At 37.6% G+C, this 144,179-nt stretch overlaps 6 protein-coding genes and 3 long non-coding RNA genes across 11 annotated transcripts; 2 read left to right on the forward strand and 7 right to left on the reverse strand.

The window, feature by feature from the left end:
* Positions 1 to 5,872: 5,872 nt before the first annotated feature.
* Positions 5,873 to 6,822, reverse strand: LOC136263228 (uncharacterized). Its single transcript, XR_010704504.1, has 2 exons — positions 6,587 to 6,822; positions 5,873 to 6,420 (listed from the first exon to the last, which is right to left on the reverse strand). It is a non-coding gene; the product is annotated as an uncharacterized lncRNA (long non-coding RNA).
* A 55-nt stretch (positions 6,823 to 6,877) lies between these two features.
* Positions 6,878 to 9,026, forward strand: LOC136263227 (serine/arginine repetitive matrix protein 2-like). Its single transcript, XM_066057728.1, has 3 exons — positions 6,878 to 7,060; positions 7,121 to 7,375; positions 8,604 to 9,026. Exons 1-3 carry the CDS (start codon positions 7,001 to 7,003, stop codon positions 8,655 to 8,657), a joined length of 369 nt encoding a protein of 122 aa, XP_065913800.1. The 5' UTR covers positions 6,878 to 7,000; the 3' UTR covers positions 8,658 to 9,026.
* Positions 9,027 to 20,342: 11,316 nt separating this feature from the next.
* LOC136263272 (uncharacterized) lies at positions 20,343 to 21,292 on the reverse strand. The gene is made up of 2 exons (XR_010704526.1): positions 21,057 to 21,292; positions 20,343 to 20,890 (listed from the first exon to the last, which is right to left on the reverse strand). It is a non-coding gene; the product is annotated as an uncharacterized lncRNA (long non-coding RNA).
* A 45-nt stretch (positions 21,293 to 21,337) lies between these two features.
* Positions 21,338 to 70,721, forward strand: LOC136263271 (uncharacterized). Its single transcript, XM_066057780.1, has 10 exons — positions 21,338 to 21,530; positions 21,591 to 21,845; positions 23,014 to 23,103; positions 24,567 to 24,873; positions 24,997 to 25,091; positions 59,997 to 60,098; positions 60,373 to 60,441; positions 67,584 to 67,778; positions 70,357 to 70,419; positions 70,477 to 70,721. Exons 1-10 carry the CDS (start codon positions 21,471 to 21,473, stop codon positions 70,690 to 70,692), a joined length of 1,452 nt encoding a protein of 483 aa, XP_065913852.1. The 5' UTR covers positions 21,338 to 21,470; the 3' UTR covers positions 70,693 to 70,721.
* Positions 70,722 to 72,233: 1,512 nt separating this feature from the next.
* On the reverse strand, positions 72,234 to 87,188 carry LOC136264122 (uncharacterized). Of its 2 annotated transcripts, none has more exons than XM_066058815.1 (3): positions 87,044 to 87,188; positions 75,803 to 76,117; positions 72,234 to 72,758 (listed from the first exon to the last, which is right to left on the reverse strand). In XM_066058815.1, exons 1-3 carry the CDS (start codon positions 87,096 to 87,098, stop codon positions 72,352 to 72,354), a joined length of 777 nt encoding a protein of 258 aa, XP_065914887.1. In that variant the 5' UTR covers positions 87,099 to 87,188; the 3' UTR covers positions 72,234 to 72,351. The 2 variants fall into 2 exon arrangements, with proteins under 2 accessions (XP_065914887.1, XP_065914886.1); XM_066058814.1 differs by lacking the exon at positions 87,044 to 87,188 and adding an exon at positions 84,409 to 84,533.
* A 3,754-nt stretch (positions 87,189 to 90,942) lies between these two features.
* LOC136264018 (scavenger receptor cysteine-rich type 1 protein M130-like) lies at positions 90,943 to 99,110 on the reverse strand. Its single transcript, XM_066058691.1, has 4 exons — positions 98,957 to 99,110; positions 95,019 to 95,174; positions 93,076 to 93,237; positions 90,943 to 91,487 (listed from the first exon to the last, which is right to left on the reverse strand). Exons 1-4 carry the CDS (start codon positions 99,015 to 99,017, stop codon positions 91,057 to 91,059), a joined length of 810 nt encoding a protein of 269 aa, XP_065914763.1. The 5' UTR covers positions 99,018 to 99,110; the 3' UTR covers positions 90,943 to 91,056.
* A 2,460-nt stretch (positions 99,111 to 101,570) lies between these two features.
* Positions 101,571 to 113,081, reverse strand: LOC136264855 (aflatoxin B1 aldehyde reductase member 2-like). The gene is made up of 13 exons (XM_066059615.1): positions 112,402 to 113,081; positions 112,266 to 112,361; positions 112,056 to 112,201; positions 106,114 to 106,177; positions 105,995 to 106,034; positions 105,801 to 105,947; positions 105,696 to 105,745; positions 105,565 to 105,644; positions 103,904 to 103,970; positions 103,432 to 103,553; positions 102,113 to 102,264; positions 101,765 to 101,845; positions 101,571 to 101,708 (listed from the first exon to the last, which is right to left on the reverse strand). Exons 3-13 carry the CDS (start codon positions 112,133 to 112,135, stop codon positions 101,593 to 101,595), a joined length of 999 nt encoding a protein of 332 aa, XP_065915687.1. The 5' UTR covers positions 112,136 to 112,201; positions 112,266 to 112,361; positions 112,402 to 113,081; the 3' UTR covers positions 101,571 to 101,592.
* Positions 113,082 to 118,255: 5,174 nt separating this feature from the next.
* LOC136263858 (uncharacterized) lies at positions 118,256 to 119,572 on the reverse strand. The gene is made up of 2 exons (XR_010704817.1): positions 119,288 to 119,572; positions 118,256 to 118,542 (listed from the first exon to the last, which is right to left on the reverse strand). It is a non-coding gene; the product is annotated as an uncharacterized lncRNA (long non-coding RNA).
* A 10,024-nt stretch (positions 119,573 to 129,596) lies between these two features.
* Positions 129,597 to 139,136, reverse strand: LOC136263736 (aflatoxin B1 aldehyde reductase member 4-like). 2 transcript variants are annotated; one of them, XM_066058370.1, is made up of 13 exons: positions 138,809 to 139,136; positions 138,655 to 138,754; positions 135,425 to 135,486; positions 132,847 to 132,910; positions 132,757 to 132,796; positions 132,561 to 132,707; positions 132,458 to 132,507; positions 132,327 to 132,406; positions 131,778 to 131,844; positions 131,273 to 131,379; positions 130,634 to 130,785; positions 129,889 to 129,969; positions 129,597 to 129,833 (listed from the first exon to the last, which is right to left on the reverse strand). In XM_066058370.1, the coding sequence occupies exons 2-13, from the start codon at positions 138,739 to 138,741 to the stop codon at positions 129,718 to 129,720; spliced, it is 1,053 nt and encodes a 350-aa protein (XP_065914442.1). In that variant the 5' UTR covers positions 138,742 to 138,754; positions 138,809 to 139,136; the 3' UTR covers positions 129,597 to 129,717. The 2 variants fall into 2 exon arrangements, with proteins under 2 accessions (XP_065914442.1, XP_065914441.1); XM_066058369.1 differs by lacking the exon at positions 138,809 to 139,136 and having other exon boundaries at positions 138,655 to 138,796.
* Positions 139,137 to 144,179: the final 5,043 nt, after the last annotated feature.

Here is a 144,179-nt window from a genome sequence, read left to right on the forward strand (position 1 = left end):
AGTGCTCCGAGTAGCTGGCTCATTCAATGCTTGTGATGCAATGCAAGGTCGAGATACTCTAATAGAGCAGTCAACAACTCTAATAAAACAATCATGCACTCTACTGAATAGAACAGTCACAATTATACGTTTTCTTTTAAAATCTGTATGTAACTACTTTTTATTTACAAAACCATATTTGTTGTCACTAAGTCTAATTTAAAACTAGAACTTTTATAATACAAAAATTTTGGTGGGCAAGCCCCTCCCATGCAGAGCCCATAAATAGCATCCATGCTTCAATGCACAATCCAACATGCAGATCTTTCCCATTCTTATTCACTGTATATATTATAGACACAGATGGTATATAATCACAGATGGTATAATTACAGTATACTATAGCAGTAGAGATATTTCCCAGATGTCATTCGAATAGCTGGTCTTGCATGAGCTTACCTAAAAATTGTCAGCCTTTTTTCAAAAAATTTCCTGGAGGGCATGCCCCCAGACCCCCCTAGTTTCAGCATGCTTCGCATGTTGATGTAATCCATATTAAAAGGCCTCAAAAAAGGTCTACTTTTCTTCTAAAAGAACCTACCCAGATAAAAGTCTGGTTATATGGCCCTGTAAATAGATTATTTAAATTATCTACGAGTGAAAATCACCCTAAAATGTCATTCTAAGCAGATTTAATATCTCATCAAGTAGTTACAGAAGCTATGAAATCATATCAAGACACACGGTAGTGTGTCGTGCGGCCCAAGAAGCCGGCGCGCCACACCGTGAGTATATTGACAGGAAGAACGAAAACGTCATTTTCACACCTTTGTATCTCGGTGATCACGTATCTGATTGGAACCAAATTTGCTACACAGTTGCCCGCCAGCCAAGGGAGTCTACATTCCAAATTTGAAGGAAATCGCTCCAGCCATTTCCGAGATACGAGCTGCCAAAGTTTCGTTTTTTTTTCTTCGTTTTTTTTTTTTTTCCCTTCTTCTTCTTCGTCTTTTCGCACACTTGCAAAAATTGCTATAACAAGCAAACGCGTACTCCGATCGCCTTGAAATTTGGCACACAGAAAGGGAGTCCAAAGGCGAATCCTAGCATCAAATTTGGTACAAATCCGATGAATGGTTCAGGAGTTATGACCGATTATTCGCGTAAAACGAGATCGATTTGTTGTCACGCCTACAGGGTAAACCGCTTCATGGAATGAGTTGAAAATTGCTATGTAGATGGAGTAACCATCGTAGGAGTGCCTTTTGGTGGTTTGAAAGGAATCGAGATAAAAACCACGGAGATATGACACAAAACCCAACCTGTGTCACAATTACGCGATCGATTTTTATGAATAAAAAAGTATTAGTTTTCACGCCTACTAGGCAAACCGCTTAGAGCAATGAGCTGAAAATCGGTGTATAGCTGGAATAATCTTCATAGAAAGTCCTTGCAGTAGTACAGAAGAATCGGATTACAAACCACTGAGTTATGATTCGAAAGCCAACTCCGTGTAGCAAATGCGAGATCGAGATACTCTAATAGAACAGTCACCCTAATAGAGCATTCGGCTAATTTATTTACTCCATTATAGAATTTTATTACATCACAAGTTATTCTGTAGGGAGTTCAGTTGCAAACAGTTAATCTTATAGACAGTTCAGCAAGAAGACAGTCACCATGTGGAGAGTTAAGCAAATATACCACTATAGAGATTCAGAACATTACAAGTCACACTGAAGAAAGTTCAGCTATAAACAAGTCATGCACTGTGTAGAGAATTCAGCTACAATTAAGTCACTCTCTAGAGAATTCAGTTACACAGAATTCAGCTACACACAAGTCACTGTGGAGAGAGTTCAGCTACAAACAAATTACCCTTTAGAGTGATCAGCTACAAACAAAACACTTTGCAGGGTGTTCAACTGCAACAAATCAATTACCTTTAGAGCGATCAGCAATGAACAAATCAACACAAATCTACCTGTAGAGAGATCAGCTAGAAACAAATCACCCTGAAGAGAGTTCAGCTACAAAAAATCACCCTGTAGAGACATCAGCTAGAAACTAGACACAATGTAAGGAGTTCAGCTACAAGCAATCACCCTGTAGAGAGTTCAGCTAAAACAAATCAACCTGCAGAGAGATCAGCTACAAACAAATCACCTTATAGAGAGTTCAGCTACAAACAGATTACCTGTAGAGAGATCGGCTACAAACAAATCAACCTGCAGAGAGATCAGCTATATACACACAAATCAACTTGTAGAGAGGTCAGCTACAAACAAATCACCCTGTAGAGAGATCAGCTAGAAACTACACACAATGTAAGGAGTTCAGCTACAAACAAATCACCCTGTAGAGAGATCAGCTACAAACTAGACACAAAGTAAGGAGTTCAGCTACAAGCAAATTACCCTGTAGAGAGTTCATCTACAAACAAATCAACCTGTAGAGCAATCAGCTAGAAACAAATCACCCTGAAGAGAGGTCAGCTACAAAAAAATCACCCTGTAGAGAGATCAGCTAGAAACAAATCACCCTGAAGAGAGGTCAGCTACAAAAAATCACCCTGTAGAGAGATCAGCTACAAACAAATTTCCCTGTAGAGAGATCGGCTACAAACAAATCAACCTGCAGAGAGATCAGCTACACACAAATCAACTTGTAGAGAGTTCAGCTACAAACAAATTACCCTGTAGAGAGATCGGCTACAAACAAATCAGCCTGTAGAGAGTTCAGCTAAAACAAATCAACCTGCAGAGAGATCAACTACAAACAAATCACCTTATAGAGAGTTCAGCTACAAACAAATTACCCTATAGAGAGATTGGCTACAAACAAATCAACCTGCAGAGAGATCAGCTACACACAAATCAACTTGTAGAGAGATCAATTACAAACAAAAATCACCCTGTAGAGAGATCAGCTAGAAACTACACACAATGTAAGGAGTTCAGCTACAAATAAATCACCTTATAGAGAGTTCAGCTACAAACAAATCACTCTGTAGAGAGATCAGCTAGAAACTGGACACAATGTAAGGAGTTCAGCTACAAACAAATCACCCTTTAGTGAGTTCAGCTACAAACAAATCAACCTGCAGTGAGATCACCTACAAAAAAGCACCTTGTACAGAGTTCAGCTACAAACAAATTACCCTGTAGAGAGATCGGCTACAAACAAATCAACCAGTAGAAAGATCAGCTACACACAAATCAACTTGTAGAGAGATCAGCTACAAACAAATCACCCTGTAGAGAGATCAGCTAGAAACTAGTCACAATGTAAGGGGTTCAGCTACAAGTAAATCACCCTGTAGATAGTTCAGCTAAAACAAATCAACCTGCAGAGAGATCAGCTACAAATAAATCACTTTATAGACAGTTCAGCTACAAACAAATTACCTTGTAGAAAGATCGGCTGCAAATTAATCAACCTGCAGAGAGATCAGCTACACACAAATCAACTTGTAGAGAGATCAGCTACAAACAAATCACCCTGTAGAGAGATCAGCTAGAAACTAGATACAATGCAAGGAGTTCAGCTACAAGCAAAATCCCCCTTTAGTGAGTTCAGCTACAAACAAATCAACCTGCAGTGAGATCACCCACAAAAACGCACTTGTACAGAGTTCAGTTACAAACAAATCACCCTGTAGAGAGATCAGGTAGAAGAATTCACCTTGTAGAGAGTTCATTTACAAAGAAACCATCATATAGAGAGTTCAGCTACAAAGAAATTACCCCGTAGAGAGTTCAGCTAGAAGAAGTCACCTTGTAAAGAGTTTAGCTACAAAGAAACCATCATATACAGAGTTCAGCTACAAAGAAACCACCTGTACAGAATTCAACTACAAACAAATCACCCTGTATAGAGATCAGCTAGAAGAAGTTACCTTGTAGATAGTTCAGCTACAACAATTCACCCTGTAGAAAGATCAGCTAGAAGAAGTCACCTTGTAGAGTGTTCAGTTACAAAGAAACCATCATGTAGAGAGTTCAGCTGCAAACAAATCACTCTGTAGAGAGTTCAGCTACAAAGAAACCGCCATGTAGAGAGTTCAGCCTCATACAAACCACCTTGTAGAGAATTCAACTACAACAAATCACCCTGTAGAGAAGAAGTTACCTTGTAGAGAGTTCAGCTACAAAGAAACCACCATGTAGAGAGTTTAGCTGCAAACAAATTAACCTGTAGAGAGTTCAGCTAGAAACAAATCACCCCGTAGAGAGATCAACTGGACGAAGTCACCTTGTAAAGAGTTCAGCTACAAAGAAGCCATCATGTAGAGAGTTCAGCTGCAAACAAATCACCCTGTAGAGAGTTCAGCTACAAAAAAGTCACCCTGTAGAGAGTTCAGCTAGATGAAGTCACCTTATAGAGAGTTCAGCTACAAAGAAACCATCATGTAGAGAGTTCGGCTATAAAGACACCACCATGTAGAGAGTGTAGCTGCAAACAAATCACCTGTTACAGAGAGTTCAGCTACAAAGAAACCATCCTGTATATAGTTCAGCTACATTTCAAGTCACCCAGTAGAGAGATCAGCTGCAAAAAAAATCCTGTGGGGAATAATGGGCATGTAATAAATATATGTATATAATTTGTATAATTACTAATAAAATCAAAAATAATTGAAGTACCAAAATTCTTCTTTAAGTTCTTTTCTTCTTCCTGTGGTAAAGAAAAAAAACACATGGGTTAAAAAATCCCCAAAGCCAGCCATAGGCCGGCTTTGCAGTATACAAATACAAAAAGAAGTGATATCTTATCAAAAACAGCCAAGCTGTAAAAAAAGGTGTGGCCCCCATAAAGGCCATGGTGAAAAAAGATGTGAAATCCAAGGTGGCGGCCAAGAAATGGCTGTGATGGTAGGTTAATGGTTACATTTTAATAACGGCAATTCAGGTGAATTTTGTGCCGCTTGGTCTTGGCACCAAATTCACCTGAATTGTTGTTATTAAAATGTAACCATTAACCTACCATCACAGCCATTTCTTGGCCGCCACCTTGGATTTCACATCTTTTTTCACCATGGCCTTTATGGGGGCCACACCTTTTTTTACAGCTTGGCTGTTTTTGATAAGATAGTCTAATAGCTGCTACATTTTGGCAAATCTGCGAAAATTTTATTTTTAGCTACATTGCTCAACCTCGCTATTTTCCCCTCGAAATATTTAGGCTATATGGTACCGTATATATTTAATATCTAAGGTGCAAATGAAGTATTTTGGAGATTTTATCACTAATAGCTATTTTTATAATATCCAAGTGTTTAAAAATGTTATTATTTTGCTCCTTTGGCGTTAAATAGTCTCGCGCCGCCCGCTTAGGGGTGGGCGGCGCGAGACTAGGCGTTAAATTATTTTTCGATCTCAAAAGAAACCGGTGAAACCCCCTTACAATTGCGCCTGGTTTTGAAGTTTAAATTCAATTATTCAATTCAATTATTAGCTTTATAGTGCAATGTTACAGGTGTAGTTACATGCCAACATGGTTGTACAACAATAAAAGTGAGTTAGTGTATAGCTACAATTGCACTAAAGGTAGCTAAATCTGGTAAGTACCAGATCCTGATAACACAAAATCATTAATAGCAGACTAGCTAGCTGGCTACATGCAGTGCCCCCAACAAAACCTGTATCTCACCTGAAATGTACCTACTATTTAGACTACTATACCACATGCACAGCAAACCATCCGAAAAGAAAAATTCTCGCTTACAACATGTTGACGTCATGCGAAACATATAGATATGTTTGTGCACGAATCTCCGTTTCCAATCTAGTTGGAAAGTATACTGTATCTATGGTGTGTGTATGTATGATGTATTAGTGATTCTTACAATGTGTAATTTGCCTAAAGCTCAAAATCTACAGTGTACATGCAGTAAGAGAGAGAAAACTATCTGATTCATCAAGATGTTCAAAAACACATGCACAGTTACAATACATCTAAGACACATGCGACAATACTACTGTACAAAAAGCACAGTATAGGCATGACATGCAAGGAAGCTATAAAAAGAAAAGGGGGATACAGGACAAAGCACATAAACAATTAGACGAGTCAAGTTTAATCTTTAGCCTAGCCCAACCCAACTTCCACACCATCTTAATAACCTAATACTTCTGCTAGCTTGAATATCCTCAATTTTCAATTGAGTACTGTCAACTGCTTGTTTAAGCTGCAGTTGACCATCTTGAGCACTCACAAATGGTTCTTTAAGCTCATCAAATTTCCTCTCAACTGCTTGGTTAAGTAGATCACGATCATGATAATATTTCCACACTAGAATACCCGCAACTCCAATGGATAATCCACATACGGAAATTCCAATTAATACACGTCTATTCCACCGAGCAGTTTCTTCAATTCGCTGTAAACGATCATCAAACTCAGCATCTTGTCCGGCATTCATTTCTTGTAGCGTTAGTTCTAAATGATGGCAACAACAACTCGGATAATTGCATGATCTAATATGTACGTATTTTGTCCGATGTGATTCAAAGAAATCTAGCTACATGCCTATCAGGTTTATATTATCAGGTTCAGCGCTTAGCTAGCTAGCTATATAGCTAAGCTCCTGATATTAAGACCTCACCGTTTTTGAAAAGTGTCGGTGAATCGCGTCTAGCGTTTCTGTTTCTTTCTTGGACCAGGTAGATTTTTACACGTAGCGTCTGTCGTGGCGTGTCTGTACCTTCCTTTCTTCGAAGAATAGTTATCTGAAACGGAGCTCTGTATTTTATGGTATTGCTCAAACTGGCGCTATAGTCTCGTGCCCATACGGGCTAGCGCTAATTGCGCATTAGCGCGAGCCCCGCTGGGCATTGCATTAGCGTGAGCCCCGATGGGCATTGCATTAGCGTGAGCCCCGATGGGCATTGCATTAGCGCGAGCCCCGATGGGCACGAGACTAGTGGCGCCAATGTCTTGACTTTGAACTGAGGTTGACTGAGTGTGACCATAGATTGTACATACCTATGTTGTGACCTACTGATTAATTCCTCATTAAATGGACGCAGTGGTGTTTTCAGAATCAGCCACTCCGAGAAGGCGGTCAGTTCGCTTACAGGTGAGAAAGAGCAGCATCGTTTATCGCTCGAATTAATTAACCCACTTCAACTCTACATAGGCCAACTCGATACAGGATAGTGTTAGTAATTCTCAGAAGCGGAAAACTGCCACCAGTGCAAGTAGAACGCCTAAGAGACACAAAAGTGATGAAGCAACTGTCACTCCTTTAAGGAAGAAGGGCAGTACCACACCTAGCAGCTCCAGGCAAGCCCCTAGATCGCAGACTAGGTCTAGTGGTATGAAGGGAGGAAGCAAAACCGAGAACCACCGTCCTGGAAGTTATGGTATAGCACAACTGTCAGATGGTGATTTGGTGAGTAGTAAATAGAAGTCTCATAAATCCAGGCTGCTGTTCAGTGTGTGAGTAAGCACATCCCACACACGTGTGTGTGCATGCGTACACTGAGAGGTGTGACACATTCACAATCATGTACGTAACTGATTGGTAATATGATTTTTCAATTCGAAAATTTAAGCATGGGATTGCCATAGTGTGATTTGTGATGTTGTTAAGTACTGGGTTCTGAAGGACAACGTTTAGCAATAGTTGGTCACTTGTATTGTTTAGTTCGTGACTGGTTTTCGATCAGTTCTGTTGATTAGCATGGGTAGAAATTGCTCATGATTCATATTGTATACACACACGTACACGCATGCTCACACACACACACACACACCTGTAGCCTTAGCTACAGGTGTGATATCACTATGATGATATCACTATCTGGATATCCTGAACGAAATCTTTCTGGATATCCTACAGATAGTGATATCATCACTTGCTATAAAAGCATTGTATATTTTGTTATGAACATGTTTGTTAGTACTTTATAATAAAATAGAAATACACATAACACTTAAATGAAGATTAAGTAAGTTGGTAATAATGTTTAATAAGTACCCTTAGCTAGTAAAATTTGGGTAGTAATTTGATGCCATCTGGATAGTTTCTAGTAATTTTATGTTAACGTTTCCTTGATCCAGTCAACATGTTATTTGGTTTCCATGTGGGATGATCATTAAAGCAGGTGTGTATACCAGTAGTGTGTTTGTCATTGTCTGTCTCTTTATTTTGGAAAGTTGCATGGCCATGGCTGGTCAGTGAAGTAGCTTTTGTGAGGCTAAGATACAGTACTTCACACAACAGTACAGGGAACAAGTAAACTTCCAACATGGCCATGCATGCATTGCACTAAACTGAGCTAGTGACACCCCTATAGTTTAATTGTATAAAATCAGTTATCTAATTGCTGTTTAAAAATATCAAATTTGGCTTGCCTAGTGTGAAAGTGTAAGCAGCAATACAGCACTGTAGCATAGTATAGTAACACTAACACTGAAATTGTAGCTATAAATATCCCTGCTGCATTGTGAAAATGCCTCCTGTGATGCTCGTTGACTTGTGATACCATACTCAATAATGTTTTAGTGTGTACAAACATAGTACTTTTGCTCATGAATAAAATATCTGTTGGTTTAAAGTAATTTTACTAGTAAACTAAGTGCAAGCATGTTAAATACAGTATATTATGTTTGAATAGCTCCTCTCCAATGAAAAAGCTTCCCTCATGATGATGACAGTGCTCTTCAAATGATTATTGCCGATCAATGTAGTGGCCATTTGCAACTGCTATGAGAGCGATCATCAGTTACACCAGACTTTGGATTAAGACATTAATTGTTGCTGCCTGCATTAATAAACAAACACTTTATTAGCAATTGCACATAATACAGAACTATACGTGTGTGTGTGTGCGTGTGTGTAATGTGTGCGTGTGTGTAATGTGTGCGTGTGTGGGTGCATGTATAGTGTGTGTGTGTGCATGTGTAGTGTGTGTGTGTGTGTGTGTGTGTGTGTGTGTGTAGTAGTGTGTATGTGTAGTTGTGTGTGTAGTGTTGGTGTGTGTGTGTGTGCACATAATAACTATGGTAATCAAAGTACTAAAAGTTGCAGACAGCTATATGTGTGCTACTATGTGTATTGCATTTATATAGCTATGCATACTGTAAGCAATATAAACACCTTATGTCAAGCTCATGGTGACCTTCTGTAGGTTCTAAATAAGGGACAATGATGAATCCCACTCTTTTTGTGTTTGCAACCTTGGACAGTCTGCTACCATATTAAATGTAATGTAGTTATATTGCCGTCTGATCAATGATCATGGAACCAGTCAAGACTTGTAGCATGTCAGGTGCAATAGGACAACTTATTTCATCAAATTTAGCCTAGCTTCACCATTAGGTATATTTGATAGGCTGGATTCCCATACATATCATGTATCTGCAACACATAATAATATTTATCATGTTACCTGCCCTGTTGGCAATCACAACCAACACTTATTTATTACAATAAATAAACTGATAAATTCCTCAATGCATGGTACTTACATACATACATACATTTCTGCAGCTACTTGTGGTTGAAACTTGGCTACATGATCATGCTTTGTAAATTTAACTGTCAGTATTTTGTAAATTTAACTGTCACACCTAGCTTTTTACTTACTCAGTTGTATGCTATAGATGATAAGATTAATACAAGTGGTGAAATTTTGGTTAAAGTATGAACCACATTGTAGAGCATGCACTCCCTGAAGCTACTGAATATGTTTCTCATTTAGAGCTGTTTATGCCAGCTCCTGTACATATATGTACATTAAACTTCAGCCCTTAGTAAGTTATTTTTACACTTACTAATTTAGTCCACTTTTGCTGCTAAGTGTGATTTATTAATACCATACATCATGAACCACAGTAGTGGTTCATAATAGAGATCGCCTATGTTTTATCCAAAATCCTAATAGAGCACTCAACTAAACACCACCTTATAAACCTTTTCCAACCTCAAAAGAAACCTTAGAAGTTAATTTGGAAGACTTTTATTAGTAACAGTGACCAGCACTGAAGGTCTGACAGCAACATGTGCCGCAGCCTTAGGATTACCTAACCTACAAGGACTTAGACTTATTGACTTGACTTGGTGACTTGACTTAATGACTGAAAAGGTGTAACAGAAAAGAGGCCAAAGTAAGGAAAAAAAATCCCTCCAACCCCAGGATTCGAACTGCAGGTCACCCAATGTCTAGTCGGGGTCACACTCAGGTCCACTAACAAAGATGAAGTCAAAATTTGCCATTTTAAACCATTTTGTTCATTTTATTATTTTTTTTCCCACCAACAGGGCTAGAGCAAAATGTGAGTACTTTTTGGGGATAGAAACTACATTTTTCTTCCTATGTCTTTCTACCTATTTTTAAATGCACATTACAATGATAACACATTCTCAAGCAATTTTGCTTCTTGTAGGTTCACTTTGCCATTGATCTTCTGACTTAGTTTCTGCAAGGGTAATATATGTATTAAGTTCATACTAGAGCAACAATGTTGTTGTGTACTTGACTTAATTGTGATCACAGCTGCACAAATCAGAAGCCATACTATTGCTGACCACAGCATGCTATACACTGCCTGCTAACTCTAATAATATTAGCTGACTACTTAACAGCTATACTGTACATGATGACTAACTTGATATACATGTTTAGTACTGTGTAATATCAAGCACCACCAGCACCTCTTATTATCATGTTAGCTATCCATAAATGGATTTACAAAAAGTAAACAAACTAGTGTAAAAATAATTTTCAAAAATTAAAACATGGGAATAGTAGGGATCGCTGAAAAAAGTAAAGAAACAAGGGTCAAACAAACCAGCATGTTAAACACACAGAGATCTCTATTTGGGCTCAAACATTTATACAGAAGCATTCTCAGTGCTTACTGATTATTTTCAGTACTTATCTGCCCCTATTTATATAAAACTACTCATTTTCCTTAGTCTCTAGCTATACCATATCCATTGAGTCCAAATAGAGATCTCTTGTGTGTTTAACATTCTGGCTTGTTTGACCCTTGTTTCTTTACTTTTTTCAGCTAGCTATCTCCATTCCCATGTTTCAATTTTTACACTAGTGTATCATACTGAGGTAGTGGTTTTCACCTCCCTAACCATGACATCTTTAATGTGTTTCCTTTGTTAGTTTAAAGTAGTGCTGAAACGATTATTCGGTTATTTGACTATTCAGTCGGTAGGACACTATTCGATTCGTTAACACACTATTCGAATAATCGTTAGCACTTTGTACACTGTATTCAGATGGAAAGGCCAGCCTTGAAACTTAAGATTGTGAATGAAGTGATGTATTTATGCTGTAAAAATTCTATTTTAGAAAAGACACTGTTAGAAATAGTGCTTAGGCTTTAGCTACCTTGCTCCCTAACTAAAGGTTTCAGTGCTTATTCAATAGAAGTATAAAATTAAAGAATAATCGAATATTCGGTCATTTTGTTCACAACTATTCGAATAGTAAAAACTGCTATTCGTCTCAGCACTAGTTTAAAGGCTTTATTTATTACTAAGGTTTACTTAGGTTTGGTACTTTTTTCAGCTATCTCTGTTCCCATGTTTTAATTTTTGAAAATAAAATTATTTTTACACTAGCGATTGTGGTAGTGGTTTTCACCTCCCTAACCATGACTTCTTTAATGTGTTTCCTTTTTTAGTTTTAAGGCTTTATTTATTACTATGGTTTACTTAGGTTTGGTACTTTTTTCAGCTATCTCTATTCCCCTGTTTTAATTTTAAATTATTTTTACACTAGCGGTGTGGTAGGGGTTTTCACCTCCCTAACCATGAATTTTTTAATGTGTTTCCTTTGTTAGTTTAAAATTACTTAGGTTTACTTATAGGTTTGGTCAACTTTTGCTGCCTAGAATGGTTGACTGGTTTTGGCCATAAACCCTTCAATAAACTTCCATTTGGTATTCAGTCGGTAGGACACTATTCGATTCGTTAACACACTATTCGAATAATCGTTAGCACTTTGTACACTGTATTCAGATGGAAAGGCCAGCCTTGAAACTTAAGATTGTGAATGAAGTGATGTATTTATGCTGTAAAAATTCTATTTTAGAAAAGACACTGTTAGAAATAGTGCTTAGGCTTTAGCTACCTTGCTCCCTAACTAAAGGTTTCAGTGCTTATTCAATAGAAGTATAAAATTAAAGAATAATCGAATATTCGGTCATTTTGTTCACAACTATTCGAATAGTAAAAACTGCTATTCGTCTCAGCACTAGTTTAAAGGCTTTATTTATTACTAAGGTTTACTTAGGTTTGGTACTTTTTTCAGCTATCTCTGTTCCCATGTTTTAATTTTTGAAAATAAAATTATTTTTACACTAGCGATTGTGGTAGTGGTTTTCACCTCCCTAACCATGACTTCTTTAATGTGTTTCCTTTTTTAGTTTTAAGGCTTTATTTATTACTATGGTTTACTTAGGTTTGGTACTTTTTTCAGCTATCTCTATTCCCCTGTTTTAATTTTAAATTATTTTTACACTAGCGGTGTGGTAGGGGTTTTCACCTCCCTAACCATGAATTTTTTAATGTGTTTCCTTTGTTAGTTTAAAATTACTTAGGTTTACTTATAGGTTTGGTCAACTTTTGCTGCCTAGAATGGTTGACTGGTTTTGGCCATAAACCCTTCAATAAACTTCCATTTGGTTCTACTTGGGGTACTTAGAGATAATGAGTTACTCTCTAGAATTCCTATGGATATAATTACATGAAAATAACAAGGAGAAAACATCCTGACCACCTGGTAGACTCCTGTAAGCGTTCGAGCGTAAATCGGATGGCTGCAGGTTCGAGGCTACCTAGGTCCAGTCATGGATTTTTTCTCCTTTCTCCAACTTTTCAAACACACCTTAAGTAGTTAAAGTCTAAGTAGCTAAAGTCTTTGAGCAGGCTGTAGGACCAGGTGTCCTACAGACCTTCAGCACTTATGCTGTAAAGCATTAATAAAAAAAATAAATAAATAAAAAAAAACTCTTGGTTTGTGTGGTACTTTTACTAACCACTAGATCCTGTTCTATGTAAGTTCTTTCACTTTGGCCACTTTTGCTGCCAAATGAGATTAATTATGACCATCTAGATGCATACATACCACACTAACCATTATGCTTTGAACAGAACTGTGTAACTGCTTTGACAGCCTGCATAACCTTGTGTGTATTTGGTGTTCTGTTCTCAACGATAAGTCAACCTGCTTGTAGTCATCATACACATAAGAGTAATGGTTTTTTTGTATATGTAGCTTGCTTTATGCAGTCATTGTTAATATTTTATAAAGGTAAGATGCAAGGTATATTATCACCTTCAGTATAAATGCACAAGTTCCTTATGTGATCACAGTGTCTATTATGACCATCTGTTGTTGACACTTAGCAGAGGTTTTTACCTCCCTAACCATAAACCCTTTTAGAGTATACTTCTGTTGCTGATTTAAAGGTTTTTACTAGCCACTATTTTAAAAGGGTTATTAAAAGAACATGCAGATCTAAACATAAGATGTGTACTTGACAAAGGGTGCATGTTCTACAGTAACTCCATCCTCCTAGGAGTGTGTTGGAAAGAACACATTTTTAACAGTGTATATTGTCTAATTGAGCTAAACACAGATACAAGGGCTCCTACATTTGTTGTCTTATACTGAGACAACTCCAGTAATGATTTTATTCTGTTTTACTGTGTCATGTACAGTACTACAGTGTAGTGTGTAAAGAAAGTGACCCATTATTGAAGGCCACACAAGGGTTTTAAACTAGTAGCTACTCGCTGTTATAGATCCTTTACACTGAACTGCTCTTGGAGCTGCTTTATACACCAAACGCATACATGTATGTGATACCAGAAGACCTGATAGTTTTGTAAGTCATCTTTCATCTACTCAACGATTTTTTCATTAAATCTATCCAGTGGTGGAGCTCTCTGTGTCCTTGGAGGCAAGAGAAGCACCATATTATAGTGAATTTTTCTCCTATATTAGCTAGATCATATTAATTTTTGATTTATTGCATGTAGCTAAATGTTTCTGTTTGTGTTATTGTATGTTTAATTGTTGGTTTTTTCTGTGCACATGCTGATGTAATTTTTTATTTGTGTATGATGATTACTGAAAACACAGTTACAAACTGATATGTTCAGATAAGGAAAACATTACAAATCACATAGATAAGAGTATATTGTGGATTGTAAATGTGTATTTATACTTCTGGCAGGTAAGAACGGCTATTGCTGACTGTTTGGAGCAGGGCCGGTTCTAGAAAATTTCTGCCAACTTTAGGGTAGGGGCGGGGCCCATACAATGGAATTAGAACCTATACTAGCTAAATCAGGCCCGTAGCCAGGGGGTTCGCCCCGGAAGAACCGCCCTCTGGAAAAAGGTCCACAATTTCGGCAGTAAAAAGGTCCACAATTTTAGTATACAAGTACAAATTTTCAGTAGCAAAAGTCCATTAGCTCCAGTTTAATAAATTCCACTAATAAGAAGCTAAATTAAGTGCTCCGAGTAGCTGGCTCATTCAATGCTTGTGATGCAATGCAAGGTCGAGATACTCTAATAGAGCAGTCAACAACTCTAATAAAACAATCATGCACTCTACTGAATAGAACAGTCACAATTATACGTTTTCTTTTAAAATCTGTATGTAACTACTTTTTATTTACAAAACCATATTTGTTGTCACTAAGTCTAATTTAAAACTAGAACTTTTATAATACAAAAATTTTGGTGGGCAAGCCCCTCCCATGCAGAGCCCATAAATAGCATCCATGCTTCAATGCACAATCCAACATGCAGATCTTTCCCATTCTTATTCACTGTATATATTATAGACACAGATGGTATATAATCACAGATGGTATAATTACAGTATACTATAGCAGTAGAGATATTTCCCAGATGTCATTCGAATAGCTGGTCTTGCATGAGCTTACCTAAAAATTGTCAGCCTTTTTTCAAAAAATTTCCTGGAGGGCATGCCCCCAGACCCCCCTAGTTTCAGCATGCTTCGCATGTTGATGTAATCCATATTAAAAGGCCTCAAAAAAGGTCTACTTTTCTTCTAAAAGAACCTACCCAGATAAAAGTCTGGTTATATGGCCCTGTAAATAGATTATTTAAATTATCTACGAGTGAAAATCACCCTAAAATGTCATTCTAAGCAGATTTAATATCTCATCAAGTAGTTACAGAAGCTATGAAATCATATCAAGACACACGGTAGTGTGTCGTGCGGCCCAAGAAGCCGGCGCGCCACACCGTGAGTATATTGACAGGAAGAACGAAAACGTCATTTTCACACCTTTGTATCTCGGTGATCACGTATCTGATTGGAACCAAATTTGCTACACAGTTGCCCGCCAGCCAAGGGAGTCTACATTCCAAATTTGAAGGAAATCGCTCCAGCCATTTCCGAGATACGAGCTGCCAAAGTTTCGTTTTTTTTTCTTCGTTTTTTTTTTTTTTCCTTCTTCTTCTTCGTCTTTTCGCACACTTGCAAAAATTGCTATAACAAGCAAACGCGTACTCCGATCGCCTTGAAATTTGGCACACAGAAAGGGAGTCCAAAGGCGAATCCTAGCATCAAATTTGGTACAAATCCGATGAATGGTTCAGGAGTTATGACCGATTATTCGCGTAAAACGAGATCGATTTGTTGTCACGCCTACAGGGTAAACCGCTTCATGGAATGAGTTGAAAATTGCTATGTAGATGGAGTAACCATCGTAGGAGTGCCTTTTGGTGGTTTGAAAGGAATCGAGATAAAAACCACGGAGATATGACACAAAACCCAACCTGTGTCACAATTACGCGATCGATTTTTATGAATAAAAAAGTATTAGTTTTCACGCCTACTAGGCAAACCGCTTAGAGCAATGAGCTGAAAATCGGTGTATAGCTGGAATAATCTTCATAGAAAGTCCTTGCAGTAGTACAGAAGAATCGGATTACAAACCACTGAGTTATGATTCGAAAGCCAACTCCGTGTAGCAAATGCGAGATCGAGATACTCTAATAGAACAGTCACCCTAATAGAGCATTCGGCTAATTTATTTACTCCATTATAGAATTTTATTACATCACAAGTTATTCTGTAGGGAGTTCAGTTGCAAACAGTTAATCTTATAGACAGTTCAGCAAGAAGACAGTCACCATGTGGAGAGTTAAGCAAATATACCACTATAGAGATTCAGAACATTACAAGTCACACTGAAGAAAGTTCAGCTATAAACAAGTCATGCACTGTGTAGAGAATTCAGCTACAATTAAGTCACTCTCTAGAGAATTCAGTTACACAGAATTCAGCTACACACAAGTCACTGTGGAGAGAGTTCAGCTACAAACAAATTACCCTTTAGAGTGATCAGCTACAAACAAAACACTTTGCAGGGTGTTCAACTGCAACAAATCAATTACCTTTAGAGCGATCAGCAATGAACAAATCAACACAAATCTACCTGTAGAGAGATCAGCTAGAAACAAATCACCCTGAAGAGAGTTCAGCTACAAAAAATCACCCTGTAGAGACATCAGCTAGAAACTAGACACAATGTAAGGAGTTCAGCTACAAGCAATCACCCTGTAGAGAGTTCAGCTAAAACAAATCAACCTGCAGAGAGATCAGCTACAAACAAATCACCTTATAGAGAGTTCAGCTACAAACAGATTACCTGTAGAGAGATCGGCTACAAACAAATCAACCTGCAGAGAGATCAGCTATATACACACAAATCAACTTGTAGAGAGGTCAGCTACAAACAAATCACCCTGTAGAGAGATCAGCTAGAAACTACACACAATGTAAGGAGTTCAGCTACAAACAAATCACCCTGTAGAGAGATCAGCTACAAACTAGACACAAAGTAAGGAGTTCAGCTACAAGCAAATTACCCTGTAGAGAGTTCATCTACAAACAAATCAACCTGTAGAGCAATCAGCTAGAAACAAATCACCCTGAAGAGAGGTCAGCTACAAAAAAATCACCCTGTAGAGAGATCAGCTAGAAACAAATCACCCTGAAGAGAGGTCAGCTACAAAAAATCACCCTGTAGAGAGATCAGCTACAAACAAATTTCCCTGTAGAGAGATCGGCTACAAACAAATCAACCTGCAGAGAGATCAGCTACACACAAATCAACTTGTAGAGAGTTCAGCTACAAACAAATTACCCTGTAGAGAGATCGGCTACAAACAAATCAGCCTGTAGAGAGTTCAGCTAAAACAAATCAACCTGCAGAGAGATCAACTACAAACAAATCACCTTATAGAGAGTTCAGCTACAAACAAATTACCCTATAGAGAGATTGGCTACAAACAAATCAACCTGCAGAGAGATCAGCTACACACAAATCAACTTGTAGAGAGATCAATTACAAACAAAAATCACCCTGTAGAGAGATCAGCTAGAAACTACACACAATGTAAGGAGTTCAGCTACAAATAAATCACCTTATAGAGAGTTCAGCTACAAACAAATCACTCTGTAGAGAGATCAGCTAGAAACTGGACACAATGTAAGGAGTTCAGCTACAAACAAATCACCCTTTAGTGAGTTCAGCTACAAACAAATCAACCTGCAGTGAGATCACCTACAAAAAAGCACCTTGTACAGAGTTCAGCTACAAACAAATTACCCTGTAGAGAGATCGGCTACAAACAAATCAACCAGTAGAAAGATCAGCTACACACAAATCAACTTGTAGAGAGATCAGCTACAAACAAATCACCCTGTAGAGAGATCAGCTAGAAACTAGTCACAATGTAAGGGGTTCAGCTACAAGTAAATCACCCTGTAGATAGTTCAGCTAAAACAAATCAACCTGCAGAGAGATCAGCTACAAATAAATCACTTTATAGACAGTTCAGCTACAAACAAATTACCTTGTAGAAAGATCGGCTGCAAATTAATCAACCTGCAGAGAGATCAGCTACACACAAATCAACTTGTAGAGAGATCAGCTACAAACAAATCACCCTGTAGAGAGATCAGCTAGAAACTAGATACAATGCAAGGAGTTCAGCTACAAGCAAAATCACCCTTTAGTGAGTTCAGCTACAAACAAATCAACCTGCAGTGAGATCACCCACAAAAACGCACTTGTACAGAGTTCAGTTACAAACAAATCACCCTGTAGAGAGATCAGGTAGAAGAATTCACCTTGTAGAGAGTTCATTTACAAAGAAACCATCATATAGAGAGTTCAGCTACAAAGAAATTACCCCGTAGAGAGTTCAGCTAGAAGAAGTCACCTTGTAAAGAGTTTAGCTACAAAGAAACCATCATATACAGAGTTCAGCTACAAAGAAACCACCTGTACAGAATTCAACTACAAACAAATCACCCTGTATAGAGATCAGCTAGAAGAAGTTACCTTGTAGATAGTTCAGCTACAACAATTCACCCTGTAGAAAGATCAGCTAGAAGAAGTCACCTTGTAGAGTGTTCAGTTACAAAGAAACCATCATGTAGAGAGTTCAGCTGCAAACAAATCACTCTGTAGAGAGTTCAGCTACAAAGAAACCGCCATGTAGAGAGTTCAGCCTCATACAAACCACCTTGTAGAGAATTCAACTACAACAAATCACCCTGTAGAGAAGAAGTTACCTTGTAGAGAGTTCAGCTACAAAGAAACCACCATGTAGAGAGTTTAGCTGCAAACAAATTCACCTGTAGAGAGTTCAGCTAGAAACAAATCACCCCGTAGAGAGATCAACTGGACGAAGTCACCTTGTAAAGAGTTCAGCTACAAAGAAGCCATCATGTAGAGAGTTCAGCTGCAAACAAATCACCCTACAGAGAGTTCAGCTACAAAAAAGTCACCCTGTAGAGAGTTCAGCTAGATGAAGTCACCTTATAGAGAGTTCAGCTACAAAGAAACCATCATGTAGAGAGTTCGGCTATAAAGACACCACCATGTAGAGAGTGTAGCTGCAAACAAATCACCTGTTACAGAGAGTTCAGCTACAAAGAAACCATCCTGTATATAGTTCAGCTACATTTCAAGTCACCCAGTAGAGAGATCAGCTGCAAAAAAAATCCTGTGGGGAATAATGAGCATGTAATAAATATATGTATATAATTTGTATAATTACTAATAAAATCAAAAATAATTGAAGTACCAAAATTCTTCTTTAAGTTCTTTTCTTCTTCCTGTGGTAAAGAAAAAAAACACATGGGTTAAAAAATCCCCAAAGCCAGCCATAGGCCGGCTTTGCAGTATACAAATACAAAAAGAAGTGATATCTTATCAAAAACAGCCAAGCTGTAAAAAAAGGTGCGGCCCCCATAAAGGCCATGGTGAAAAAAGATGTGAAATCCAAGGTGGCGGCCAAGAAATGGCTGTGATGGTAGGTTAATGGTTACATTTTAATAACGGCAATTCAGGTGAATTTTGTGCCGCTTGGTCTTGGCACCAAATTCACCTGAATTGTTGTTATTAAAATGTAACCATTAACCTACCATCACAGCCATTTCTTGGCCGCCACCTTGGATTTCACATCTTTTTTCACCATGGCCTTTATGGGGGCCGCACCTTTTTTTACAGCTTGGCTGTTTTTGATAAGATAGTCTAATAGCTGCTACATTTTGGCAAATCTGCGAAAATTTTATTTTTAGCTACATTGCTCAACCTCGCTATTTTCCCCTCGAAATATTTAGGCTATATGGTACCGTATATATTTAATATCTAAGGTGCAAATGAAGTATTTTGGAGATTTTATCACTAATAGCTATTTTTATAATATCCAAGTGTTTAAAAATGTTATTATTTTTGCTCCTTTGGCGTTAAATAGTCTCGCACCGCCCGCTTAGGGGTGGGCGGCGCGAGACTAGGCGTTAAATTATTTTTCGATCTCAAAAGAAACCGGTGAAACCCCCTTACAATTGCGCCTGGTTTTGAAGTTTAAATTCAATTATTCAATTCAATTATTAGCTTTATAGTGCAATGTTACAGGTGTAGTTACATGCCAACATGGTTGTACAACAATAAAAGTGAGTTAGTGTATAGCTACAATTGCACTAAAGGTAGCTAAATCTGGTAAGTACCAGATCCTGATAACACAAAATCATTAATAGCAGACTAGCTAGCTGGCTACATGCAGTGCCCCCAACAAAACCTGTATCTCACCTGAAATGTACCTACTATTTAGACTACTATACCACATGCACAGCAAACCATCCGAAAAGAAAAATTCTCGCTTACAACATGTTGACGTCATGCGAAACATATAGATATGTTTGTGCACGAATCTCCGTTTCCAATCTAGTTGGAAAGTATACTGTATCTATGGTGTGTGTATGTATGATGTATTAGTGATTCTTACAATGTGTAATTTGCCTAAAGCTCAAAATCTACAGTGTACATGCAGTAAGAGAGAGAAAACTATCTGATTCATCAAGATGTTCAAAAACACATGCACAGTTACAATACATCTAAGACACATGCGACAATACTACTGTACAAAAAGCACAGTATAGGCATGACATGCAAGGAAGCTATAAAAAGAAAAGGGGGATACAGGACAAAGCACATAAACAATTAGACGAGTCAAGTTTAATCTTTAGCCTAGCCCAACCCAACTTCCACACCATCTTAATAACCTAATACTTCTGCTAGCTTGAATATCCTCAATTTTCAATTGAGTACTGTCAACTGCTTGTTTAAGCTGCAGTTGACCATCTTGAGCACTCACAAATGCTCCTTTAAGCTCATCAAATTTCCTCTCAACTGCTTGGTTAAGTAGATCACGATCATGATAATATTTCCACACTAGAATACCCGCAACTCCAATGGATAATCCACATACGGAAATTCCAATTAATACACGTCTATTCCACCGAGCAGTTTCTTCAATTCGCTGTAAACGATCATCAAACTCAGCATCTTGTCCGGCATTCATTTCTTGTAGCGTTAGTTCTAAATGATGGCAACAACAACTCGGATAATTGCATGATCTAATATGTACGTATTTTGTCCGATGTGATTCAAAGAAATCTAGCTACATGCCTATCAGGTTTATATTATCAGGTTCAGCGCTTAGCTAGCTAGCTATATAGCTAAGCTCCTGATATTAAGACCTCACCGTTTTTGAAAAGTGTCGGTGAATCGCGTCTAGCGTTTCTGTTTCTTTCTTGGACCAGGTAGATTTTTACACGTAGCGTCTGTCGTGGCGTGTCTGTACCTTCCTTTCTTCGAAGAATAGTTATCTGAAACGGAGCTCTGTATTTTATGGTATTGCTCAAACTGGCGCTATAGTCTCGTGCCCATACGGGCTAGCGCTAATTGCGCATTAGCGCGAGCCCCGCTGGGCATTGCATTAGCGTGAGCCCCGATGGGCATTGCATTAGCGTGAGCCCCGATGGGCATTGCATTAGCGCGAGCCCCGATGGGCACGAGACTAGTGGCGCCAATGTCTTGACTTTGAACTGAGGTTGACTGAGTGTGACCATAGATTGTACATACCTATGTTGTGACCTACTGATTAATTCCTCATTAAATGGACGCAGTGGTGTTTTCAGAATCAGCCACTCCGAGAAGGCGGTCAGTTCGCTTACAGGTGAGAAAGAGCAGCATCGTTTATCGCTCGAATTAATTAACCCACTTCAACTCTACATAGGCCAACTCGATACAGGATAGTGTTAGTAATTCTCAGAAGCGGAAAACTGCCACCAGTGCAAGTAGAACGCCTAAGAGACACAAAAGTGATGAAGCAACTGTCACTCCTTTAAGGAAGAAGGGCAGTACCACACCTAGCAGCTCCAGGCAAGCCCCTAGATCGCAGACTAGGTCTAGTGGTATGAAGGGAGGAAGCAAAACCGAGAACCACCGTCCTGGAAGTTATGGTATAGCACAACTGTCAGATGGTGATTTGGTGAGTAGTAAATAGAAGTCTCATAAATCCAGGCTGCTGTTCAGTGTGTGAGTAAGCACATCCCACACACGTGTGTGTGCATGCGTACACTGAGAGGTGTGACACATTCACAATCATGTACGTAACTGATTGATAATATGATTTTTCAATTCGAAAATTTAAGCATGGGATTGCCATAGTGTGATTTGTGATGTTGTTAAGTACTGGGTTCTGAAGGACAACGTTTAGCAATAGTTGGTCACTTGTATTGTTTAGTTCGTGACTGGTTTTCGATCAGTTCTGTTGATTAGCATGGGTAGAAATTGCTCATGATTCATATTGTATACACACACGTACACGCATGCTCACACACACACACACACACCTGTAGCCTGTAGCTGCCCATCCGAAGATCACAGTACCCTTGGGTGGGTAAACCCCCCTGGATAGGATGACACGCACACACACACACACACACACACACACACACACACACACACACACACACACACACACACACACACACACACACACACACACACACGCGCGCGCGCACACACACACACACAAAAACACACACACACAAAAACACACACACACAAAAACACACACACAAAAACACACACTTACAAAATTAAAGAAGCGGTTTGGCTATACACACACGCACACACAAACACACACACATTTACAAATTAAAGAAGCGGTTTGGCTATGCAGGTCTACTATATTATATGTATTTGAGAATACAAGAATGCATTGAATCACTGGGTTTGATTGTATCCCATGTAGAATTCCTTATTGCCTGAATCATATGGACAGACCACCATGAAATTGTCGAAATATTTTATACTATCCTAAAACTTGGTGGTTAAGATTATGAGGTTGTTTGTGAAATTAATGAGATAGTTGGCATTAAAATATCGAGAGAGAGAGAAAAACAACAGTTCAATGTTGTAACTTTTAAACAGGGGGTCCACACTCAAACTAAATAGTGATTTTCAGTGGAGTCCTATGAACAAAAGAAGAAGAGTACAAAACACAAATACAAATTCGTTGACCTATGTAGATTAAAACCTTAGGGCAATAAAATATTTTTGGTGAGAAATATGACTGAAAGTAAGTCATATATACGTACTCGTGTGTTCTGTGCATATTGACTTAAAATTATCTTAATGTATTGTGTGTGCAGGACTGGGCTACCATGATACCTCCCCAGCCAAAATTTCAGTTAGCTAGAACACCTCCAGTGAAAAGGAATGATGATGGAGTGAAAGCAAATGTAAGTCATATACCTAAGATGACTAAATTTAGCGATATACTAAATTTAGTGATTTAGTGGTTTTGGTTTTCGCACTAAATTTAGTACACGCTAAACCTGCAAAATTTATGCTTAATTCATTACATCAATTCACAAATCCATAAAATTGCTAAATTTTGTATGTGCTAATTTCGCCAATATACAAAATTGCTAAATTTAGTGTATTGCTAAATTTAGTTACCTTAAGGTTTTGTGTTTGTAGTACATGGGTAATTGTAGTGATAACTCACTTAGGAGCCACCTCTTTAGTAGACTATAGTGTTGCACCGATAATCGGATCGGTTATCGGAAAAACCATATAATTTATCGGCTGTGTTTTTTTGCATATCAGCACCAAGATGAAAAAAAGCAGCAGATACAGATATATGTATTTATTTAGAAATACATGCTTGTGTGCACCAAATGATGTTTACAAATGCATTGACTTGCATTTCCTCTATTACAATATTATTATCACTGCTTCAGTGTACTGTCAGCTGTTGTTGTAGCAATTCTGCCACTATTAACAAGCTAATTTGGTCCTTTAAAATCAAATTTCTAGTAAAAATTGCTACAAAATAGACATGCTGTGCTATATTGGATCGGCTTCGTTTATCGGTTTGAAAATATTAACTAATATTGGTTATCAGAATATCAGCAAAATCTCATCGGTGTAACGCTAGTAGACTATCTCGATTGTCGATCCCTCCATCCTTCCCTCATTATCTTGTGGTACCATAGGAGGCTGTATTATTGTAGTCTTACTATATCAGCTGTAGCTGTCATATATATGGCAGTATGGAATTGTAATAACTCATAGTTACTATCAAGTTGAGGAAAAATTTGGATTAGGCCATACCTACTTGAAAAGTTGCTGCATGGACCCGACCAACCCAATTTTGCACAGAGTATAATTAAAAGATTAACTTTGGATAATGTGATGTGGAATTTAATTTCTAATTGATTACGATACTCTAATAGAATGGTCACTGTGTGAGCTGCTCTAAATTTTAATCTCTTGGCTTCTCATAGGAATAAACAGAAAACACATACACTGTAGTTACAAATTTGCCCCACTTCCTGATGAAAGAAATCTATGCTATGCAAAAACATTGGTCTTTAGTGTGCTATGAATGTGGCTACCAGTGACATTTATACCTGATTAATAGCTATGTGGTGTATGAAATGTTATATTTTTCTTTTTAATATCCAACCTACCTACTGACCCTTTTTCTTGTAACAAGAACTTTTCAAATAGGAATGGCCTTAGGGAAAATAAAAGTAGTGAGTCAAGGGAATAGCTAAAACATATGCTGTAGTATTTAGTATTCATTACACCAGAAGTTTGTAACCTCAAATACTCCTTTAAACTGGTATGCTTGCAGTTCAATATGTATTTTTGCATACACAGTATACCCCACTTTTACATACTATATTGTGTACAGGCTGGTGACGACAGTAATACTACTCAACAACAATTGAGGGAAGTGTCTAGTAGTGAGCTAAACATTGTAGCTGGTAACACTGATATTACTACAACATCAACTGCTACCCTACCAGTCGATACTAGTGTAGTAACCAGTAAAGAAGCAGTAGTAACTGATAGGGTGGATGATGTAGCTGAAGAAGTGGTTTTGACATCAGCACAGTCACCAGTTGATGTTGAAAATGTTAGTGATGTTGTGGTAGTGTGTGATGATGGTGCTTGTGCTGTCTCTAATACTTCCGTTGTCTTCCCAATTCATAACAAAGGTTTGTAGATTGTGTATGTTGCTGCATGTACGTATATGTGTGTGTGTATAGCATAAATATGTATTTTTGTCTATGTTATTTACCACGTACACACACGTGTTCACCTCAATCTCATCTTACCAGACAAGGCCATGCTACCAGCCACTCTACAGTGTACAGATAATGACCTAGCCTACCTGGAGAGGATGGCCAATGTCAAATTATACAAGGAGCTAACTGTAAGTACCAATGATGTGCTAGTGTGGTGAAGTGTTGTTTATACTATCTTATAAATAAACATTTTGTATTAGTTCCCCTCTATAATATGTTGTTTACTTTAGACTCTTCTTCCAGAAGCTGGAAATTGTTACAAGTCACAGATTATTCTATGTGGCCAATTCTGCTCTTTGTGGGGTATTGTTTATCTAATTACTAAATGTAAAAAAGGCTATCACGAACCACAACAGTGGGTTCATAATAAGGATCACCTGTTTTTTGCAAAAAAGTCTAATAGAACGCACACCTAAAAGCCACCTTTAATAGCATCCTTCGCCTCAAAACAACCCTCTGGTGGTCGCACAGACAGTTTTCTTTCTATAATTTTCCTTAGCCATGCGCCATATGGTGAGAATATTTTGCCATTCGGTGAGTAAATTTGAATTCCCCCTCCTCCAATGAACCAGAAAATCGCCCATAACTTAGTTGGGATATATAATCGACAGGTTTCACTATTGGTGGCTAAATATTGAGCAATACTCCACTTTCTGTTGTTAGTTCTTCAGATGTGAGCTGTTCTCTGTTTGAACATGTGTCCTTGTGTTTGGGATGATCTTTGTGGTTAACCCTTAAAGCCGCATGTATTTTTTAATAAAAGTGCACTGAAAATGCATAGGCCGATATTTCTGGTGTATTGCATGGCTGTAAACAAAGCGCTGTAACTTCCATACAGTAATGTCAGTAAGCACTAAGGCTACGCAATTTTGCACCATTCTGTTTGTAAGGAATAAAACAGTACATAGGGTTGGTAAAAGCATAAGGCTAAAACTCGCCATTAATACAAGCTGTCACAACAAATTATTACATACCTTCAGAAAACAGTTAATAACTTCTTCACAGTGTGTCCTATGGACAGCTGGTCAATTTTCCATTCAATTACAAATCTCGCCATATAAAGCTCACTCACACGAATCAAACATCATGATGTGTGTGAAGTAACAGGAAATACGGTACTGCCCAAGCGCAACATCGCACTCGCTTGCACACGCAACTTTGCTCGAAATTTAAAAAAAATGCTAATTAAGGGGCATGATAACTGTTTCACTCCTGAGACAGTACAACCATACAGTTGGAAAGAAAGTTTTTAATTTTCAGGCATCATTTGTTTACAGGACTACATGACATTAGATATTCTCCTCTCCCATAATATTAACTTGTGCTAGTCAGCATAGTGCTAAAACAATAGGTTTTGAAATCCTATTAGCATACCGTATATGACCGTATAGAAGCCCGGGCGTTTATTTCCTATAAATCATTTTTGACCCGGCGTTTAAACAAGACCGGCGTTAATTTGGACCCGGGCGTTTATTTCTTACTAGCCACTCGTTGAGAATGACAGGTGTCAGTACAAGTACCTACGAAATACGAAATCCATAGCCCATCACGTACATAAACCCAATTGGACTCCTCTGCTGGGTGAAACATTGAAAGTTGGGTGGAAAGATGACAATGGCCACGATAAATACGCTATGGCCATCACCAGAAGAGAAGGCATAGTCGAACAAGACAAGACATCATAAGACTGGTGACGAGACATCACTGTATAGTTAGCAGCTGACACGAGTTTAGAACCCCTTTCAGTGCATGTCATTAGCACCCCGGCGTTTAAGTGAGCCCCGGCGTTTATTATGACAGTCTCCTAGCTGTACCCGGCGTATATTTGAGCCCCTGCGTGTATTTGAGCCCGGCTTTAATACAGTCATATACGGTACATACATAGGTTTTGTTTATAAACCCACTCCCACAATCAATTATTCTATGTTCTGTTATATAAATCATGGTGGTGACTGCTGTTTATGATATATTAGCTTGATTTTTTATGAGGTACAAGAATTTTTGAAGGTATTCAACAAACTGTTGATAATACCATTAACAACAATATTGTGTTTAAGCAAGGTTCAAATAATGACAGTATTATGAAAGAGTTCATGACTCGAGTATCAGTAAAACATTCACAAACACATCATGTGCTTGCTTTTTTAAAAAAAAATTAAAAAAAAGTTTATTTTATTAAAGCTTTACAGCACAAGTGCTGAAGGTCTGTAGGACACCTGGTCCTACAGCCTGCTCAAAGACACTAGACACAAAGACAGTAGTTACATAAGGTGTGTTTGAAAAGTTGTAGGAAGGAGAAAAAATCCATGGCTGGACCTAGGTAGCCTCGAACCTGCAGCCATCCGATTTACACTCGAACACTTACAGGAGTCTAGTTTTTGTATACAGTGGAACCTCAGTTATCCGAACCCCTTGGAACCAGGGATGGCCCATAAGTCTGAAAAGTCTGTATTTCTGAAACTGTGTATAAATAAACTTAAAATAGCACGAAGAAATTTTTTAAAATTATCAGTATTTTCAACTACTCTAATAGAACAGTCACTACTCTAATAGAGCAGTCATTTCCGTGGTTTAGTTAACCGAGAATCTGGATAAGTGGGGTCCGGATAACTGAGGTTTCACTGTATTTGTAGTTATAATCATTTCCTTTTTTGTTCCTTTGCCATTTCTTTGACAAAGCTATAGTCATAACCAAGTGTCCGACACACACTGAAATTTTGTATACCACTCAGGTGAATCAAAAATCACTTTGGTAAGTTTAGGGAGTAAGGCTTCCATGATGTTGATATCACTAAACATGATTGATTTCAAACCTTTCAAGAAATGACATGTAACTTTGTTAGTGTCATTCTACCAAACAACTGTGAACAGTTTTGTTGTTTGTTCAGTATAGAATGAAGCAAACCTGTGATATCATGGTAACACTATCCCACAAATCTGTGGACATGGCCAATTCTGCTCTTTGTGGGGTTCTGTACATGTACAACAGGGAAAATTTGACAAATTCACAATTACCCAGCTTTAACAAATTAAAATTTGACGATAAGCAGGAAATGACACATCAATGACACATCGGAATACTGACTTTTGAGGTGCTTATTGAGTTAAAATGTGAGGAATGTAATCACAATTCATCAAATTTTTCTTTTGTCAAAATTTCTGTTGTATGGTAAAATTTAAATGGTATACAGGGAGAGGAAGAGGGTGGCTAATGTCATATAGTCTTATAACAGATAATTGCATGAAAATTATACAGTTTCCTTTTTGCTAACATATAGTTTTGCGTTTTCCTTAGCCCAGGTGGAGAAGGTTCAAGAGCATTTAAATGCTTCCCTTGATCTCTCCCCACGTCAACAGCACTTTTCTCTATTACAAATCACTTAATGAAATGCATCGCTACTATGCCATAAGTGTATTAAAATGGCAATTTAGGTAGACTTCACTGGTTAATGTACTTTACACGTGTACAGACATGCTAGTAAAAGAGTAAAATATACAAAGAAGCTCTAATAAAAGTGTTAAAATACCTGTGTGTCATTTTGCTCATCTTTCTTCACTGTATGGCTCAAGATCTGCCATGTGTTTTTTTTTTCTTCTGTTTACTCTGAGAATTAGATTATCTGATAAAATCACCCATTACTGAGTGAGGATACATAGACAATTTCCTTCTTAGTTTATAGTACTCTTGAAGATTACTTGAACTTCTGATGACATGGTGACAAAATAGTAAATACCAAATGATGCTTTACTTTTTTATTTTTAGTTCTTCAGACATGAGTTGTTTTCAAAGTTTACTACAGCACTACTTAATATGTTTCATGTCTGCTTGTGGTTAAACTATAGTAGTAACGTTGAGACATCAATGCAAGTTACTGGTAAGTAGCTGTTTGAGTTGTTGACTAATAGTTACTGTACAGCTTCACTGTACACAAACATTGACCTTTACCACAGGGGAATCTTAAAACCTGGTGAAAAGCTGAAACGAGTTGCCTCAGCTCAAATGTGATTAAATTATATATATATATATATATATATATATTTATAGTTATAGCACGCTTACGAGGGATATGACTAAAATATACGCACGATTCATGAGCGCTCGAGTGAGAGTACGTATATTTAGTCATATCCCGAGTAATCGTGTTATAACTGTTATATTCTATACCCTAGTAGATGAAAACGATTATAGATAGTGAGTTATAGTGAAACAGCACCTCCTGGAGATGAAAATCAATAGAAATTCTTGATGGATCAGACGTTTTACACTGTGCCACGCCCACATAGTTGCGATTAGTGAGTTATCCACGAAGGAGACAAGAGTTCATCAAAACTTGTTCCAGTTCCTGAGGTGAATAATTGTTGGTTGATTTAGGCGCATGTTATTAGAGACTTGTTTACCGTTTAGATAAGGATTTCGCAGAATGTGTGAAGCTACACCATATATGGTAAGCGTAGCCACAAAGCGTGGTATATCAGTTATATACCACAGTTTGCCGTGGTGTATCAGTTATATACCACAACGCGGCGTTTTTGATCTCAACCACAGATGTGGTATATATATATATATATCACAGAGAGCCAAAACATTGCTGCTGCCAATCCTGTTGTAAACTAATGCCAGTTTCAAGCAGACGCGCATTGAAGAAAAAATGCATTGAACTCAGCCATAATAGTTTAACCATACGTACGTACATGAGTAACAAGCATTTTCTTCACTAGAGCAATGCATCACAGGCCTCATCACAGGCTTGACAGTCACTCCAAGACATATGTATGGGGAATAGCCCAAGTGTGGCTTTTTGTGCAACCCACGTGGGGTTTTAAGTGTACCCATACATGGCTTTAGCTTTCCCGTGCGTTCCATGTAGAACGTGTGGTGCCTCATGAAAAATGTCACGCATATGCAATGTTATAAGTGGACTGTACTGTATGTAATGTCATGTAGTCCAGCAACAAATGATGCGTGGAAGTTAAACAGCTTCCTCTCTGTGTAATGTGTAGCTGAAATGAAATCAATTATTTCTTTAAGGTGTGGTCAGTGTGGCTTTTGTTTAATTCATTAGTATAAGCTATCACACAGTTATTATACAGCCAAGTACTAAAGACAATACGAAATGGGGTTAAAATTATGTCATAAATAAATAATTAATGTTCTCGAAAACTACGAGGCCTAGAGACACGAACTAACCGGGGATAGATTCCCCTGTGAGCGAAGGCACAACCGTATATTAATTACGCCTGTTCGTGATGATCACCTAAACATACGTGTAATTCTATATATTGCCCAGTACCACACCCATGTTTTAATTTCAGATTACCTGAAGGAGAAGATTAGCACTCAGCTGTAAGTGATTGCAGGAGAGCCAGAGACCACTTTTGTAAACAACAAGATTACAAGGATGTTTTAACGCTTCTAAGCTGTTTTCAGGTGGCATTCCAAGTCACCATGCCAGGTGCCAGTGGACAAGCTCCACATGATGAAAAAAAGAGTGTGTTTTCGTGCATGTTTACATGATTGTTTGTTTGTTGTGTCTTTGTATACTTCTGTTCATCCTTTACCTAGCTTGCTAGCTGAATTATTTCCATCTCCAGTGTTCAGTGCCAATAATGGACCTTATCCGCAATGACGTTAATTGACAAAATGGCCGTGTTTAGTGTGGGCACGTCGTATGTAATCACTAAAATGAGCTTTGCGGATTTCACAACATAGAACTATTGGATAATAAAGGTAAGAAGCTAGTTAGTGTGATGTGGTGATGCGAAATAGTCCCACCAGACGAAACCAGGCTTAAGTTTTGGTATTGACGTAAAACCACCCGCATTTGTCTTGTAATTAAGTATGTATGCCTCACCTTGCCCCTTGCTGCAGTATGTAAATGTTAACATAGCAAACCACCGTCTCTCCCAATAAATATCCTCTGTACAAGTGTCCACACTATCAGCTGTCATTTTGTGCTTTGACGTCATTGCGAATAATGTCCATATATTGTTGCATACAGTTCCTCACGATTGTAATTGCACATATCACTTATGTTTACTGTATGTGCATCTTTCCCATCCACATACACTGATCGTGCATTGTTTGTATATGCCCCATTTGTAGATTGTTACATTGGTGGTTGTACTTGGTTGTATGTTCCCCGGTCCTAGATAATATGTAGTTTTAGCATTATGTCACAGCGTTTGACTTGGAATCAAGAAGGCTCTATCGATGCATTGACTGTGTTTTAGTGCCACCATGTGTGACATACTATACATGTGTGGCTATGCACTTGTGCCATGCAAAATTGCTGCATGGCAGATGTGACATGGCTGTGTAGCTGTGTAGCACATGTGGAGCCACAAATGGAAATGTGAAGTTATAAGTGGACTGTAGTCTCTCCCATAATCATACACTACGATAGTAGTGTATAGTAGGGACCACAAAGGAGTAGGCGTGGCCCACAAAATAATATCACCCAAAAAACAGCCTCAGTTCCCCAGCGATGATTAGGCAGTATTGGTTAGATGAAACTACAGTAAGCCCAAACAAGCTTTCAGATCGACCCGAAACGCTTTCAACAAGTTGCTATGGAATTTTAAAAATAATTTATTTAACGGAATTTTCTACGGACTGAGTAAGTAACTGACTGATACCTTCAGACAAGCGTAACTTGATAATGGCTAAGGCTACAGGTTTGATGTTTTCACTGTTCGACGTCGCTTCGGCCCGACAGGTGCCATTTGGCATACCGCAGTATGTACAATGCATTCTTCATGGACTTACCAGTGTCCTCCTTTGTGTCCCATTCATCTTTGCTGACAGCGAAAATTGTCGATTTGGCGATAGCATGTGATGGCTTCCCTTTGTAACGGAAATCGTCTGTATTTGTCATAGTGGCTATTTTGATGTCAGAGGTGCTTTTCAAACAGTACTTGATTCATACTGCTGTGTAATGGATTGAACATAGCCAACAACGAAGCGTAATGGTACTTCACTTTACAGCCGATAATTGATATAACTGGGGCACGCGGAACCATTTCTTTCTTTCAATATGCGTGGATTGCAGAGGTGCTTTTTGAACAGTTCTTGATTCAAAACACTGCGTAATGGGTTAAACATAGCTGACAACGAAGCGTAATGGATACTTCACTTTTCAGACGATAATTGGGGTGTGTGGCGCCATTTCAGATGTGGTATGCATGGTTCACCAGTCATAATTATTATTTACAAAAAAAAGTCAGCAAACAAGTACACAGAAAAATTTGGAAATTTCAACTAGAGTAGGGACCATAACACTTTGATAAAAAGTACTGAAACAAGCTGGAGTAGTGCACGATATTAAATCACAGTAAAACTATAAGAAGTGTTATATTCCTACTGTGCTCAAGATATAATGGAAATGCACAGTAGGGATATAACACTTCTTATAGTTTTAATGTGAATTAATATCGTGCACTACTCCAGCTTATTTAAGTACTTTTTATCGATGTGTTATGGTCCCTACTCTAGTTGAAATTTCCAAAGTTTTCTGTGTACTTGTATTACTTGTGCTAGTGGGGATTACTATGCTAAAACGATAGTCTATTTGCATACACACACAATTTGAAGAAAAAATTACTCCCACAATCAGTTATTCTATGCTCTGTTGTATAAATGATGGTGGTGACTGCTATTTATGATGTTGACTCCTTTATCTATCAATTGTCTTCCACTAATGATTAGAGAATTTTTGTAGGTGTTCAACAAACTGTTGATAACACCGTTACAATGGGGTTTACTGAATAGTGACGCCCCTCTTACAATACTGTGGTTATGGGAAGGGAAGGTCCTGTAAAAGAATTCTGCATGATCTTCAAAATGCCATGAACAGTTCTGTTGTTTACTCAGTATAGAAATGAAGCAAACCTGTGATGGTGCTAATGAACCTCAGATCATGATAGATGTGTGGTGTATTCTTCTGTAGCTAGTAACATGAAACATTATGCATTGAGCTACTTATAGCTACCAATGTCTAACAGCCTGTTTACACTAGCTACATATGTATCTAGTTTGAACTGTCTCGAATCAGAGCAATTTCCAAGTTAACATACCATATCAAACTGAACTGTGTCAAACAAATATGGGTCTGGTTTGATCTAGTTCGTTCCACTTACCCAGTGTAAACAGTTGCGACCCTGCAGTTTGATTTGGAGTAAAGATATGGAGAATTACAGCTAAAATGGTGACTGTGATGATGAAATGAAACAACAGCAAAGGTCCGTATAACAGCAAATATTGGTGAAACTTGCTGTTGGTGAAAATTTAATCTGGCAAAATGCTCTCATTAAAAAATTAATAGTGCACACGAGTGGTGTAAGGATGAAGCATGCATGCTGTAGTGTACAATCCTTTTTGTGCTGAAATTGTATGGGTTCAGTCACTACATGCATCAGTCTGGCTGAGTTGCTTTCATGATTGAATACTTTAAAGAATATGTGGGCCACACCTACTTATCAAGATAATTTGTTGTCTGTAGGCATACACTTATTATCAATAGCTGTGCACGAATTCTTGTCTGTTGCTATCTGCAAGCTTACATGGAGCTACGCCCACTAATCAAGTACGAGTTCTAATCTGTAAGCCACACCCATTTGCATGTGTGGCACCATGCTACTTTACCATTAAGACATGTTCAACTAGTATCCACAAAGTTACTTCAACTTCTATCAAAAAGCTTGGATCTAAGGTACGAAAATAATATTGGCGAAATGTAAATTTGGTGGTTTAGTGACGAATTTCCAAATTTTGTTTGCTGCCAAATTTAATTAATATACGGTATTTAGGTGAAGGACAGCCTGAAGAACATAAGGTTCAAACACAAACAGGTACATGTGGGAGTGAATAGTCAACCAACTCCATGAAATTGATAGGTTATTGTCAGCACTTGAGACTTCATCATGCCTGCTAACCTGATGATAATAGAGAGCAGAAATCCTTTAACTTTATCAACAATCTCTGTACTTTAATGAAACTTATAATTGTGGGTTTAAGTTTTTTTTTTGCTAATTGGAGTGGACCCGGCCTTCATATTATAAATACCACTCAATAATTGATCTAGATCACACTGAAGCGATGTCATCCAGAGCGATCTGTGTATAAACAGGCTGTAATGGTATACTTTGTGCAGTATTGTTTGTTGCATCAACATCAAGAAAAAATCAGCATGTGCCAACAACATGCACGAATTTTTGTTAGTTAAGTGTAAGAAAATTTAGTATCAAAATCTTTGTACACTCTTCGCTGTATATAGCTCACCTTTCAACATTTTTTAGCTTTGAAGAAAGACTGCCATTACTTTAAACTTGTTATGACGTGTTTACGCATCATTGAATATCGCCTTTGTCATCTGTTTGCACTTTCTGTAATGAAACTGTAAATACCATCCTTAGTATAGTATGTGTGCATTATATCATTACATGTAAATGCTGCAAGGTGCCTTGTAGCACTAATGTAGTTTGACCAGTACTGCATAAGAAATAGTGTTATCTGTAGGAATGTTAAGTGATGATTTATCTACATAGCTATGACATGTATATATAAGACTAGCATTAGTAACATTTTGTTCAGTTCAAGACAAGTTGTACTTGAGGAGACTGCCCTACGTGTATGTGTTTACTGTTGATGATGACAGCAAGCGATCAAACTACTGGGATGATGTCTATATCTGGATCAGGATTGGATCAAGGGACAGTCATTACCAATCATCAAGACCCTTCTCTTCCAGGATATTTTGCCTACCTGTCCTTGGGCTTCAAACTGTTAGCCACAACATTGACCACTCTACTGGCCAGTCAGGTTATTGCCACTATCAAAGCTACAAGAAGTTTGCACAAACCTCACAACATCTTTATTGCTAACTTGATGGCAGCTGATATGATGTTGGTGCTAATAGGATGCTTGATATCTACTGTAACGATTGCTGGCTTTGCTGTAGGAAAAGAAGGTTTGATTGATTGCGATCTGTTCCGGTTTCTGTATGTGCCAGGGCTTGTGGTTGGCTCCTCGTATGTGATAATATCAGGAGATATGGTGATGGCTATAGCTTTTCCTTTCAAGTACAAACAAACTATGACATCTCGTGTTATTGCAGGCGTAATTACAGTTGCATGGATATTGGCAATGATACCATTCGTTCCTATGTTAGTCCATGATGTTGACGGGTATATTGATTTTGCACAGTATGGCACCTGCATTGCTGCTGGTAATGCTGTAACCGAGACCATTTTAATTCTCACAATACCGAGCCTCCTTTCATCTCTTGCTGCACTACTCTTTAATGTTTACGTGGCCGTTAAAGTATGCTACATTCACAGAAATGAGAATTGTGAGTGTGCAGCAAATGAAACTTTTAGGCTGAAAAGGGCAAGAATAAAGAAGTACAGTGGATCCTCAGTTATCCGAACGCCTCTGTTCCAAGGTTTTGGGAAAAGTGTTCGGATAACTGAATTTGTTCGGATAACTGAATAAGCAAAGAATCTTAGTGTATGTACAGTAAATATGTACATAATGTGTTTTTACAGATACAATACAAGATAATCATCTGATCTACTGTACAAAGAACTTTGTATAATGCTATGTTATATAGTACTGTACATGCATACCTGTATTAATGTTGTTCACTCACCTTACGCTGCTGACTCGCGACTGCTTACTACTCCGCTGCTAATCATGTGGTGGTCCTTCACCCGTCTTCCTGCGGCAGTTGCCACAGACCTCTCCCAATCAAATGATTGTAGAGGTGTTTGGTAAATGTACAAGGCCCCGACAGCTGTAGGATATTTTATTTTTTGAAATATTCTTTGTTTATTGTAATGTAGGGGAGAAAGTGTGAGCCGTTAATATCGGGATTTTAAAAACACAGATACTTGGGGAGCAAGATGTCTGGGGGCAAGACTAGCACTAGTCCCACCCCAGACTCTTGCAACTTTTTTTTTTTTTAAGCCAAATAATATTTGAGCTGTGCATAACATGGACCTATTCAGCTGTCATCCTAGTGAAGCCTTGTACTGTCACATTCCCTCTATAAAGGAATGGAGAGGCTGCATGAGCAGCAATAACTCTGCTGACACCCCCTTTTTTTTTTTTTTTGGTGTAGATGTTGTATGTCTGTATTTTTGTTTTTTGTTATAATGCATGTTTAAATGCTTGTTTGATGGTTTAACATTTTTGGCTTAAGTAAGGCGGGTGTACTGAAAAGGCAGAGGGTGAACCAGCATTTACCCTAGTGGTAGCAATACTGGTGCAATTATTAACTGTGCGTAGTGTGTTGCCGTCGCTGCTACTGTGCTGTATTGCTGGCGCTGCTGTCTGTTACTGCTGCTACTCTTGTTTGCTTTTAATCTGCAGATGGAGTTTGGATGGGAACTTACAGGCTGTGGTAGTAGGTCTAAAGGGGGGGAAGAAAACAAAACAAAACCCAAGAAGGACAGGAAAAGGAATAAGAACAACAACACACACAACACCACAACATGTATACAACACTTATAGCATGGGTTTTGACGAGCATGAATGCAACTGTTGTGTAGAGTGGTATATACCCACATGTGTGCAAAGTGACCATCATGTGCATTGGCATACAGCTAGTAAGTTAATTAAACACTTTTTGAAATTGTGCATATGGCGGTGCAACAAGGGTGGGTGGGGGCTGAATGGGGATAACTGTGTAGGACACAAGGTGATAGGGCACGAGGTGTTTGTGCTAAACGTGTTCAGTGCACGTGCGCTGAGCATTCTATTTGGAACCCAACTTAATTTTCTTTTGTGCATGCTTGTTCCCTGTGCTGATTCATTTGTAATACCCCTGTTTTGCTATATGCCTGTTGCTCCTTCCAACATTAATTCATTTAAACAATCGTTTAAATCCCATTTAATGTTGTTCACTCACCTTACGCTGCTGACTCGCGACTGCTTACTACTCCGCTGCTAATCATCTGGTGGTCCTTCACCCGTCTTCCTGCGGCAGTTGCCACAGACCTCTCCCAATCAAACGATTGTAGAGGTGTTTGGTAAATGTACAAGGCCCCGACAGCTGTAGGATATTTTATTTTTTGAAATATTCTTTGTTTATTGTAATGTAGGGGAGAAAGTGTGAGCCGTTAATATCGGGATTTTTAAAAACACAGATACTTGGGGAGCAAGATGTCTGGGGGCAAGACTAGCACTAGTCCCACCCCAGACTCTTGCAACTTTTTTTTTTTTTTTTTTAAGCCACAGAAAGGGAGCAGTTAAGGTGACCTTTCACCCAAGGATCTGATTGTGATTGCATGGTGTTTGGGTGGTCGTTGTATTATTCCTTTATACAAAAAATGAAAGACAAAAATTAACAAAACAATACATTAATTACTATTATTCTTTTATATAATGAAGTACCTGAATCATTCATCACTTGTGATTGAATAATTTTGTGTACGATATGAGCTATAACAATGCAATAAACTAAATGAGTACATAACACATTAGTAAGGTAGCTAATGACTTGAAGTGGCATGGCTGCTGCCACCTTGAGAGATAGGTGCTGATACCAGGCGCTTGGAGAGGTGGGCAAGTTGTCGTGGTGGAGTCCTGATATATTGCTGGTAAGCATCACTTCTCCATCTTCCAAGCATCTTAATGTGGGCGTCTGGTATGAGTGCTTGAGCTGCGGTTGTAGCTGCCCCTATCTGGAAGCTGTGAGTATTGTATTGCTGTGTGTTTATTTGGAGATGGTCTAAGAGAGTGTCTAATTTTTGACTGAACAGCAAGCGGGTAAGATATCTATGATCCTTGGTGATGAACAATGGGCCAGGTTGAGCTCCCCTTATGGAGAGATAAGGTATTAGCCTGGATATAGGGAAAATAGAGTTGTTGGTTGCTCCCAGGTAGATATCCGTGCCCTCCCTAAATGGATCTGTTTTTGACTGCTTGATGTGTACTTTGATGAGCTGGGGGTTATTGCGGTTGTCGACCGAGATGTCGCTTAGAGATAGATGTGTTGATGCATCATAATCATGTTGGGTTGGCACTGTAAACTCGCTCACTCTCAGGAAGCCGAAGAAAGCCAGGCAGCAGGCTGCCCAAAGCATTGTGTTGTCATAAGACGATTTCTGGGAGAGCAAGTGTTTGGCTTTCTGCATTATTTGGAGGGTGATGGGTAATCGTGTTCGCTGGGGGGATGCAGCTGCTTGACTTCTTTTGATTCCAACTAGTGCAAGCTGAAGCCGGGGGGGTAAACTGGTTGTTGAGGTCTGTGTGAAAGCCGGACAAAACATGAATGTGGCGAACAGCAGATAAATATACTTTAATAGTGCCATATGACAGATTGCTAACCGCCAATGATGTGACAAACAACAGCAGGGTGTGTTCACTTGCTGGCGTGGACAGCAGCCCAAATTCTGCACAGAAGCTTTTCCAGCCCGCGGAGTAAGTCGATCTTGTTGTGGGAGCTAAACCAAGAGTGATGAACTGTTGGGCTTGGCTTTGTAGCTGCTGGATGTTACTATAAGCAAGTGTGGCTGCCCCTTGTGGATGACCTGCAGTAGGGAGGTAAAGGTAGCCTGGTTTACTTTTATTCATCCAATGCACAGTTGATAAAACTATACAAGAGCCGATGTACCCGTCACCAAGCATATAGGGGGGGGGGGGGTAATTAGTAAAGGAGAAACATTGAAAACATACAATGGGTATTATTGAGAAACGTTCAATATACAATGTTACTAAAACTGACAACTATTGTGTATATGATAACTACAAGTGCAGAAGGTTAATATGAGTACTATTTGGGTGTAAGAAGTCAATTGGTGAGTGGGAGCAATTTCCGGAGATTACGACGAAATGTAGATGACGTCCAATCTGGTCTTTTTGGTGAGATAAGAGCTACCAGGGCTGGTGGGATAGATTCTGGTCTGGTTGACGCTTGTGGATGAAGCCTTAAGAACTGTGCCAGCTGATTCCTGGACAGGAAATCTGCTGAAGTATTTAGCACCCCTGGGATATGGGACACTTCTATGTTGATGTCAAACATTGCTGTGAGGAACCACAAGCACCGAAGGAGGTGCATTGCCATAGGGTCCTTAGAAGATCCTTTCTTTGTTGCTTCTACGACACTGAGATTATCACACCTGAACTCAGTTTTATACTGTGACAATGTCTTGCTCCAAATGGCACAGGATAGCACAATTGGGACAAGCTCTTTTGCCATTATACTGATAGAAGCCCAGTCGGCTGACCACAAGAGCTGAAACCATCTTCCATTAAAGTGTGCCCCACAACCCCATGAACCAGAGGCATCTGTGGTTATCTGATAGTCACAATGGCAGGTTGAGGGGGCATTGTGAAGGAAGCTGATACCGTTCCATCTAGTGATGAACATGTGCCACCATTGTAAGTCTGAACGAAAACTTTTTGTGAGTCTGGTGTAAAAGGAGAGTCGTTTAACTTTGGCAGCTGTGGCATACATGCGAGCCACAAATGTGCGGCCAGGCTTTACTACCTTAGTGGCGTGCTGAAGTAATCCGACGAGTGAGAGTATTTCACGTTTAGTGGCTTTTTTCTTGCGGAGCCAGGATCTAACTGTGGTGCGGATGCGGGATAACTTCTCATTTGGTAGGCGTGCTTCCATCTGTTTCGTGTCCAGAGTGATTCCTAAAAAGGTCAGCGAATTGGTTGGTCCTTCAACCTTCTCTAGAGCTAGTGGTATGCCAAGCTGGGAACATACCTGCTTAACAACACATAGATTATGTTGGCAACTAGAAGACTGTGGAGGGGCTATCAGAAGGAAATCGTCAAGGTAGTGCAGAAGAGGTGTTACTCCCTGCTGCTCCAGGATCCATGATAGAAGATCAGCTAGGACGTTGAAGAGTTTGGGAGCTGAACGCAGCCCAAAGGGGAGGCAAGTATCTATGAATATCTGATGTCTCCAGCGCATGGCCAGTAGGTGGCGGTCTGCTGGATGTACTGGGAGCAATCTAAATGCGTGTTTGATGTCGATCTTTGCCAACAATGTTCCTTGGCCCAGCTGTATGATGTGCTTAATGGCACTGTCTATGGTGATGTAAGACAAAGAGCACAAAGTCTTAGGGATGCCGTCATTAACACTGTGGTTGGCAGGGTGGGATAAGTCAGTTATGAGTCTCCATTTATTCGGTTGATGGTTCTTCGGTATGACTCCGAAACGGCTTATATGCAACTGTGAGGCCCATACAGTATGGTATGGGCCCGCTATGCGATGTTGAGCAAGTTCCTCTGCCAGGTACTGGTCTACCACCTCTGGGTGTTCCAGGGCACATGGAAGGTTCCGTTTGGCTGATTTCAATGATTTCTGAGAGCTGTAGCCAACTCTGAAGCCATGAAGAAGACCTGATATGAAGAATGAGGTTAACTCCTGGTTTGGATAGTATCTTAGCAGGGAAATCCAGTTATTTGTCTGTAATGGGGTTGTAATTGCCATGGCTGTGGGTGGCACAATTGCTACATGTTTAGCAGTACTGATGTGCGATTTCCATTGCGGTATCCAATTGTCATACGAGGTGCACATTGGAGTGGTCATGGTTGCTTCCACTTCAGGAATGTTTACATCTGAGGGGGAGGAGAAGTAATGATTTGTGCAGTCATGCATGCACAAATGTATGCACATAATACGTGCGAAATTGTGATGTCAGAAGCAGCACTACTTAGCCATGAATGCATGACACTTCCCCCTTTACGTGTACAGTTGACTCCGTGTATATTATGTACGTACACATGATTAAAAGATTGTGCTTACATACAGACACTTTGTATATGGCAAACAATGTTAACAATGTGATAATATACACTGCAGTTAGTTGTGGGCGTGGCTTGTCTCAGTTGTGGGAGGTGGTGGTAGGAGCACCAAGAAGGGGTCGCTTTTTATTCATGTTTGGGCAAAATAGAGCCTTGTATCTTGTATCTGTCACTCTAGAATTGAACACACATCTGTAGCAGCGGTGCTCAAACTTGCAATCGGGGTAAGGGCAGTTGGGATTGGGACTGTCGTTCCACTCAAGGCATATCTTCCGTTCCCTTGGTTGGGAATAGTTGGCAGAATAGCGCTGTGGACCTTGTCTAGTGTAAGATGGTGTATACTGTGGTGGGAACTGCTTGACTCTATCAGGAAAGGCCCTTTTCCAGATGTTCATTTCCACCAATGACCAGTCCTTCAATCCAGTGGCCGATGCTTTCAGCCTAAAGTGTCGATCGTAATTTAACCAGCCACCTTCACAGCAATTCTGAGAAGAGTCGATAATCATTTGCTGGTAGCCAATGAGGTCAGCTGTCCGATCAGGTTCTTTTTTAGAAATAACAGCGGTGTAAATGCCGAAGCATTGCACCCACTCTATGATATTAGCAACATCGTGATGCTTCTGCTTAGGACTGGATGTGCTGTCCCCCGTGTAATACTCTTGAGATAAGAGCTTCTGAGGGAGAAGGTCGGCCATTTCGACAAACAGTCCATCCTGTGCTCTTGATACCAACTTGGCAGGAATTGGGGGCAGCCCACTGCTCACCAGGACAGGAGGGAGGTTCGCAGAAGCAGAGCCCAGTGTTGGAGACGGTGTTTTAGTGCTACCCGCTGGTGCTGTGGGTAGCTCAAACTCTTCAACGTGGTCAAGGCTCCTACCACCAGTGCTTTGATCTAAAGGTTGTGTGGACAAATTCGGGAGTTAATTACTAATCAGCTATGTGTTGCTCATATACTAAAAACAATAAATTGGTGCGTGATTGAGGTGTAACTGCTGATAGCTTCCTACTATAACCTGTTTATTATTATTACAGTTGTACAAGACAGCGTGGCACACACACTACTTACCAAGCTCTGGGGCTGGCGACCCTGCTGAATCTCTGGCGGGAGTACTCTGGTTGGCGCCGCTCTTAACAATGGAGGTGACAATAGCGGAAATGTCTTCCGCTGTCAAAGGACGCGAAGGGGAGACCTGGCCATCGGTAGATCCGTTTGTGGGGTCCGACGTGGTAGAAGGACTGTTGCTCGCGGGTGTCGCGGAATTACTGGGTCGACTGTCCGACGTTCGGTCTGAGCCGCTGGCAGAAAGAGATTTGAGTATGGTGGTCACAATATTGGGGATGTCAGCTGCGGTGAGACTCTCGGCTGTGCCTTCCTCCTCTGTTCGACGCTGGCGTTTGTCTGTGCTTCGTCCTTCGTCGCCATTTTCACTGCTCTGCCTTGTTCTCTTTCGAGACGTCGGTGTTGCGGCTGCCGATTTGCCCTTCGCAGATCCCTGGGGGGTCTTCTTCGTGGCGGTCTTTCTCTTTGGCATCGCGGATAACTGTGTAGGACACAAGGTGATAGGGCACGAGGTGTTTGTGCTAAACGTGTTCAGTGCACGTGCGCTGATAAGCGTTTCTTGGCAGCCATGTCCTTCAGTGATATCAAAACACTTGTGTTATAGGCAGACGCCTCAGGTTGATATTGAAGCCAAGTGATACACTTTTCAAACATGTCCATAGCCTGAGCATGAGTAACTGGACATGCTACAACATCTGGCTCCTCTTCATTGTCACCATCATCTTCACAAATATCCGCTGTGTCATCACCTCCCAAAACACGAGAAACAATTTCGTCATCATGCAAATGTTCATAACCCGGATCATTCTGATCATTGTTCAACCACTCTGTAACCTCATCTTCACTTAATGCATGTCCCATCGACTGAAACACATCAATAAATTCTGCTGCAGTGGGCTCACTATCAATGTTTGACGGTGTTGTGTCGGCCAAAGGTATCAACTTTCTCCAAGAACGACGAATAGTGACTGGTGTAATTTGATCCCAAGCAAGAGATATCTTTTCTACGACTACTTTCATTGTAATGGACTCGGTAAATGCTATAGGATCAACCAAATCTTCAGAAAGCAAAACCTCTTGAAGAAGGGATCTCTTGTATCGCCTTTTCATAGACTCGAGCACACCTTGATCCATTGGTTGAATTAAAGAAGTCACATTTGGAGGAAGAAACTTTGCAATGACTAAACCATCATCAGACACAAGAACGTCTTCTTCAGGATGTGCAGAGCAATTGTCAAGGATAAGCAATGCTTTTGGTGGTAAACTTTTGCTCTTCAATTCTCTTTGTACATAGGGCACAAACTGGTCATGGAACCACGAAGAAAATATTTCTGTATTAACCCATGCATTCTTCTGATTCCTATATATGACAGGCAAACTATCCATGTTGGTGTTATTGAAACATCGAGGACGCTTAGATTTACCAATGAACAACAAAGGCAGCTTGATAGAACCAGTTACATTCGCACAAGCACTCACTGTTACACGATCTTTGGCTTTCTTTCTTCCATCGGCCCTTTTCTCAAAAGCACTTGCAAGGGTTTTATCAGGGAGACAACGATAATACAGCCCTGTCTCATCACAATTAAAGATTTGATCTACATTATAACCAGAAATAAGTGATGGAAACTCATGCTGAAAGTCTTCTGCTGCTCCACTATCAGCTGAAGCTTTTTCCCTCTGAATAGCCGGATTCCTTATTCCATGCCGCTTGCAAAATCGCCACTGAAAGCCAGTACTCCCTGTAAAACTTTTGGCTGAATCACCATATAGCATTAAAAACAAAATTCTGGCCTTCTCCATAAGAAGCGGGCCACTCACTGGTACGTTCTTTTCGTGCTGTTGGCGAAACCAAATGTATAGCGCTTCATCTAGCTTCTCATATTCACCCACTTTCATTGTTTTAACTTTCTTCGCACCCATATCAACCATCTTTTGTGAAAATCGTAGTAATTCATCCCTCTTTTGGCTTATATCACACACTGTGCTTCGTCCAATATCGAAGCGCTCCGAGATGACAGTGTAAGAAACATTGGAATCAATGAGTTTAAGTATTTTTAGCTTATTTTCGATTGAAAGAACGACTCTCTTTCTCTTTTGTCCAGTCTTCTTCATGTTCCCACCTTGAGTTCCGCTCATAACACCGCCATTAATTAAATTTTATTACTCAAATATAAAATAGTTTTGATTGTGGGATTCAAGTTTTCGAATTCGGATAATCGAGGTGTCGGATAACCGAGATTCGGATAACTGAGGATCCACTGTACATGAAACCCATTATAGTTATCATGTCAGGAGGAATATTGATAACAACAGTGGTAACATCCCCAGTTTATCATGATGTGATGTACTTGGTCGTTTATCCGAATACATTTTATGCAGTGCCCCTTCTACACCCGTTTGTTTATGGGTTGTATTTTAAGGAAATCCATCAGCCAATGATGAAGAGGATGAAAATGTTGCTTTGTTGTTCGAAGTTCAACACTGCTACTGTTGCCCCTCATACACTGAGGACTGCTTGGATGTGACTGACTCTTACATGCCACATATTATATTAATGTGAAATGTTATTGTAACCATAGCATACCTACCATGTTTCTCTTACTGTAGTAGAAGCAGTGTATCATTGTTAATTGTAGTTAGTTGTATTGTATTAATATGTGACTGTGGGTTTGTGTAATTGTAATGCCAGCCAACTAAAGACGACCATGGAAGTATATGCCATTGCGCATATAGTTGTGGTGGGTGGAGGCAAAAGCAGACAAGTATACCTTGTCAGCCATGCATTCCTTAGTGCTGCCATGATATAGAAAAACTCTATATAACGTTTATATCACTACATGTACGTATATCACGATAAAGAAAGTCTTAAATTTTCAGGCATCATTTGTTTACAGGACTACATGACATTAGATATTCTCCTCTCCCGTAATATTAACTTGTGCTAGTAGGGATTACCATACGTAGTGCTAAAACAATAGGTTTTGAAAATCCTATACAAAGGTTTTGTTTATAAACCCGCTCCCACAATCAATTATTCTATGCTCTGTTATATGAATCATGGTGGTGACTGCTGTTTATGATATATCAGATCCGTTTTGTAGTAGGGATTAGAATTTTTGAAGGTGCTCAACAAACTATTGGTAACATCATTAACTACAATATTGTGTTAGCAAGGTTCAAATAATGAAAGTACTGTGAAAGAGTTCATGACTCAAGTCTGAGTAAAACATTCAAACACATCATGTGCTTGCTTTTTTGTATATATGTAGTTATAATCATTTCCTTTGTTTTACAGTTTTGTTCGTTTGCTATTTTTTGACAAAGCTATAGTCATAACCAAGTGTCTGATACTCACGAAAATCTTGTATACCACTCAGGTGAATCAAAAATCACTTTGGTAAAGTTTAGGGCCTGGATGTTGAAATTACTAAACAGTAAACATGATTGATTTCAAATCTTTCAAGAAATGGCATGTAACTGTTAGTGTCTCCAAAACAATTGTGAACAATTTTGTTGTTTGTTCATTATAGAATGAAGCAAACCTGTGATATCATGGTAACACTGTGCCACATACATGGCCAATTCTGCTCTTTGTGGGGTACTGTACAACAGGAAAAATTTGGCGAATTCACAATTCATCAGCTTTGATTAATTAAAATTTGACGTTAAGTAAGAAATCACACGTCTGAACACACTGACTTTTGAGGCACTTATTGAGTTAAAATTTGAGGAATGTAACCGCGACTCATCAAATTTTCTTTCGTCAAAATTTCCTGTTGTATGGTAAATGATATACAAGGAGAGGAGGAGGGTGGCTAATGTCATAACAGATGGTTGCATGAAAGTTACTGCATACATAAATAAAATCACCTATTACTGAGTGAGAATACATACACAATTCCTTGAATTTCCTTCATACAGGCTGTAGTTTACAGTACCCTTGAAGGATTTTACTTGAAACTTCTGATGACATGGTGACAAATATTATAAAATACCGAATGATGCTCCACTTTTTTATATTTTTAGTTCTTCAGAGTTGTTTTCAAAGTTTACTACATCACTGCTTAAAGTGCTTCATGTCTGCTTGTGGTTAAACTATAGTAGTAATGTTGGGACATCAATGCAAGTTGCTGATAAGTAGCTGTTTGAGTTGTTGACTAATAGTTACTGTACACAAACATTGACCTTTACCACAAGTGAATCTTAAAACCTGGTGAAAAGCTGAAACAAGTAGCCCCAGCCCAAATGTGATTAAATTATACGTATATTATGGAGAGCCATAACATTGCTGCTGCCAGTTCTGTTGTAGACTAATGCCAGTTTCAAGCAGACGTGCATTGAAGAAAAAATGCTCAGCCATAATAGTTTAACCATACGTACGTACATGAGTAACAAGCATTTTCTTCACTAGAGCAATGCATCACAGGCCTCATCACAGGCTTGACAGTCACTCCAAGACATATGTATGGGGAATAGCCCAAGTGTGGCATGGCATTCTCCAGAGTGTGGCTTTTTGTGCAACCCACGTGGGATTTTAAGTGCACCCATACATGGCTTTAGCTTTCCCGTGCGTTCCATGTAGTGCCTCATGAAAATTGTCACGCATATGCAAAGTTATAAGTGGATTGTACTGTATCTAATGCCATGTAGTCCAGTAACAAATGATGCGTGGAAGTTAAACAGCTTCCTCTCTGTGTAATGTGTAGCTCAAATGAAATGATTATGTTTCAATTATTATACAACCAAGTACTATAGGTAATACAAAATGCGGTTAAAATTACATCATAAATAAATAAATAATGTTCTTGAAAACTACGAGGCCTAGAGACATGAACTAACCGGGGATAGATTTGCCTGTGAACGAAGGCACAACCGTATAATAATTACGCCTGTTCATGATGATGACCTAAACGTATGTGTAATTCTATGTAACGCCCAGTACCACACCTATGTTGTAATTTCAGATTGCACAAAGGAGAAGATTAGCAAACGGCTGTGAGTGATTGCAGGAGAGCCAGAGGCCACTTTAAACGTAAACAACAAGATTACAAGTATGTTTTGATGTTTCTAAGCTATTTTTAGGTGGTAAAGTGAGTTCCGAGTCACCATGCAACAGGTGCCAGTGGACACACTCCACATGATGAAAACAACTTGTGCTACTTCTAAAACCAGGCGCCATGCAACTAGCTAACTCATCTGGAATTAACCAACTATTTTATTATGTTGTGCAATAATGCATAATTAATTTATTTTAATTCTCGGATTTCATAATTCATGAATTTTTGTAATTCTTCAATTACGGTGCTACGCACTCCTAAGGAAGCGCTTGTTAAATAAACTGCTTTTAACAACATATTACGCACAGAAGTATCTTCTAAACTAGTTTGACTGTAGTGTTTTTTTCCACAAATTCTCTTGACAAAGCCTCAACGCTGCTCTTTATTTTCATTTCCATACATTGGGGATATGCCCCCTTTCCAACTGGCTATTGCTGGTAGTCTACGAGGCCTGCACTGTTGTTTCTCAATTGTTAAATGCCTGTAAAAGCCGAAGGGAAGGTAATTCACACATTCTGAGGAGAGTCGCCACACCCGTTTTTCAGACCGCCGAAAAGAAACCACCTCAAAGCAAAGTTTACCAGTGTGTAAGTTAATGCAGACTTCATTTCGCTTTTACTTATTACACGTAAAAGCTGCTTTTACCACTTAATGATTTTGCTCACATGGGTGCATACGGACAAACATAGATAGATAGATAGGTAGATAGGTACACACACACACACGAAAACAATTTCAGTAAACCAGGCGTGTGCCCAAAGCCGGCCGAAAAGCTGGCTGTGGGTGCACACCTGGTTTTTAAAAAAAGTGTTTTCGTACATGTTTACATGATTGTTTGTTTGTTGTGTCTTTGTATTATTTTGTTCATCCTTTACCTGGCTTGCTAGCTGAATTATTTCCATCTCCAGTGTTCAGTGCCAATAATGGACCTTATCCGCAATGACGTTAATTAACAAAATGGCCGTGTTTAGTGTGGGCACTTCGTATGTAGTCACTAAAATAAGCTTTGTTTGTGGATTTCATGACATGGAACTATTGGATAATAAAGGTAAGAGGCTAGTTAGCATAATGTGGCGATGTGAAATAGTCCCACCAGATGAAACCAGGCTTAAGTTTTGGTATCAACGCAAAACCATGTGCATTTGTCTTATAATTAAGTATGTATGACTCACCTTGCCCCTTGCTGCAGTATGTAATGTTAACATACCTGTAGCGAACTGCCATCTCTCCCAATACCCTCTGTACAAAAGTGTCCACACTATCAGCCGCCATTTTGTGCTTTGACGTCATTGTGGATAAGGTCCATATATTGTTGCATACAGTTCCTCACGATTGTAATTGCACATATCACTTATGTTTACTGTATGTGCTACTGTGTATGTGTATCTTTCCCATCCACACACACTGGTCATGCATTGTTTGTATATGCCCCATTTGTAGATTGTTACATTGGTGGTTTTACTTGGTTATATGTGCCCTGGTCCTAGATAATATGTAGTTTTAGCATTATGTCACAGCGTTTGACTTGGAATCAAGAAGGCTCTATTGACACGTTCCCTGTTTTTTAGTGCCACCATGTGTGACATACTATACATGTGTGACCATGCGCTTGTGCCATGCAAAATTGCTGCATGGCAAATGTGACATGGCTGTGTAGCTGCGTAGCACATGTGGGGCCACAAATGGAAATGTGAAGTAATAAGTGGACTGTGGTCTCTCCCATAATATTACTTGTACTAGTCGGGATTACTATAATAAATAATGCTAAAACAATAGTCTATTTGCATACACACACAATTTGGAAAAAAAAAACTACTCCCACAATCAGTTATTCTATGCTCTGTTATATAAATGATGGTGGTGACTGCTGTTTATGATGTCAGCTCCTTTCTCTATTAATTGTCTTGATTAGAGAATTTTTGAAGGTGCTCAACAAACTGTTGATAACACCGTTACAATGAGGGTTACTGAATAGTGACGCCCCTCTTACAATACTGTGGTTGTGTAATGGGAAGGTCCTGTAAAAGAATTCTGTATGATTCTTCAAAACGCCATGAATAGTTTTGTTGTTTACTCAGTATAGAAATGAAACAAACCTGTGATGGTGCTAATGAACCTCAAATCATGATAGTTGTGTGGTGTATTCTTCAGTAGTTAGTAACATGAAGCATTATGCATTGAGCTACTTATAGCTAGCAGTGTTTAACAGCCTGTTTATACTAGCTACATACGTATCTAATTTGAACTGTCTCGAATCAGAGCAATTTCCAAGTTAACGTACCGTATCAAACCGAACTGTGTCAAACGGATATGGGTCTGGTTTGATCTAGTTCATTGCACTTACCCAGTGTAAACAGTTGCAACCCAGCAGTTCGATTTGGAGTAAAGATATGGAGAATCACAGCTAAATTGGTGACTGTGATGATGAAATGAAAAGTACCGTATAACAACAAATTTTGGCGAAACTAATATTTTTCAATTTGCTATAAAATTGCTGTTGGTGAAATTGATTTGGCAAAATGCTCTCACTGAAAAATTGATGGTGCACACGAGTGGTGTAAGGACAAAGCATGCATGCTGTAGTGTACAATCCTTATTGTGCTGAAATTGTATGGGTTCAGTCACTGCATGCATCAGTCTGGCTGAGTCGCTTTCATGATTGGATGCTTTAAAGAATATGGGTCAGCCCAATTTATTTTGTGGGCCACGCTTACTTATCAGGATCATTTACTGTCTGTAGGTATACACTCATTCATCAATGGCTGCACACAAATTCATGTCTTGCTATCTGCAAACTTACACGGAGCCATGCCCACTAATTGAGTACGAGTTCTACTCTGTAAGCCACACCCATTTACATGCATGGTATCATACTAATTTACCAGTAAGGTGTGTTCAAGTAGTATCCACAAAGTTACTTCAACAACTACGGTACTATCAAAAAAGCTTGAACCTAAGGTATGAAAATAATATTGATGAAATTTATATTTGGCGGTTTGGTTACGAACCGCCAATTCGCCAAATTTTGTTCACCGCCAAATTTAATTTATATACAGTATTTAGGTGAAGACAGCCTCAAGTACAACATAAGGCTAAAAAAACAGGCTGTAACTGTATAATGTGTGCAGTATTGTTTGTTACATCAACATCAAGAAAAAAATCAACATGTGACAACAACATGCATGAATTTTTGTGTAAGAAAATTTAGTATCAAACTCTTTGTATGCTCTTCTATGTAGCTCACCTTTCAACATTCTTTAGCTTTCAAGAGTGACTGCCATTACTTTAAACTTGTCATTGTCTGTTATAACATGTTTACACATCATCGAATATTATCTTTGTCATCTGCCAAGTTTGTTTGCTCTTTCTGTAATGAAACTGTAAATACCATCCTTAGTATAGTATGTGTGCATTATATCATTACATGTAAATGCTGCAAGGTGCCTTGTAGCACTAATGTAGTTTGACCAGTACTACATAAGAAATAGTGTTACCTGTAGGAATGTTAAGTGATGATTTATCTATGTAGTTATAACATGTATATATAAGACTAGCGTTAGTAACATTTTGTTCAGTTCAAGACAAATTGTACTGGAGGAGACTGCTCTACGTGGACGTGTTTACTGTTGATGATGACAGCAAGCGATCAAACTACTGGGATGATGTCTATATCTGGATCAGGATTGGATCAAGGGACAGTCATTACCAATCATCAAGACCCTTCTCTTCCAGGATATTTTGCCTACCTGTCCTTGGGCTTCAAACTGTTAGCCACAACATTGACAACTCTACTGGCCAGTCAGGTTATTGCCACTATCAAAGCTACAAGAAGTTTGCACAAACCTCACAGCATCTTTATTGCTAACTTGATGGTAGCTGATATGATGTTGGTGCTAATAGGATGCTTGATATCTACTGTAATGATTGCTGGCTTTGCTGTAGGAAAGGAAGATTTGATCGATTGCAATCTGTTCCGATTTCTGTATGTGCCAGGGCTTGTGGTTAGCTCCTCATATGTGATAATATCAGGAGATATGGTGATAGCTATAGCTTTTCCTTTCAAGTACAAACAAGCTATGACACCTCGTGTTATTGCAGGCATGATCATAGTTGCATGGATATTGGCAATAATACCATTCGTTCCTATGTTAGTCCATGATGTGTTGACGGGTATATTGATTTTGCACAGTATGGCACCTGCATTGCCACTGGTAATGCTGTAACCGAGACCATTTTAATTCTCACAATACCGAGCCTCCTTTCATCTCTTGCTGCACTACTCTTTAATGTTTATGTGACCATTAAAGTATACTACATTCACAGAAATGGGAATTGTGAGTGTTCAGCAAATGAAACTTTTAAGCTGAAAAGGGCAAGAATAAAGAAGTACATGAAACCCATTATAGTTATCATGTCAGGAGGAATATTGATTACGGTCTTCGTATCGTTGCTGTACCTTGTAGAAACAACAGTGGTAACATCCCCAGTTTATCATGTTGTGATGTATTTGGTCGTTTATCCGAATACATTTTATGCAGTGCCCCTTCTACACCCGTTTGTTTATGGGTTGTATTTTAAGTAAATCTGTCAGCCTGTGATGAAGAGGATGAAAATGTTGCTTTGTTGTTCGAAGTTCAACACTGCTACTGTTGCCCCTCATACACCAAGGACTGCTTGGATGTGACTGACTCTTACATGCCACATATTATATTAATGTGAAATGTTATTGTAACCATAGCATACCTACCATGTTTCTCTTACTGTAGTAGAAGCAGTGTATCATTGTTAATTGTAGTTAGTTGTATTGTATTAATATGTGACTGTGGGCTTGTGTAATTGCCATTGCCAGCCAACTAAAGATGGCCATGGATATGCTATTGAGCATAAAGTTGTGGTGGGTGGAGGCAAAAGCAGAGAAGTATACCTTGTCAGCCATGCATTCTTTAGTGCTACCATGATATAGAAAAACTCTATTAACGGTATGGTCGTACCATTTAAGTAAGAATCCAGGTGAAATTTTCGCGCACTGCCCAAAATTCTGCCTTTAAAAATCATCCTAGAGATGTCTTATGAGACGAAAATCACCTTTACGGAATAGTACTAGTCCATATAATACATAAAACAGCATTAAATACAACAAAACGCTTACAGGTGGCCGGATATAAATTAAAAAAAAAATTGCCAAAACTCGAATTTTAGCCTCACTGCCTCACTGACCACAGTTGCAAGGCTACAGGTCAAACGAAGGAGTGCATGGCCACCATTTACGGCACAATAAACTCACCAGTGGGATGTGCCTTTTGGGGTTCCGATGAGTGTGTGTCCTCTGCGTCTTGTCTTTTATTTTATCTTCAATCAGGCTGCTTGTCTTCTTCATCCAACGAAACCATACCAAAGCGTTAATTTTCCATATCAACACTTTCTTTAAGCAGCATAATAGACGCCACAAGATTATTAAGGCACTTAGACTATGCTACTGTATGGAGGAATAGATTATATTCCTTATTGATATAATCTATGACGGAGAGTACTGTACGGAGGTACTGGTACTAGATAGCTTCATGATAGGTCACAAGAGTACACTCATTGTTCATTCTACGCATTATCAATCTATCGATTGAAACCATGATGACACATCCCTTTTGCACTAGCTGTATTTCAGTGATCACACACCTTCAATTTGGAAGGCTGACTTGACATACTCTATAATCGATCAAAACCATGCCCCTTTTTGGGCAAGCGCACATCTTGCAGGCTGCCTTGAGATACTCTAACACAACAGTCACCCTAATAGAGCAGTCACATGTTTATAGCTAGCTGTATGCCTTAACAAAAAACTAAACAAATTAGTATATTAAAAATTATAAATTTAAAAAAATAAAGTAGGAATCCAAGCAATAAAAAGTAGTGAAACTAGAGAAGAACGATGGTAGCTATTACAGCATAGCTCGGTGGGAAATTCCTACTTTGGCATTGAACAATAAATAATGGCTTTATCATGCCAAAGTAGGGATTTCCCACCGTGTAATAGCTACCATTGTTCTTCTCTTGCTTCACTACTTTTTATCGTTTGGATTCCTACTTTATTCTTAAATTTATAATTTTTAATATACTAGTATAGTATATCACCAACGTTGATGTCACTATATGAACATATATTATGATATAGAACTAACTGTAATGTTTGCAGGGCAAACTTGTACATACTCCTTGTTAAAATTTAGCATATGCCATAAATAAACCTTAAAACTAGTGCATAAACGAATATCGATTTTACGCTTCGAGGGTTTGAGTACAACATTCGAAGCTTTGTTGAACATTGTATGTAGCTATAGTTACAGTTAGTTAGATATTATGCAGTTGGCATAATTTTGAGTGTATTGTACCTTAATTCATTAAACAATAGTCGTCGTTCCGTTTATGCACTACTTAAAACTTCACAGTTTACTTTGTGGTTGGCATGTGTCCACCACCACCAACATAACTTGATTAAATGCCATACCATATGTCTGGCCTCCTCAACATCATTATACTATATCATGATACATCGATATAACTGATTGGCTATATCACCACCTTGTTATATCGATACTATCGATATATCGTGGCAGCACTAGTACCTTAATCTTTTGAGCAAAGTTATAGAAGTCACGTGAATAAAATAGAACTTAGACAAAAAATGGGTAGTTACAAAACAAGCAAAAAAAGAAACGGGAATTGAGCCCACAACCTCTAGCTAGATAGGGCGTAAGTCCACTGAGAGCAGAGCAGAGTGATAACTGGCCACGGCATTGTATAACTCCAAGGCCTGCTATCCCCAGCCACTGGCCTATGCTGCGCCACTGCCATGCATATATGTATAGCTAGACTAATGTGAGCTCAGGAGTCAGAACAGAAGAAACCAAATGTAAACCGTACTATACCCAATAAGGCCACTATTTAATGATTTCTGTTTTTCATCAGCGCCCACATGTATTTTTTATTGCCGCACATATTTCTCCATTATTAAAGATTTTACCATTATTAACCAAATATTGAGGATGTGCAGTTCAGTTTTCAAGATTGCTGCACTCATACAATACCTACCTTGTGCATTGTAGCCAAGAGAATGTTAAAGATTGGTGCAATGATGTTCACAAGTAAGAAGTTGATCCTTGAGTGGAAATGATCATGTAACAAGGGACGACTATATGTAGCTACACCTAAACAGGATAGTTGTCAAACTAGCTATGTTGAGTTAGTTAAGCTAGGAAATTGCCTGTTATGCAGAGAGTATCAGGCCCTGGAGAGTATAGAGGTATGAAAATAAGTCTAGCTAGCTATATTATGGTAAGTACTATGGATAATGGTAATGACCCGCCCACCCACCCGCATCCTACTTTTGGAATTTTCTAATAAAAATATAAATCACCGGGTAGTGGCCTAATGCTAACTGAAAGGTTTTGCCTGTCACATGAAGGCCGGGAAGTTTCAGGGTACATGGTTGGCCTGGCTTCGCTGGGACGGTTGTTTGCACCCTCCAACCTATACTTTGAAATTTCTTCTCAACCATGTGTGTCTGATAATCCCTAGCTATAGTATGTTCATGTTGAGCTGAATCCTCAAAAACATTTAATAACTCATGGATGCAATTACACACGATCTTGAAATTTGGCTCATTCGTAGTACTGCTTGACCCGCTAAAAATATTTCAAAATTTTGTTGTTCAAATGTTTGACATAATATTTACGGCCAATCAAAATTTTCACAATACATTTTCTATGGGGAAGCCATACAAGTACAGTGTCCATTACAGCCCTTTCCCGAACTTGTAATGGAGCCAAACCGTACGTGTCTGCTGTTGACACCTTTGCTGTTACCAATAATCATCTGATTGGCTGAAATGTTAACTCTGTTTAGAAAAAATCCACTTTTAATTTTTAGCTGTTTTTCAGGATTCAGCTCAACGTGAACATACTATAGGGCTAACTACCAATGTAAAAAATCTGCACCTTTAAAATAATTTGCTAACTGCTGTTTAGGTTTGAGTCACCATAATTTTGGGCATTAGCTATAGGTAGGCAAAAACATCAAGCATAATGCTGGCAACATAATATAATAGGTATTATTGTGGGTAGGCCCAAGGGCATTAGAACTGGGCTATTTTCAAAAGCATGTTTTGGCCTCCCCTAGTTTTTGGGCCAAGTAGCCAATCAGTAAAAGCTATATATACACACACACACACCTAAATACATACCTCCATACAAGATGCCATACAACCATCACGCAAAACACTTGTTGGGGTGTGGTATCACCAGTCCACCACAACTGTCAGGCCATTCATTGTACTGTATTAAACACAAAAGCACCTGTAATTTTATTTCTGTTATGCTTGCATGTGATATCTGTTGTTCAAATATTTCCTGGATCCCAGGTAGTGAGAAATTTTAACAGTGTCACATCTGTGGCATTATATGATATGGGAAGGAATTAATTCAAATTGAGGGTAGTAACAGATCTAAGAGTGTGTAGTATGTAAAGCTAGCGTAAAGAGAAGACCTTCACGTGACCATGATTTCTCACCATGTGACCATGATTTCTCACGTGATATATACATGTATCAAGCACATGCAGTAGGTATAAAGGAGCATAGCAGCCATTAACAGGATAGGGAGTGAAGATATAGCTATGCAGTATAGGTGTAGGGTTATTAGCTAGTAATAACACTACACAACACCTTTATATAAATGCGTGTATGAACTGGGTACAGGAGCTGTATCAATGGGACCCTGTGTGTCTGCATGAGTGTTGATCAGTTTATGGTTAACTAGGTTTGGCTATCTTTGCCCACCCACTCAGAAAATTGTTCCCATGCCTTTGCATAGGCCGAAGTTTATTTTTGGAGAAGTTAGGCTAGCTATGCAGAGAAGAGGTTGCCATAAAATTGTCCACTCAATCCATTGAACATACAAATGCCTATAAAGGTTAATTCTGTACATACGTAACAGAAAAAAAGCCTTTAAATTCCAGGCATCATTTGTTTACATGACATTCAATACTCTCCTCTTCTATAATGTTAAGGGTGCTCTGTACAGTTCATGTACGGCTCCCGTGAAATTACCATAACTCACAAATGTTTTGGACAAATACACTATACTTTCTTACTGGATATAAGCTAACACTAGAGCACACTGTAGTCCAAACCCAACTGCTAATTTGCTGTAGAATTTGAGTTATAATTTTTCCCTTTAAACTAGAACTAGTTTTACAGTTTACACACTAGAGCCTTGATACTTTCATGATACACTATACAAAACAGTACAAACTATTGTGTTTTTTTTGTTTTGTTTGTTTTGTTTTTAGCTTCTCAATCATCAGATACTCAATTTCTGGCTTGACACTGCCACCAATCTTTCTTTTCACTTCCATGTTATTTGTCACCTGAAGTTGCTATCAAAAAACTCCAGGTGCTCCTTTTAAACAAAATTATTACAGTAACTCATCCAAAATTTTCTTGCCTTTTGGGTGAAAAATGACAAACTAGTTCTATTTTAAACATAAGGGTGTAGAATAGCAAGGGGTGTGCCTTAATATTTCCATCAACCTAAAAGATAACTTGTTTTGCCATGTGACTTGGGAAGCCTTACGCAAACTGTACAGAGCACCCTTAACTTGTGCTAGTAGGGATTACCATGTGTAGTGCTAAAACAACAGGTTTTGAAAATATATACACTTAACCTACTCCCACAATCAATTGTTTTATACTCCATTATATAAATCATGGTGGTGACTGCAGTTGATATTAATGTCACCTTTATCATCAAGTAGAAGTAAGAATTTTTGAAGGTGCTCAACGAACTGTTGATAGCACCATTACAATACTTCATTTAAGCCAGGTTCAAGTACTCAAAGTTCTGTGAAAGAATTCATGACTTGAGTCTAGGAACAAAACATTCACGAACACATTATGTATTTGCTTTTTTTGTATACATGTAGTTATCATTTCCTTTGTTTTGCAGTTTTGTTCCTTTGCCATTTTTTTGACAAAGCTAAGTCATAACCAAGTGTCCAACACTTACTAAAACTTGTACACCACTCATAAATTTGGTAAAGTTGAGGGCCTAGGCAGTGGCGTAGCCAGACTTTTTGCCATGCCCCAGAACTGGGCAGACAGGCCATTCAACCCCATGCAACACACATACACATGCCCATCTTTATATGGACATCAATAGACATTTTAAAATGTGTTGTGCATTACTACCTATTAACTGTATGCAAGATAACAACATTACTAATTGCAACCGCTAGCTGGCTGTTGTCTTCTTATCACGTACATACAGTGGTTTCTTAATACCAGACTAACAGGGAATTTGACATGGAGCGCTTATAGTAGACTACTCGCATCACGTGATGACTTTAAACTGGAGATAATCAGTCTACAAACAGGAAAAACAAATGTATGCTGACTATAAACAACTACAGCATACCGTCTGAACTATCAGTCTAAACTCCAGTACAGCTTGAACGGGTTCCCACATTTCAAAACTTCGAGTTTTCATCAAGGTTTTCATTACACAGTTCATACTTCAGTACAAACACAAAGACACACTGTACTTAACTGTGTAGAAAAATTTCTGTCTTAAGTCCTTTGTCACAATGCTGACCGCATTTTAATCATGTGATCTCATTTCTATTTATTGGCTTTTCATTAGCCATTAATACCACAATCAAATAACTTACAGTAAAACCCCAGGGGGAACCTGGTTACTGCTGGCCAGCCAGAAAGAAAGAAGTGGACACACAGTAAGTTATATTAGCTGTTCTTGTGTATTATTAAGTGATTATTCATTGGTGATTCAGCCCACCTCCTTAATTACTCTGGATAGCTGATGGTAGGGCAAAGTGACTTGATGCCTGGGCAATGCCCTGGCTTGTCCGGATCTGGCTATGTCACTGGGCCTAAGTCTCCCATGATGTTGAAATCACTAAACAGTAGACATGACTGATTTTAAACCTTTTAGGTTATAGCATGTAATTGTGTTTTAGCGTCATTCTCAAAAACACTGTGAACATATTTGTTCAGTATAGAATGAAGCAAACTTGTGATGGTAGCACAAGCTCGTTGCATGATGAATATGTGTTGCATTATGAAATAATATGTGACCGGATTTGCGAAAAGGTACCTTTTCCACACATTTTACATGCCAGCAAACAAAGTAATGTAACACCTGACTCCTTATACTGATTGACTTGCTCATAGTACCATAATGCAGCCAGATACTGTAGTGACAATCACGGAAATTTTTAGGCAATTATATGCCACGATCAAAAAGTTATGAAGCTTTAAAATTCAAGTCAAATTTTGTGCGTGAAAAAGGTACCTTTTCGCAAATCCGGTCACATATATAACAGATATTACATCCAGAAATTGTAACAAATATATACAGTATAAAGTGTTACTTCTTTTAAAGATGCGTTGTAGTCAGCCTTGTGATTGGTTGCATTTTGGGCCCAGACAGCACTGAAGACAAGAGTTGTAGGCATGAAATAGAATGATAGTGTATGAGGAGTGCCTTTGAGGTCAGGATACCATGTTTTTGTGGTTAAAGTACACCAGAGAGAAACCCATGTCTTGCTCATGCCACTTGTAGTTGCAGGCTGGTAGCTTGTTTTTAAAAAATTGGACTTATTTTATAGCTAGTATCAAATAAATGTAATTACTAGTTACAGCCCTCAAAAAGTAATATGTTACCCATTGCTTTTTTCTGTCAGTAATATGTGTAACTGTAGCGTGTTACATGGCATTGAAGTAATGAGTAATTAGAGTAACGACCCCAACTCTGTTCATAGATTACAGTACCCTTGCTCAGATGATGTGGTGATGAAATGTAAAAATACCGAGTGATATTCCACTTTTATTTTTAGTTCTTCAGATCTGAGTTGTTCTCAAAGTTTACTTAATATGTTTGTATCATGTCTGGGATGTTAACTTGTTAGTAGCTGATATGATGTTAGTACTATAATAGGGTGTCTGCTATCTACTCTAATAAATATTAGCTTGAAAGGGAGATTTGATCAGTTATGATCTATTTTGTCTTCCGGTGATATCAACAAATGTGATTAGTATGCCATATGCCATAATATCAGGAGATATGGTGGCAGCTATTGAATTTCCATTCAAGTACAAATGAACTATGACACCTCGTGTTATTGTAAGCATAATTGCTTCTGCATGGATATTAGCTGCTGTACCATTTGCCTCTATGCTGTTCTATAGCGTTGATGGGTATATTAATTCTGCACAATGCGGCACTTGCCTTGCTGATGATGATGCTGTAACCGAGGTCTTTCTAATTCTCATACTACCAGGCAGCATGTCATGTTTTGTTGCACTACTCCTTAATGTTTATGTAGCCACTAGAGTGTACTACAGTCACAGAAACATCGAAAATGAAACCCAGTAGTGCCGCAAATGAAACTTTAAAGCAGAAAAGGGCGAGAGTGAGGAAGTATATACATAAATCAGTCATAGTTATCATATCAGGAGAAATACTGGCCTTGGTCTGCTTAGCATTGCTGTATTTAATAATAGAAGTAACAGCGGTAATGTCTTCAGTTTGTCATAATATAATTAAATTGATTGTTTATCCCAATGCATTTTATGCTATGCCCCTTCTACACCCAATTGTTTATGGGTTGTATTTAAACAAATCTGTCAGCCAATGATGAAGAGGATGAAGTCATTGCTTTGCTGGTCAACGTTCAATACTGCTACTGTTACTCCACAGACACCAAGGACTGCTTGGATGTGACTGACTTTTGCAGCATAACAACACAATAATATACTCACCTACCATTACTACCTATTAGTACACATTGAAATAAGTATTAAGTAGAGGCTGATTTTAGTTGCTTTTTTTCAATTTGAATTGTAATTAAGTGTATTTATCTTTTCAAATGAACATACATGAGTCTACTGTGAGTACAGTCTGGGTATACATATGACTAGTCTGCATCATGTACAAATGTTATTTCTATCAAAACCATAAAGCTGTATAGTGAATAGCTGTTCATTCTTACACTGCCTTCTTTCATTCCTTTAATCCTTATCAAATTTTGTATTCATAAAAAAATGTAATAACTAGTGTGTTTTTTTTTAACCTGTTTTCTACAGCACCAGAAGGGTCAGTTGGGCAAGGATTTGAAGAGTGCCACACAAGATATTGAACAGCTGACATACAAGTATCAGAAAGCTGATGAAGATTATGTAAAACTGGTATGTACAGCTGTACAGAGGATCTGGTGCTTGTATGCATATGTCTCTACCTGTGGAATGCACCAATACTGTAAACGTTCTCACCACTGGGTAGCATATTGATCTGAAGCTATATAAGTAATGGATGTATATGCATTGTACCAGCTTTAGCAGGTCTGAGTGTGCTTTTTATAAACAGTATCCTGCCCCAGTGTTCAATTCAGAATCATACATAGACTGTACATTAGCAGGCCAGCAGTATGTGTAATTGATGTCATTGTGTTCTTTGTTACAGTCAACTGATAACAAGAGAGCAGCTATTATAGCTCGTGCCTTCCTCAATGACAAGAATTCCCCTTTACAGGTCAGTTGATTTAGTGTTTGTGTCTGTTCGTATGTATTACATGGCTGTAAAGTTTTAAGGAAAATGTGTGGATCTCAGTTGATTCATAGCATTGATTGTATTATTTTGACAGATGGGAGGACTCAGTATATGGGGGGAACCGTATATGGAAACTCTGTTAAGTAAAGCTCTGCTAAACTAATGCTAGTATGAACCCAGTCTCGTCCCCAGCCGGGCTAGTGCTAATGCGCTAACACTGTATGGTGACAATGCTCAACTTCTTGGGCCCGGAAGTGCAATCCAACCAATATATTGGCTGGCCAATCAGAGTCAAGGAATTTCATAATCTTCTAAAATTCGAAAATGGCTGGGAATAAAGTAAAACTCAGATTAAGGCATTTACTAGATGCGATCTCTTCATTTATTGTATCAGCAGAGTATAGAGTTTCATTTCTGGTGGAACGTTGAGTCACTATTCTTTATTCTTATAAGAAAACATCAAACGTCTTAAACAACCTAGGTAAATAGCTTCTAATAAATGACTTTAAATCGTCTGCTCTTTTGTCTACTTGCAACACATTCATGCAATTGTGCAACTTGTTGATTCTGATTGGCCAACCAATATTTTGGCTGGATCACAATTCTGGGCTAAAGAAATTTGAGCATTGTCATCAGATGGTGTTTTTGCATTAGAGCAAGCCTGGGTGGGCACGAGACTAGTATGAACTCCGTTAGACAATCATTGTAGTTTTTGTGTATGTTTTTATTTTATTCAGTATTTTATGCCCTTTTTAAATTTTCTCTCATTGTAGTTTTTTAAAATAACATACGTACAAACAAGTGCATAATTATCACCTTCTTTCCACATACAAGTGACTGATACTGTATGTCTTAAAAGTTACATAATGGTGTGCGTAGCTTAAGTACACCATAATATATTGAGTAGGGACGATGAAGGTTTGAGTTTTTCTGCCTACCAATATCGCCCGAAAACCACCACTTTTCCTTCATGGCAGCTTGGTGGTGTTGATTAGACATAATCAAACCCGAAAGTAACCCCAAATGCCAAGTTTTAAACTGTATTTTCTACTAACTGATTTGCTATTTAGCCAAGGGTTAAGGCTATAGGGTTGTTTAACTGTTCGATGTTGCTTCAATCTGAGACTTGCCTTTTTGCCAGCTACAGCAGCTATAGTATGTACAAGTTAGCTAGATCCTGAAAAATAACTAAAAATTAAAAGTGGATTTTTTCTCTAGAGAGTTAACATTTCAACTAACCAGATGATTAGTGGTGACAGCAAAGTTGTCAACAACAGACATGTACAGTGTGGCTCCATCTTAAATTCGGGAAAGGGTAGTAATGACACTGTAATTTTATGGCTTTCCCATAGGAAATGTATGGTAAAATTTTGATTGGCTGTAAATATTGTGTCAGACATTTGAACGAAAAGATTTTGAACATATCTTTAGCGGGTCAAACAGTACTACAAATGAGCCAAATTTCAAGACTGTGTGTAATTGCATCCATGAGATATTAAATGTTTTTGAGGATCCAGCTCAACGCGTACATACTATACAATGCATACATCATGCAACTAAGCAAACTTGGAATCCAAGTGATTAAAAGAAGAGATATATGAAAGACGGTATTATACAATGTATGTACGTAGCTGTGTTAGTGGGGCGGTTAAGTCATATGATTGTTCACTTTGTGATAAAAGCACCAAATTTGGTGTGGTGATACTTTACTTCATGCATTTTCATTTTAGGTAAAAATTACAATGGTAAAGTCACCATTATTAACGTTTTTGAAAAGCTTTGAACCAAGGAAACCTTACAAATGTACACTTCTTAGCTCTACATGCATACAACATATAAATGAACATGAAAACACATGTTTGTGTGTAGCAAGAACATGTTTATAGTAAAGTGCTTGTATTTTTCAGTATAATCATGACCACACACACTGTATGGACCATTATAAAAAGAGCTGCACTTTACCTGAAGTGCATTGCAGCCAAAATTTTAACAATTACATTGATACTCTGAATCGATTAACACCATGTTTTTGTTGTTGTGGATCACTGTATAGTAGGGTCCACAAAGGTTTGGGTATGGTCCATGAAAAAAACCACTCAAAAACCACCCTCATTTTTCCCTGACGAGGAGGAGGTAGTATTGGCTAGGTAAAACCATATAAACCTAACATAGCCTTCAGATCAACCCAAAACACTTTTAACAAGTTACTATGGAATTTTAAAATAAATATATTAAACAGAATTTTCTAGTGACTGACTTACCGACCGACCGACTGAGCGACCGACTGAGCGACCGACCGATCAACCGACTGACTGACTAACTGATGCCTTCAGACAAGCATAACTCGATAACAGCTAAGGCTACTTAATGTCTTGATTCTTTCACTATTCAAGGTTGTATGTACAATGCATTCTTCATGGACTTACCAGCGTCCTCCTTTGTGTCCCATTCATCTTGCTGACAGTGCAAAGTGTTGATTTGGAGGTAGTGCAAGATGGCTTCCCTTTGTAACGGAAATCATCCATATTTTCCATAGTAGCTATTTTAATTGCAGAGGCACCTTTTGAACAGACCTTGATTCATAATGCTGTGTAACAGGCTGAACATAGCTGACAATGAAGCATAATAGATACTTCACTTTTCAGACAACAATTTATAGCTAGACCATTCCTTCTTTTGATGTGATATGCAATATAGGAATTTTAAATTTGAGTAGGGACCACAGTAGAAAGAAAAGGTAATGAAACAAGGGGGGTTGCTTATACATGTAACCAAGAGTTAATAATACTATTATTAACTCTTGATGTAACCATACTGGTATAAATTTATCTCTACTTTAGTTGTTTCAGGGTATAGCTTTAGCTATAACCATGACTATAAAGTAGGGATAAATTTGGACTAGTATGGTTACATGTGTACCTTGTTTCATTGCTTTTTCTTTCTACTGTGGTCCCTACTCAAATTTGAAATTGCTAATTTTTCCATCTACTTGTGTTAACTATGGATGCTGGCTACCAACACACATTCAAGATATGAGAGTACTAGTGTTCAGCGATCAACACATACTAGAATGGCACAGAATTATATATAGTGCAACTTATGGAGATGGATTGCTTGAATAAAATCAATTTGTGGATGATGGAAAATCTGTTCTAGGCACCACGAACAAGCTCTGCACTACCAACCACCTTTTGAAAAATAGGTTAATACTACTTCTATTAAGCTGGGTAATGCAAAGGAGATGCTAGACCCTAAGGATTGATTTGAATGAAGATGCAGTCAAATTATTTTTATGCTAAACAATTAGGCACAGAGGCAAACTCGCTATTACAGCAAAACTTGTTTAACTCAATGATTGGAGCCAAAGCACTGTTTAAAACAGCAGCACTCAAAAAAAGATTGTCAACTCTCTGCTAGGCTGTTTATTGTATGGCAGTCAAGAGAATCAGCTTTTAAATTAGAAATGCTTTAAAGCCTCACAAAAGTTGTCCTGTATTTTCTCCATCGATCATCTGGCTTAAGTTTACCGAATCCTTGCATTAGGTAATGAGTCGAGTCTGATCTGCTGTTGGTAATATCAAGATATTTTGAAATATGCAGACAACAATCTGATGCCATTTTTGGTTCCCAATTTGTTTGCAGATGTTGAGAGGCTAGACATTATATTCATATGAGTCATATGGGAGTCATATGGGAGTCCATTCCATTCATTTATAATTTATTGATTGGATCTTTATTCTTCAAACAATAGGTTCATAAGGCTGGGGGAGGTTCCAGAAGATGTGTGTTAAATAACACAATTAAACTGGTCTACCTATTGAGTACCAATAATACTAAAGAAGAGAGATATCTTTGCTCCAAACACAAAATGTAGACATTAACCACAAAGTAATTTATAGCTAGCTACCACTCATCTTAACAGAGATCTTTCAACGAACAAAGTTAGCACTGAATTGATAGCAGAAATTGAACATTGGAACCATGAAGTGACTGATACTACACTGTTAATTCCTGCTGCTCATGCTACAAGACATGGTCCACTAAATATGGACACTGATGTTCTAGTTTAGTAATTGCCCAGCAAACGATTTGGGTTTGACAGAGGAATGGGAGTTTAAAGTGACTGTGCTCTGAATGATGAGATGCTTGTAAAGAGGTAATATGTTGTTTTGCTTTACTTAAAACATCTGAAGCCAAACAATGTATTGGAGCATGCCAAACCTATCTGTCAACTGTACATGTAGTTATAAATATTTCACCCACGAAAGAAGCATTACCTCAACATGTAACACATGCAAAAAGGGTTGAGCAGCACAAGTTGGCTTAGAAGCATTTGCATAGTCCTTGGCAAGACCTTTTGAAGTTGCAACAAAACATAGGAAGCAATCCATTTTCAGACAGTTTCCATCCCCATTCTATATATTCAGGAAGAAACGTAACTTCTTGTTAAGTAAATTCAATGCTTGTCCCCAGATCCCCATATACAGGTATGATATATCACTTCATAAACTGCATCCATTGTAGCAAACAATTTATGTAAATTAATGTACGTATGTACTGATCTATCGTTTTTGAAATAATACTGCAGCCCTATCAATGGTATTTAATGGTTTATTTTCATTGTGTAATAATCCACTAAATTAAATTATATTTGGGTGGTACCCATCCTGCATTGATTTAAGATGTCTTACTCTACATCTCCACCAAATCCCATGCTTTTATCACAAAGTGAACGTTCCTCTTTATTTTTGAGGCTTAACCGCTGCACTATGTGGCTACTTTGGCATTGAATAAAACCCATTGACTGTAAATTTCTCAGGGACTACTGGGCAAAACTGCCGAATGGCATTGTGCTAACCATCCAATATACAGAACTACTTACAGTAACCATATATACTCGTTTAATTACTATATGTTGTTTTTGTTTACAAACATAACAGACAACAGAATCCCATACAAATTTTTTACAAAGATGTCTTAAACTTTCAAGAACTACTGTATTCTATGTACTGTAGATCGGGAAATATTCGACAGTAAGAATATTTTGTGGTTGCCTATACCAATGAAAATAAATTACATGAAATATTTTCACTCTTGAATATTTTCTATTTGCGAAATATTTTTATGGAGGCTGAGCAAAAACTGAGGTCAAAGCACTTGAGGAATGTGTACACTGTTGGAGAAGAAAGACTAATGGCCTGCCGTCAGGGTTCCAATATCTAGTCTCATGTGGCCGGTCACAGCTGGGCATCCATCACAACTACCTGTTCATGTACAACAGGTACCCGTATATCAACTTTTATCGTATCTTGCATGTTCATTTCTGGCACACCAGCAAAATTATTTGCTGTACAGAAAAATTCACTAGTAAAATATTTTCGTGGCTTTAGGCTGTCTACGAAAATATAACACATTGAATTTATTTAAAACTAAATTATCTCGAACAAAAATTTCCCGATTTATGGTGTACAGTTTCTGTACAGTGCGGTCCATTCCATATCTGTTTCTTTTTGTGATTTTTCAATTTTTTGCTGCTGTGCTTGTTTGTATGTACTTGTGTTTTGCCATGTCATGTCCAAGATAAAGCAGCCAACTGTCGACCCTATCTGTCTCCATTGATGTATAACACTTTCTGTTTTATTGAATGAGACTTTTCAACTTGCAGAATGAATTAACTCACCTATGTATTATGAAAAGGAAATATTTTTTGCTATTCCATAATACGTATATACACACCACCAGGACCCGGTTATCCCAGAAATGGGACCTCTATGGGCGTGTCCACTTTATAGCCCACAAAACAGGTGAAATTTTATTCTACGTATGGATGAGTAATGATGCCACCACCATATGTCCACAGTATACGTACATGCTGATGTAGGGATTTTCCCACATAGCTAATGCCATTCATATCTTTTGTTTTACTACTTTTTATTAAATCAGGGCTTATGATAACAGTCCGACAATGGACAAATTCCTGACTAATTGCCCATTTTCAACCATAATTGGATTTGGCAGGACAGGGAAAGCCTATTGTCTGAGCTATATATGATGGTAACAGTAACTACCAGTTGGTTGTTAGGAGATGCTACATTCTTGCAACCCAAGGGAGGGAACACAAATGTGCCAATGCCAACCCTATTGTAGGGAATTTACAGTAACTAGAACTGGGAATCAGGAATTGAATGGAACAGAATGCTCAAATTTTTATAGCTTCCTGAACCGTGTCAGTCATGCAACTACTTATGCTTATTGTACTGTACTAGTATTTGTGTAAATCAAGACTGACTGTGAAGCTTTTAGATATGCTGTTTGAAGGTCAAATTACTCTAATAGAGCAGTCAGTAACAGCGTAATGTTCTCTAATTAAGCAGTCACTAACTAGTTTTATTGTTTGATTCTCCTCCTGTACTTATTGTACCTGTAATGATCATACAGTATGGCTAATGCTTGTGTGAACATGCTAATTTTGTGTTGGACCCTTACCATATTAGCTACAGCCGTGGTGTACCTCTATAGAAATAATTCAAAGGAGAGCTCATCAATATATAGCTACCATTATTACACTCACAGTGTCACCACCACGCTACACAATCTCATTTGGCCTACTTTACATCACTTAAATACGGGAGGGGAAACCAACAATAAATACTGTTTAGTATAGGGGATGGAAAAAGGTAGACGGAGACCAGCTACAGTTTTTAAAATCATCCAATGAGGTTGCATTAGCTACGTAACGAGTTAGGTTATTCCAATCATTACTGGTTCTCACAGTAAAAAATGAAGATCTGAATCTTGTAGATGATTGATTTATAGTGACTGCGTAATAGCTGATTGCTCTATTAGAGTAGTTCAGTCAAGTTACTTGGTAGCACAACAGGCATACTGCAACACATTTGTGTCTATACAGTGTATTGGTATGTCCATCCAACTACATGTTTGTCTGACAAACTGCAAGGCTGTTAGGAAATTTGTCCTTACTCTATAGTCATCTTCAATCTGATATGTGTGTCCTTGAAAACACAATAGCCTTGTATATACTGGCAGGTATACATTTGCTTACTTCATTAGGTTTCCCACTACACATGTTAGTACAATGATAATATACACTCCACTACCTACAGGAGCCCTCAACAGAACAACTGGCTACCAGTGAGGCTACACTGGACAAACAGACAGTAGAACAACTACAACAGGTCCACAAGGAGTTGAAGGTGGAACTACAGTCAGTGAATAGGTCAGTGGAGAAGAAGAAGGTCATGTTGGAGAAGGAGAGGAAGCTCAACCAAGGAGTAGCTGAGAAGACTGCTGCACTACAAGTGAGTTATGATTTGGTGATCCTAGACAGTGTTTATAATGACTATTGATCAATGTGACTCTTTCTACAATCAGGTTTGCATGTGTGTGCATATCATTGAAAATTTTGTATACAAGTATATATAGTATGTGTATCTATGAAATTCTTGCATTTATATAAAAGAAAAGTTGTAACTTGTTCGCAGCTAAATTTCACAGTGGACTACATGGGTCTTGTCAGATTGCGAGGGATGTCAAAGTCTGCCATCATAAGTCCCTATCAGGGTTGCTGATGGGGGGGAGGGGATTTGGGTATTTTGTCCTGGGCTTCGACCTCCGGGGGCCTCATACAGTAGTAACTGTCACATAGCTACATTATCCACACATAGCTACAATAAAATTAATGTACAACAGTGTACATCTTCCCTGTAGACACGAAGATACAGGAAGCCTCAGTAAGAAATACAATAGCCTACAAGCTCAATAATTTCCATAGCAATGCAGTGTAGCAGTGGCAGCAAACCATTACTTGTAATATATCTTATAAGGCACTTATATAGACAGTATGACTTTTACATAAGATTGAGATACTCTAATAGAACAGTCACCCTATTATAGTAGTCAGGCATCAGTTATAGTAACTGTTAGGACATAAAATTTCCTAGGTATTATGTATTTGGCAGAATGCCTGCTATAAAATTCAAGCTTGAGATACCCTAACACAGCAGCCACAGTCAAATAAACATTATAATTATACTGTAATAAATTATTAAAATCACTCTCATATTCAATCTCACAGGGTCTAATTTTCAAAAATTTCCTAGGGGCCCCCTAGTTTGGCATGCTTTGCATGTATGCTAAACTGCCAATAAGCTTATCAGTTAGTAGCTAGTTTACTTTTAGTTGTAGTCTAATATAGAGCTAAGCGATAGTGGCGATTAATCAATTATCATGATAGCTAGTAACAATCGTGATCTTGATAGTCGATTACTTATCCATGTCTGTGCTTGGTCAAAAATATGGATAACAAAAGTAAAGATGATAATGTTGAAGTTCAGAAAACTGTAAAAGACCAGTAGCTTGAGCATGGACAACAAAGATAACACCTGTAATACTGACACGCGTAACAATATTAGTGGAGTGTTAGAAAAGCAAATGTGTGGTGTGTACGTAATTGGAGTATTCAAGTGTTTGTATACGTGAGGTTGAGTGTCTTTAATAACTGCTAGTAACTATTGTGATACTATCGTTATCGTGATATAAATATTATTATGTATCAAATCGTGATTATGATAGTTGTACTATCGCTCAGCTCTAGTCTAGTAGCTAGTTAGTTAATCTTATTCCTGTGATGTCCTTATGTATATTTGCTTATTGAATATTATTGGTTATAGAGGCCCCATATTCTAAATTTGTCCTGGGCCTTCTAAATCCCTCATCCCTATCCCATGTAGGATGTCCTTTTAGTCCTACATATGCCATAGGACAGGGTTAGGACCGTCCCATTTGTCCCACCAAAACAGCTCAATCTAACTAGTCCATCCTATCCTGTTGGTCCCATATTGGACAGTCCTAAGGATCTCCACTCCATCCTACTGTATATGGGACATAAGGATTAATTGGATGGACGTGTAGGATTAAGGGAACATATCTTAGGATGTCTACTCTGTCCTATTTGGGACTAAACGGATAGGATGGACAAGTAGGATCAAATTCTAATGATGGGACATTTGGGACAGTCCTAAGAATGTCCACTCTGTTCTAAATGGGACCAAAAAGATTGAATGGATGGATATGCATGATTTAGGGAACACATGGGACAATCCTTAGGATGTCCACCCTATCCTACAGGTACACTGGGACATCCTACTTAGAAATCTGACAGCAAACTTGGACATGAGGGGAGGAGGTATTGTTTATACAAAGACAAGTTCTGTTTTGTTTGGTTACAAGAAACCACAATAATGTGGATTGGGCCTAAAACTGGATTTGTGGGCATGTCCATTTTAGGATAGTCACACTGTGTCAACTAGAACACAATACCAGTTGTGTAGCATGTAGGGTGGGCGACATCTTCAAAAGCACATATCAATAACTTTTTATCACATTATCTTGATGACTACTAATATTGCAATATGTCTCTTTAATAACTCAAACTAGTCCATATCAACTGACCTGCCAGTCCAATTTGTTTTCAAATTCCAAAAATGTTGATTTATTGCAAAGTAGCTGGTTGTCAATACTTACTGTACTCTAGTATTGTATGCCTGAGCTGTACCCATGATGTTTTTTTTGTACAAGATGCATCATACTTACCAAGGTAACAGCAAGTATAACATATTGTGCTTGTTACAGTGTATCTCAATATCATATTTGCACATGGATATCAGTAAAATATTGAATTTCTCGATAATATTGAAATATTGCCCACCCCTAGTAGCATATCAAACTTTCTAGTTTACTCATCACAATTTGTAACAGTGATCCACCATTTGGTGGCATGTTCTTTTCGTATATACGTATCTTTGCATGCACACACACACAATGTAGCAGTCATAATTGGGCAGAATTATGTATGCATTCATTCCTGCACACATGCAGAGTGAGAAGGAGCAGCTGACTGGTAAATTGAAAGAAATGGATGAACAAGAAGCTGATCTTAGAGTAAGCATACAGTAAAATATTTACTACACTGATACATATATCACTACACATCCACAGGAACAACTTCATTCACTACAACAACAACAGTTATCCAGTGAGGAGGAGGATGATATCCACCAGAGGGAGAAACATCACTTCATAGTACAGAAAAAGATATTATCACAACGTTGTGACTTGTATATACAACGTCAGAACAACCTCAAACAAATTAGAGAATATATGCAGGGATTTCTGACTAGAGTTAAACAAGGAAATGTGTCCATTAATGTTTAATAATGTCAATGATGTTCTGTTTGATCTAATCCACCGTTTTATAAAATGGCCAGAGTTTTGTATAATGCCATTAAATTATTGTAGTACATGGCTACACTGCAGGTAGAAATTGACAAATATTTTATTGCATGTTTTTGCTATTGTAGAAATAGTAGCAAGAAACAATTAAAATGGGCTACTATAACCAAACCTCATTGATAGGATTGTAATTGTCTAGTATTGCCAAAACCCATTAGTTATAGTGTCAAGTTTTTGACTCCCTACTGTACAGGTAGTTATGATCTATGCTTTCCTTGATTGTAACTAATTAATTTAATCATGTTCAAGTTCAACAAAATTAATGTTCATTATGATGCAATCAGGCTCCTTTGAAATTGTAAAGGTGTTGATAGAACAGATTAATGATTGTTGTCATTGCAACATCAATAATACAACAACAACTGCTACCCTACCAGTTGAAACTAGTGTAGTAACCAGTAAAGAAGCAGCAGTAACTGATAGGGTGGATGATGTAGATGAAGAAGTGTTGACACCAGCACAGTCACCAGTTGATGTTGACAATGTGATGTGATAGTGTGGGATGATAGACATCTTTATTGATATTAGGTGGAGTGCATGTGGCTGATACTGTAACGAGTGTAAGAATCTTTAAGGATTACAGTTACAACCCCTCCCCTGCATGCCGAAACAGCAGGCTTGTCTGCATTCAAAACAACAGAATTATTTAATCCCATTACTATTTCCTGAGAATTGTTTCTCTACAATTTGGACCACTATCTAGGATTCCTCCTTTTTTGTGCTATACACAAGTGTGTGCAAGTATAGTGCACACTGAACTGTATGCTCAACCAGTACTAAATCCTCATTCCCATATTGACAATACTCTTACCAAGTAGCGTTAGTAAGTTTTGAAGGTGTTCAACAAACGGTTGATAACAATGTTACATCATTCCAAACTAAAACTAGACCTCAGGTATACTGTGTTTAAATGCCAGGTCTAATTAAATGCTTAAACTTTTGTACAAACAATATTATTGGTAGATTAAATACAATACAACTGCATACCACACATGATGATTTGGACCACAGCAATGAAATATATTATAGAAATTTTATCGATGCATAAGCCTGCATGTATTTGACTGTGTGTTACCACGTACAGATATAACTGTATACATAGATGTTGAGTGTGTAGTTGCAAATGACTACATACATACCTAGATTGCCTTACAACTTTACCCGCACACAAATTATTATGTATAATGTTCACATACCTTTACATAATTATTATACACATGTAGCTATTTTGCTACATACTATCAGTAATGTAATTTAATGCTACATGGTGTCCTGTAGCACTTAATGTAGGGTGATCAGTACCACACAACTAATAGTGTTACCTCTAGCTGTAGGAATATAATGTTAAGTGGCAGGGGCGTAGACACGATTTTTTTGAAGGGGGGTTCCAACATCAATAATATTCAGTATTGAGTTACCAGAAGTAGGGATCTGAGGGTGCAGCCCACATGCATTGAGTACAATAATGTTATTATTATTATAGCTATATATGAACAACAGAATCGAATGAATTACATGCATAAATTACAAATTAAATGTAGTTACTGATTGGAATTCCAGCTAAAAGGTGGTGGTGGAACATTAACAGACACTAGAAGTATATTTGGGTGGTGGTTCTGATGGTATATCATCACTAGATGGAACAGCAGGTGTAGTAGTGTATTCATCAGTAGCAACTGGCTGATAACCTCTTGGTGGAACTGGAGTATATTCACTAGTGGGTTGGGTTGGAGGAGTGTAAGGAGGAGGTGGTGAGGTACCTGATGGGACTGTAGAAGTATGAGTCAGTCTGGTTATTAATATTCTTGGATGTCGTTGTTGAGCAATAAAGTTCCGTTGTCGTAGTTGATAGTATTTCAAATAGCTATAGGCGAGACACATCATGCAGAAGACAGCAATAATCACCAGTACTCCAATTATAGCACTGATAATGGCACTAGTAGATGTGCCATTACTACTGCTAGAATCATCATTAGTAGGACTAGTAACTAGAAAATGAAATACAATAATAATTATGTTAATACAATAATGTAGAACAGCTATAAACAAAACATATAATTATGGATAAACAGTAATAATAATCTATAACAAAACAATCAAGCTGTGAAAAAAGAGTGTGGCCCCACAAAAATCCAAGGTGAATAAGTTGTGAAATCAAAAATGCAATTATGTTAGTGCCAATCATTTTAACAATCACTCGTCATTAAAAATGATTGGTATTAGTATCATTGTAGCCATTTCTTGGATGCCACTTTTGATTTTACAACTTTTTTCACACTAAATGTTTTGGGGCTGCACCCTTTTTATAGTTTGACTCTTGTTATAGATATCACTTCTTTTTGTAATTGCAAGCCCCAAAGCCCACTTATAGCCAGCTTTGTTTCTTCTTTTTTACTTCTTTACTAAAGGTATACAATGAAGACTTTTATCTAATTGTGACTAATTTGTGTCTATTTAATGTTAATAATTTTGCAGTCTCTACATATTAGAGTGAATTGTTATGTAGCTAAACACTCTACACAGTAACTCGTAACATAGCCCTACATGGTGACTTATAACTGAACTCTCTATAGATGACTGGTATAAGGCTGAACTCTCTACAGGTTGCTTTTGTCACATAGCTGAATGCTCTACGTAGTGACTTGTAACGTAAGTGTTTGATAACTTATACATAACTGTACACTCTACAGAGTGACTTGTTATGTAGTTGAACTCTCTACAGGGTGACACGTTACGTGGCTGAACTCTTTACAGGTAGCTGAACTATCTTCTATACAGGTAACTGAACCATTATTCAAATACTTGTGCACCAACGGTTCCATTATAAGAGAAGTTAACTAATTTTCTATGAAACCCACATATGTAGCTACATATGTAGCAATAGCTCTGTTCAATTACACCTAGTTATACAGAGCATGCATTTACTTACTGCACTCTAGAATGTACTGCATAACGGGTAATCTTCAAAGGGTTGAATACTTTTTAAAAGGCTCTTCTCTTCAAAAATATATTCCCAGGAGCTATAGTACATGTTGTTCTTCAATAAAATTCTTAAAAGTAACTTGGCTTCATGTGATCTAATACTTTGGTGGAAACTTGCTTAAGTGTAGTTTAGAATTAGTGCCTGCATTGGTCACACAGCATCATTATTATTTAGTTGATCAACCATATTATTCAGAATGACCTTGATGATGCCATCTTTTGTTATTTTACTGAAGATTTGGTTGTGATGGTGACTTATGAGAATTTAATCCATTTGACTTCCCTAGTCTTCTGCCTAGTGCATAGCGAGTGAGGAATTAGTCTCGCTCAGCCACATAATTTCTTCTTCTTTAGTATTGGATCAGGAAGGATCTGGTGAACACAGTATAGCAGTTTTCTTCTGCCATCCCATTGTACTACACAGTTTCTGATCGTTGTGAAACATCTGTTGATTGCACATAATGGCTTTGCAATGACTTTTAAAAAATAGTTGAGCCATATGCACAGTTCTCACCAATCAATGCTAATCAGCAAGCTTTTCACAGCAATCAAAAGCTGTGTGCAGTAGAATCCCTAAAATCTGGGGGGGGGGGGTGCCAGAACACAACTGCTATATTGCATTCACCAGACCTTTTATCTTCCTGACCCAATATAAAAGAAGAAAAGTGGTCTGACTGCACAAGACTGGTGAGTAATCTTCCATCCGTAAGTCAGCATTTTTTTTCTTGACACAAATTCCAAAATCTATATTCAAAATTTAAAACCTTCAAATTCTAATTTGATGTTCAAATTTTCTGCTTCAAAAATGACCCACTATAGAGTATACCTGTTGAAAAAATACTCTAATTACTGGTACTGCATTGTTTAATTGTCAAAGAGTTCTTTATTTAAAAAAGATCAAGATACATGGTAGTGTGTTGGGTCACACCATGGGTATATTGCCAGGAAGAAAATGTGTTTTTCATGCATGCATAGCTCTGTATCCCTTCTCAAAAGCATACAAGTTTAGCACTATAGCTGCCAGCCACCTTCAGCACCTCACATTCTAAATTTCAGTAAAAGCACAAACTCCTAAAATTAGGCTTAATTTCTTCATTTTTCCCCTTTTTCTTCGTCTTTCCAGGGAATATTATTTTTCTTTTTGCACCCTTTACAAAACTCAGCATAAAATGCAAATGTGAAACTCGAAACTTAGTGTAAATTAAGGATGTATTGAGGTGAATTTATGTACCGAATCTGATAAATAGTCACAGAGTTACGGACGATAAAAACAGATCTGCAGGGAATTAAGGAAATGGTTTAAAAATCAATAGGTGTATAGGTTAATCATCATAACTCAAACTTTTTGTGGTTTAAAAGAGAGAGAGAGAGCTACAGACTTACAAGGAAAAAACCAACATAATGTAAAGTTGTTGGGTCAAAATACTCTAACAGAACTGTCAATGAGTAGCAAAAGAAATGTTGACAAAAGGTTTTACCTCCATACCTAACTTCCATCATAGATAATAGACACTCTATCTATGCTCAGGGGCGGATCCAGACTTATGGAAAGGGGGGGTCAAAAATGAACTGAGGCACTACATTGTCTCTGGTTTGATAGGGTGAGACCAAAAAAAAAAAAGGTCACAGCCAGCTGACAATACCTGCCCACCTCACCAACCACGCATTTATAGCTAATAAAGTACATTAAAATCTTTAAATAGCTTACTACACACTGTTCTAATACTCTGACTGCTCTATTAGAGTATTTCGATCTTGGTGCACTAAAAATTTTTGGAGGGGGGGGGTCAAGAGCCCCCTTTGACCCCCCCCCCCCCCCCCCCCCTGTATCCGCCCCTGTATGCTTCCATGCATAACTGAGGGTTCTGTTAATTGAGATTTACCGGCATGTAAATAATTAAAGTCCTGCTGTATATATCATCTTTGAGGAATCATAAAAAGGAAACAATTAAATGTTTTGAATTGGATAGAACAAGAATTTTGTTGAAGTACTGTACTACAAAAGTAACTTACTGAAAAACTTTCACAAAATATTCATTAATCTGCTTACCTTCACAAATCACACCGGCATAATGTCCACAGTTGTGTACACCAAATCCATTATGGTGACAATCAACTAGTCTAGTCTCTGATCCTAAGCAAGATAAATTATCCAACCAGATCTGTCCTGTTCCTTGTCCAAAACTGACAACATCAACAAATCCCAATCCCAGTTGACGACAAGCAACTCTTCCATCATTACTATCCCAGCTATTATCACACACAGTTCCCCATACACTATTATGACACACTTCCACATGACCTTCATGATCATTAGTATGTACACGACCAACAAGGCGAATATCACCCTCTGTGCAGGCTTCCACTGCAAAATAAAAAGTACTATATACTGTTATGCAATTACAGTATACATATGCCATTTGAGACTAGCCATTACAATTTCTCAAGGGTAGTGAGTACGTACGCACACAAAATTTTCACCTAAGACTATTTTATTGTCAATCTGCACTACAAATCTATTGAGTTCCTGCCAGCAGTTTAGATAAAAATTTGAGAAGTAGTATCACAAGTAAAGTACTCATACTGGAGTGGAGGGTGGCAAGGTGGAAGATTCAAAATATACAAATTGTGGGCTAGAAATAAAGTATGAGGACAGTGCTGGCTGTTTAATAGCTATAATGCAGCAAAATCAACACAGGAGACATTTAGCCAATTGCACAAGGTCTTAAACACTTGTGTCACTGCTTTCCATCAAGTCAAATACTTGTCAACCCAGAAATGAGTTTGTTACACTACCCAGAAAGACAGAATATAAATCATTTAGAGGAAATCTGCATGACACTTAAAGCCTGTAATCTGGTAGTGTATAGCTATGATAGTTAGCTAAGCTACTCAATGGTAGTATTATTTGGCTTTTGTCTGGAATATACACCCCTGTAATCTCTTCATGCAAAAACAGCTTGGCTGTAAAACAAGGACTCATTTATGAAAGTAAAAGTATCTGGTAATTGAAAGAGCGAGAGTCAAAAGGAATTAACTAGGCATTCAAGCTATCAAGAAGGTGCAAATCATTGCTGCTAGATGGGTAACATCCAGGGAAAATAGTGTATCCAGCATTAAACACTTGAAGACATATCTCAAGGCTCACAATCCTACACCAAGGCCTATTTACATCACTGCCACTATCACCACCCATTTAACTAGATTCCAACATCCTTTTCACTTTAACATACCTACTGCTAATCATTATCATGATTGGAATTTACTACCTATAGCTATCTCTGCTATTGCAGCTAGTACTCTAAATTGTTTTAAAAATCAATTACTTAAGTGCATAATTAGGCCAGGCAAAGTTGATTCACAGTTTATTGTCCAAAAAAGCATGAGGGCGGGAGGTCATTATTCACTTTTCATTGTGGATTTGCAATGTGCTTTCCTTCACAATGGCCAGATTTTCACTTGTTTTAACCCATCTCTCAGTGTAATTAGCTGGACACATAAGCTACACTGTTAACCGGCTGTAATATCACAATGCTCTGTTCATTGACAAATCTGTTAAACAGGCTAAGAAGGCAAATGAACAGTAGATATAATATATATATATATATATATAACCATGGGGGCATTACTGAGATAATATTATTTAAATAAATGACTTTGCCTGGCCTTAGTAATTGTGACTTACGTATTGAACTTATTGTTGATTATAATATATGCACCGTACCTTATTGATTTGTTTATAATAGGGATGAAATGATTTTAATATTCAAGTACTCTCTAGAGTTAACGATTGAGTACTCACTAATAATAGCCACATCCATTTGAATTGTTTTATACTGAGTTTAATAAGCAGTTCACAGCTTTTCAAGTAACATGGTATTTAATATTCTAGTACTCTCTAGAGTTAATGGATGAACACTAACGAATACTAGATATTTGTAGCCACATCCATTTGACATGTTTTATACTGACTTTAATAAGCAGTTCACAGCTTTTCAAGTAACAACAATGATGCACACACTGTATTTAAATACTGATGTTAGTGTTCCTGACAAGAAATTATGCCACTCAAACTCTATAGCCTTCATTGTGATGGCAAATGCATCATGTGAGCTGGGTCAAGTGATTTTAATGAGTATTCGAGTACCAATTTTACTATCCAAGTACCAAAACCCTTAATGAGTACTCGAGTATTTGCAGTGTTTGTTTCAGCCCTAGTTTATAACTAGTAATTGTCTATGTCAAAGGTGTCACCAGTACCATAATTTGTATATGGTACTGCTGCAGACTACGGTGAATGCATTATAAGTACTCGTTGTGATCCATTATTGCACTGCAAAACCAACACACTACAAAACCGCAATACAAACTGTAAACCGCAGCCAGTGCAACTATTATTGCACTGACTGCGATTTTGCGGTGCAGCATTGCATAAGTTCCGGCAGCCGAGAACGCTACAACACCTCACTGGAATAAAACTCACAGTTCACTCGAATTCTTTTATAGTCTAACATGTAAAAGTTGATTGTGGGGCCATATCGTCAGCACACCAAACGTCACCAATACTATACGTTTCAATGGCAATTGAAAATACCAATGTGGTGGCCACAACTCCAATCTACTTATATACCTTACTAGTTTGATGTCATCTGAGCCCAGATTACCATCTTCGACAATGAGTCAATAAAACTATTATATTCAAAATAATGTTCACCATTGTGGCAGCCAGTTTTTGTCTTGCCACTAGATTCGAGTGTAGCCAGTGTAGATAGTAAGAATTAGACTAGTAGTGTTTAGTAGTTAGGCTTTGTTTACTCAAACCATCTATATTAGCTGCTTTTTTTGCTCAAAAGAATCACTGGTGATCGAGTGATCATGTATGCTGAGCATTACATGATGAGAGCCGAACGGGATAGTGTACTAGCTTTGGTCAAAAGCAATATCTCACGTGGATGAGGTACTGAGAGGGAATGTCAGCACAATGTTTGGGTCGCGGTCGCCCACAATTGATGTTGGAAATCTGGTGTTTATAAGAGGTGCAGCTGTCTATATAGTGAGACTCTCTCCACCTATTAGGTGAGTGGTACATAACAGTTATACAATGTGCACTCATGCTCTGCCTGTATAAATGCACTTGCCTTCGGGCCTAATGGTCTCAGGCTCATACATGCATTTATATCAGGTAGAGCGCTCGTGCCCATTGTATATATATATATAACTACTAAATACGTACTGTTTATAATAACATACATACTGTAATTTGCTGTTTATAATTATATAGTAATTGTAACATATGCGCTGTAACTTAGTGATTCAATTTGATTGTTTACATAACACGTAACTTATTGTTCACAATTAGTAATAGTACCATACATACTCTAACTTATTGGTTGTAACACATGTAATATTGTTGATTTTACATTCTAGGAAAATCAGCTGTGTTGCCTGCCTAGTAATTAATAATAAAGAATAAAGAACGAGGGATGCATCAAGACCAAACATAGAACCCAAGTTAATGGTAAAGTCCAAAGTTAAACTTGTTCATTATAGATACAGTAATTGCATTAACATTCATTCTTGGCTGCTCAAAATATCAACTGTTTCTGTTATCAGTTTATGTTACTTTCATGGATGTACCTTTTTACAGCTGTCTTTGGATGGAGGATTTACTTAAATAAAGCAGATTCATTCTGTTACAGCAAGATATGTATACAGCCCATGTGCCATGTTGGCAGCTAGATAACCAGCTGGCAAGCTCTTACAATTGTAACAATATACTAGCAATAATATTTCAAGTGTTTTAGAAAGTTCAGAAATTCTGTGTACTGTGTGAGCCAGTCACAGTAGCTATGTGGTAATCATAATCACCACAATTATAATGTAGCTTGCGCAGGGGCAGTGGTTTCCACATGCGGTAGTGAGCTATTAGTGCAGGCAGGGGTTGGGGGCACAGCCCGCCCAAGTAGTTGCCAAATTTTTGAACATTATAATGCTTCAAGATTCATGATTTCATGAATAGTATAGAGAGTCTAAATTATTTTTAATATCTGCTTGGCTCCCTTTAGCTAAGTCATAAATGTCAATTATGGTTTACAGCTGGTCAGTATTGTTACTAACTGTAGTGATCTAATACATGTCTATCTTCTCTAATACAAATGAAAACCTCCTGCAGATTTAACCACTAAATTATTCTTTAAATATTTAGGCTAGTCTTACTGTACATTTATATTGTTCTTTATTATTATTATATATATTATTTACCATTACTGTGAAACTTCACTCAGCGAAGGTTATATATACACAGATGTACAATACGACAAGATCATACAATATTATTATTGTGCTATCAAAGTAATTATCTAAATTATACTTAAAAGTATCCAATTCTTTAATAACCATTATTATAGAAGTACACAAAAAATTTAAGAATTTTCAACCATACCATATCGATAAGAAGTACTGGAGTAGTGCATGATATTAAATCACAGTAAAACAATAAGAAGTGTTATATCCCTACTGTGCTCAAGATACCATAAGGAAAATGTACAGTAGGGATGCAACACTTCTTATTGTTTTACTGTGATTTAATATCATGCACTATTCCAGCTTGTTTCAGTACCTTTTATCCATGTGCTATGGTCCCTACTCTAGTTAAAAATTCTAAAAATGTTTGTGTACTTGTTTGTTAACTTTTTTCTGACTAGTGAACCCACACATACCGCATCAAAAGAAAGAATTGGCGCCGCGTGCCCCAGCTATCAATTATCATCTGAAAAGTGAAGTACCTATAATGCTTTGTTGTCAGCTATGTTCAACCTGTTACACAGCATTATGAATCAAGAACTGTTCGAAAAGCACCTCTGCAATCAAAGTAGCCACTATGAAAAATATGGATGATTTCCATTACAAAGGGAAGCCGTCTCATGCTACCACCAAATTGCAGATCGACACCTTTCGCTGTCAGCAAAGATAAATGGGACACTAAAGAGGACGTTGGTAAGTCCATGAAGGATGCATTGCATGATCTGTGGTATGCCAAAAATCACATGTCCGGCTGAAGCGATGTCAAACAGTGAAAAAAATCAAACCTGTAGCTTTAGCTGTTATCAAGTTACGCTTGCCTGAAGGCATCAGTTACTCAGTCAGTCAGTTACTCAGTCAGTAGAAAATTCCATTTAATAATTTTAAAAATTCCATAGCAACTTGTTGGAAGCATTTTGGGTGATCTGAAGGTTTGTTTGGGCTTAGTTGTATCTAACCAATATTGCCTCATCGTTGTCAGGGAAAAGTGAGGCTGGTTTTTGGGTGGTTTTTTCCATGGGCCATGTCCACACCTTACTATACAGTACTATAGTACTGTATGATTAGAGCAGTTTCGACTGCTCTATTAGAGTATCTTGGTCTTTATATACCCTAGCTTGTTCTCTCTTAATTTAATGTAAGATTCCAACCACATCATAGCTATACTGCTCTATTCCTATTTATTCTGGATACTGTATTCACATGGTTAAATGCCATGGCATTTATTACCTTTGCTCATAATATTGATGCGCCAACTATTCGAACTTGACCACCACTCAATGCTCAATGTTTATTTTCAAAATTGATTGTGGCACCACTCAAGTGCGACTACTGTTGAAGGTGTGGCATTTAAATACAGCATAAACTAAGTGTTCCTGCTGCAAGTCTAGCTAGTTACAAGTTAAAATTTTAGAAAGGAGTTTCTGAAACCTTAACAACCCCCCTAAACATGCACTTGTTGCACACAGAACTTGTAAGTACTAAATTTGTATGGTGATATAGTCAGTAATGTAACTATGCAAACACAAGGAAACTAACATAATGCCATGAAATTTTGAAGCCTGAGTTATAATACTAATAGTGGCTGATGGGGATGTCAACAGCAAAGAATCACCTGATTTCCTTGGCACTGATTTGCCTCATATTATGTAGGTATGTACCCTAGTACAAATACAAAAATTGTTTGTTTCTGATATTGATTTAAAAGCTTGTTGTATATCTATGAGCTGAGGTGGGTGTTGAAAATGACAAGCATATAAATTGTAGTGAGGATTGCAACAGTGTGGCATGTAATTAATGTTATACAGTAGTGGCTCATGCTAAGCATGAGGCATGTAGTTTTACTTTCTTGGCTATGTGATTCACTACCATGAGCCTTGATAATTGTCTGTTATTTAAACAGCGCATGCTTGTTGTATGTTTCCAGTAACATTGTACCGACTCATACCAGACCATTTCTTTGGTTTGTTGACAAAAACTTTTAAAGGGTTTCATATGGGTAGTTGAGATTTCATCATGCTTTTGGGGGAAATATAAAGCCTTATAATACTAATCAAATAAGAAGCCTGTGGTCATATGAAAACTAACATGGACAATACAGTGTAGTGTTTATACTGCTGGACTAATAGAGATAATTATATTATACTAGTATCTGAATGATCACAATAATTGTGGTTTTAGGCTAATGGCACTCTGAGCATTATTCACACTGTATGTCATGCTTCAACACACAATATGCTATAAAACTATGATTGTGGGATCTTTAAGTTTACTATTTTGTACATTAACATTGCTATTGGGAGAGATATACTGTATATTATTAAGTTAGAAACTTAATGAACACTTTCCTTTGATGTTTTAAGGCTTAATGCGGTTACTATAATAAAACTGTGGTCTTGATTGTGGTTTTTTTTACTACATTCATAAACGAAAATCAGCGAACTTATGAATGAAATAGTCTTACTATTAGCCTACTTTCTGGACAAGACAGGCACTAACACTGTCAATGTAGTTAACTCTGGATACTCACAGCCACAGTTTGCCAATTTATTTTGTTCTTTGTTTCACTCTTTCTTTATATAATTGCTACACTCAGAGAAATAGCTTTACCATTAGCCTACTTTCTGGACAACACAGCCTAGGCATCATTGGCACTGACTGATGACTTATGTCATGGTGTGGTGTTGACAAGGGACGGTGAATCTCAAAACTAGTTTCTTTTGCTCTTTCTTTACCTGCTTCACTTAGGGTAATGTTCTAAACTGCTTAGAATGAGTCGACATCAATTTCTACACTATTTAAAGCCTCCTCATGCAGATTGCTGTCCCAACAAAATAATCTCACTACTCATTATTTTGAAAATTATGTGCCATACACTATCAGAATTTGAACATTAACAAGAAAGTGATATGTTTATATAACTTTTGCCATCATCATGATTTTATTAGGTAAACTTGTGTATTGTAATTCTCTTTTTTCCAGCAGGTTTGATTGTTTAGGAGAGTATAAATAAATAACAAATAAATCATAAGTGTGTCTCTGAAAGAGATTCATTGGGAATTTTGTCCAACACCAAGTGTGCATTTTGTGACAGTTGTACTCTCTAAAACTCCATCTGTGATTGCTCTACAAGAAATGATTATTGTACAATGCAGCGGTATTAGACTATTATACTTGGATAGAAATTACTCTAGTTCATAGCATGGATGGAGTTGGTAAACCAGGTACTTGCTTAGCAAGGAATTTGACAACTTAAAATAGCTATTTGAACGCCAACTTTATGTTACTAGTGTAACCATATACAGGACATACCAATGTCTGCAAGAATTAATGTAGACATACTGTAGATTATCGTTACCGTTATAGGGGTATACATGTATACACAAAGTGGGAATGATTCATGGAACTATGTATGCTTCAACTCATTTGAAGCATGCATAACACAAACAATAGTATATACCATATTTTACATGTTTGGTTAAATTCCACATCTAAATTAGTCACTGCATTTGAATAGTTTCTACAGTAACACTGCATGTTCTTTATCGGCTCTTTTATTTAAATTTGTGCAGAAGGAAGTTATATTCTAATGAGTTGGTTAGTAGGCTATCCTACAGTGTTTAACTTATTCAATAGATATTAACAGTGAGGAAGACTTGACTCTGGCTTGATGTACAGTGACATGCACTCTTGTTGTACTTGTGTAGTACTCTTATCACTATTATCAGTTGTACTCATGTTTGCTACTATAGCAGCAGCTAGAAAGCAGTCTTGAGTCATCCTTGCCTGAGTAGTGACCCTGAAATCTAACAACGAGCCTCACAACAGAGTTTAAATTGGTGATCCTGCATGGGCAGTGTCACCATGTCAGCTAGTTCAAAGGATACAAGAAGTCACCTTCTACTTGCCCAGCAACTATTCCAGCTCCTGTGTACTAATCAATATCACCACATATACCACTTTAGCGAGGGCGTTCAAAGGCGCCGCTTGGTGTTTAACTCGCATATTGCCCGGGCAATATCATGGGAAAGCGGTTTGCCAATGACTTTGATACCCAGCCAGTTCAAAGAATCGATGCGCTTTGACTCGTTATATTGAGCGACATAGAGCTTTGTATTGTGGGACTCGGTTTTGTAGAGGTTGCTAAGCTTAGTACATAGGCTAAGATAGAGTAGTTGGTTGTTACTAAAGGATAATGAAGGCACAAAATAATTGTTTGGGCGATTGTGGATGCGTATTTCTACCCACCGCGTATCAGCCTTGGAACAGACCACGGAACAGCAAAGCTACTACTGCTATGTTGAAATAGGTTAGTAACTTACAGTTCTAAGTACTTAACTTAATATAATAACTTACTTGCTGTCCCAATAGTGAAGTTAGTTGGCTTAACGTAGTACAAAAATGATAACAATATAAACTCCATCCCACAATCGCAAGTTTTCTAACATTGCGTGTTGAAGCATAGTAACGTATTAATGACGTTTTAACATATGGACAACGTTTTGATGGCTATTAGCCCACGCTATTAAAACCACAATCGATCTTCAGATGCTACTGTATAAAACAAATGGGATGAGTTCTCATTAGTTCTTTCACCTATTAGGTGAGTGCGCCCCAAGTGATATATATCACTTGTACCATGGCTGCTTGGGATTTTGCTGACATATGCACCCGCAGCCCTCGGGCCTGCGGCCCTTGTGCTTTGGGTGTATATATCAACAAAATCCCTCACAGCCATGGTATAACTATTACATGTAATCAATGATTGGGGTAACCATCTACGACCAATTAGTGCTGAAACGATTATTTGGATATGACATGACATTGTTTGATTCATTAGCACACTATTCAAATATTCATGATCACTGTAGTAAGCTGTGTTTGAATAGTAAAAATTGCCACACTAATGCCAATCAATCCAGCTGCATGTGTCAACACCCACTCACAATCGGAGGCCAACTCAACAGCAACTTGCATCATCACACCTCACAATTAGCTCGATTATATTATTGCTCAACAGCAACTGTTATTATCAGTGTGCGAAATAACGTCCGGACACCGGACAATTTCCGGTCAATTACACTAGGTGTCAGGTCATCATTGAATTTGTCCAGAAATAATGTCCTTTCAAAGTTTATAGTGTTAGCATTGGGCTAGGAGGCCAGACATGATGGTATTGACATGTAATTAAGTTATTTGCTTTTGGTTTGTACTGACCACAAGGGTATGCCCAAGATGTACTCTGAGGTTAACAGTTTACTATGTTGTGCCAGCCTACTTGTCTCAGTCACCTGTACTGCAGTAGTAAAATGTATTTATAACCTGATTACAGTTAGTAGCTTTTACTTGTGGTATCCATGATCACCTGTACAACCAGTTTTTAAGCTAGAATGAACAAGACATCAGTGCATCTATTTATATTAGGGATAGAGCCATTATATATTCTAAGCCATGGCAGCTGCCAGCATAAGCAAAGTTTGACCACATAGCTTTATCATTCCAAGGCAAGCCCTGACTGAAGTGCTTATGGTTCCTTTCCTACAAAGGCCCAATTTATTGCATAGAAGCCCTTTCATGTGGCCAGTAGCTACCTTTAAAATGCTGTACTATCAGTATCAGTGAGTGGTTGACAAGTAATCAGCTGTACAGTACATTGGTGGCCCCAGTGTTTGATACAAACATACAAGTGGTAGAAACATAGGAAAGGAGAAACAATAGAAGTTAAAATGTCCAGTCAAATTGCTTAATGTCCACTCAAGTTTTGCAATGCCCTGACAGTACGACAGGACATGTCTGAAAAGTTATTTCGCACACTGTATTATATACCTACAGGGTATTACCATGCTACTGCAGTGGTGACACACAACTGCCAAGCCAGCATATAGCTCCATGCCTTTACGCAATCAAGGAACATTTGCAACCTTGCAACTTGCTTCACAGTTTCACTCCACTGGCACTCTCTTAGCTACTCTTTTGCAGAGTTCCATTGCCTATAGCTACACAGTACAAGTGAATTGGCTTGCGTGAGCATGTGAGTTATTAAAATGCTGTTTGCTCACTACTTAGACCTTTTTATGTCTATTACGTGCACCTGCACTGGTAGCATTGGCAATGCATCACCTCCTGAAAATTAACTGTATGCTGTTACGGGTGGAGTGATGGCATGTTTCTACTAATTAACAATACATTTCTTACAAGCAACTGTCAACAGTGTTAAGGTACAACAGCTACATAAAGGGTCTAGACTTCAGACCACAGGGCTCTAAGTAATTTAGTAAGCCTCAGGCCCTGTAGTAGCGCCTTCACTTTGCTCAGGCGCCACAACACAGGGCCATCAGGTTACTAAATTACTTATTGATCTCTGTGGTCTGAAGTCTAACTATTACATAAAACTATTCCAATTTGAGAGGTCAGTTGGTATTCGCAAGACCTTATTCATTACTGCATGCATAGCCAGCTTCTTCACAGCTCCAACTCATCTACTGGCCTAAGCTCATCATTCATAACTGATTCTATGAGGGGGGAGAGAATTGTAGCAGCACCAACAGAAGCCAATCAACACTTTGAAGTGCTATATACACACATAGCTAACACTTTTTGCATTTTCCTGCCATTTGTGTGGCTTGCATGTTGCACTTTTATCATTATAGTGTGGCAACAGCTAGCGTAGTCAACAGTTTACTCCAGCAAATTACTGGATCACCCTTATCTGTAATTTTTAACAATAAGTACCGACACTGTATAGTTAGATAATTAATTAGCAGCCTTCTGCACAATTTCAGTAGCTACACAGTATTAGATGGATAATATTTATATTCCAACATATAATTCAAGCTGATATGGCTGTTTTTGTCTTCGTCCTACTCCATATAGGGCTGCATGGTTCACCCCAAGAACAACCATTCACGGAGTCAGAAAGAGGCGAACAAAAACGTAACATAACTCGGTTAACTAGACTACTAGACAAAATTACCAGCTAGCTAAAGTTTACCTGCTAAAATCACTGCAGAAGTGAAGACAAAAATGTTCACCAAGGGTTTTTTCATCTTCTATATTCCAGTCAAGGTATGTAGCTACGTGCAAGTATCTACTCAGTATAGATTTAGCACGACGAACGCCCACGTTGTCAATTTAAGTAGCCGTAAAGCTACAGTAGCGATTCCGGAATTCCGTAAATTTTGCATAAAATTTTCTCCGTGAATCTTCCATTGGAGAGTTGGCACAATCAATTCGCTGCCGTACGAGTGATTGATCAAACAATTGTACCGTATCTAGGGTTTCTGGGAGCAAGGAATATGATGGTGCAGTTAGTTTTCTGCTACAAACATGTTTGTGTAGAGTTTTATGCCAATTATAAGATTATTTTGCAATATAGCCACCACAATGTTATGTTCACTTTGCAAGAAACGACCCAGCACATGTTAGTCACACCAAGGTGAGCATATTTGTCCATGTAGTTTTCAATATTACTATGCTAAAAGTCAGCAAATTTGCAGCTCATCTCTTTGATGCACCATTTTGGTAGCTGTCAAGGAGCTGTACATTAAGAGAAAAAATATTATATAAGCAGCTATAAATCAACAGTGCAACTCCTTGCTTTACATGCACATTGTATTTTTGAGTGGAAGTGACTGGTACAGAGTGGTTACACTTCACCATGTGTATGCTGTTTTGCCATCCGCAAGATGATTAATGCATGCAACTATTTATTGGCTTTCTATGGAGGTGACCTTCCTTCAGAGGGTCTTACAAGTAGGTTACACTGTGGTCCATGTATTAAGGTATTTATAACAGAAAGCAGAAGTTCAAAATGTTATTGCAAAGCTCAGTTATAAGCATTTGTTCAATTGTGCCATTTTTGGGACCTTTTTCATTGGAAAGATATGGAGAAAATTTAGCCTATTTTAAAGGATAAAATTGCTTATATCTCCACCATCCTATGACGGATTTAAAAAAAAACTATGTGTTTATGAGATCCTCATGCAGGGAGTACTACACAAGGCTATGTTAAATAAAAATTATTTCCATTAATTTTAAAATTCTCCCGGAATCGCTAGAGCCTACAGCTGAATTTTTCTAACTGTTGGTGCATGTATTTATTATCCAGCATTAGTGATTCACTGACTGTTAGATTAATTCTCCGCCCGCCCGACCACGCACGTGACACGCCATGCAGACCTTCCAACTCACCCGCATTTAAAGCTTTTCACCCGCTCACCTGCATAAATATATTCATCACCCACATACAAATAATTTCCAGCCAGAAATCACTAATGCCTTCATTTACACAATCAGGACCACCCTAACCCTAACGCTACTTTTCGTGTCCCCTAAAGTAAAATGTTCAGGGTAACTACTAGATGCAAAAATAAAAACCTTTTAGTTCAGTAACCACTTACTATCTTTAAATACTGCACACCAAAGCTACAGCAGTAGAAGGTCATGCTCATTTAATGTTAGATTGTCTGAAAAACTTCATATGGATATGGATATTTACATGCATGTTCTATTAGATTATATCGATCCTTAACAGGTTTTGAAGAGGGATCATGTTACCTCTGTAAACCCTTCCCCGAGAGATAATGCAAGCTTTATCAATTGTTGTGCTGTGTCATTACACTATCAGTGGCGTAGCTACCATTGAGGCAACCAAGGCAGCTGCCTCGGTAAAAATGCTCAACAACAGTCTGAGCCTCGGTCTGAGCAGGCCTGAGTTTTGGCACCCTGATTTTCTACTCAAATGTTGCATTACTGCACCACACATAATAGTACTAAGTACTAAGCAGGGCTGGAGTACTAAGCAGGGCTGGAGCCCATGGTGACACGGTGCTGGACCACTTTTCAGCTACTCAGTTGAATCCAGTTGTAAAAAGATCGAGATACTCTAATAGAGCAGTCATCATAATATTATACTCTAATAGAGCATTCAGTACAGATTATAGTCACTGTTCTCATTACACTGCTTGGTCTAGATTTATGTTAATTGCCTTTGCATTACTTTTCAAAAGTTTCAATAAGTCAACTGCATGCATGGTATTGCATTGAGCTATTTGATCATGCATATGCAGTTACAATCAAAAATATAGCCTCCTCATGCCATATGTTTTCAAAATTTTCCTTGAGGGAGCATGCCCCCAAACTCCCTAGTTTTACATGCTCAGTTGAGCATCACATGAAAGAGATAATCTCTGACTTAAACATCATATCATCAATAAAAAGTATAGTGTGCCTGACTATGACCTCCGTTGCAGTCCATGGATGACCTGACCACTCAAAATATCTCTGGAGTAAGTTGTGTTGAATGCAATTAAACTAGTCTAATAATTGAAGCATGGGAGATATACTGTAGCATTAAATATACTGGAGCATTACTTATGGCATGTAGAAAAACGCTCAGAGTCTTTCTTCCGTCCAACCAGATAGTCAACCTGCAAATGTTGTACCACCCATACTTGAATTATTTGTGAATCAGTTGAGTCAGAAGCAGACTCTCTCAATTAGGTCAATGTATAAACTTGCCTTGGTAAAATTTTTTTCCTGGCTACGCCACTGCACTATATTACTCACTCATTTTGTCCTGTCACACTAAATGGTGTGATAGGGTCCTGCTTGCAGAAGTCTAAATTTTACAAGAGGAGGGGTTCCTGAACCCCTTGGAACCCCCCTCCCTGATATTCTTCATGGTTGTATACTGTAGAACCATGTAAGCTTTCTGAGATTATATATGAATGTGCATGAGGGTATATTATTTTGTTGGTTGTGCATGTTAATAATATTATTTTTGAAAGCAAACTGGCTTAAAAAATTACACTTTCTGAGATTGAATTTCAAAGACCATGACAATAAAGCTTACTCTAAGAAACTGGGTAAACTTAAACTCTTGATATTGAAGGGTTGTGGAATTTCCAATAGTTGTAGTTACCCTAAAACAGACCATTTAAGACTGAATGTGAGAGCATTTTAAAGGCATGCAGTGTATACCAGGGTATCCCTGCCTCCCTGGGAAATTTCAGACATTACTTTGTCTGAGATTGAATCTGAGGACATCACTTTTGTTTAGTTTTGTGTGCAAATTTTAAATGCAAACTTTACTTGAGCATGCCTACCAACCATAGCAGAATTTTGCATCCAAAATGCATCAAAATGCCAAGTTCAAAGTTTCATGCATGTCATGTATATGTCATATTGATTTTATAGTTTTGACTTTGTAATAACTTAAAATATGGGAGAGGGTTTACTGAGTTAGCATGTCCAAGAATTACAAATACTTTAAATTGTCACACATGCTTTTATTTTGCCTTTATTGATGTGGTAGAGACAATGGGAATACATATGTGCAGGAGGCCTGTCATCTGTGTACGACAATTCAAAGAGTATGACACACTCTATTGTAGCAAACAGTCAACATGCTGACTTGTTTTTTTTTTTGTTATATCCCACAACAATAGTATAGGCATGAGAAAGTTTGTATATCATTTATTAAAAGCACTAGATGTTATACTAAACATAGTTGCTTGTGCAGCTAGTATAATCAGCTGCCAGCTACAGTGTTCTTCAAACAAATCAAACACTGCATGGTGTAATGCACTCTTTGTAGTTTGCATCTTTGACCTATCTAGTAAAATAGGTAGTGTATAGTATGTTGTAGTCAGTAATGATTTTGTGTATGGCTTTAAGTACGTACCATACATGCATTTCTGGTCAGTATAGGTAATCACAATAAGATAAACAGGCAGTGGTACGCAACATTAACAATGTTGTTCTGGTAAAAGTTGGTATAGCTACTGTGGTTAATATCTAGTAATGATAAGACTTCAAATTGCACATCCTCCTGTTATGTCTGCAACTAACTACCTTGTAAATACACTGTGTAGTTATATGTACAAAGAGTAAAATAATGGAGTACGTATGTATACATACTGTAACCACATTGAGTGCAATGATATTATTATAGTGTACATATTGCTATGCAGGAATAGAAATACATGAATTATAAAGTACAAATTACTGATTGGAATTCCAGCTAACAGGTGGTGATGACACATTAACAGACACACTAGGAGTATATTCAGGTGGTGGTTCTGATGGTATATCATCACTAGATGGAGCAGCAGGTGTAGTAGTGTATTCATCAGTAGCAACTGGTTGATAAGCTCTTGGTGGAACTGGAGTATATTCACTAGTGGGTTGAGTTGGAGTGTAGGGAGGAGGTGGTGGGGGACCTGTAGTAGTATGAGTCACTCTGGCTATTAATATTCTTGGACGTTGTTGTTGAGCAATAAAGTTCCGTTGTCGGAATTGGTAGTATTTCAAATAGGCAAGACACATGATGCAGGAGATAGCAATGATCACCAGTACTCCAATTATAGCACCAATAATGGCACTAGCAGATACGCCATTACTAGTGCTAGAATCATCATCAGCATGACTAGTAACTAGACAATGAAATAGTAAACATTAGCTGTAAACATAATATAACAACTATAGACAAAACATATAATTATGCACAAACAGTAATTGATAATCTAAAACAACCAAGCTGTGAAAAAAGGGTGCAGCCCCACAAACCCCAAGTGAAAAAGTTGTGAAATAAAGATTTAAAATGATTGGTATTTGCATCATTGCAGCCATTTCTTGGACACCAGTTTTGATCTCACAACTTTTAATATCACTTCTATTCTTTTTGTAATTGCAAACCCCACAGCCTACTTAAAGCCAGCTTGGTTCTTCTAGTTTTTTTCATCTTTTCCAGGTATGCTACAAAGACTTTTAATCTAATTTGCATCTATTTGTTATTCTACAAATTGTCTATTATTATGTAACTTAAGATATGTGGGAAATCCCTACATTGGCATGTTATTACCATCTATTCAATGCCAAAGTAGGGATTTTTAACATAGCTATGTTGTAATAGCTACTATCATTATTATGTCTTGTTTCACTACTTTTTATTGCTGGAACCCTAATTTCAATTTTACTAGTTTGTTACATAGATCTAGCTGTCACACTACACTATAGTCTGTTCGTGTTTATCTGAGCCCTTGTTTCTTGTTAATAACACTTGTTACATTGGCCAGCTGCCCAAACATTTAGTAGTGCTGTGAAACCCTTTAAACGCCGGAACTGTTAGTCAAACAAGTGCTTTGATACAGGCAAGAATAAGTGAGCTATGAGGCTTTAAAAATGTCCCATACATTTAGTATGGATGATTCAGGCGCGCAAACATGTTTACAACATGAAAACATGCTTTTTCCAGTACAAAACTATTGGGAGTGAACATTCGTTCACTCCTTTGATATTGCTATATTTGGCGGGGGATCAGGTGAATGCGTACCGACTATAATAGACCAGTCAATAGTTCAAGCCATACATTATGATACTTAACTACAGTGATCCCTCCATTATTTGGCCATCAATTATCCATTTATCCGAACTGTGGATGTGACTGTTATATTAGAATATTTAGCCTAAAATACATATTCTATTAGACTATTTCTGCATTTAATTGTATGAGCTTCATTTATCCAAACTTTTCCATTATCCAAACACACCCCAAATCAGTTCGGAAAATTCAACACTGTAGTCAACTCTAAAAGTGATGAATACTTGGTATCCGGTGGAAGATGGTAACTATAAACAAGCGAACAGTGCAACTACCCACAACAAATAGTGGACATGCATTTTAAAACATAGTACTGTTTCATGACATCTATGTATTTCAGTGGAACCTATCTTAGGGGCCATCTGTGTAGAAAGGCACTTTTGATAGGAGGGACTTTAAAATCCCCAAGTGAGAAATTTTTAGGCTAATCCAAATGTCTAAAGCAGCCATCTGGCTATTAAGACCAAGGAAGTTTGTCCTAAAGGTGACTAGTTAAACTTTTTATGTTATAAATCCTTCAAATAAACTTTTTTGCAAGTCAAAACAGTAAAAAAAAGTCACCTGAAAATGGCTAACCACATTGTCTGTATCTTGACATACATACATATACATACATCCAAGGGTAAATATGTATAACTTACTACAAGTGATCTTAGTAACATTATAATGAGTACAAGTGAGATGATCATAGTTGGGCAAGGAACAATGATAGCGTAAAATGCAGCCACCCAAACTGTTCTCATCTCCATTACACTGAGTATAGCAAATGGCAATAGGAAGTTGTGTATTATCTGTTGTCACCTCTGGAAAATGAGCAAAAATAACATAAAAAATGGCTGAAATGAATGGTATCAAGCCTTATATGTCCTCAAAGTTTATAGATATATATTTTTTTGCATTGCATTGTATATGTTGTATTTTAAGTGACATTTATACTTAATTTTATTTTGAACTTCATATTAGTTGTTTAATGTCAAATGTATTAAGGGATCTCGAAACATGTTTGTTACATGCATGTATATGGTAGTTTTCACATCATTGATATTTGAACAGATTTAATCATTATATTACTGAAGGTTTGTACCTTGATAGTTACCTGACACGTGCAAGAAAAATTCAACTAGTTCACATGAGCAACTTAGCCAGATAACAAATAGCACTATTGCCGACTGCTCCATTAGAGTATTTTGATCATGTGTCTCTTACAAATGTCTGGTACATTGCCTATTTTATTTGACTATTTGTTAACATTTTTTCCAGTTCTCTAATAGAGTGTACACTTTTATGAGCACTTAAAAAAAACAATGCACACAGAATGGTCTACAACAATCTAGAATTTCCACTGATAAATCAAAATACCATTCAGGTGTAGTAAATTAAAGCTTTTGTTTATAAGATAGAATAAGCAACTGACAATAGTGGCAGGTGGTAAACAGTTTGAGTGGTAGGTGTGGAGATCCCCCCCTGCACAATATTTATGCATACTTTTAAAACTTTTCAGTGACAGTTTTATTAGAGTATCTTGATCACCCTTGTTTTATATGCTTGGTTTTTGCTTTCTATATCTCCTTTGGTCTGCGCTATGATGGTCAGCCTATGTGCATGCCAGTTTTAAAATTGTTTCTGTCAGTAGTTTACCTGTAGTCATTTTAAACTGTTTCTTGCAGGTGTGACAAAATATCACTCTTTTAGAATTTTTGAAAGTCACTCATAACTGCACCACTTCTACCCATAAATTTGAGAGAATAATAAATATTCCTTCCAAATTTGAAAGGAATCCAATAAGGCTTGCACAAGTTATGGCTATTTTTGTAAGTGGTGCAAAAAGAAAATTAACAGATGAATAAAAATACAAAGAAAATAAGATTAAGCTCAAATTTGGTATGGACAATGTCCCACTTCGAAGAATGTTTTACAGAAAAGGACTATTTCTGTTTAGCTGTTACTGAGGTATGAATGTGTGAAAATTGCATTTTCTTAGTTCCTGAAAATACACACTTGTCTGTCGCGTGCCAGATGTCTTGGCTTTCCTTGGCTGCATGACACACTATCATGATATGTTAGGCATTTGCGTGAGTAAGGCAACATATTCTTTAATTCAATCATTATGCATTGTTAAAATTAGCCCCACTCATCTGCAGCAATCAGACCTGTATCCAATGGTATTATAGACTTTAACAAGGTAGGTAATCACTGGAATGGAGTCTGAGGCACAAGCGTCAGATGTTGATAACACCTCAACACATCATTTCTCCAAATTGAATAATGACTCCATTGAGCTATTAGTGTATATTATTCTGACTCTCAAAACATATCACTTGCCCCAAAAATCTGACATGTAACTTAAAGTGACCTTACTAGTTACACTTGTAATAAAACTTAATACCATATTCACTTGGTTAAATGCCGCACTTTCAATAATAGCTGCACTTGACTAGAAAGAGCTTAAACATAGTTTTCAAGCATCAGGTAGTGGTGAAGTTAAAAGTGATTGATTTTCAAAACTAAGTGCAGTGTTTAATCAACTAAAAAATATTTATATGGTAACTATACCAATGAAACATTTTGCAAAATGACTACTAACCATATGCTAGGTTCCTATATCCCAACTGTCTACATGCCACCGTGGCCGCATTATGATCAAATCCATTACTGCACACTGTACCCCAGTAGCCATCACCAATCTGAATCTCCAGTATTCCAGTATTAGTCCTACCCCTTATTCGCAAGTCACCATAACCTGAAAAAATGAAATTAATACACATTACTAATAGTGCATGCAATACAACGTGATCAAATACAGCAGATATGTAACAAGAGCATGCATTGTTCATATTTTTTCAGATCACCTGCAATACTGAGGTTTGTAAAATTACTGTTTTATTATCAAGGGCCTTTAGACTAAAGAACTCTCAAAACATTCATTCTGACATCAATTCTTGACGTACCTTGTAAGTGAAAGTCAAGCAAGGGTTTTATTTATTTATTATTGCTTTATGGCAAATATGCCAAGGGTCTGCAAGCAGCTGGTGCTTGCAACCCAAAACACAAATATATTACTTTACAACTTAGCTAAAGTGTCTGAAAGTTTGATGTTGGTGGGAGATCATGACATCTGCTGCACAGTTGGAGGTATCAGGCATGCTCCAACAAGGAAAGATGAGCAAAAATGAAACAGCATTATGAAAATACATACGTATGGCTTTGAAATCCATTACAGCTTGTAATGCAGTCATTACCTTACAAGGAATGCATGGTCTATGGTGAATATATGATTCTGTAGTAATGACAAAATATACATTGCTTTATAGTCCTCAGAAATACTGATGGATGCTTAAACAGCTAACACACAATGAGTTACTCATTTAGTGGTTGCACTGTCTGCTAATATAGCATTATGATCCTTAGAAATATGACAGGATACATACATGGGAGTGTTGAAGCATTACAATAGAATAGTCATGGTTCATTTGTATGGCTTTTCCCTTTGATATAAGACTTCTGTTCATGACCATTCTGACTACAACAAACTGAACTACACAAAATTTGGAAACAGTACCAATTACACCATACATGGATACAAGTGCTAAACACTACCCAAGTGTGCCTACATCATTGTTATATATATATATATATATCCATCTCTGACTACTGTAACATCAAATCTTTATTGCTTGATTCATACTATAATTCTATTATCCACATGACATCACTATTAAATCTCACATGAGTTGATATTGCAGCATCTGAGTGAATGTTATTGTACATACGCCACACGTTAAGTTGTAGGTACAATTGCATGAGACGTAATTTGTTTTCTGCGGCCTGAAATTACCCAGGATGGGTGAGATGTAAGTTTTCTATATCAATAGTGATCAAGTGGGCTTTTGTGTGTCGTATCAAAGGCTGTTTTTTTTTGTCTTCTGTTATCTACAATCCCCACTATGTTGACTGTATAATACAGCAGCAACAATATTACATTTACAAGTATGGGAAGCTTTACAGTTCATCATTACCTTAACATAAAAAGTTTGCTTGAAACTGTTGTACTTGTGGTAGAATTTTGACATCTAAAGCTACACGTTTTGAAAGCTACAACCACTCAGATAATAATGCTTGACAGATTTTGCGCAGGATAGAAAACTGCTGATATGAAAATTCACGTATGACTGCTGTTATGATAGAAGACAAAATCCCTGGATGACACAAACTATCATATTCCCACCAGGCCAAGGGCTAATGGTTTTTCACCTGCAGAGGTTGATTAGCTACTGTGATATGCATTGTCTATCCCAAGTGAAAACTACCATGTAGTAAAAAACTTTGGTGGTAAAAAAGTGTGACGAAATCCCTCCGTTGAAAAAAATTGGTGGAAAAAACTTTGGCGATTGAAATATTATTGGCCAAAGTTTTTACTGCCAAAGTTTTTACTGTACGGTACGTAAGGATCTAGGTAAGGATATCGGTAAGGATAAAACAACAAGGTCAACTCATCAGTTAAGTAGTGTTTTAGTAACTGTATAGGTAGCTAGTGTTTTTGTTGTAGCAGTACTTTTGTAGCTACTGATCTAATGACGTGCTAGCAAAGGCGTGCTTCTCTATCTCCTGCGATGCCGAGAATGACTGCATTTGCTTCTCAGTGAACCCCGAGGTGAACTCCAGTAGCAGAGGTTATCCCGTATATTAAAGTATTTGGCCGAATCTATCACGAGACAACGAACTAACTGACGTGCAAACTTGCGTGCGAATGGGAAGCCGGTTGGAAATGCTATCCCAAGGAGTGTTTACAACTGTGGGACACATTCCTAGGAAGATCAAGATCTCCAAAGTCAGCTCGATCTTTATTGCGTGGTTGTACGAACTGACCTTCATTGCAAGTTCTAGTTACTCAATGCGAGTCTCAATGTGCTCGTGTGATCATCTAAAATAATTGGCAAAAAAACTTTGGCGAATTGAATGCTACTCGCCAAATTCGTCGAAGTTTTTTACCGCCAAAGTTTTTTACTATATGGTATATAGATTTATCGCACCCCAGCAATTTCTGCCAATATCTCAGTGTGGAGTAAGCAGCCATCAAACCAATAAGCAAACTACTGTATAGCCTAAATATTTCCAGGAAGAAAAAAAATTGCTAATTTTGAGGTTTTGGGATTAACAGCAAAAATTTAATCCTTGAAATACTTACACCTCCATATAGTCTATTGGGTTGTTTGCAATCTGCAAAAAAAAATTAACATAGCCCAGCCTTGTGTCCCTTGAAATAATATTATATAGGCTATATGGTAGCTACATGCATGTGGCTGTGACATAATAATGCATCAGTGAAACTGGTAAAATATGATTTATGCTATGTGCTTCACAAAATATAAACAGCTTGATATGACACACGTGTGGCAATCGTTTGGTAGTACTTCCCATCCCCTCTGATACCAGGTGCTTTATTACAACAATAATATATGTTTGATGTACAAACCAAGCTCCTAGTGGAGCATTACGGTATGATTGTGTGCACATTAGTTGTTAGAGAGTTTACTACATAGCTACAGTACAAATAGTTTAATGCTGTATTATTAAATTTTGCTGGTCTGGACTCTGAAGGATATAGGACAGCCAAAATATAATTAGTAAACAAAGATCAGCACTCATTAATTGTGACTGAATTTGACAAAACAAGGCTTCGACGCACAAAGCTTTGTTAGGAGATATGGCGATTTTAAGGAATCATTGTGTAATAACTTCCCAGTGCCTACAGCTGTGCAAACAAAATTTGCACCAATTGTTCATCTGTTCACTAGCTATCACTGAGTGGGTGTATACATTTCTGATACCCAAAATTTGCCCTGTTGTGAGCAGCTTTTTTCGAGCGGGTAATAATATCACAGGTGGTAGTAATAGGGTGCGAGGGTGGACGGTGGTCTTAATATACGGGTATAAAATGAAGTAAGAAGACGATTGGAATCTAGAGGCCAAGTTTGGGCTCTCCATGGCCCTCCATGGCCCTCAAATTACTCCAAATTGACTGAGAACACTATTGGCGAGCTCTCTGTGAAGTCCCAGCTCACTACACACCATTATCACAAAGCCATGGCCATTTAATGGTGCCAATCTCACACTCGTGGCTTTGACAGGGTCGGAAGAAAGCTGCTACAGAGACCAGACTTGTCAGTGCTGAAGGAAGTACAGTGTGAAATATGATAGTGTATTAGACCAGCAATCCATTTCTGGTAAAATCGTAAGTTTGATTTTGTGTGTGTGGAAGCCTTGTTATGTGAAATCCGGTCACAATTGTATAATATAGGCGCTTCAGTGCAGCCATCGGCCAGCGCTTGTCCTTCATCCTGAGTGTACTAACTTTATTTTTTAGATCAACAATAACGAGTTAACAAAATCATCGACACGTACAATACTTAGTGGTACAACTACTGAGAAAGCTACTGGACAGACTTGAACGGAAAACCACTCACAGACGGGCCACAACAATCCGAGGCAACAGTCAAATTGATAGTGATAGCTACTGCTCACCTGCTAAAACGACAGAAGGAATGACCAACACAGTTATCCACTGAAAGGCTAGTAGATTCATCCGCTCAATTTTCTGTCTAGACTGCGATTTGATTATCGCACTTGTAATGCGACACGTTGTTTACTAGAATTACGTCAGTAATCCGGAATTCAAACATATAGTACATGATCAGGTGACTGAGTATCATTACAAGTGCAAATTTTCTTATTTGGCAAGTTTAGTCACGTTTCATTCATATAGTAAGGGGCAGAGGTTGCCATAGCGTTTCTAACCATCAGTCATGGCATGCAATAACCGATCAAACTTGTTAGATTGTTTATTTTTTGTTTGTTTGTTTGTCTGTCACAATGTTAGACCACTCCAACTTGATTTCCTGTTTCCAGCCTGGGCCAAATTTACTTTGCCATGCGAGTGGGTGGTAAATTCCATTACTACCACCTCATGTACACAACTACACATGCTTGTACATGTCTATTATTATAGCTACAAGGTGTGCAATCCATAATCATATCCAGGCGCTCACCGGCTGTGCCATGCATTTCAGGATTTATAACTATAGTCAGTAGCTATAGCTAGCTATTTTAAACATATCAATCTACATGGGTATAATAATAGGATGTTTTCAATGGTCTACATACTCATCACATAATGAATATGACATAAAATTATTACTATTAGTAAGCCCTGCACTCCAACTTGATTCCTGCTTGTTTCCCATCCAGATTTTAAAAGAAAATTCCATTCTGTAAACTGGCATGCATATAATAGTCCAGATTCTTAGCAGATATGATTGTAAGGTTAAATCTTCAGCCACTTCAGACCACCTCATTATATAGGTCTCAACTTACAGTTGAAGTGAACTTCATGGCCACAATAAGACCCTCATTATTAAGGCCAAACTTATTGGTCCCGTAAGAGGCCCTATTAATGAATAGCTGTACAGCTATAGCTACCATGCATAAGTGGTAAGTTGTGTACCAGTAGCTATAGCAGTATTGTACTACTTGACAATATATTTAATACATTTTCTATATAAGTAGCTAATATCAATGTATTTACTATAGTAGAAATTTAAAGCGGCTACTATTCAGCTATGAATTTGCCAAACTATTCAGCTCTAAAAGCTATCATCACATCTATGCGATAATTTCACGTGATTATTTGCATCGCTGGTACTCATGGATAAGTACCATATGTACACCTTGCACGTGTACTTTGCATGGCCAGATATTGGAATGATCTTTGGTACAAAGTTGTTTACCAGTTCATTGATATTCTTTAATATTTGTAATTGGTTTAACATGTCTTCAAAAGTATGATCTGCTCCAAAGCACAGATCAAGTTTATGAATAATGTGCAGTGTTTGCACTGGGTGCTCACCATGCAGCCTGTTGACAGTTAGCTAGGTCAATCCCTGGCTGTTATTTCAACATCAGCAAACCCATCTTAATTTGACCAGTCAATGTTACTATACCTTTTAAGTGAGTTTCATGCATTTCTTCCAACACTATAACATCTAATTAACCAGGTATACAGCAACTCTATAGTTCTCCATATTAAAAAGCTGTAGTCATTTAGTGTAACAAGTTGGCTTAAATGGCTGGTAGTGATTAACCGGATTTTCATAAAGATATTGAATGAGTTGCAATTGGGTATTCCCCTCTTTACATCATGTGATGTGTGCTGAGCTAGACAGAAGAGTTACTGTTTAGAGTTTAATAAACCTTTTCATCGTATACCAATCATGCATTGTAGGCTGGAGCTTAGTTATATATAGGATTTTTGTATATAGCAGCACTTTGACATTGAACACGTGTATGTAACAGATACTATTGGTACTACATAATGGATGCATATGCGCTTTGCTCACAGAAATAGTTAAATTAGCAGCCTTGTCCTTGTAACACTTTAATTAACAGAAGCCAAAATCTGATGCAAAACACTACAAAGTATATGTACTATAATCATTGGTAGAATTATGTTATAATGTGATGTTTTCTTATCGTCAAGATTTCGGGGTCACGGGTATGAATTATTGTGTAAATTTATTTATATACTTTGTAAAATCTACCGTAAGTTACCCATTTGAGTTTTGGCAAAAAGAGGGTCATAATGCAAATTTCTACATGTGTTACACACCCTGGGTCTATAGCAGTGAAGAAGATGAGTCTGGAAACCGCAAAAGAATCATTACAAAATTAACGTATATGACTGGTCCTGTGTAAACAGGGCATATGAATTGGAACCTAAGTACGTATATACGTTCTCCAAATTTCATGATCCATAACTTTTTTTATGCCATTGTGCTAGCGCTATTGCCATGCATGCAGTCATAAATTGGTATAATTATATTGTAATTGACATTACAGAATAGGTACAGTTCTATTCTATATAGTATTGAGATATGATCTGTTATGTGATGAAGTGTAGTTTATGACCTCATTCACAGGCCCAGTCACATATTGCAATTGATTCAATAGGTGTGCCACGGTAAATGCATCTCAATGCTATACACAGAACACAATAATTTGATCAAGCAAATCATATTTTAATTGAAGTTTCATAATTTATAGTAATTGTGTACTAAATAAGCCAGTGAAGTACACGCACAAATCACAATCAGTCTACATAAAATCTAAAGTTTCTTAATAGGCAGTATTTTGTTCAACATTTTGTTACGATCAGAGAAATAGTAAGGTACACAGTTTGCCTTGTCAAACTCCCATGCTTCATCAAAAGCCTTTACAACTTCTGTTAGCAAAATAACAAGTAACGTTTCTTTATCTGGATAAGCTTAGCTACCTTACCATCTTCTAGTGGACCTTCCTTCGTAGCATCGATGTTGGAAAGAATATTCTTCAGTGAACTACCACCAAAAAGAATCCCATCTGTATATACAGTATAAAGGTGATGGATAATGATAGTGCTAAATATAAAATTATTATTTGCCTATAGTGTGTGTAGTTTTGTAAATTGTATATGTATCCTAGTCAGTAAGATCTATTATTCTACAGAGATCTTACATCTCAGTAAATTTATAGATAACTTATGATAATGTCTTTATTTGATCACACAACATACTACAAGGAAAGATGAGGGACAATATAACTGGAACCATGGCAAGACAAATATTTCTGAAGTTCATAATACATTACCTCCATGCTTTGCATCCAGTTGGGAGTGGTGGACAGCCCATCTAATGGCTGCGTTAACAACAGATACTTTTCCACCATATGCTTTCTCCACTGCTGCCTTGATGCCCTCAATGCCCTTGAATAGTGAATCCCTCCAGTACATACCGCGATATCTATGATAAAGTTATAGCTATGTACATATCTTTGCAGGGGTATTATATCATCATTTAACATGTGTCCAAGATTATTGTGAAATTAATTGTGATACTGTGGTGTAAATTTCATTTATGTCCCAGTGAGGCATGCAGTGTTCAAAGTTTACAGTGGCTGTATGGCAGATAAAGTACTACAGGTACAGACAATGTGCTACATAATCAAGGATAGAAGTGTAAACAACATATTATTAGAACTCAGCTATAATACAGAAGTATAAGTGAATAAAAAGCAGACAAAAGACAGTATCAAAATACCAATCTTAAAAGTCTGTAAAAACTGAAGTATCTACAGGACACCAATGGTGACAATGGTGTCTGTGTTGGGACATTTTGGTGTCCAGGGAACACTTCAGTTTTTACAGTGTGATATGTTCATTACACCTTGTATATAATCACACATTTGGCTGTACAACTGTATGTATTGAGGATATAAAGTTTGTGATTGATAACTTTATTTTCTCCAGTTGCTTACTCTATTTGTACACTGACCACATGTTTGCTTACTAACAATATAGTGTAACCTACTTTATATTTTACAGGTGCATAGCTATACAATGATGATTTACATTAAGAAGTGCAACAGGAGCATACATAGTTATGTATAGCATAATAGTTGTAGCTAGTACAGTATAGCAAGTTAGAGAGTGATAAACATGAAGAATAAGGATGTGACATGAAGTCAGCAAACATGCATAAACAATAGATTAATACTTTCTAATAGAACAGTCACTTTGTAGTGAAATACTCTAATAGAGCATTCACTGATTAAACTGTTCCAAGATTATGGTAAGAAATGTTGCTGACCTAGGAGTATAATGCAAGGATAATGAGTACACTGAAGAGTATAAAATTTTGGGAAATTCCTGAAAGCATTTTGGGCAAAAATTTTGAGCATGTTCGACTCAGGCCTATGTGTCATGGAATTAAGCTCATAGTTTGAAATATCCACCTAATATGCTGGCATAGCACTCCAGTTTATTATGCCTTTTATTATGTGCTGGCATATTTGATGGAGGCCTATGCAAGATGCATGTAATACATGAGAATGTGTACATACATATGCACACAATGTACGGTATAGATTTGCACATACACATACATACACTTTTTCCACCCATGTATCATTTTCTCCACCCATGTATCATTTTCTCCACCCATGTATCATTTTCTCCACCCCAGAATCTACCAATTCTCTGCTTATCATCTTGCACAGAAAAATTGTACATGCCCATCAATAGACCAGCCAGCTGTCATGGAACATACATGGTAACTATAATGTTTACAAAATTTCAAATGCACATTACCATAATTTGCTTTAGATTTTTTGTAATAATTTTTGCGTAAATATGTTTTCACATGATTTATGTAAAGGACTGCTCTATTAGAGTAGTTCGGTCTTGTGTAAAAATTTTCATGCAAGAAAGTTTGTACAGATTTACATATGAAAATCATTTTACAATGAAAAAAGCAAATTACGGTAAAAGGATATGTCATATTAGTCCTCAACTTCTCCTGGACATTTTTCATGCAGTTAATACACATTGACAAAATATATTTTATATACTAACATGTTGACCAATTACAATTATTTGCTTACTATATTGTAGGAATAGAATCTGATGTTGAACCGTCTCAGACATGGAAAAAGTTCATCTTCCACTCTCCTAAAATTTTTATCACATGTTTCATGCCGGATCAATAATATTATTCATAATGTGTGAATTTAGTGCGTGGTAAGTAATATAATAGATCTGCATGCATGTGTGCAGTGGCGTATCTAGACTTCCTCTATTGGTAGGGCACTGTTATGCTGCCCATCTGGGGGGTTGGAGCATGTCCCCCCCCCCCCCCCCCCCAGAATTTTTTAGCTACAAAATGGCATCTGAGGCCATTTTTTAGATTTTCATAAAGCAGTATATATTTAACTACCTGTTCAGATTGTACTAACATATAACAAGATGATACTACTTGTATACACCTATGCATGATGAAACACTACAAACCTTACAAGGATCTATAGATACGATGATTGTAAACTATGAGAACACCGGCGTCCTTATCAATTAATTAATTATCTCCAACAAGTAATTTAATCACGTGCTCGATTGGTGGCCGTTAATTAGAATTGTTGTAATTATTGGCTTCATGACAGCTCAATACTAATAACTTGATGAGTATATTTTAGTATAGAATAAGTTTTCTCTTGCTAGATAATGCAATGACCCATGAAAAGTTGGTGATTGTGGGTTTCGTAGTCTTCAGTTTGGTAGGGCACTAGCCTAATTTTATGGCAGGGCATATGCCCTACAATGCCCTACTGTAGATATTCCACTGCATGTGTTTTATGTCATGTTTTGATTATTTAATAGTTATACCATGGCCACGAGGGATTTGCCTGATATATATATGCCCAGGCCCGAGGGCGCGGACATATATATCAGGCAAGTCCCGAGTGGCCATGGTATAAGTAATATATACCACTCTGGTATGTTCACCTAATAGGTGAAGGAAGACAAAACTGTGTTCACCACATTACTTTTATACAGAGGTTTGCAAACATCGATTGTGGGTTTAAACTTTGGGCACAGAAAGAAATGATTGTGGGTTTCACTGGTTGTAGTAATACCATGTTAAACCAAATAACCACTTTGTGGATGAATAAAGTAACCTAAGGTGCTAAAATAAACACTTAGATATATAGGTTGGACATCTTTTCATGCAGTTGAAATGTACTCTGTAGAAAAACAATCCCCACATTTTTGCAAAAATGATTATTTAGTGATGCTTAGTAGCTGAACTATGCAATGCTGACTCACTCAATTCTTTTTGCTTCACAACAATACCCCAAACTAAACCAACATGTTTAACTCAAACCTACAATGCAAAACTTTAAGCAGCTCTATATAAATAATCAAAGGGAACTGATGCTTTGTAGCTGCAAAGGCAGTTGTGGTCAGGGCTATATCATGATATTGCCCTAACCACAGGGCAATTTCTAGATATCGCCCTGTGGTCAGGGCAATATAATATTTAACCCTGTGGTTTCCTTTGATCTGAGGTGTCAAAGTGGTATATTATATAGATATGATTTATTGTAGGGATAACTGTACAAGCTCTTCTGTACATAAGAAATTAAATGTGGTAGCTAGCTAATTGACTGAAAATACTTTGTTAACATGCACACGTAAAAACAACCATAAATGCAGTTATACTGTATGTACTTGATTTGGCCACGTACATGCAATAAATTTGCATTACCTTGTAACAGCATTGTACATTCCTTGATAAACAGTAGGCAGCACATAACGATTCTGCTTGCATAGGTAGTAAATTTCGGCCTATAAGTGAGTATTAATGAATCAGTCTAGCAAATAAGGTAAATTACATACCACTTCCCAGGACTGGAAATTAGACAAGCCCAACTCCTTAAATTTTCCTTCTACAGATACACACACAATCAAGACTGTATCACTGTAACATTTGATGCTACTTACGTTTGTATAATTCTTGCATGGCTGCTAGAGTTTCTTCAATGGGAGTCTTATGGTCTGGTAAATGAAGATACAGTATGTCTACTGAGGGCACTTGTAGGCTATTAAGAGATGTTTCTGCTTGCTCAAAAACTCCTTTACGCGATAGCCCTGCAAAAATACTGCTTGAAGGGATGTGTTAGCCAACCTGTATCTACCATCTGGGTGAAATGAATTGATTTTGGTGGCCAATATGACCTGCAAAATCACCATGATAATACGCAAACACTCAGACCATATGGTGAACTAATGACAACACAAACATTTAGCACCACACCTTTTCTGGATCTCTGCAAGGAGCATATCTGCCAATAAACTTCTCAGATTCACCTCCACCATACCTAGAACATCAAAGGTATACTGTAACTGTTGCTATTGTACTGTGAAAATGGAAACTGTGGCATACCAGAAATTCATATATAAGTTCATTCAGTCAGAAAAACATTTAGGTACTTATGCAAAATTTTACGATACTCTCGGGTAGTTGTGAATCTGCCACAGTTGACATGATGGATCAACAAGAAGCAAAAAACATGTTAAATGAGCCCAGATACACTATCCAAGTGATTTCAATGCTTATATTGTTGATTGTACTTAAATAAACAACATTTGGATGCAAGCAGCTGTTTGCATGCTCCAGAAAACATATTCAGGCATTCCAAACTTTAGAGCTCCATAAGCTTATGGTTTCTGGTACACTCATCAAAAATTCCTTCAGATTAATGTGACATTAATATCAGTTTTTGTAGCTGTGGCCCCCCCTTAATGGTTTCTGTGCATTTCTGTGCATAACCACAGTATCCATGTGCTTGTTGTGCAATAGCAATTAAAATGGCAATATTTTTTGGCTTCCACACAACTGGGCTTTGAGGTGATCTCATTTAATATGGATCAGGTAGATGTGTATGGTTTTACCAAATGTTATCACTTTAGCAAACGTTTTAAATGCTATAATAAATAGTATTATTTTTAGTCATATTGGCTGTGAAAATGAAGCTAGATGATAAAATGGCATAATCCTTTTCCATGTGTTTGGCCATGCTGTTTTGTGAGATGCTATAGCACATGCATGTTAATTACTCTTTACATGAGTGCAGACCTACTGTACATGGCTCCACAAAATTCATAAAACAGCTCGTTTCCTGCTGTATATAGACATAATCATGAAAATGCTGTACAAAGTAAACAAACTTATGTACCTAACAGCTGTGTCAATTTCCTTGTAGCCTTTTGCAAGAAACGCTTTCAAAACTTCTTGACACCGTGAAGGAATACATACAATCATGCAATTACAGCAGATTGCATTTCCATTTAAAAGTTGTGTGCCACATGTGTGCATGTGCAAATAAGATATGTTTGTTTCACGGAACAAGTTTCTGGCATTGAGGACTAAGATTCCAGTCTGTAAAAGTAGCTCTGCATTTAAAATCCTGTGTATTAAAGCAGCGCATGCGTGATACAATTTTTAAACAGAAATCCAATCTGTTGTTCAATGTTTGAAATTGCCTGAAGATTAAGACTAAGAAAAGTGATAATACAACTAGAAGTACAATGTGAGAAGCACACTCAGCATACTAGGGAGGGGGGGGGGGGATGTGGCTCCCAAGACAGTTATACAATTTTGACTGAAGTATTGAATAAGCATATGTATTGTGAGTCCATTCAAGTTGAAATAAAAATAAAAATGATCATCACCAATCTCTAATGCTGTCATGCAGGGAGTGTAGCATAAATGCTGCGGTATATGGTTAAAGTTTTTGGTTAAAATCTTTCAAGGGGAATGGAAGTGAAACCACCATGCAGAAGCTATGATATTTGTGACCAGATTTTACAAAACCGATCCAAATCGCACATCAGGCAAAATCAAACTAACACCACCAGTGGATAGCTACACTATCGTACTAGTAGTTTTGACCACTCAAACTACTCGAGGCTGGTTTCAACAGACGTCTTTTCTGGGGTGTGTGTAGAGTTCGAATGGCGGTTTTAGGCCTTGTGAAGGACCTGGCTTGGCAAGAATCAGTGGTTTACTGGTGGACAGCCTGATAATGTAGGCCAGACATTTTTTCTGTGGATTTTGCTACATATCAACCACTAAGGAGCAAGCACAACCTTGCAATCTCGTCTCTGGACTCCAATCGTGGTCTTTCACCATTTTGAGGTCTAACCCTTGCCCACCCCGCCACCTCCCACCCCTTTGTGAGCACTCGTGATACTACTTCGCTCGTCCAACAGCTCAGATTTTCTATCTTATTTGGCAGGAAACTCTACAAGCAGCTACAAGTACTTTATCTCGAAACTTCTAATGTGCGATTTGGATCGTTTATCCAAAATCCAGTCACATTTTATGATTTTATTAGCTTAAATACGCTATAGCTAAACATTCCAAGGTATATATATGACTAGGTGAAATCTGCATCAAAGCAGTGCAAAACACCGCAGACCACTTTCCTTATGAATGAAGTGAAGCCTTTGCTGTTAGTATGTGTGCACTGGTCTGTTGATAGCTAGGGAATTTCCTGGCTGCTTGTCAAGTCATCATGCAGTATCCATTTGTGACCACTATACTTAAGATCGAGTCACATTCTAATTGTCCTCAATGACTACTGATAGTTTTTTGAAAGAGGTGCATTATCGGTGCATATATTATACTGTAAAACTCACTTCTTAGAAGCTGAATAGCATGATGATATGCCTTCTCAGGGGCGTAGGAAGCATGGGTGCCATGGGTGCTTGGGCACCCATAAATATTTCCAGTGGCGTAACTAACGGGTGTCAGCACACTATACTATATATTACTGAGAAGATCGAGATACTCTAATAGAGCAGTCAATGACTCTAATAAAGCAGTCACACTCGTGACTTTTTTTTTGATCTTCAGCCTTACCACTGGGCACCCATAAGTTAAATATCTTCCTACGCCTCTGCTTCTTAACTTTGAAGGTGCTAAAAGTCAATGCAAACATCAAATTTGTACTTAAACTGAAACTATGCATACTTTCAGAATACAGAAAGCTGAAAAGCCGTCTGACCGTCTACAATTCCAAAGACGTCCAACGATTTTCTCACCAGCTGATGCACGTATCAAAACGCTTTTTGTGCCAAACGAAGCGCTCATCATCTAAGAATTACCTCACTTTTAAATGAAGCTTCTAACTGCCGTCGTTCGTCATTTACAGCGCGATTAGTGCAAGGGTGTAGACAAAAATTTGCTTGAATTCTTTCTGTAAACCTCATGCAAACACCTATTCCATTCAACTTATTCATGCCTTTATAAACAACTTTTTTAGACACTCTACACAAGTGACATTTAGTCAATGTGGTAGAGCATTAGGCTTGAAACTGGTGGGGTGTGAGTCAAATCCCAGTTGTATCACTTTTTTTTTCTTTTTCCAAACCTTTTGGTTACAACTTTTCTTCAACAACCTTTTTTGCTACAATTTTTTTTTCATTTTGGCAACCTTTTTGGTAACAGGTTTTTCTCACTCTACAGTGAAAGCTGTGCATTAGGGACTGACCAAAAGTGTCCTGATTATCAAGGTTTCCTGAATTTTCAGTTCAGTTCATGCTAAGGGATACTTTAGGAGCATTACCAGATTATGCAGGTGTCCTCATTTTCAAGTGTCCTGATTAACAGGTTCCACTGTATTGTAGTTAGTAGTATATAGCTGTACAAAGGTGATAACAATAGGTGATAATAGTCAGTAGTAGCTTACTCATACAGTACTGCAGTTATGCAGTACTGTCAAACGTAGGGATAATGGAGGTTATAGGTGATGACAATAGGTATAGGTTGTAGTGTAGTAAAGGGAACAGGAGGGAGTGTTGTAGTATTGTTAACATGCACAGCCTGCACCGTAGGCATGTACTGCACCCTATATTATGTAGTTTCTTTTTGTTGTCAGTAAGTTAAGTGTCATATATGTATGGCCTACATGACAGGTACTATACTAATATCACATAATTATGTATTTGACGCTTGTATGGTAGACATAATATAGGTAGCCACGTAGCTACAGTAGTACAATATTACAGTTGTCTTTGCTTATGTAGCTACTCACAGCTCTGCTGTTTAAATTTGCCCACATCATTCCAGTGTACTTGCAGGATGGCATAATGGTCTTTAAAAGTGACATTCATTATACATGCAACATAGTTACATGAATTTTAATACATGGTTTCCATTACATCATGTGCATGTCCACAGTATAATACGTATAGTATGGCAACTTCTGCATTGTAGGGCAGTACCAATAAATAATGTCAATCTTTTATCAAATGATGCTACATGTATAGCCTGCATAATAGGACAGGTACTACTACCATCCATATTGTTCACACCTATGTGTTATAAGCATACACATATACTGCAGTCAGTTCTGCAGGTTCAGGAGTACCTGCATGCTAGCTTCCCATGATTGTGGCAAGATGTTGGTATTAAAAATGTTACCATCATGCATGCTGCAGGGGATGAATGGCACTGAATCAGATGTTTAATGCTTGGTTGTTATTATAATGTGGTCCCTGCACGTAGGGCAGGTACATGCATGGGCAGGTACCAATGCTAGTTAAATATAATTTTAATAGTTATAGAATTTAAACTTTTTACAGTAGCAATTAATAGCAATGCACAGGCCAATATTAGGCTTTGCTATAAGTACTGGCGGAATTGTGGTCATACGTACTTACATACTAGTCTCACGTGACCAGACCGCTTTTTTTTCTTTTTCATTTGGTCAGGAAAAAAAAGGGTCCGGTCCGAATACCCGCAATTGTTCTCAAAATCCCGGTTGTGGCCAGGATTTAATTCTATGCACGCGTCTTAATGCATTCTTGAAGTATGCTTGAATGGGCATTAATTAAGTCTGCCATTGACTGAGTAATTGAAAAGATAGGATTCCAACCATTCAGTGATGAACAGGCAAACTACGATTTTGTAATGTTTGTATTGATTGTAGTAAGCGCGTATAGAATTAATCCCGGCCACAACCGGGATTTTGAGAACAAGTGTGGGTATTTGAACCGGACCAGGCCCTTTTTCCCCCGACCAAATTAAAAAGAAGAAAAAAAGCGGTCTGGCCACGCGAGACTACTTACATACATAGCTACCACAATCAAAGCCATTTACAACGAGCTAGCGAACTCAAGGTTGGCTAGACCACATGAGATTTTAGATAAGTAGCTACCTACCGCTTCATCCGTTGTTAACTTTTGTCCCACTTTGCCAAACTCCATGGTTCCGAGGATTTTTCTGAGTTCTCCATCCTTAGAGGTCATTCTCCAGTCCTTTTCACACTGCGAAAGATTAGTTTATAGTCTATAGCTAAGCATTTTCTCTTTATCGCAAATCGCTCAGTACCTCAGGGTTGTGTATGACGGCCAGCGGCGGAGGAAGTAGTTGATATGAGGGGGGGCTGGGCTGACCCAGACTTATTTCTATAGTTTGGTAAGGTGAGACCAAAAAAAAAAAAAAAAAAGGTCGCAACCAACTGACAAGAGCTTTCTGACAAGAGCTTTCCACCTCACCAGCTACCATTTCTAGCTGATAAACTACACAAAAATCCTTTCATAGCTTGCTACACACTGACTACTTTATTAGAGTGACTGCTCTATTAGAGTATCTCGATCTTTATCACGGTTTTCAGCCCCACTCCAAGAAAGATAATTTCGGTGTGATATCATTCTGAGGGGGGGCTTTAGCCCCCTAGCCCCCCTTTCCGCCGCCTATGATGACGGCTTTTTATATAGCACAGCAATACCACCTTTACATATAACTTCAGTAATGCAAAATTTACGGAATTTATTTATTGGCCATTTCTGTGCTTCCTTACTGGAACAAAGCGTGTGCACAAATCAGCCATGCATACCAAACTGAGCTGGCTACCATTTAGAAGTGCTAATCAATCAACAAAAACGACCATTGGCTGCAGTATATATGCATGTACTCGTGCATGTAGGTCTATAATAACTAGCTACAGCACTGTAGCTACACGTGTCCTGATTACAAGAATGTGTAGCTATCTCTGTGGAAATGACAGTTGACTAACTTTACTTCTAGGTGGATTAACATAGAAAGAATTGAGACATTCAGACTATGATATAGACTACTGTACTACCAATTTTAGTAGAAGAAAAGTTTTAATGGAATACACTACAGTTGGTTAATAACTAAATCAGAACAACATATTAATTGAAAATCAACATGGATTCAGAGCTAACCATTCATGTGTAACCCAACTCATCACACTATCTGAAGATATCTCCTTTGCTTTAGACCACCAAAAACAAATAGACATCATCCTATTAGACTTTTCCAAAGCATTTGACACAGTACCACACCAGCAACTACTAACCAAATTAAGATTCTATGGAATTAATGGTAATAGTTACAATTGGATCCAAAATTGGATCCAAACTTGGCTTACTCACCGCTCCCAGTGTGTTGTGTTAGATAGCGAATCCTCAAGTCCAGTACCGGTGCTTTCTGGAGTACCACAAGGCACAGTGCTCGGACCATTAATGTTTCTGTTGCACATTAATGACATTACTAAAGATATCAACTCACCACTCCGCTTGTTTGCTGATGATTGTCTACTTTACAGAGTTATTAACAGTGCAGAAGACGCCAACATGCTTCAAGAAGACCTGAATAGGTTATCAGAATGGGCAAACACCTGGCAACTTAGATTCAATGTTAGTAAATGTACTGTCATACGTTGTACAAGATCCTTGACACCATTCAATTACGTCTATACCCTCAATAATCACATCTTAAATCTATCTGATCAACATACTTACTTGGGAGTAATCCTTAATACATCACTATCTTGGTCACCACACATTTCTAGTATTGTTACTAAAGCATCTAAAACACTTAATTTCCTGAAACGTAACTTAAACAAATGTTCAGAACAAGTTAAAGAATCTGCTTATCTAACAATGGTCAGGCCACAACTAGAATATGCATCTGACGTCTGGGACCCTCACCAAACTGGAGATATTGTAGAGCTAGAAAAAATACAACGAAGAGCAGCACGCTGGGTAATGAATGATTATGGTAGACTTAGTTCTGTCACCTCAATGTTAAATCAGCTCTCATGGCCAACTCTCCAGACTCGCCGCAAATTATCTCGACTACAAACTTTACACAAAATTTTTTACCATCAAATATCGGGTAGTGCTAAAAGCCGGAACGGGAGAATTTTTTTTTTGGGCACACTTTTGACTTAGAAAATTTCACGCATTACTCTTTCCGGATAATGCTGCGCATGTAACACCGGATACTAACTTCGTCAAGACTCGGAGTCCATAGACAGAGACTTGGTTCACAGGGCCTCAATGTCGTGTTCTCCGCCAGGTTGACAACAGAAAAGAAGGACGAAATGGCTTTAGGGGAAAGGTGGTTTTTCACAGCCTGCCTCAACTGATTTGTCAATGGCGTCTCGCATTTTAAGGCACAGCACAGAGCTACCCGGCAGTATCTGATTCAGTGGAGCTGTTTAACATGTGAGTATGAAGCAGCTTATGTATTCACTAAATAAATGGACTGAAGATTAATGTACTATCTTGTCTCATTAATGATACCGGGGGTTCACTGAACAGGAATCATTCAGTATGAATTCTGGCACTAGATAATTGAACCATAGGGTTTTTAGTATCTATAACTGAACAAGGAATAGTCACTACCTAACCTGTAAAACCCTCTGTCACCGGGATCAAGATGTTTGATTAAGGCCAGGCAGACTTGATTAATTGTTTCTCGGCAACCCTGCTTGCATCTCTTTTTACCCCACCGCATCTAGTTTCATTATTGCTGTTATCAATCACGTGCATTCGTATTTTGATGCTAAGAAGGCTGGGTATCGTTTTACAGCACAGCAAATGTTACTTGCACCTCAGTTACGGTGGTAAAACGTATCTTAAAAGGCTTTAGCTAACCTTTATAGTAACTAACAGCTTGATTTGAAATATTTTCTTTAGTAATGAATAATGAAAAATGACCTCCTGCCCGCATGGAAATCCAAATTTTTGTGGATGATAAACAAGTAATCAAGTTTGCCTGGCCTAATTGTAATATCATTTGAATATGGGCCTTGATCACTTGACTTAGTATTGTGGAAGCATATTGTTTTGGTGGACGTCTTGATTGCTTACAAACTAACCTCTTGATTGCTTGGTTAAATCTTAATACTGTTTGCAGGTGGCTTTACAGGTAGTGACTACCTGAACAAGAAGTTGTATTTTTGATTGTTTGTTGTCTTATTACTTGTTCAGAAAGAAATACAAAGGCATGATAAGTGGATTGCTAAAATGTGGTAAAAGCAGTAATTTTCGTGGTTTAGACATCGATCGCCATACAACTTGTATAGGAACTACTTAATATTTAATTTCCGTGGATAAGACGCCCACGAAATCCACGACAATAAATGTGTATCCCGCCCACAAAATCCATGAAAATGTGTATCCCATGAAAATTTCTTGCCCTACAGTATCTCAATTATATCAGGGGTTAATGTAGGGGGGCCCAACCCTCCCTCCCCCCCCCCCCACCCCACCCGGTTTAGCTATTGCCTCCCTAGGTTTATACCTAAAGCCTTGAGAAATGGAAAGGTTTAGTTTGATCCCAAATTTGTATAATCAAATGGTCAATATTCAATGGCATCACAGTAAAATTGAGTATATTTACATCCCTAATTTTCAAAAATTTCCTGGGGGAGCATGCCCCCCCCCCCCTCCCCTAGAATCTGAAGTGGCTTAAATTGCCCTTCACAGCTTAATATTCTGGGTTGAGCCCTGCATATGTAAATAGGAAGTAACGTTTCCCAGCATTTGCCACTTAGCCCTGTAGAAATTGCAGCTGATTTTATGTTCATTGTGTTATAGGTATTACATTATTATTACTTCATGTATGTAATGATGTGGTCATCACTTTGTGTGATGATCTGTGATCACATGTGTATTAAGTGTGGTGTTCTTAATTTGTAGGTGGATTCACTTCAACAACTTCAAGATCACAAAGTGTTTTCACAAAACCAACATCTAAATAAGAGCGAGTCCATATAGCTGTATTCTCACAGTGATCACATGCAGCTAAGATGACTTCAATGATTTTGAGACAGGAACAAAGATGGTATTTATTCAGTAGTTTGACTTTACTAGACTGTGAGTTAAGATGACAACAATTGGTCTATTATGTGAACTTCTGTTTTTATCAAAAAATTCTAACTGTGGAGTGCGGGTGGGCAGGTCACTACCACTATCCATTATCACACTACATGTCAACAGCTAGGCTATGCCTGATTTTGAAAAGGATTCTGGTGTATTTTGGTGTATTTCCAATGTGTAGTCTTAACTGATGGCATTTCCATCATCTGTTTGACACCTAGTTAGTTCAACTTCTTGCTTGTAAAATTCTGCAAGCATTACAACTATAGAGGGCTTACTGCACAAATCTAAGCATTTTTGACACTCTGCAGTGCATTGTGTACCTTTGTACAAACATGGCCATTTGAAAAACTGACCTGTGCATATTCATTTTTTTAAAATTCAGACAAAACAATGGGTAAATCTGCAATAACAGGTAATTTGTGGTAAAGCGAAAATTACCCACTAGTACAGCAAGTCATGTAGTGTGCAGGAATCATGTATGCATGTCTACAGAGGCACAGATGTAATTACACAAATTGCTGACCTTTTAAACAGGTGACTATAGGGGTTACTTTACAGGCTATCATAACAGCAAGAGTGAATAATAATAGATAAATAATTCTACGTATATGACTCAATCATGGTGAAACTCCGCTGAATTGTAGACACCCTGTTTTTGGAGGACATCTGTATAGGTCCTATATATATCAACAGCTGTAGTACAGTGAAACCTCACTTAGCAACCACCTCGTTACAGTGGGCCACAATCATGAAGACCAGATCTATTTCCTATAACATCTCATTGATTTATTTTTTGTTAACATGGCCACCTCGTTAGTAGTAGGCCAGCGGCTACTTTCTTTAGGACCAAACTGATGAAACTAATGTAAAATTCAAAGTGGCCAGTACTTGAGCAGGCATTAAGCCCAACATTAAACAGAAAGCCAAAAATAATGACTAAAATTTTACTTTTGCACATACTACAGTTGATCAATAAAAGAAGCTTTCTTTATATCTGCTTGTCATGATACATAGTTGATCATGAGTGACTGTTCTTCTATTACAGTTCGCAAACTTTTATGCAAAACCTGCTTACTCAAGGTCCAATTTAGCTATCAAAGCTGCACTTATTATTCGGGAATTGTACTTAACGCTTAATTCAACATATATATTCCACTTGTAGTCATCTCTGACTTATGCCTAAACTGTATGTTTCATTTCTACCCAGTAGTAGTGAAATAACCATTATGATAGTGTAAATCACAGTACTAAAGGTCACCTCATCAATAGGGTCACTTATTTAGTACATCTTATACAAACGACCAAACAAATCCTGATTTTAAAGGGATTTCACTATAAACAAATATTTTTGCCTCTGTGCTGTTTCTTGTACAGGAGCAGTAATATTATAGGTCAAGCACGCTTGAAACTTTTAATGACTTAGTGCATGAATAGTATATGTATATGTTAACAAGTTGAACCTCTATGTAATGGGCGATTTGAGACCAACTTTACTGAGAGGCTGTCCTTTAAATTGCATTCTATAGGAATAACAGAAATGTTTCATTGTAAGGTTAAATTTATAGTGGAGAGTGCAGGTTCTATAGTACTTATGTGATATTCCATTTAGCACTTCTTCAGATGCATAATATAATGCAAAGGACGGTTGTAAATGGTTCAGTACTGCTGATCCAGTTGACCCACCAACCCAAATAGAAATTTGAGGTGGGCATCAAGAGCTATAATTATAGTCTTTTTGGCACAATGTCCACACTTCCAAGCTTTGTTAGTTCGTTCTACATTCATAGCATCATTATATTATAGGATATTACCTACACAATTGTCTGCAAGAGAAATAAATGAGTAGCTACAAATACCTAACAATGGCGGATCCAGGATGGGGCATTTGGGGCAAATGCCCCCCCCCCCACCTTGTGGGAGGAGCCATACTTCTGCTTAAATTACTAAACGTTATACCAGGCCAAATCAGCTTATAAATGCATGACGAATTCACCTGAAACAATAGCGAACCAAAATCAAACTAGCTACTAAATAAGTTGTCACACGGCACCTTCGTGAGTACTAAGCGCCTCTAAAATAATTATTGTGTTGCTGTTGTTTAGGACATTCAGAGCCTTTTAAAGACTTCACAGCCATCTGCAAAGGCCAAAATGGTAAAAATCAGCAGCGAGATACTACTAAGAGGTGTATTATTTGCTGCTTCAAAATGCAGCAAATGACAAGTGGGTCTGGATCTCCCTAACCACCTACAACTTGTCTGTTTGTGCCCCTCCCCTTGCCAGGTCCTGGATCCACCCCTGCCTAACAATATTTTAACACTCATAGTCAATGATTGGTGAGTGGGTGTGGCTCCATGAAAGTCTAACCCAGCTAGGCAGCTGCAACAACCCACAATTCCCATAAGTGGTCATTGCACCCTTGCTTGACGTCATACAGACTAGTTGCCTACAATTCCCATAAGTGTGCAGTATGCAATGTGGGTGTAGCACCACACACATATCACTAAAGACCCCAAACCACATTCTTTAGTGTGGGTGTGGCTCCACATTACAGTAAGTTTCTTGACAAGGTGACACCAATAGATAACACTAGTAGCTCTTCAAGTTCAAACATGCCTATAATGAAAAAGTGTACTTTGAAATTTACTGAAATTTCAAATGCCAAAATTAATGCTCGTAGACTGTGGTATCTGAGAACTGATACCAATTGTGCATAGCTGTGGTAGAGTAAACCTCATAACTTTCTTTTCTATCTCCTACATTGTTTTTGAGTACAATTAGTTGGACAACAAGAGATATATATGGTGACACCCGGCCATAAAGCATCCACTATAGCTGTCACAACAATGCACTATAATTAATAGAATTGAATGTGAATAACTTCCTTTATAGCCATCAAACACACACAAGGACAAGACATTGTCAAAAAAAGTACAATCAGATAAGTAACTAAAATACTTCTGCTTATACAATTGCAAGTTCATTAATATTCAGTCCCAGTACTAGCTATATCTTACTGAGTAAAAGTTACTCAATTACACACTACTTGTTCACCACTGGATAATGCAGGGATTGGAAACACTCTGTATCAACCTTCTAAATTATGATTTTGTGATAGACTAGCATTAGATACAGACATAGACAAGGTGGAACTGAGCTAGCATAGTGTGCAATGAGGTGGGCATACGTACAACACAGCAAAAGCACAATTGGCTGCACTGGAGTAATAAGACTCAACCAACTTCTATATAATAAAAATTATAACAATAGACCATAGCCCATCAACAAATATTTGTGCTTTCCAATACATCACAACATACCAGTGTCATTATAGTATACATAAAAAGTACTTTAATCATGTCTTATGCTGTATCTATACACTTGAGTGTTTAGTTTAGTAAAGCCAAACTATTGTCTTTGTTCCTGTCTCAAAGTCATCTTAGCTGCACGTGATCACTGTGAGAATACAGCTATATGGACTCGCTCTCGTTTAGATGTTGGTTTTGTGGAAACGCTTTGCGATCTTTAAGTGAATCCACCTACAAATTAAGAACACCACACTTAATACACATGTGATCACAGATCATCACACAAAGTGATTACCACATCATTACATACATGAAGTAATAATAAAGCAATAACATAACATAAAATCAGCTGCCATCTCTGTAGGGCTAAGTGGCAAATGCTGGGAAACTTTACTTCCTATTGTGACAGCGCTACATATGATTGAAACAGGTATCAGTATGTAAGAAGTTGAAGTTAGTTTTTACGACAATAGAATAACAAACACATATCATGCCTTTGTATTTCTTTCTGAACACTTAGTAGTAATAAGACAACACTCAATCAAAAATACAACTGCATGCTTGTTCAGGTACAGTCACTACACCAATAACTCCTGTAAAGCCACCCGCAAACAGTATTAAGATTTAACCAAGCAATCAAGAGGTTAGTTTGTAAGCAATCAAGACGTCCACCAAAACAATATGCTTCCACACTACTAAGTCAAGCAATCGAGGCCCATATTCAAATGATATTATATACAATTAATCAAACATCTTGATCCCGGTGACAGAGGGTTTTACAGGTCCATACTGTTAGGTAGTGACTATTCCTTGTTCAGTTATAGATACTAAAAACCCTATGGTTCAATTATCTAGTGCCAGAATTCATACTGAATGATTCCTGTTCAGTGAACCCCCGGTATCATTAATGAGACAAGATAGTACATTAATCTTCAGTCCATTTATTTAGTGAATACATAAGCTGCTTCATACTCACATGTTAAACAGCTCCACTGAATCAGGTACTGCCGGGTAGCTCTGTGCTGTGCCTTAAAATGCGAGACGTCATTGACAAATCAGTTGAGGCAGGCTGTGAAAAACTACCTTTCCCCTAAAGCCATTTCGTCCTTCTTTTCTGCTGTCAACCTGGCGGAGAACACGACATCGAGGCCCTGTGAACCAAGTCTCTGTCTATGGACTCCGAGTCTTGACGAAGTTAGTATCCGGTGTTACATGCGCAACATTATCCGGAAAAAGTAATGCGTGAAAATTTTCTAAGTCAAAAGTGTGCCCAAAAAAAAAATTCGCCCGGAGCGGAATGGAACGGAACCAATTAGGGCGCGCGCCAAGTAGAAAAATCGTTTGATACGGATTTTTCATCGTTTCCAACTGCCACACAGTGACTAGAATTGTGCTAGAGTTCATTTCCTTCTACTTATATGCAAGCTAGAAATCGCGCTTTCGAAGTTTCTATTTAATGCCCGCCACGTGGCATGTTGTGCTTTTACCAATCCTCAAATTCTGTTTAATCCTGATGTAGAATTGCTTCCTTATCATTGTAAAAGGTAAACTACTGTAGTATTTTCATGTTATAGTCGTTTAGTAACAGTGAGGATGGTTTTCTGAAGTCTGCCAGCATGGGCAATAATTTACGAGAGTTAACCACAGTGTATGTTAGTGGCTATGGATCATATGCTTATAGTGCTTACAAAATAATAGTTTAGCAGGTTAAATGATAGTTTTTCAGCGTAGGTGATTGCAAAACGCTTTCGTGCAGTGGGCATTAAATAGAAACTTCGAGCGAGCGATTTCTAGCATGCCTACAAGCAGAAGAAAACTAACTTTAGCACAATTCTAGTCACTACTTAATGGTAAGAAACGGTGTACAATCTGCAAAAACGATTCATTAACTTGGCGCGCGCCTCGTTCCGTTCCATTCCGTTCCGGCTTTTAGCACTACCCTCAAATATCACTTACAATTCCGGTGGGTCTATTGTACGGAACGGAACGGAATGATGGACTAAACTGCGGAACGGAATGCTTTCTCAGATTGAAGCTTGCAGCTTACCATTGCTGTACAAGTTATCAGTGGCACTTCCAGCAGGTAATCAAACGTACCCCAAGAAAGATAAAACGAATTTAAGGATCGATTGTGGGTTCTTGTTGGTTGTCATTAGTAACGAAGTACTAATTGTGGGAATAGCTGACTCAGTGTGTTCATCTTCGGATATACCAAGTAGGGAACTTAATGCATGACTTGTTTTTACTAGTATGTGAGTTATTTTTACTTACTTGACTTTAGAATGTACAGTCTGAGGCCCAGCCTTTCTAATCGGCATAAATCGGTATGTGTATAGCTACACTCAGTACAAAGAAAACAAGTATGGTGACAAGCTGAATCAACTCAGTCTAAGCAGAATCTAAAGGAATTTTGTGCAGTGTGTGAGGAGCAAACATTCAGATACCTCAAGGAGGCTATATTGTGTGAACATCAATGATTCATTAACAGAGTAGTGGACTATTGTCAGATATCTCAGCCTGAGTACTGAGTTGAATTCTGGATGGGGTCTATTTTACAGAATGGAATGCTTTCTGAATCAACTTGCAGCTTGGCTAGCTGCTATCATTGCTGAAATTGCATTTTATCAGTGGAACTTCCAGGAAAATGGAATAGGATAATTATAAAACATTAATTAAGTGATTGTTTAGGTAATTTTATTCAGTCTAATAAACAGAATATATGGTTGATTGAGTGAGGTATCACTTTCAGAATGTTCAGACGACAGTGATGAGATGCATGGATTCATCGAATTTTTGTTGTGGTTGGAGACATTAAATATCCAAAAGCAAACTGACTGTATAATATTAATTCACTTTCTTTATATTTTCTCAATTTTGAGCCTGTATACAAATAATTGAATTTTCCTTGTCAATAGAAATCCTAGAATAAGATGGGAGAGAAACTTATCTTTGTTTACCTATACTGTACAACCAAGAGTTCGTAATACTGATTTGTATGGGGTGAGTGTCTAACTCTCAATATGGCCTGTACAAACACCCTGCGTAAAGTTCACCTTTCATCAAATCAACACCTTTACTGGGGGGTAGAAAACTGTTGATTAGTGTTGCTGAAGAAGGTAAAGCCTTTGTTCTGAAATAAGGCCGAGGTGTTACTTTAAGCAGGGTGTTTGGTGAATGCATTCAAGTTAGACACTCTCCACCTTATTATGAACTCTTGGTACAACTTCAAGGGAAAATGAAGAAAACATACAGATGAATCAATAAAATCACTACAGTAAGGTGAATTACAGACTAGTGAGATCTTGGTTAATTAATGACAGTGGTTGGAGATTAAGTGTAGTAACTTCTTGTTCTTGAATATGTTGCAAAGTGGACTCGAAGTACAAATCAAAATGGGATATCAATTTCATTATGAAAAATTTGTATACATAAAAAATCTAGCATTACTATTTCATTTGTCCTCCACCTAAACATGCTACAACAGTACTAGTGTCAGTACATTGGCAGTGAGTCTACCTTGAAATCTCAACTCTAGAGTAGATCCAACACAGGACAGCTCGCACTGTAACAAATACATGTGATCCCATTGTAATTTCATGGACCAGCTGGACTGGGAATCACTTGAAAATAGACGAACAAATTTAATCTGTTTTGTTTGAAGTGGAGCATGTGAACTGTTACACTTAAGAAATCCTAGGATTCTTAGGTGGTATGTAATTAATGTGTGCTCCATTTCAGGTCTGACTAGATACACTGAAATTACACACACATCCTGGTCCAAATCACGTTTGCCTGGTGGCTACGGGCATGGTTTCACATGCAGCTTATAATAGAGATTTGGCTGATCTTGGAGTTTTGGCATTTAGCCTGATTCAAGGCTCAGTAGCAGTCAGACACATCCTTGAATTGTGCAACAGATAAAATCAGCTCACTATTGAATACGGCATTAGTCCACTGCACCAGCTGTTAATATATAAATAACTCCATGCATACACTTCAGTGATGTTTGCAGAATATACCCTCCTTGCGGTCTGCCAAAATATTTGCTCCTCACACACTGCACAAAATTCTTCAAGTTTTAATTCAGCTGGCTCTTTCCTGCTACCATTATCTTCCTGCTTGCTTTATTTATACACTGACTTATGACTTGAAAGATCGGCCCAGACTGTTTTCTAAAGTCTAAATAATAAAAACAGCTCACATAAAGTCCCTTCCGTATGGATGAACATCACTGATACAGCTCATCCCACAATAATACTTCGTTACTAATGACAACCAACAAAAACCCACAATCGATCCGTTAATTCTTTTTGTGAATGTCTTATGTTTAATCACCCACTGGAGATGCCACTGCTAACTTATAAGGGAAGTTTCAGCAATGGTAAGTTGCAAGCTTCAATTTGAGAAAGCGTTCCGTTCCGTGGTTTAGTCCATCGTTCCGTTCCGTTCCGTTCCGTTCCGTTCCGTTCCGTAGAATAGTCCCCACCTACAATTCCTCCATACTACCTACCAACATCACGATCCACGAGACAGTACCATCCACTGCACTACATCTTACCACATGTATCTACCACTGCACACCAAAATAGTTATTTTTCAAGAACAATTAATGATTGGAACTCCTTACCAGTAGATCCTGTTGAAGTTGCAGATGCTGACATTTTTAGAACTGGACTACAATCATTATTGTAATTGTGTTACATGTATTCGGGCAAATCTGAGCACACCAGCAGGGCTGACTGCTCAGTAATAATAATAATCATAATAATCAACTACATAGCTACATCAAGAATATCAGGGAGCATGGATATACACTTGGTATTGTTCTACCATAGAAGCTACCAAAAGTGATGATAGTACTCAGCCAGACATGATTGTGCACTTGTGCAAACCCAGTTAAGTACTACTTTATCCATTTTCTTGAGCCTCTGAAAGGACTCAATAGTTGTACTAGTAGCTGCATGCCCACAACTGAAATACTGTATAATTAATATAATAAGCCATCCGGCCTTGTTGACTGTTGTAATATGTGAGCATTTCCGAAGCATACCACTCCAGAAATCAAAGATACTATCGTTTCAACTCAAGTGACATGGCAACAGTACTTCTAGTTCCCAAAATAGAAACAGTTATCACTGTACTCACCTCTAGAACCAATCAATAAATGTTAACCATAGGCGATTCTAAGGTGGGGCCATGGCCCCCCTGCTGAAAAATAACTTTTTAAAAATCTTGCAGTATAGATTGGAATTTTTATTATTTCATGTTTTTAGCATAAATTTTAGGCTGTTTTCAAGCCTTCAAATTGCAAAAATTCTGCAGCTTCTAGGGGTCGCAGCTTCTGGGAGTTGCACCCCCAGAATCCCCCTGAAATTCTACTTTATTTTACAGCCATACAACAATAGTCATGCTGTTCCCTACTTGGCTCCCCCTGTAGGTCAGGTCTAGAATCGCCACTGATGTTAACAATGACAGTATATGATTTAAAAAGCTATAGGGAGAATGTATTCTGATGTAGTCTTGATGTGGTCATGTTATCTGTTATTTAGTATACATTGGTACATTCATATTATTACATAGTAGCTTTTGTGGACATTGCATGCTTGCTTCATATTATTACATAGTAACTTTTGTGGACATTGCATGCTTGCATATGATTTTGAACTTGGCTAGTCACCACTGTTAAATCAATCAGTGTTAATTGAGGACCTACGTAGCTTACAAGGTCAAATATTTGTGCATGCATATGGTCTTTAAAATCAATTGCATTATAGAAGAGTCAGCAATTTTCATAATGGAAATGGCTAATATATATATTTAATGATGTCTGCTATAGCTAATCTTCTGGCTATTACAAATTAAGCTACTACATACGTACAATACAATATCTGTGTAAACTATTTGCCTCTGTAACCCATCATATAGCATACATGCATGCATAGCTATGTAGATAGAAGAATACGTGACCTCAATAATGGTTTTAATGCATGGATGTCGGGTACGAAATAGTCTGTACTTAGTTATATATCTTTCTTGCTATTTGTATATATGTGGACAGTAGTTAGTAATTTTAAGTGATGGAGACCTTATAGAATTTACTTTGTTCATGAATAAAAATTGTGATGGAAAACATTTTGGCATCAAGGAATTGTTGCCAGAGGAAAGTACATATAGCTATATATAATAAGTTAAGCACATATAATACTTTATTTTGAGTTAAATGTTGCTGCATCACATGTTTCATGGAGGTGACTCTTACTCAGATTGCATGCATGCACTCAGATCTTGTATACTGCTTTGCCTCTGGTTTTTCAAGTGGTGGTCTCTTTTACAGAGGTGACCTTAATTGAGAGGACCTCACAAGTGAATTGGCACTAGCTACAGTCCATATACTAGGCTATTAGCTATACATCACTGCAAATGTGTGCATCATAAGTATTTGTTTTATTAGTCACCTTTGGGGCCATAACCATATACAAAACCAGAGAAAAATGTAATGAAGATACATGAAAGAGTGCTAATATATATAGTCCATTTATCTTGTGATCTTTCTCCAGTTTTGTATTATCAATATGGACTTTTACACAAGGTTATTGATTAATCATTAATTATAAACTTTCAAACTTCTATAGTTCCGTTGTAATCTATACATATCTAGCATAGTTCACAATTTTATAGTTGTTCTAGCATTTCTAAAATCATTACTTTGATCACTTCTGTATTATACAGTCCTGGGATAGCATTATCACTAAACTGCAACATTATAGAGATAACGTTTTGAAAAGCACTCCTTCAAGTCTTTCTGATATATAGCGTGTACAGTATGTACAGACTTCTGGATTATTATAATATATGTATCAGTTAACATTTCCTTTTTACAGTGTCAAGAAATTTTAGAAGACAACAAATGAAATGATGCAGCTATTGCAGTTAAGCATGTTAGCTATACATGTGTACCACAGTGGCACTTTCACCCAAACAGAATATTACGCAGTTCCTAATAGAAAGTGCACATCTATAATGGTTAAAGATAATCCATTTACCCTCTTGAGTTAGGTAAGTTCTATATGTATGTATTACATCATGTTGGGGAAGTCACTGTAGGCCATGTATGCCCAAAAATCTTTAGAATGTCTAAACCTTAGGCAAAACATTAGGCTCTTTGTCTACCAGCTTCTATCACTACTACTATACTATTGATATTACGACTTTTTGTGCACTTTTGGATAAAAGCACATGCACATAGTTTACTCATAGCTATCATCAGTTTGGGATATAGCTATCTACAACTTCTTTAAAGCAGCTTTTTGCAACATTTGGTAAAAAGACATAGTATGTACATGGATGCCCAGTGTATTGTCCCTATATCATACATTGTTGATGCTAATGTGGTTAAGCTAAAAATACCAGAAGCCATGCACATACACACATTAGCATTTTTCTTGCAATCAAATCTGAAATGAAGCTTAATATTTTGTTGCTGCTAATGTGGTGAAACAGAAATACCAGAAACCATACCTAACCTGCATTATGAGAAAGCCTATAAGGTGACAATTTATCTGCAGATTGTAATTGGCAAGATTTATCGATCACTATGATGACACTTTCAATGCATGATAGTCATGAATATTTATGGGAGTGTACATTGTTTTATACATGTATCTAAATGTATCTTTAAAGCATATACCATAATAAAATGTTCATATTATTAAGTGGATTGTTTATATTATAGTAAATGGTCAATGTTTACTGAAGTAAGGACAAATCAGTACAGTAACTCATTTTTCCTTAGATCAATAAGATTGTGGAATTTCACTCCCACCCAACCTAATCCAACAACAATCACTACAAATTTTAAGTACCAACTGAAACTATTATTACTTTTCCTACCAATCAGTAATCCATAATAAATTATATTGTATGTATGTTACATGTTACACATGTGCATTAACCCTCAAACTGCATGAGGCTGTACATTTTTGGAAATAAATAAAAATATAAGCAATAATATCAAACCATGAACATTGTTTAAATTGCACTAGTTGTATTACATTATAATGCAGTACAATCATGTATTATAATGTTCAGCTACATATAAATGTAATCTACAATCTCTTAAATTTCTTGCTAGCAAGAGAACGGTTTATTATCCTTGGTGATTTTAATGCTATAGGGTGGGTTCTAGAGAAGATGATCATTGGAGTGATGTGCTTGGTACTCATGGCTGCGGGGTGGTTAATGTCACTGGTAGGGAACTTCTATCATTTTTATCGTGCCGTGAGGCTACTGTGTGCAATACATTCATAGGCTCTAGGCAGTGGAGGTGCATAGATTATGTTGTAATGAGTCAAAGAGACAGGGAATTTTGCTTGGATATGAGTGTGAAGAGCTGGGGGCATGATTATCACCTCATGTGTGTGAAGCTGAAGTTTAGGCAAAGGTACGGGAGAGGTGTTAAGGGGCCAGATTCAAAGGGAAAGCATTTTTATGTAGGAAAACTCACATGCTCTGGTGGACACAGTGCTCATGGTTGCATACAGCTGCTGACCACTGCATAGAGACTGTTTTAAAATGGGCCAGTGAATCCTAACCAGAAGATGAGGCAGTGTGCATGGCAGGTAGTGAGTACTGCATCAACATCTGCAACTGAAGATGTATTGGGAACATCACATCATTGACCTGACTGGTTTGCTGACTCCCAGGGTAGTCTGCACAGCAGGAATAAGACCTATTCTAGGTGGCTGGGAACTGGTCAACCAGAAGATCTTAGGTAATAACTTCTAGAAGATGTGGGCATGGTACTGCAACCACTCAAGAATGGGAAGGAAGCAGGTAGTACTAAGATACTGCCTGATATATTGAAGGTTGGGAGGATGACTTCAGACTTTGTGGCCATGCTTACAAATTTGTTGGTGTGATTTGGAAGGAGAGACAAGTACTACAGAATTGGTAGGATGCCATTCTTGTCCCCGTTCCCAAGAAGGAAAACTTATATTGTCGTGACAACTGGAGGGGGATTGCTCTACTTGATGTTGTTGGGTATAGGATTGTACAGAATCATTTGCAGAAGTTGGCAGAGAAGGTGTTGCTTGAGTTACAGTGTGGGTTTCGTAGGGGACACAGCTGCATAGATATGGTTTTTATGGTTAGGCAACTAGCTGAAAAGACAATTGAACATAATACAGTACTGTTTGTGAAGCTTGTGAAGTTCTTTCATGATGGCATGAAGCCAGAGTGGGGAGCTGCTAGAGGAATTTGAGGTCACCAATGGTCTTCGTCAAGGGTGCAAAATGGTTCCTACATTGTTTAACCTGTATGCATGTGGAGGTGGTCAGAAAAGGTTACGGAGCCGGGCTGATGATGTAGACACACTAATGTTGTACAAGCAGGACAATTGGTTATTTTGTAGGTCTGTAGTGTCAGGGAAGCATTGCTGCAGAAAGGGGAGTTCGCTGATTAATTTCATACTGGGAGTCTTGTGTTTTTGTGATCTCCTTAATTAGCAGCTGCTTTCTTGATAACAATGGCAATAACAATGGTGGCAGATCCAGTGGGCATATAATAAATTACTCTAGAACAGTCAGCATTGTGTAACATTTTATGCTACTTAAAACTGTAATTAAGAATCCTGCAGGTGTGCTCCAAGGAATAAAGACATTAAGGATGCACCTTTCAGAAAAATGACTCAGGTTGAGCAGGGGCGGATCCAGAGTTTGGAAAGAGGGGGGGCACCTTTCTGAAAAACAGTTGAAGACCAAAAAACTTGCTGAAAACCAGTTGAAGACCAAAAAAAAAAAAAAAAAAAAAAAAAAAGGTCACGACAATAATAGCTAGTTATCCTTACCAACTATATCACGTCTGTTATGTAAAATAAAATCCTATTTATAGCTTCATAGGTAAGCTACACTGCCTCATGAACATTGTGACTGCTTTATTAGAGTAATTGACTGCTCTATTAGAGTATCTCGATCTTGTATGCAATTTCTTGAAGGGGGGGGCATTTGCCCCAAATGCCCCATCCTGGATCCGCCACTGTTGAGTACCACACTTTGTATGTGTTCCCTGGAATGACCTTTGCTACAAAGTTGTTTACCAGATCATTGATATTATTTTTGTTTTAATAAATGTGTAAGCAAATATTAATTTTGTATTTTGTTTTAACATGTCTTCCGAGGTATGAACCTGCTCCTAAAGCAGTATACAGATCATACAGTATTTTGTGAATAATGTGCAGCATTTGTAATGGGTGCTCACCAGTCTGTTAACAGTTAAGACATGGCTGTTTTTGATGTCCCATCTTAATCTGGTCAGTTAATGTTATATACTACCTTCTAAGTGAGTTTCATGCAGTTCTTCCAGCAAAAACATCTATTCAGGTACTAGTTCCCACATTAAGAAAAGCTGTAGCCATTTAGGGTAATCAGTTGGTTTGTACTCCCCTTAAATGCTAGGTGTGTGTGATTAACCAGACACTTGTAGAAATATTGAAGAAGTTGCAATTGACTCTTTCCATCATGTGATGTGCGCTGAGCTAAAGCAAAGATTATATTTTAATAAACCTTTTCGTTGTACACCACTGGATTTCTGTGTATAACAGCACTTAGACATTTTGAGTTCACGCGAACATACGTATATACCAAATATTATTGGTGGATGCATGCTTTGCAGCTCACACTTATTAGCAGCCTTGGCCTTGTGACTGTTTCAACACATATTAGAAGCCAAAACAAGGCATGTACACCTTCATCTTTGGTAGAAGGTTGTGTTGCTACATTTATATATGCACCAAGTTACCATCTATTACATAAAAGAAAATGTTTTCTTGTCAACATTTGTGAGTTTATATAAATGACTGCATAAGTGGGTGTAAATTTATTACTTCTTTATATACTTTGTAAAAACTACCATAAGTTACCTATTTGAGCTTTGGCACTAACAAAGACAGTCAAAATGCAAATTTCTACTTGTGTTATACACCATGGGTCTATAGCAGGAAAGCATGAGACTGGCAACCACAAAAGAACCATCACTTATAATAATTATGATGAAATAGTAAACAGGGAGTGTGGGCAGATAAATATCCATAACTTTTTATGCCATTGTGCTATTGCCATGGAATCATAATTGGTATACCCAGTATATTGCAATTGACGTTACAGAATACAGTTCTATTCTTGTATTGAGATATTATGTGATGAAGTATAGTTTGTGCCCATATGACCTGTTTCACATGCCCAATCACATATTATTCAATAGGTGTGTAAATACACCATAATGCTACAGTCTACAGAGTACAATAATACGATCAAGGAAATAGTAAATCATATTTTAATTGAAGTATAATGATCGTGTACTAAGTAGGCCAGTGAAACACACACACAAGTCACGATCAATGTCACCAAAATTCTAAAGTTTCTTAATAGGCAGTATTTTGTTCAACATCTTGTTACGATCAGAGAGATAGTAAGGTGCACAGTTTGTCTTGTCCAACTCCCATGCTTCATCAAGAGCCTTGACAACATCTGTACAATGAAAACAAGTAATATTACTTTATCTGGATAAGCTTGGCTACCTTACCATCTTCTAGTGGACCTTCCTTTGTAGCATCAATGTTGGAGAGAATATGCTTCAGTGAACTACCACCAAAAAGAATCCCATCTGTATACAGTATAAAATTAAAATAGAACAAGATATTTGCCTATATTTGCTAGTATATGATAGTTAAATTGTAGTTAGTAAGACTTAGTTTAAGACTAGTCCAAATTCTAGACTGCTAGACTTATGGATTGTAATCAGTGTACAAATTGTTGAAGAAACTGATTGTTTACTTGTGCAGACTACTATTCTACAGAGATCTTAGCACATACAGTAAATAATAATTGATAACATCTTAATTTCAGACAATTAACATACATAAATAATGAAGAGAGATGAGGGATTAGTCTCCAGGATACAAAGCTAACAAATATACTGGTAACTGGAGCAATGGCAAGACAAAATTTATATTCAGTACAAACCTAGCTACGTACAATACAACTAGTTCATCAATATACATTCACAGGCAATGGTTTATAGTGTGGTGTAAATTCTGCCTATAATGCTAGTATTATTGATGGATGCTTCAGGTATGGTACTCATTGTGCTCAAAATTATAGCAATATTGGTGGGTGCTTACAATACGGGTACTATAATTTTCTGCACATTAATTAAATTGAAGGTGATAACTGATTATAGATTCTTACCAAATTAGTACATTAATTTAATTTTGTGAATGGTCACCAAAAGTGTTGACATCACATGCCTGAAGTTCTTAATACATTACCTCCATGTTTTGCATCCAGTTGGGAGTGGTGGACAGCCCATCTAATGGCTGCATTAACAACAGATACTTTTCCACCATATGCCTTCTCCACTGCTGCCTTGATGCCCTCAATGCCCTTGAATAGTGAATCCCTCCAGTATGCACTTCGATATCTACAATAAAGTTATAGCATTGTAGGGGTAGTTATTAACATGTGTCCAAGACCATTGTGATATAAATTGTGATATTGTGAGGTAAAATTCATGTATATCGCAGTGAAGCAATACTCAGAGGTTTAGAAACAGTACTACGTGCACAGACAAATTGCCATATAGTCCAGGATATGAGCTGTAGGGAGAGTAAACAGCATAGTAGAACCTAACTATAATGCAGATGTATGCAGGACCAGAGTCCACAGTTTTGATGGTCTGGTATTGGCACTTTTCAGCTACTTGAACAGTTCATCACTATGCTGTAAGATGTGCAACAGGAGCATAGTTATGTATAGCATAACAGTTGTAGTGTAGCAAGTGAGTGACCGATAAATATGAAGAACAAGGATGTGACATGAAATTAGCAAGCATGCATGTTAGGTGTATATAGTACATGCAGTAAATGTATACATACACATAATATACAGTGCACATATCTAATACGTACACTTGTTCCATCCATGTGTCATTTTCTCCACCCCAGAATCTACCAATTCTCTGCTTATCATCTTGCACAGAAAAATTGTACATGCCCGTCAGTAGACCACCAGCCAGCTGTCATGGAACATACAGGAGGATATGGTTAAACACGATAATGCAGCTAGCCACACTCAATGTTTATGAAATTTCAAGTGTGCATTAAAAGGATATAGTGAAAATGAGAATTTCATTAAGAAAATGCACGATACTTTCAATACTTATGGTGCATGTCCAGTACATAAGGCAGAGGGATAAAAGATCATAACTGTTAATATAAATGCACTATTATATTATTGTTATCTCAGAAAAGTCCATCCTTAATGAGAGATGTGATATACATACATAAAAATAAGCAACATGGGCACACATTATGTATAAATGCAGTCACATTAGTCTTAAACTTATCCAGGACATTTGTCACGCAGTTAATTACTTATCAACATATTGACCCTCAATCACAGTTGTTTGCTCACTATATTGTAGGCATAGAATCTGATGTTGAATCGTCTCAGACACAGAAACAGCTCATCTTCCACTCTCCTAACGTTATTGATACATTTTATCACATGTTTCAGTTGTCCATAATGTGTGACTGTATAGGTGTATGCATAACTTTGACTAATGTACATACGTAGGTATGCAGAGTTCACCCTTAACCACAATATATCTCAGGCAATGGTAAAAGTGTTCAAATAAGTGAATTGATTGGATAACTGAAGCCTTTACATTTATATACAGGGTTCTGCTAAAATACTCTAATAGAACACACACCTGTACTCTAATAGATGGTTATTTCCTATTTTGGATAAATGAGGATATGGATCAATGAGGGTTGGATAACTGAGGGTATACATTGTATTATATATGTTATAATTTATTTATTATTGTTAGATGCTGCTTCTTTCAGTACAAGCTCTTGACATAAGAAATTGGACGTGGTAGCTAACTGATTGAAAGCACATGTAAGATGTTATAACAATTATAATGCACTTATACTGTACTTGCTTTACAAGCTACATTACCTTGTAACAGCATTGTACATTCCTTGATAAACAGTAGGAAGCACATAACCATTCTCCTTGCATAGGTAGTAAATTTCGGCCTATAAGTTAACATTAATGAATTGGCCTGGCTTGCAAATAAGTTAACATACCACTTCCCAGGACTGGAAATTAGACAAGCCTAACTCCTTAAATTTTCCTTCTACAAATACACACACAATCAAGGCAGCCGCAGTATACTTTGATGCTACTTACGTTTGTATAATTCTTGCATGGCTGCTAGTGTTTCTTCAATGGGAGTCTTATGGTCTGGTAAATGAAGATACAGTATGTCTACTGAGCGCACTTGTAGGCTATGAAGAGATGTTTCTGCTTGCTCAAAAACTCCTTTACGTGTCAGCCCTGCAAAAATACTGCTTTAAGGAACATACGTTAGCCAACCTGTACCTACCATCTGGATGAAATGGATTGATTTTGGTGGCCAATGTGACCTGCAAAATTACCTTGATAATAATTTATGCAAACTCAGCTAGCACTGTACCTTTTCTGGATCTCTGCAAGGAGCATATCTGCCAATAAATTTCTCACATTCACCTCCACCATACCTAAAAATGGAACATTAAAGGTACTGTTACTGTAAAAATGGAAACTGTGACATTATTATGTTCATCCACAGTCAGAAAAACATTTAGGCAGCACCTAAGCACATTTTTACAATACCCTAGGGCTTAGTTGTTTAGTTGTGAATCTGCCACAGTTGATATTGTGAGTCAACAGTCAACAAGAAAAAAGCACATATCCAGTGCTTATATTGTCGATTGTACTTTGGCCAAACAACAAGCAGCTGTTTGCATTCTTTGACTCTAGGCTTATTCTTTAAGACCAAGCATTCTGAACTTTAGAGCTCCATAAGTTGCCAGTAGCTCAGTCTATTTGCAGCAGACAAACACTAAAATGCATGCATAGCATCAATATAGTTTCTGGTGCACTCTGCTGTGGTTATGCAGAAAAATGCACAGAAACCATTGTGTGACCACAGCTGCAAAAACTGTATATTGTCACATTAATCTGAAGGAATTTTTGAAGATCCAGTGTGTTTGTTGTGAAATTATTACAAAAGTATATATTTTTGCTTTCATGCAACTGAACTTTGAGATGATTTCATATTATAGATTAAGTGGTATACACAGTCAGGAGTGAAGGAGATACCTTTATTTAGGGGGGGCTGGGGTGTAGCTAGGTTTATCCATGGGATGACATTCTTAGTGTGCAAAAGCATGCCAATCTATGGGGTCTGAGGGCCAGGAAAGTTTGAAAATTAGGCCCTCTGAGATTGAATCTGGGAATGATTTTAGCAAAATACTATTAATATTAGTTTGACTGTTGTATTTAGGGTGACTGCTCTATTAGGGTATCTCGATCTTGAGGCATTTATATTAGTATCCAGTGGACCTATAAAAGGGTATGGGAGCATGCCACCTTCCCTGCAGTAATGTTTTGAAATTTAGACTCTCAAAATTGAATCTGAGAGTGATTTTAGCAGTCACAATTAATATTATATTTGCTGACTGTTGTATTAGAGTGACTGCCCTATTTAGATCTTGATTCATATAGAATCCAGTCGAGTTGCTGGAATTGCAGCATTTATATACTTAGCTATTTGGTGTAAAACAATCAACACAATTGTTCAATAACAGCTATAGATAATTTTAGGGGGCTAAGCCCCTCTATAATCTTTTTGACAGGGGCTACAATTCCCATTTCCCCCCTTCTCAACTGCCCCTGTGTACAGTGTGTGTGGATGGTTTTTCATTTTCCCCACATATCCTGCACTGTACCAAACATTTTAGAACTTATAAATGCTAAAATCAACATTATAGTCACATTGGCTGCATGTGAAAACAAAGCTGTAAGACAAAATGGCCTAATGCTTTTAGTAGAGCGGCTCAGCAAAAAAATCATTCACTTTTTGATAAAAACTTGGTACAACATTTGCTTAATTCATATTATTTTATATATTAGATATGGTACCATCTAAAATTACCAATCATATCATGCTCAAAGAACCTGAAAAGTAAAATCAATAAAAAATGTATTGGGAAAGCCACAAAAGTGCTGAATACTGAAACTTTGCATCTGAATAGACAAGCAAGGGATTGTCATAATTATTCAATAGCTGATCAAGGGAAGTGTCTGTTAAGAAGCACGGAGGGTCATGGAATATGAAGCCATAGAGATGTACAGTATATTATTTCTGTTGGATAGTGCCTGTACTTTTAACACTAAAATATTGGCTCCATTAGAATGTTTAAAAACAGGATATTTTACAGAGTTTCTAAAATTTGAAATAAATTCATGTCAATTAAGCAAAAAGATTTTGAATGCACTTTTATGTTTTCCTGACCAGCTAGAAATGGGCTTATAACCTTGTTTAAAAGTTTGAAAACATGCCCTAAGGTAATGATTTTGATGTGCCACCGTATCTCAAATGATTTAGTATGCCTTACTCAACTTCCACAGAAAATTTGGTGCTTTTATCACAAAGTGAATGATTTTATCAAAGTTTGTTGCTTATTATAACTTGTTTCCTCCTACAATAGTCATATATAGTCAATTAGGGAAGGATCCATGGTTTGACAAGGGGATGCACCATGACTAGGGTGGTAGATGCCTATATAACAGGGGTACAGCCCCTCCCCCTCCAGTAGCTCTTGGTATATTTATTTTACATGTTTCAGGACTGAAATTTTTGAGTTTTATCCACAAAATCATAATGCTTTCTAAGTGTACGTTAGAGACCTAGCACGAGGATCTTCGTGGATTTTAAAAACCTCACTTTGCTCGGTTTTTAAAATCCACGAAGATCCGAGGGAATGGTCTCTAACTGACTTAGAAAATGCATGCATTTTATATGGGCATATAGGTGGAGTCATTGTGGAGGATTTAATAGTGTTACACATGGTGACTGTTCTATTAAAGCATATAATCGACTGCTCTATTAGAGTATCTTGATCTTGTGTATAGAATTTGTGTGTGTGGGGGGAAGGGGGATGTGTCCCCTGTGCCCCTCTATCAATAATGAGTAAAAATGCTGTATCGTAATCATTAAACAAACATACATAAGAGCTGTGTCAATTTCCTTGTAGCCTTTTGCAAGAAATGCTTCCAAAACTTCTTGACACTGTGAAGAGAAATGGAATACATAAAATCAACAATAATAATGTTCAAGATTGCCTGCAGGAAGATTAAATTAATACAGGCTAAGAAAAGTGGTAATACAATTAACAGTGTTGATAAGTAAACTCAGGCAGCATGCTCCAGCGTAGGGTTTTGGGGCATGCCACCCATAAGGCAATTTTTGAAAATTTAGCCTTCTGATATTTGGTACTACAAGTTTGACTGAATAAGTTGAGCATATGCATTGTGAGTCAGTTCAAGTTGAAAGAAAATAATCATCATCAACCTCTATACTAAAGCTGTCATGCAGGGGCACAGCATAACTGCTGCAGTATGGGTAAAGTTTTAGATTAAATTTCAAGGATTCTGGGAGTGAAACGACCAGAAGCTGTAACATTTAATAGACTTAATTGATGTTAAAAATGCTAAGGCATAATATGCAGGTGGAAATCTGCACCAAAGCAGTGTAGAACTGCAGACCACCTTCCTCAAGAATGATGTTGAAGCCTTTGCTGTTAGTATGTGTGCACTGGTCTGTTGACAGTTTGGGCATTTCCAAGCTACTCTTTCATGTAGAATTCATTTTGGCCACTAAACTTAAGATTGAGCCACATTTTAAACCAACTATGAGTACAGTGTTTTAATATGGAAAACTATATAGAGTTGTTATAGCTACCAGTCTGTGCTGAAAGAGGTGTAGATATATACTGTAAAACTCACTTAGAAGCTGTGTATAGTATGACAATAACTTTAAAGGTGCTAAAACTCAGTGCAAGCATCAAATTTGTATCTATATGTACAACTAAAACTATGTACTGTATTTAATCTCAGCATAGTAATTAAATAAAATAATTTTAATAGTTATAGAATAATAGGCAGGAAGGTTTGGGACAACAATTAGATAGCAACACACAGGTCAAGGAGAAGAGATTCAATACAGCTCAGGCACTATTGTAGCTGCTTTTTTTTCTTTCCATTTTTGGGTGATGTTATTTAGGTTGGTTGACTGTTCTATTGGAGTATAAAGGTTATAGTTTGACCACCCCCTTGTTGAATGATTCTTAAGAGATCATAGCCCTTCCCTACTGTATCTTTTCATTGCATATGTATGTTTATAATTTAGTTGCATCTGTAGCTTCTACTAGCTTCCTAGCAAGCATATGCATGTACTATCTGGGCTAGCATTGATCACCTCGTACAGGCTCTACCTCTTCCAGTGCCCAACAAGTAAACAAAAAGTTGAGAGGTATTTTGGCACACCCCCCCATCCTACTCTTGGCATATATCAATGTTGCAAAATTTCATATAAATTCTTAAACATGCGTGATGAACCTTGTAAATCAATAGCATTTACAGATAAGTGGCTAACTAGCTATATATACAAGCACAAAAACAGCAAGAGACACATGTTCTCCTACTCCATCTCTCTGTTTTACATAGGTCAGCTACCAACCTATTTCTCACTCCCACATAATTTTACATGCAGTTGCCTGAACGGCATATGTATATGGCATCTTGGTGTATACCCCTGCGTGAACTTAGTTATAGACTAGTACTGAGCGATAGTAGAAAAATCACTGTCACGATAGATATTGAAGTATTATTTACAATACAATAATATTTATCACGATCTTCAATCAAGTATATGCTAAACACGATTAACACTTTCATAGATTACTGTTTGTTTGGTTTTCTTGTAAGTGGTAATTAATTGCATGAGCGTCCAATATTTTTAACAATTTTTGTTATAGCCCTACAGCCAAACTTTTCATGAAAAAGCAAGCCAAGTAGTTATAAAACAGCTAAGTCAGCTTCTCAAGCAGTGTTTTTAGTGGACCCTTCACGAAGCGATCGTCTAATTGTGTGGGTGGCCGATAAATATACGCAGTCTGCTATAGCCTTTAGTTGAAGCTAAACATTTCGCAGAAAAGCAAGCCTAAATAGTTACAAAACAGTTAAATAAACTTGGTAACAAATTTTTAGTAAATCTTACAGTATTATCGCGATAGTTAGCTAGTGTCGCGATAAAGATTTTTGATTGCGAGTATCGAACTATCAATAGATATTATCGTTCAGCACTATATACCAGGGTATTTGTTTTGGACTGAATATAATAGGGTTGGGATTGAAAAATCATCCTCTATAGTTTCTCCTCTAACTCTGGGTGATCAATCCTACCAAAGTCTGCATCAAAACTGTAGGCTAATAATACGGTGATTCCCCTTGCTGTTTCTGACACATTTTTATTTTTCATGATTTTGCAGGGTTTAAAAAAAATTAAAATGGGCAGCAGCATCAGCAGTGCTGTTTAGCATGCTTCAATTAATGTTTCCATGTATGGTATACATTACATAGTGATCATTATACTTTTGAAAATGGATGGGGTAATGGACACTGCGAGTTTCTAAATCATATCATGAGCAGCTTGTGTTGGCACGTGAACACTAGAAAGCTCTGCTTAAGGTATTTAAGGTCCAAAAAGGTGTCTGTGAGTTAGTAAACCAACCTTGCACTTCATTAAGATTAAGTGAGTTTCGGCAGTGGGTTGATTTTTTAATACAGACCATCAAGCGCCATTTTAATGAAAATTGAAGTATTGTACAGGGAATCACCAAAATTAATGTATTTTGTAGAGCACTTCACCCAACAACCAAAAAATGAAATGGAGACGTTCCTGCCCATTTTTATGGATATAAGCTAAAATTTATGACATGCCTATATCCCAAATGCAACAAACTAGCTATCCGAGGCAGCAAATTAGCCTGTGGAACAGGGAGTCAGAACCCTGAACCTGAAAACCATACTGAATGCAGAAAAAAAATCTCAGACCAGGTGGTAACTTGATTCACAGACAACCTGCAGTCTAGACAGATGCCTGAGGAGCCACACAGCCTGGGATCCAGAATTTCATGTGCATTTTACTTAGCAATCGTGACTTCTCGTTTATTCATTAGGGTTTATCATTGTTCAACTAGTCTGTCCCTCCTCTAGTTTAGTTACTAAACAGAGCTGTGATGGCGCAAGGCATAGACTATTAGCTACTTAGCTATACTGCATGGTGGAATTGTGGTGATACGTACGTATATACCACTATCAAAGTCATTCACAACACTAGATACATTAGCTATACGGACCACATGAAATCATTTTTTAAGTATAAGTAGCTCCCTACCGCTTCATCCGTTGTTAACTTCTGTCCAACTTTGCCAAACTCCATAGTTCCGAGAATTGTTCTGAGTTCTCCATCTTTAGACGTCATTCTCTTTTTCACACTGCGAAAGATTAGTTTATATAATAGCTATAAGCGTTTCTCTTTAATCACTTACCTTAGCTTGTGCACGATGGCCTTTTATATAGTTGCAGAGCAATACCGCTTTTACATATAACTTCCGTAATGCGAAATTTACGGATTTCGATTTAATTGGCTTCCTTACTAGCAACGCGTATGCACAAATCAGTCAGCTAGCTAGCTAACATGCTAATCAATAAACAAAATTGTAAGTGACCATGCATTGGATGTATACTAGCAACTAGCTAGCTATCAAGGCTGAATATTACATGTTGCTGAGGATCAAGTCACCACTGGGTCTGGGATTTTTTAGTTACATGTTTCTGACTCCCTGTATTCACAGGCTTTGAGCCTTTTCATATGTCCTATATAGTGGGATAGCATTCACAGAATAATATCAATATGTGTTAATTGTTCTAGTGTAAGCCATGCACCACAGTACTTTTGGTTTGAGGTCCAGTCATGGATTTTTTTTCTCCTTACATCTTTAAACAGGCTGTAGGACCAGGTGTCCTACAGACCTTCAGCACTTGTGCTGTAAAGCCTTAATAACTAATGATCCATTTGGTTCCACATGGCGTACTTTGAGATAATAACTCACTCTCTAGAGTTCCTATGGATGCAAATACATGAAACTGACAAGGAGAAAACATCCTGACTGCCTGTAAGCGCTTGAGCGTAAATCAAATGGCTGCAGGTTTGAGGCTGCCCAGTTCCAGTCATGGAGTTTTTTTCTCCTTATCTAAATAAGCCATCCTCTGTAATATGTGAGCATTTCTGAAGCATATACCACTTAAGAAATATAAGATACCATCATTTCAAATGATAGGGCAACAGCACTTCTAATTCCAAATACAAACTAACTCCAAATCACTCACCACTAATGTCAACATAAAAATGTGACAATGACAGTATAGCTATGATTAAAAAAGTCATCTAGCTAGGGGAATTAGCTATCTAACCAAGTCTTTGATATGTGGTCAATACTAGTTATCTGCATGTTATTAGCACAAAACTATACATTGGTACATTCATATAATAGTAGCTGGACACTGCATGCTTGCCCTGCATAAAATAATGATTACAATATAAGAATTTGGCTAGTCACCACTGTGATGAGTTTAGCTGCTCAGTGTTAATTGAAGATCTTATGGTTTGTGCATGATCTTTTAAAATCAATTGCATTATAGAAGAGCCAACAATTTTCACAATGGAAATAACTATAATAGCTGTCTGGTTATTATACTGCATATGGCTACATCTGTAATTAAGTGACCACATACAATACAATAATTTATTTGTGTAAACTATTTGTCTCTGTAACCTATCACCTACTGAGCTACAAGCCTAACATAAAGTATATACTATACATGCATAGCTATGTACGTAGATGAAGAATATTAAGTTCTGGTTTTAATGTATGTCAGGTAACTACCCTTTTCTTTTGCTATTTGTGTACGTGGACAGTGGTAATTTTAAGTGACAGAGACATTAGAATTTACTTTGGTACAAACTGTGATGGAAAATATTTGGACTGTTGCCGGAGGAAAGTATATATAAACAATCAGCTATAATACATAGTTAAGCTTGTTTTGAGTTACGTGTTGCTGTATCATATATTTTTCATGGAGGTGGTCGTTACTCAGATATTGTATGTATGCACTCAGACCATGTATACTGATTTGCCTCTGATCTTTAAAGTGGTAATCTCAGAGGTGACTTTATTTGAGAAGATCTCACAAGTGAAGTGGCACAAGCTACAGTCCATGTACTAGGTTACGTATTTATATCGCTGCAAATAAGTGTTTGTTTTACCTTTGGGATAATAACCATACACAAAACCAGGGATACCTACGTAAAAATGAGTGTTAATATGGTCCATTTATCTTGATATGGACAAGGTTATGGACTAACAGTTGATATAAACTTTAAACTTCTATAGTTCTTTTGTACATTATACATAGTTCACGATTTTCTAGTTGTTCTATAGTAATTCTAAAATTCATTACTTTGATCACTTCTATCAGTATTACACAGTCCTGGCATATGTATAGCATTATCACTGTATAGAGATGTTGAAAATTAGTGCAACAATAGAGAAAGCATTTGTAAGTCACAACCTTTTTAAGTCTTTCTGACATATAGTATAGAAAGATTTAAAGGCCATGCCTTTAAAAGTATGCACAGACTTCTGGATTCCTGATAACTAGGCACCAGCCTATTATGCTTTTAATTCTGCCTATTATGCTATGCTGCAGTGCTCAAAATTTTTGCCTATTATGCTCAAAATTATGCTCAAAAATTTCTGCAGTTCCCATGTTTTGTTACTTTCCAATGGATAATGATAAACTTTTGCTTATGAACAACTGGTTAAATGTGAAAGTTAATGCTCGTTGTGCATTAAGAATTTGGCTGCATTGTAAACTATAATAATAGTCATGTCAAATAACTATGCTCCACTGCGGCATCAACTGTACTGTACACCTTTTTCAATGGTGTGCATTTTTGCTTACAGTATGACATAATTATTTTGCCTGTTATGTTAGCATAATGCTTGATGCTTTCAGGCACCTATTATGCTCAAAATTATTCCAGCATAATAGGCTGGTGCCTACTGATAACTATAATGCAGTTAACATTTCTTTTTACAGTGTCATGAAATTTTAGAAGACATCATAGCAAACAGCTATTGTGGCTAGACATATTAGCAAAACATGTGTACCACAGCACTTTCACCCAAACAGAACATTACATAGTTCTTGTAGAAAGTGCACATCTAATATAGTTAAAGATAATTAACCTCTTGAGTTAGGCTAGCTTTATATGTATGCATGTAATACATCATGTTGGGAAGCCACTGTAGACCATGTGTGCTAAAAAATCTCTACACCTGTAGAATGGCTAAACCTTAGACAAAACATTAGGCTGTTTATCTACCAGCTTCTTTCACTACTATTATTATTTAGGATATTAAGACTTTTTTGTGCACTTTTGAACATAGTTTACTCATAATTACGAAGATCATTTTGGGATAGGGAGCTAGCTACATGTATCTACAACCTTTTTAAAGCAACTTTTTGCAACAACCTTTTAATTTATGTCCTAACTGTATACTATGAGTCTATGACATGTAGTATGTACATGGAAGCCCACTGTATGCAAATGAAAATGTCTAATATGACTAGCAAATTAGTTTACTATCTATTGTTGATGCTAATGTAGTGAAACCAAAAATACCAGAAGCCATGTACATGCACAGATTAACATTTTGTAATAATGAAATCTGAAATGAGACTTAACTTTTGTTGCTGCTAATGTGGTGAAACAGAAAATACCAGAAACCACACCTTAACCTGCATTATTAGAAAGCAGCATTTTGTAATTGGCATATTCCTTACACCAATTGTTACGATGACACTTTCAGTACATGACAGTCATGAATATTTATGACAGTGTACATTGTCTTATTAAATGTATCTTTGAAGCATACATCCATGTAATGTTGATGTTGTCATTAAAATGGTTTAGTAGCTATAATAAATAGTCAAAGTTTACTGAAGTGCTGATGTACTGTAGCCAAATAATTCTGATGCACATTTATTTATTGGTAATAAATGATGCATGCATATTGTTACTAAATAATGTTCATGGTTTGGTAAAATATTTATATAGTAAATAATACTTGTGAACTTCATGCTGACCAGTACTTACTGACAACACTATTGTGAGTCTGTGAAGTACTCACATTCAGCCAAGGTAAGCATGCATATCGTGTACATGGAGAGCCTATACACTCACAAGAAATGTCAACTTGGCACTATTTTGTTTATTGCACTAGTTGTATCAGTACATGTATAATCTACATATGATCTGAAATGCAATCTACAAATTTTCTATACCTACTTAGAGAGTAACCTGACATCAACTATTAAACTCATCTCTATGACTCTATCTTCAGTGCATGATGCATGGTTTAATCCATGGTTGTACGGCTTTTGGAAGCAAACTAATTTCTGGGCTAAGCACTTTAATAAAGCACATTGTCATCAAGACTAATCAAGTGTCTATTACACTCGTCTCTAGCATTTGATCTAATTATAGTAGAGTCTGTTATGGCAAAATTTTGCCAAAATTGTGACATGGTAGATCAAAGCACCAAAGTTGGTCAGTGATTCCTTAGGATGCATAAAGTGATTTCAGAAGGGGTGCCACCATGAACACCCCCCCTGCACCCCTTTGTACAACAGCTAATTTTGATGACCCGCAAAATTAAAACCTACTATACTGAATAGCCATTATCTTAAACACATTCCCAAGGTTAATAGTTACTATTGGAGAGAGAGTAGTTCATAACATAACATAATAATATTATTATGACTCTGCATCATACACAGCCTAAACAAAACTATAAGTTTAGCGAGAAGTAAAATCGCTAAAATTTAAGCACAGCTTTTATGAAGGTTTTTCACTACATCAGCTTGTTATTTATTTTCTATCGAAAACTTTGCACTACACTGACTATAATTAGTACTGTGCTGCTCAGAATACCTCTTTACTGGATATAGGTTACAAACAGGCTCTACTGTACATATAGCCAGAATTACATTACACTACATAGCTAAATTTGCACAATTTTATTTGCTAACAATCACAAAATGAACACACATTGCTGTTCAAATTCCAAAAAGATGACAAAATCAGATAAAGGTGAGAGACCATTGTCATGTTCATTTGTAACCTTAAACTAATGGTTTCAAGTCCACACGGATTCTCTGATTGTAATATCCCTCCAGTGTATAACCTGCAGTTACAACTGGTAGCTATAATTACATTGGTGACAATGATAATTGCTCGTTCTCTTGCAGTTTCTGTATGCTGGGCTAAAAAGTATTGCTATTATCAAATATTGGCATGGAACACTCTTCATTAAGTAGTTACACTAATTTGTGCATGATCTGAAAATATTGTAAGCAACCATTAAACCTACATATTATACGGAATTGATATTTCCTGAAGGTATAGCTACAGTGCCAATAGAAAACTTGGCAATAAATTTAAGTTTAGTTTATTATGGCTGACTATATGATTAGCTACTGTACACAGAGATATGTATACAGAAAAAAGACAGCATTTAAACAGACAGGTAATATAATCTGACAAAGATTAAAGTGGAAGGTTTTTCTTTTCACCACTCTCCAAGAGGTGACCACAGTCATCTCGAAGCCTCGCTATAAGGTTGAGCCTATTTGCGACACCAGGAAGTATCAAGTATCCTGCAGTAACCAGGTGTTTTGTATGCAGTACTTAGTCAGTGTAGTGCAAACATGGACATGGTTTTTGATAGAAAATAAATAACAAGCTGATATTGTTAAAAACCTTCATGAAAGTTATGCTTAAAATTTAGCGAT

The sequence above is a fragment of the Dysidea avara genome, chromosome 8 (assembly GCF_963678975.1).
Source record: "Dysidea avara chromosome 8, odDysAvar1.4, whole genome shotgun sequence".
Taxonomy (NCBI): Eukaryota; Metazoa; Porifera; class Demospongiae; order Dictyoceratida; family Dysideidae; genus Dysidea; species Dysidea avara.

Coding starts and splice junctions, on each gene's coding strand:
- LOC136263227 (XM_066057728.1), top strand. CDS start 7,001: ATGGACGCAGTGGTGTTTTCAGAATCAGCCACTCCGAGAAGGCGGTCA. Junction 7,061..7,120: donor GGCGGTCAGTTCGCTTACAG/GTGAGAAAGAGC, acceptor AACTCTACATAG/GCCAACTCGATACAGGATAG. Junction 7,376..8,603: donor AACTGTCAGATGGTGATTTG/GTGAGTAGTAAA, acceptor ATGTTTGAATAG/CTCCTCTCCAATGAAAAAGC.
- LOC136263271 (XM_066057780.1), top strand. CDS start 21,471: ATGGACGCAGTGGTGTTTTCAGAATCAGCCACTCCGAGAAGGCGGTCA. Junction 21,531..21,590: donor GGCGGTCAGTTCGCTTACAG/GTGAGAAAGAGC, acceptor AACTCTACATAG/GCCAACTCGATACAGGATAG. Junction 25,092..59,996: donor AATTATACAAGGAGCTAACT/GTAAGTACCAAT, acceptor TGTTTTCTACAG/CACCAGAAGGGTCAGTTGGG.
- LOC136264122 (XM_066058814.1), bottom strand. CDS start 84,475: ATGGAGTTTATATTGTTATCATTTTTGTACTACGTTAAGCCAACTAAC. Junction 76,118..84,408: donor CTTCACTATTGGGACAGCAA/GTAAGTTATTAT, acceptor TTTATTTTGCAG/TGGAAGCCTGCACAGAGGGT. Junction 72,759..75,802: donor TGCCGGTGTGATTTGTGAAG/GTAAGCAGATTA, acceptor TTCATTTTCTAG/TTACTAGTCCTACTAATGAT.
- LOC136264018 (XM_066058691.1), bottom strand. CDS start 99,017: ATGAATCTACTAGCCTTTCAGTGGATAACTGTGTTGGTCATTCCTTCT. Junction 95,175..98,956: donor TCCTTCTGTCGTTTTAGCAG/GTGAGCAGTAGC, acceptor TCATTTTTTCAG/GTTATGGTGACTTGCGAATA. Junction 91,488..93,075: donor TGTTACTAAGATCACTTGTA/GTAAGTTATACA, acceptor TTCATTGTCTAG/TTACTAGTCATGCTGATGAT.
- LOC136264855 (XM_066059615.1), bottom strand. CDS start 112,135: ATGATGTCTATTTGTTTTTGGTGGTCTAAAGCAAAGGAGATATCTTCA. Junction 106,178..112,055: donor AGTTGGGTTACACATGAATG/GTTAGCTCTGAA, acceptor TTGATGTTCTAG/GTATGGTGGAGGTGAATCTG. Junction 105,645..105,695: donor ATTTCCAGTCCTGGGAAGTG/GTATGTAATTTA, acceptor ACTCACTTATAG/GCCGAAATTTACTACCTATG.
- LOC136263736 (XM_066058370.1), bottom strand. CDS start 138,741: ATGACGTCTAAAGATGGAGAACTCAGAACAATTCTCGGAACTATGGAG. Junction 132,797..132,846: donor CTTGCAGAGATCCAGAAAAG/GTACAGTGCTAG, acceptor GTAATTTTGCAG/GTCACATTGGCCACCAAAAT. Junction 129,834..129,888: donor GGAAGGTCCACTAGAAGATG/GTAAGGTAGCCA, acceptor TTCATTGTACAG/ATGTTGTCAAGGCTCTTGAT.